Source organism: Chionomys nivalis, chromosome 1, assembly GCF_950005125.1.
Source record: "Chionomys nivalis chromosome 1, mChiNiv1.1, whole genome shotgun sequence".
NCBI lineage: Eukaryota > Metazoa > Chordata > Mammalia > Rodentia > Cricetidae > Chionomys > Chionomys nivalis.
In genome coordinates, this window is record NC_080086.1 from 117238343 (window position 1) to 117382521 (window position 144179).

The window sequence follows — 144179 nt, forward strand, 5'->3', positions numbered from 1 at the left end:
ACCCCTCCCATCACCAGCTTCCTTCAGCTGCCTTTAGTTTTTTATGTAGGATTGAGGCCTCCTGGGCTTTTCCTTGTCTACTTGGCATGTCTGTTGGTGGCATCTTGATTCAGCTCATGTTGGGGAAGTTGTGTTAGACTTTATGGGTATAGCTTCAGTGTTACTAGCAAACAATTTCACAGTGAATCCCCTCATTTTTTGGCTCTTACAATCTTTCTGCCCCCTCTTCTGCAATGTTCCCTGAGCCTCAGGTACAGGATGTTTTTGTGGATATATCTATCCCTGGGACTGAACTCCACAATTCTGCATTTTGATTGGTTGTGGTTTTCCATAGAGTTTTCCATCTATTGCCAAGAGAAGTTTCCCTGAGGAGGGGATTGGACTACATTTATCTGTGGGTATAAAGATTGTGGCAGTTTGAATAAGAATGGTCCCCTTAGGCTTATATATTTGAATGCTTAGGGAGTGGCACTATTTGAAAAGATTAGGAGGTGTGGCCTTGTTGGGGTGGGTGTGGCCTTGTTGGAGAAAGTGTCACCAGGGTGGGCTTTGATGTTTCAGAAGCCCAAACCAGGCTCAGAGGCTCTCTCTCTCTTTCTCTCTCTCTCTCTCTCTCTCTCTCTCTCTCTCTCTCTCTCTCTCTTACTGCTGCCTGCCAATCTGTATATAGAATTTTCAGCTACCTCTCCAGCACCACCATGTCCCACCATGTTGATAATGGACTAAACCACTGAACTGTAAGCCAGCCCCAATTAAATGCTCTCCTTTATAAGAGTCGCAGTGGCCATGGTTCACTTCACAGAAATAGAACACTAAGACAGAGACAATGCTTAGAAGGACATTAGGGATTATTCTGGCTTAGTAAAGCAGTGGTTATGGGTTCTCCTCCAGTCCCATGACTTCATCAGCACTGAGTATTTAGTTGGGGTTCTAGTACCAGGCATGGTTTCCCTCTGTTGAGCAGATCCAATTAGAGAGTTGTTGGTGACCATCAAGGTATGCCCGCCATGACTGCACCCTGAGGGTTATTGTGCTATGCTGGCCGTTGATCTAATTCCTAGGCATCATAGCTAGGTAGGACCATTGGTGGCTTCCTTCCTTTGGAAGCTTGCAGGGTACCCTGTAGTAGTGTGGAAGCTAGTTCTCAGGGAAGAGAATTCAGGCCAGTTCTGTATCACATGTGTTATGATTATATCATCTAAAAAAACATCACTCTTGGGACTAGAGAGATGACCAGGATCTAAGAATCTATACCGCTCTTTCAGAGTAGCTGAGTTCAGTTCCCAAGCACCCTTATCCAGCGGCTCACAGCTGCCTGTAACTTAGCGCTGGTGGTCTAGCACTCCACCTGGATCCCACAGGCACTGCACTCAGGTGCTCACACACGCGCACGCACACATAAGTAATAAAATAAATCTTTTCTGATTCAGCAGTTATAATGTGACCAGTAAGAGTTTGGTGATATTCGTTTTCCAGGCCAAGATGCCATGTTGAGGGACTCCATAACAGTGAAGCTGTATGCATCTATCTGTCAAAGAGGTTATTGAAATTGATTTCACACCTTAAAAAAAAAAAGTCCCAGGCCTTGCAGAAGAAATGAGTCCACAAAACAGTAAGAACCATTTGAAATACGTCTTTAATTTTATAAAAATCAATATGTAATCTACAAAATACTTTGTTACATGATTATCAAATTTCAATCTGTTCTGTATTTGTTATGACAGGTCAAAAAAGTCATACTACGAGTAAAACATAAGTCATTGTTAAGGAACACCATCTAAGAGAATTTGTAAGAAAGGGGAGAGATCAGACACATACCTCCTGAATGAAAGGTGCTTAGGTCTCGGATACACACACCAGTCCTAAAGGCAAGCCGAAGAGCTGCAGTTCCTTTGTAATTGATTAACTTTAGCTGTTCCAATGGACACGAGAAGTGTTCCTGCCCTCAGACCTGAATAACTGATCATATAACAACCAACCCCATGAACTTATTAACAGTTAATATGGCCCCGTGCTGGCTAGATGACCCGACCAGGGCAGTGAAGGCAGAAGAACAAGTTATAAACTGCTGGTGTCCTTGAAGTTGGCCACAGACTCCAAAATGGTCTAAAGAAATTATCTAAATTAAAATGTTACAAAGAAGTGTTTTTTTTTTCTAGAATTCCCTCTGGGCCTCCTTTAAAAGCAAGGGCTTTTGAAGATCACTGCTGGCCCCTTAAAGACAGTTTACTTCTTACACTGGCTAAGTTTTCACACAGAGCTCAGGAGTCACATATGACCTCCAGCCTCTCATCCCTGATGTTAATTTAACACTAAATAATGGATATCTGAGGTCCTTGATAGATGTGCAAATTAACAATCATGCAGCTGCGCCCTGCATTGCTCCAGAAACTCACTTGGGTGTGTGGCAGTCTTCCCTTACTGAAGCCTGAGATGGTCCTGAAGTCTGGGTGGCTTGTGACTTAAAGACCCCAGCAGTGTGACCCACACATACTAGTCAACCTCCAGGGGAGAAGGAGTAATGCCTGGGGCCCTTTGCTGGGTTTCTTTTGCAATATGAATATGCATTAAGTTCATCTGCATCCACTGTGAGTTCTTTCCGGGCAGGAGGCCAGAAAACACCTCAGAGAAAAAGATGTAATTAACCCAGCTAACTTCCCTGGGATTTCCCGGCAACACTTCGCATATTTGTTTCAAGCAGACAGAAGAGAAAGTATGCCTACTCCGGAAGATAAGGAAAGACAGCGGGGGTTTTTACAAAGTATGCACTCGCATACATACGTGTTCTACACATCACCAATGAGCCTCAAGCCAAACAAAGTTAAAGGAGAGCCATATAACCCATCGGCATGGACTTCTGTTTTCTGTGCCATCACAGTGAAGTAAGAGCAATGAAATCTGATAGGTACAAACCATCATGGATGCTTGCTGTTATCTATATGAAGAGACAAAATGAATGTAACACAAGATAGATGCATGAAATAAATTCTTTAGGCCAACAAAACAGCTGTGTTGTCACTTTCTGATGCAAAACAAGCCCAGTGAGTAGGGAAGGAAGTCTTCAGTCTCAGATAGGGCTCAACATGAATCGAACATGTATTAACACGACATGGAGGACTCTTCAGACACACACACACACACAAAAATCCTCAGAAAGTCGATTTCATAAATTTTAGGATTCTGACTTGTCATGGTAAGTACTAAAGGAAATTCCAGGCAGAGTTCTAGCTACTAATGCCATTGACATCTCACTAGACAACGGAACCATCAAGCCATTCCTCCGACTCGGAAGAGTTGAACTATCTCCTTGCAGTATTACAGCTAGAATTACATAGTGCCTCTCACTTTGCACATCTTCCAAAGAAAACACTCTCATGGCTTTTGTTGTGAGCCTAGTCTTTAACAGCTGGGCCATCTCTCCAGCCCAAGAAAACACTCTCAACGAAGCAGAGTTTGAATAAAGCAGAATTTGAATGGCGCCAGCATACAGAATCAAGCCAAAGGCTTAGCCTTCTAGCAAGAGGGTTGCATTAATAACGGGAAACACTGTGGCCAGACATGGTCCTAGCATTGCTACTTTCAGAAAACCATACTCATGAACTTTAAAGTTCACCTTTAATGAAGATAAATATTTTAATTTGTGTCCAATGATTCTGATCTCATTTTGAAAGGAATTCTCCCTGGACCAAAAAGCACTGTATTTTAGTGACTCGTTCCAAAATATGTATATCAATGGAAATAATTTCTTTGGATCACAAATCAGAATACAAAGGCATTTTGAAAATGACCCCACAGCAAGGGAAAGACACAGCCAAGGATGACTCCCCAGTGTTGACACAGGACAGGAGCATAGATAATTCACAATCACAGATACATCCAAATCTCCATTTCAGCCCATGCATTCCACACCCATATTCAGCACATTGCTTAATTGGGGCTCTGTCTCCTTTGGTTGCCTTCCTTGGTGATCCACATCTAATGGTTCAAGCTAGGGTTTCTATTGCTGTGAAGAATCACCATGACAAAAACAAGTTGGGGAGGAAAGGATTAGTTTGGCTTACACTTCCCTATCACTTCACCACTGAAGGAAGTCAGGACAGGAACTTACTCAGAGCAGGAACCTGGAGGCAGGAGCTGATGCAGAGGCCATGGGGGGAGCTGCTTATTAGCTTGCTGGTTTTCGAAGGGTGAGTACCTTATCATCTCGGCAGGAGCAGGGCAGGAAATTGAGGGTGCTCATGATGCTGGAGCCCTAGCTGAGAGCTACATCCTGATCCACAGGTAGAGAGAGAAAGACTGGGTCTAGCATGGCTTTTGAAACCTCAAAGCCCAGCCCCTCAATGAAACACTTTCTTCCAACAAGATCACACTTACTCCAATCAGGCCACACCTCCCAATCCTTCTAATCCTCCCAAACAGTTCTACTTCCTGGTGCTAAACAAATAAATGAGCCTATGGGGTCCATTCTCATTCAATCACTACGCTGAAAGCCAGGGAAATCACTTAACCCGGATTACAAAACAAAGTCACTGGGTGAAGAAAGCCCAAATACCCTCCAGTCAAACTGGCCAGCAGGTTTCCCATCAGAAAGAGCTCCACCAACTTTCAAGAAGACAGAACTGGCACAGACCATGGACACATTCCTGCTCACATTCCCAGAGCAAAAATCTATCAGAAGAGTAGCATTCACACGGCCTGCATTGGGGCGTACGTTTCTCCAGAATCCACTGGATCTGTGGCTTCAGGATGCTACTTAGAACTCAGTCCGACCATGTTGTAGCAGAGCTTCCTGGCCCAGCCTGGGTTTCGTATTTGAGCTGGGGGCATCATCGTTTACTGAGTCACACAGCCACTGGCTTTATCTGGGTCTTCTCCATCTATTTGGATCCACTTCTTTTCAATTTCAACCTGTTAGAAGAAATCAAAGCACTGACAGTGTTAGAGACGAGACAGACACCAGCTCTTTGATACGGTTTACACCTGATGAGACACCGGCTGACTACCCTGTGGACTGACACAGCCCCTCCACTGATCCACACCAGTTCAATAGCGAGGCATTCTTGTTTTGTGGGAACCAAGCTCCCAATCCTTGCTTCTAGAATCAAACCTAAAGCTCTCTGAAGTCATAGCTTTCATCACAATTTTCATTTTAAATCTGCCATGCTCTGGGAAGCTGACACGGAATGTCCCTACAGAGGGGCATTCAGTGGTCCTTAAGTGACTGCATTTCCCCATCACTGGAACAAGCTGACCCAAGAGTAGACAAGACATGGGCAAAGCCAGTTTTCTGAAGTACAGTTCTTGGCTGCTGGGGCAGGAGGTGGGGTAGCCTTTAGGGGAGGGGAAAGGACAATGTGCCAGCTGCCCCTCACTAACTTTATCTGTAGAGAAAGAAATCAGTGGGGCCACACACACAGATTTCTCAAGAGCTGTCAATGGTGACCACTAATTTCCATGACTGAGTTCTGAGCCTTGTTGAATATCACTGTGGAGAGAAATGAGAAGGGGAGAGACAGACAGACTGACTCATTCTTTTTTTTTTTTTCCGAGACAGGGTTTCTCCGTAGCTTTTTTGGTTCCTGTCCTGGAATTAGCTCTTGTAGACCAGGCTGGCCTCGAACTCACAAGAGATCCGCCTGCCTCTGCCTCCCGAGTGCTGGGATTAAAGGCGTGCGCCACCACCGCCCGGCAGACTGACTGATTCTTAAGGAGAAAACTGAGTATTTGCAGCCAGGCCAGGCCCCACCCCAGATCTAGAAACCCTAACCAAGACACTCAGGATACCTGGATGTTGTAGCAAGCCCGCAGACACGTGTGCTTCTGAGGCTGGACATCACTCTCCACTCCCAGACACCTCACCTCTGTCCTCGAGGCTGAGGCTTCAGGCATTGAGAACTGGACAGTAGCAAATGGATACCAATCCAAGGGAATCTCCTGGTCTGATCCAAGTTCTAACTTGTATGACAGACAATGGGGCTGGTCAGGACCTACAAGAAATCAAACCAGAGTGTCGGAATGGATGCGAAGGCAAAGCATAGTTTACAGCATGCGCTTCTCCCTACAATGACGGCTCCACCAGCAGACACAACTGGGCACCAAGTGGGAAGAACCCAGAGCCTTGCCTGGAGCACCAGTTCCTAAAGTACCATCCCTCTGTCCTCACACAGATCAACTCTATCACAAATGTTACGAAGGTTCTCTGACCCAAAGATAAGAACAATATTTCTATGACCGCAGTGTGATTCAGGCCCCTAGAAACCTCTGTCCTGTGCAGACTGAATAAACTCCAATAATTCCCAGTCACCGTTTCCAAACAGGGTTTATTTTTAGATAATGCAAAGACAGACTTCAAATGAGATTATACAGTTTCAAAAGCCTGACTTTCCAAAGTTAGGCTTGGAGTTTTGACACGGTACTTTTCTGTCGTAGTAGAATAGATTCTCTTACTCCTGAAATTCCCGCTCTTTGTCCCGGGAAGCCTTTACTAGAACAGATTACAGCAGAGAGACGGGCAGACCAGCCTTCAGTATTTCCATTTGTTCTCGTTGAAGCGAATTGTGACAGTGAGCTACCCGACGCTGTGCCCGGCGCTGTGCCAGACCCAGGGGTACTGAGTCTACTCAGAAAGTTGAGATGGGGGTTACATAGCGTTTGCAAGGGAAGGGAGTTTTAATGGATTAATATTTTGGAGCCAGGCACACACCTGCAATGCCAGCACTAGAGAGGACTGGGGTGTGATGTCATTCTAGACTGCATCTGAGTTTGAGGCCAGCCTAAAACCTCACCTCAAAACAAACAACCAAAACAGTAAAATGTGTGTTGCTATAGAAACCCCACAAATGTCCCAAGTCCTCGCACACTGTTCATAGCACCTAATCGATCCAGTTTAATCTATCTTTAAATAAAAGTAACTTTAAAAAAATAAAGCAGTAATTTCAAAAGCCAGATTAAATTCCTGTGCCACTGAGACATCTCAATAAAAAAATTTTTCATCAGAGGATAGCCCTAGGCACAAAAACACGAGTTTAAAAGATTTTGCTTGAATTGATTTTAAAAGATAAATCACCTTTCGTTCCTTGCAACCTGTTTCTGGTAGGGAGACAGATCGGGTTCTGAAGCTGTAAAAGGCCTAGAAAAGTCACCCATCAATCAGCCAGCCAACACTCGCCCACAGCACCAACACAGAGAATGGGATGATGGTGGCCTCCGAGAGGCCATAGGCTCCCAGCAGCGGCCAGGACGCCTACACTGAGCCATGGCTTTTCTGTTCAATTACTGTTTTAGAACGCGAATTCTCGGCCCGGCTCTGCTACTTAAGAGCTGTGTGACCCTAGGCAAGCTACCTAACTCTCGGCGTCTCAGTTTCCCCAACGAGGTCTTACAAGGCTGTTGTGAGGATAGGCAACCAGCGTAAGTACACAGCAGAGACAAGCTGAACTTAACCCTTGCCAGTCAGGAAACTGTGTATTCTACATATTTCGACTTAAAAAATGACACTGACGTTTACTTAATTTGATGTTCATATCGTACAGGAAAATTTCTTAGGGAAATTTCACACTGAAAATGGGAATACATCTGAGTTAAAGACTTTTTAAATGATAGAAACGACACTTCCTTTTTCCTAAAAAGCTTCTGATGAAATCGTTTTTCTCCCAAGTTTTCTGGTTTCTTTTTCCAGGCTTTTGGACACTCTATGGTGTTTACTAATAAATTCTCATTCAAACTTTGAGCTGAGGAGACCGGGATCAGTGCCTAAAAGACACTTGTCAATCTCAGAAATGATAGAAAAGTCTGTTGTCTCGGTACTGACCACGAGAGGGCACTGTCGGGCCTTAGTAATTAACTCAGTACAGGCAGAGCAGACCACAAAGTCTTCTCAGGCCTGGTTGATATCCAGTCTCTCCTGACCCAACGGATTCCACATCTGAAGTTGAGCTACTGAGAGCAGAAGACAATGGATGTAGGAGGACCAAATCGCGAGGCAAAGAACCAAGGTGCTGGTGGCAAAGAGCGAAGCAGAAATGCACCTGTGGGAACCGAAAGCTACAGCTGCTGGTGAGTCTCGCTCCGGCACCCCTTTCTAAATGCCCGTGGATGTGAGTCTCGCTCCGGCACCCCTTTCTAAATGCCCGTGGCTACCATTGTCTCCAGTGTCTTTCTCTCCCACTCTGTCCCTCTTGATGAACGAGCTCTTTTGCTTTTCATATGCTTGCACTCCAGCAGAACACTGGGGTATGAAGATGAATTGGGGGCAAACTTGGGGAATTCTGATTTGATGAATCCATCCAGATATTTGTTATTCAGCCAGACCTTTCCTGTGCACATCTGCCTAGTGTAGGTGATAAAGAGCGGCCACATCCCCATTTGAAGGTCTCCATGAACCTTCAGGGAACTTCAGCGCCCTTGGGCTTCTCCTCCATGCTATGAACAACAAAGGAAGAGCTTTGACTAGAGAGAGAGAGTGTGCTAAGAGATTTTGAACAGCTGACTATTTCAAATAACCTCATTATCAGGCTCCTATCATGTAGATTACAGCAGCATCCCTGGGAAGGCTCCAGGCCCCAGTATGTTTGAATGTTCCCAGGGTGAGGACCACTTCCCTACAGACCTGAATGATGTAGCCAGGAAAATCAGGTCCAGCCTATGGTGTACCTGCCTCCTGGACTGGTCCTTGCGTGTGACTTGCAGCTTGCTGACATAACCAAGGAGAGTTTGAGCCACAGATGGGATGCAGCAGGTACCAGAGGCAAACTTGGGAGATTGAGGAGCCTAACCGCTCTGGGCAGAAAGGGTCCTCAGCCTGTCATCCTCCCAGGTACCTCACACTGTCATTCACAGATGCCACATTCCACTCAGCCTTGATGTGACTCTCATCAGTCACAATATTTGCCCATGATGTGGCCAAGAGAGCTCAGTGCAAGGTGAGGCAGTGTGATGTAGTCTGGTCACAATGGCCTGTGATGGTGTGGGCTGCTCAGCTCCTGTGCGGTGGGCATGTCAGTGAGTGACAGAATCCAGAGATCATACAGCTAACTAGGCTACTGAAGCATTTAAACCTTCCGTGTGTCGTGTGGGGGAAGCCCGTATGAAGATCCTTTTGTTTTTTGTTTTGTTTTTTGGTTGTTTGTTTGTTTGTTTTAGTTTTTCAAGACAATGTTTCTCTGTAGCTTTGGTGCCTATCCTGGAACTAGCTCTTGCAGACCAGGCTGGCCTCGAACTCACAGAGATCCACCTGCCTCTGCCTCCCAAGTGCTGGGATTAAAGGTGTGAGCTACCACTGCCAGCTTCAATTTGAAAATCTTAATAACATATTCTCCAAGGTTGATTTTGAAATCTATTTGCCCTTTTTTAATCTGACATAGTACACAAAATCAGAATCTTGGCTCTCATTTTTACAAAAACAGGAAAGCAGAAAGGTGGCTGTATATTTGGGAACCTCCTGGACCCAGAGGCCGCCTCTGAGGGCTGAGTGACACCCTGATTTCTGCTTTTTTCCATTGGTGCTAAGACAGCCTCTGGGACCAGACGTAGTGTCTATGTGGAGTGGAAGCAGTAACTGTACATTTCTAATGAAAATTATCCCATCTATAGCACTGCATTTTCCAAGAATCCCTGATGGAAGCTGACTGGATCAGCAAGAATGGATCGTGAGAGGAGGACCCAGTCCTTCACGCTTTCCGTCCACAAATTTACATTGCTTTCCTCCAAGAACTTCATCCAGCTCTGTGCTGAATGCTTGGGAGACTCAGACACATGTGTGACCCCAGGTCACCAGAAATGGAACTGGAACTGCCCAGGAGGTGAGACCAACCCAGAAGGAGCAACCCAGAGGCACCCAGGAGAGGGCTCGGTCTAGCCTGTCCACAATGAACAGAATCAACTACAGAATCCCAGAGAATGAGATGCTGCTGCACCTGGGAGCCAGAGGAGACCACCCTACTTCTTCCTCTCTCCCTTTCTACCTTCCTTCGTCTCCTCCATTCCTGTAAACATTCCCTTTACCATCACAAAAAAATCTGTAAACTAGGATGCCAATTCTTTAGATATTAAAAAGGCGGGAGAGGTTAAGCTCACTGGGTAGAGTTAAACACAGAAAACAAACAACGCAGCCATTGAGCTCGCTGTCCCCTTCCACCTGGCTGTGCTGGTGCACCCTCAGCTCCTTGTCCGCCCGCCTAGTCCTCCCCTCCCACCTCCCACTCCCCACCCCTCCTCCGCCTGGCTGCGCTGGCGCACCCTCAGCCCTCAAGCTGCCTCTGCCCACTTTGGCCCAGGATGTAGGGAGCTACACTGAGCATTTTCCTACGGAAATCAACCCAGGCCTTGGATATTTACTTGAGTTTTTGTCCGGAAGCCGATCTATCTTCCACACCACAGCCCGGTAGGCGCTCTCATATTTTGCTGACCCCACAGTGACCTGAATGACAGGTTCAGATTCAGGTTCCTGTAAACTCCCCAGACATGCCCGACGGTTCATTTTGGCTTTCAGGGATTTCTGCCTCTGAAGGTTCCTGGTCCAGAGGGCCTTAATCCATTGGGCTGGGACAGGAAAGTGAATCATGATATTGTCACAGCACCTCAAGGAACTGGCATGGGGTGACCTCTGAGGCCTCGGGGTCATGTTGACAAAGGCCTGAAGTTCCACATAAGCCCCCTGTACAGCCACTGTGGACTTCAGGGAAAAGGGAAGCTCATCCCCTTCATATGACGTTTTGAACCGCATCAGTTCAAAACGGCAAGCATCCAGAGGAACAAATTTAATGATTCTGGACTGTTTGAATTCTTCAGCTTTCACACACGCATGGAAATGGTAGTTAAGAATCTCAATCCCCCTTTTTTCTGGTTCTTTCTCAAAATAGCATTCATCTCGTTTCTGGAGTTCAAGGTCATTCAAGGTTAAGAAGCATTCTGCCGTCCCGTTCACAAAGCAGAGGCAGGAGATCTGAGTCATTACAGCACTGTCAGTTAATTTCCCGTCTTCCTTGCTTACTTTACCCCAAAAGTTGTCCACAATATCCAGGTAAATCTCTTGTTCCTCGTAGTTCTTCTTTGGTTTCACAAGAGCTGGCAGCTTTATCAGCTCTTCCTCCACAGTAGTCAGGAACTCGAGGAAATCCCTGTGCTCCGTGGTCCCCAACTTCAGCATCTGTTCTACGTCAGGCTCGTGAACCACCTCCGTCTTGGAATGGTATTTCCTTTTCTCTGAGTAAGACACATGCTCCACCTTCACGGTGTGGATTTTTCCCGCCACGCTGAAGTTCTCAAGTTTGGGTTCAGAAAGTCTGCAATGTGGATCAAGCTGGAACTCTTTGAACGGCTTTTCCAGCCCCTCCTCATAGTACATTTGCAGAATCCCTCCTGGCAGAACCTTCAGGAAAATGGGTCCCCACTGCCTGGAAGACATCATGTTTTTCTTCTCAGGAATCCTCAGCATGAAGGACCATCCGGCTTTGGGCTGACTCCGGAAGAGCGTGTGCGGCACAAAAGAAGCAGTATCTCCAGCACATAGACTCCTCATAGACACATTTCCCAGAGGGCCCTGGGTCTCGGCCGACTGCAGGTGTTCTAGCTTCTCACAGATGTAGTTGAGTGAGCACTGGTTAAGGCTTTTTTGATCCATGGGAACTTCCTTGTCCCTTGAGGAAAACAGCTTTCTGCTTGCCAGGGAGTCAAAGGGGAACTGAGAAGTGCTACCTTCGTCTTTCCAAAATGGGCTGGAAAACGCACAGTCGTCTCGAAAAGACTCAAACTGTGGCGCCTCCCCTCGGGCCCGCTGAGGGCTGCTGTCATCTTCAAGACCAGCTCTGGGAGGCAGCTGGGTGCAGGAGGGCTCACTGGGCAGTTGTGCATGGGGTAAGCTGCTTGGCTTGCTGAGTGATAATGGAGGACCTGCTCCTGCTGCTGTTGTCGGGAGGCTGCTTGAAGAACATTCTGGAATAGGATAAAGCACATGAGACCCTGCTTTAGGGATGCCGGGGAAGCCTGGGAAGTCTTTGGTGGGTGTAGAAAGAGGAGAGTTGCTTGGAGGACCCGGGCTGAAGTAAAAGTCAACCATGGGAGAGGATAGCGGGGTGCTGCTGGTGGAGGAGGAAGCACTAGGAAGGTCCCTGAGGCCAGGCAGGTTCAGCTTCAGTCCATTTGGTCTGCAAACACCTTGGGTCTCCAGAGGGAAATCCTTCGCCTTCTGAGAAGATGGAAAAGCAGGGTCATCGTCGAAGGTGACCCAGCCACCTGGGTTTGTAGAACACATCTTCAGGGTGGGCTTGTGGTCTGGTCAAAGAGTCAGGGACATTATCTCTGCAAAGGAGAAAGACAAAGTCAGATAAAATAAGTGTTAAAAACCAAAATACACTGGACAGTGGTTGCGCACACCACCCAGCACTCAGGAAGCAGAGGCAGGTGGATCTCTGTGAGTCTGAGGCCAGCCTGGTCTACAGAACAAGTTCCAAGACAGGCTCCAAAGCTGCACAGAGCAACCTTGTCTTGAAAAACAAAGCAAAACAAAAAAGCAAGATACACCTGGCAGTGGTAGCACATACCTTTAATCCCAGCACTCGGGAGACAGAGACAGGCAGATCTCTGTGAGTTCAAAGCCAGCCTGGTCTACAAGAGCTAGTTCCAGGGCGCTAGGGCTGTTACACAGAGAAACCCTATCGAGAGAGAGAGAGAGAGAGAGAGAGAGAGAGAGAGAGAGAGAGAGAGAAGAAAAGAAAAAGAAAAAACTTTACAAGTAGCCATTCTTGGCAGATAAATGAACAAAATCAAGAAGCCTAACTCTATGGGTCCCCCCAGAGATTTGCTTTAGTTAAGAACATATCATCCAAAAATGAAAAATGAAGGAAGGGAGATGGAAATTAAAGTAGAGTGGGGAGGTCAGAGGCCAGAGTGTGGGTCTGAACTGTCCTACAGAAAAGACCAGACTATGTATCTGAACTGTCCCCAGAAGACACCAGTCTATGTGTCTGAATTGTCCCCCAGAAGAGACCAGACTATGTGTCTGAACTGTCCCCAGAAGAGACCAGACTATGTATCTGAATTGTCCCACATAAAAGACCAGACTATGTGTCTGAACTGTCCCCCAGAAGAGACCAGACTGTGTCTCTGAACTGTCCCCAGAAGAGACCAGACTGTGTGTCTGAACTGTCCCCAGAAGAGCCAGACTATGTGTCTGAACTGTCCCCCAGAGGAGATCAGACTATATGTCTGAACTGTCCCCAGAAGAGACCAGACTGTGTGTCTGAACTGTCCCCCAAGGCACATGCACTGGAGGCAAAAATGTCCTAAGTCCCTGACACAATGGAGACTTTGGGAAGGAGAGCCTAAGGGAAGGAAGTTGGGTCACTGGAGGGTGGACTCCTTAAGGGGAATATGGGAATCCACCTTCTCCCCTGACGCTGTGACATGGCTGGGTTACCTCCTTTCCGTCCTCCAATTATGATGCTCTCGAAGCCATGGGCCAGTTGGCCATAGACTTATACCTTTAAAACCATGAATCAAAACAGGTCCTCCCTTCTTTGTAAGTTCATTATCTCGGGTATAATGTTGCAGTGACAGAAAGCTAACTAACACAGGAGTCATACTGCTACCAGACAAAATAAACTTAAAGTTGAGAAGTTATACCACCAGGCGTGCTGGCCCACACCTAATAATCCCAGCACTTGGGAAGCTGAGGCAAGAGGAACCTAATTAATTCAAGGTCAGCCTGAGCTAAGCAGGTGAGTTCGGCCTGGCCTGAGCTATGGGGCAAGCCTCAGTCTCAGAGAACAAAATACAAACAGGGGCTGAAGAGATGGCTCAGCAACTAAGAGCACTGGCTGCTCTTCCAGAGGACCCAGGCTTGTTTCCCATACCCACAGGGTATGGGAATTCCCTTTTCTGACCTCCATGTATGTATGTGGTGCTCATACTTGCAAGTAGGCCAAATAATCATACACCTAAAATAAAAAATAAAATATTTTAAAAACAAATAGCTGGGGGTTGGAGAGATGGCTCAGAGGTTAGGAGCACTGCCTGTTCTTCCGAAGGTCCTGAGTTCAATTCCCAGCAACCACATGGTGGCTCAAAACCATCTGTAATGAGATCTGGTGCAGAATACAGTATATGTAATAAATAAATAAATTTAAAAAAATAGCTGGGAGGTGGTGGTGGACGCCTTTGATCCCAGCACCTCGTAGGCAGAGGTAGGCAGATCATTGAGTAGGAGGCCAGCCTGGTCTACAGAGTGAGTTCCAGGACAGCCAGGGCTACACAGAGAAACCCTGTCTTGGGAAAATAATAACAATAATAATAATAAACAAGTTACACACACAAAAGGCACACTGTATACCAACAAAAGGGCCAACGCACAAGGAAGATAAAATGACTGTCATGTGCTGGAACCCAGCATCATAACCAAGAGAAAGAAAAGCAGATCTAGGCAGACGTGAGGGAGGCTGAGACAGCTGAATATATCTTTATAATAGAGGTAGTACACAGATGGATGTTAATGTTTTCACACAGAAGGCTTCAACAACCCCACCTCACCCCACCAAATGAGCCTGCCAGGCACACATACAGCATTCCAGCACCTTCTTAAGCACACACAGAACACTTGCCAGAGTAGGTCATGATAGGCCACAAAACAAGCCTGAAATTTAGGAAGACTAAAATAATGTAAGTGTATTTGCCCACTATAAGGCTGGAAAGCCCTAGAAATCAACAGCCAAAGGAAGACTGGAAGATTCACCAATATATGGAAATTGACAAATAACCTAAATAACATTGCATAGTCACACGGTTTCAAAAAGAAAGTGGAGTGTGTGTGTGAACTAGAAAATACTGTGAGACAAATGAAAATCAAAACACAGATCTCTACAATTCACAGTGGAAGCCATGCCAACAGGGAAAACTACAGCAATTAATGCCTACATTAAAAAAATAAGGGTAAATTCTCAGAAATTACGCAGCTTTACACTTGAAGAAGCTGGTCAACAGACAGGCTAAGATAAGGCTAGCAGAGAGAAAGTAACAACCAGGGCAGATGTGAGGGAGATGGAAAAGCAGTCAGACTTTGATGGTCGGTCTTGTTGAAAACTGATAAATCTTTAGCTAATTTAGTAGAGAGAAAAGATTCCAAATTAGAAATGAAAGGCATTGCAATGAAAGTCATAAAAACAAAGAGGTTTAAGAGCCTATGAGCAGACCAACAAAAGGGATACCTGGGGGAGATGTCAAAATTCCTGGAAATACGCAGCCCGCCAACACTGTAAAACAGAACATCGGGACGGGAGAGTAGGTCTTGTGGTTATGCGCCAACACCCATGTGATAGCTCACAGCCATCAGTAACTCCAATCCCAGGGCATCTAATGACCTCTTCTGACCTCCACAGGTATGGACAGGCATATAAAACACCCAAACACATAAAAGAAGTAAATCTTTTACAGAGAGAGAAAGAGAGAGAAGAAATAGAGAAGTTGGATAAACCTTTAATTAGTAAGAGAGACTGGTTTCATCATGAAAAACTTCCAACAAGAAGCCCTGAACCAAATGGCTTCCCTGCCAAAGTCTACAAGACACTCAACGAAGAATTAATGTCCTTTGCAAAGTGCCCCAAAAGCTGAAGAGGAGGGAATGCTTCCAAACCTGTTTTATGAAGCCAGCTTCATCCTGATGATAAAGCCAGACAAGGACCCTTAAACACTGAATTCATTATTTAAAACAAACAAACAAAAAGACTATAGGCTTCTAAGAATGAAGAAAACACAGTCTAAGCATACAGGGAGGATTACGGGGTCTTCAAAACTAATTCTGACACCTGCCACGCACAGCTGGACCGTGAGGACTGGATCTGGGGTGAAAAGCCAGCAGCAGACACACACACTATGAGCCCACTTACACAAGACATCTAAGACAGATTCAGACAGCAGCAAGTGAAGCAGTGGGTACCAGGCCCCGGGAGAGATAAATGGAGAATTGCTGTTCAGAAAGCACAGAACTTCAGCTGTAAAAGATGAGTTTGGGGCTCAGCCAGTGCATATAGTTTTGTTGACAACTGATAAATTCTTATAGCTAATTTAATGAACAATGGAAAAAAGGAAGATTCAAAATTAGAAATAAAAGACATTGCATTGGAAGTCACAGGGAAAAAAATGAAAAGAATTATTAAGAGACCATGAGCAGACCAACCAGTGGGCTAGCCCTTCGACACTGATCACTTAAAATCATGTTACAAAGGATAGATTCCTGTGCCTACAGACATATACACACACCGGGAGAAATATAGACAGGAGGGTTGGGAATATTTGATTCAATTCTTTTGAATCAAATAAGTCTTCATTGGAATGAAGACTATTGTGTAGCCATTTCGTTAGTGGAGTGGAAAATGTGCGGGAAAGCTAAAAACCCAATGACTTTAAAAGGTGCTTGCAGCCCCACCCCCAATATATGAAGTTCACTATTCAAAAAGCTCTTGACTCCTGACTTATCAGACAGCCTGTGCTATGAAATCACCCAGCAGTAAGGGACAAAACTCCCGTGTCAGCCTGAAGTCGCCCCAGAAGTTAGGGTCAAAATTAGAACTCACTGAGATAAAATTCATACCATATACCACAGGGCCCCTTTCCAAAAAAAAAAAAAAAAAAAAAAAAAGTGTGCGCCTAAGTGCTATTTAGGATAATAAAAGAATTGTGTATCCATTGCCACCAACTTCAGAACATTCCTCTTGGCCCCAACATCAACCCTACTGCCCATCTTCCCTTTCTCCTGGGCCCTGGAAATCACTACCCTACCTTGTCTTTGTGAACTTGCCTTCTCTGTAGTCATTTCTTTTGAGCATCTCCTTTGATATGGCATAACTTATTGAAATTATTCTAGTGACACCAAAGGCAGTGAGCTGTAGGGTGTTGTGCTTTCCTGTCTCTTTAAGAGGCAAGCCACGCCCGCTCCCACTACTTCTGATCCTCCGCAGCCATCCCCCCCTCTCTTCTCTTCTTTTGGGGTGCATACGGATTTTCTCTCTCTTCTCTCTCTCTCTCCCTCTCTCCCTCAATAAATGCTTTATGGCTATTTTCTGTGTCTATGGGTCTGCTCATTAGGATGCGCAGCATTGGGAATTCCGCCACGTGCTCCCCCCCTCGTTGATGGGAACTCTGCCACCGCTGGGGTGCCGGGAGTCCGGCACCCAGCACCCCCCCACACTGGGGATCTGCCGGAGCTCGCTGCTGCTCTGTGAGCCCCCCACGGGGGGACCCCCCCACATTTTTAAGAATAACATAGGGAGCACATCCTTGAGGTTAGAGAGTGCACTGGGTGGTTTTGTGTGTCATCTGACACAAGCAGGAGGAATCAGAGAGGAAGGCGTCTCAGTTGAGGAAATGCCTCCGTGAGATCCAGCTGCATGGAGTTTTCTCATTTCATGATCAATGAGGGGGGGCCCAGGCCATGGTGGGTGGTGCCATCCCTGGGCTGGTGGTCCTGGGTTCTATAAGAAAGCAGGCTGAGCAAGCCATGGGAAGAAAGTCAGTAAGCAGCTCCCCCCCATGGCTTCTGCATCAGCTCCTGCCTCCAGATTCCTGCCTGTTTGGGTTCCTGTCCTGACTTCCTTCAGTGATGAACAGTAATGCTGAAGTGTAAGCCTAATAAACCCTTTCCTCCCCAGCTTGCATTGGTCATGGTGTTTCGTAGCAGCAATAGAAACCTTAAGACAGTGATGTCACACAGATCCTGGGCACTGCTCTGCCAGGGCTGGCCATGTGCCCATCTCTCCAGACTTCCAGGGTTACACTGGAGCTACCTTCGGGACTCTTTCCAACTCTAAAACAATTCTATGGCAATTGATATCCAATTGAACTTTTTTCAAAAGCAAAAATATTGTTCCCGACTCAGTTCCTGGGCCTCAGTGCTGAGATAACCCAGTTCTGGTAATACTGGGTGTATATTGGCAAGTTTTCTGCCATTGAGCTACTTCCATTATTTTTAACTATCCTTCTAAAACTGCCAGAAAGCAAAGCCCCAGGAGCCCCCCTGAACAGGAAAACTGAGAACCTGCTGGCACAATGCTCTTGGTAAGGCCTCTTTTCTCCCTGGGTCCCCTGCTTGTGTGTAATTACTCAAGCTTGGAAAAGAGCCCACACAAAGAAACAGAAGAGGGAGCCTGGGGCAGAACTGAAGACAGCCATTCTGTCTCTGAGCATCCCTGCTGAGGGCTCTAAACCCACACCGTGGGGACGCGGGAGCACCTCATTGTCAAACTGTGCCCTGCAGATGCCATCATCAAAGCACTGGCTCCTGGAAAACAGCAGCGCCTCCAGGGGGCTCAGGGGCCCAGACCTATGCTTCCCCCACCCTCAGAGGGAATCCAATCCTAACAGCCCTTCGGAGAGCCAGACGGAAGGGCCAGACGCCCTTCAAATATTTACTCCATCCGAGTTTAGAGTTTATTATGTTAGAAGAAAGAGAGAGACATCGGCGCAGTCCTGCTGGGACCCAAGCCTGCCATTTGCCCCCTGGCGCTTCCCTGGGTAGATTGGGAAACTCGGTGCAGTTTATTTTTCCGTGTTGTGCCCCTTGTGAGACAGAGAAACTGATTATCATACACACAAGGAAATCAGCCCCGTTGCTATGTAAATGGCTCCCCCCTCTGCCCCCATTTTTTTAAAACATACTTTATAAAATACCTACGATGTTGAACCTCAAATCCGTGCAAAGGGCCCTTGACCCCGGCTCCCCAGCCCACAGCCTGTCTCTGCTCTCAGGTATTCTAAAGGATGGCAGTGGGAAGTGGGTCTATTTCCCTCGGTACTCTGCCCTCTTCACCCCTCCGGGCCGCCTCCCAGCTCTGTTCCACCCCCTTACCTCGGCAGCCCCTCCCTCCGGTATGACCTCATCTTTCTGTCCCACAGCCCCATCCAGTCTTTTGGCCCAATGTCAACAACTGGGGCCAGTTCCACCCAATACTTCCCTTCCTTCAACCCCCATCCCTACCCTCAGAGCCTGGCTCAGAAGCCCCTGGGCCTCTGGCAGGGGTGGGAAGCACCAGGGATCTTGCCAGCTGGGAGCTGGGCAGGAGCTTAGCTTGCTCCTACTCCCAGCTGCTGCAGAGCCCTGGAAGGTTGCAGCCTCCCTTTAACCTTTGTTGGGCTGGGGCGGGTAGATTTTCCCTGAGTGGGAAGTCATATTGGACCAGGACGTGCTCCTGCTCCACACCCTACCCCCAAGAATCATCAATGACAAAGCCAGGCTATGGGCAACATCTCATTTAAACTTCACCAGTCACCGTGTTTGGGCGTCTTCCCAATGTCAAGAATCTAGCTAGTTCAGGGAAGGCTCAGGAACTCCTAGTTCCTTCCAGTCTCAGTTACCCTCCTCAGGGCAAAATAAATAAATAAATAAATAAATAAATAAATAAATAAATAAATAGAATTCCTCTGTCTGCTCCAGGCTCTTTCCCTGCCAGACAAGCCATGCCTCCCTGCGGCTTCAAACCTTCAGAAGTCTGTGTACAGTCCATCTGGATTATGGGCAAACTCCTAGAACACAGTTCCAGTCTCGCCCAGAAATAGGGCAAGACACCAAGATTCTGTCTAGGGCATGAATAGATAATTTATTACAGTGGAGATTTCTAGCAATCCACTTTTGATATTTAAGATTCCTAAGGGAGATGTCTGCTTCTCTGTAAAACTATTAGCCACTCTCTTCACATCGGCCTGTGTCAGCGCAGTTTTGGGCTGACTGAACTTGAGAACAGGCTAAAGCAGCTGCGTTTGGTTATTCACACCAGGGAAAACAAGGCTACAGCAAACCATGGCTGGGGGTAGGGGGGCTCACCGGGTAAAGCAGGTGCATTCAGAAGCCGACTTCGATATGCCAAAAGTTTATAGGGGATTATCCCCACCCCATTCTAAAGGGAGAGTGAGCAACAGAATAGGTTACAGCAAATGTTAAAAAAAAAAAAGACGCATTTCTCTTGCCAGTTAAGAAACCAAACACATGCCGGGCGGTGGTGGCGCACGCCTTTAATCCCAGCACTCGGGAGGCAGAGGCAGGCGGATCTCTGGGAGTTCAAGGCCAGCCTGGTCTACAAGAGCTAGTTCCGGGATGGGCACCAAAGCTACAGAGAAACCCTGTCTCGAAAAAAACCAAAAAAAAAAAAAAAAAAAAAAAAAAAAAAAAAAAAAAAGAAACCAAACACATGTATTATTACAGAGATAACCATAAATTGTTTTAAGTAAATAGAAAACCCGGGCTGAGGAGATGTCTCCCTGGGTAAAGTGCTTACCATGCAAGCGTAAGGGCCTGCGTTTGAATCCCCAGAACCCACATAAAGCCAAGCACAGGGGTGTGTTGCGGGAGGGGGGGGCAGCATTCCTATGGTCAGGTGACAAGCAGGAACCGACAACCAACCCCTGGAAGCTTGACACACAGGGTAGCACAGTGTACACAGAGGCAAACAAGAGGCCCCACCTCAGCCGAGTGGGAGACAGCCTTGTCCTCCAGCCCCACACTCGCAACACGGCACTGGAACTGCGCTCACAAACATTGACGTGTGCACATACGCACACACACCGTACATACAACCCGCACAGAAATCAAAGCAGCAATAGTTACCACCCTATAATAACAGTGCAGTATGACTTGTGGGTAAAAAGCGCTGCTGTGAGAAAATCACCTCACCAAAAATATCTTAGGACAAAACATTCAAGGCAGAGAGAAATAGTGTCTATTCTTTGAGTCAGAACAAAGCGTCTGCAGGCAGGGATCAGGCCTCATTGGTAAGGGCATTTTCTACTTTATCTTTAGACAACTGGCAACAACACAGAACTCAATGTAGTGATAAAATAACTTCACGTGAACTTTTCTCCTTTGTCTGAAGTAAATCTCCAAGTAACTTTCCCCAGTTCTCAGAGTCGCTAGACTTTAGAGTTAGGAAGAAGTGCGAGCATTCTATTTGATTAAGCAAACGCTTGCCGTGTAGGGCTTGTCTAAGGGCCGCAGATGCATGTCTCTTTACACCCACAGAGGAAGAGCCTGGCTGTAACCAGGTCTGTGACTCCAAAGTCACACACTTCCAGGATCCAGAACCTCATGACTCCTGGCACGGAGTCGGTCACCACCACACCCTTCACTGAGGAAACCCTTCCCAGCTGCAGCTGTCCTTCAGTGGAGCCAGGGACAGAAGGATGAGCCACGGGCGAGCCTGCTTCTCATCAGCATGTGCTCTTGGACCAACATACTCTAAGAAAGGCAAACTCTGGGACAGAGTCCCCCAAGACTGCTCAAGAACAGCATCCCAGCCCCCGTCAGGCTCCTTTCTGAGACTAGCTTTGAGAACTCAGGCTGCTGGGCTCCCAGTCTTGTCGTCTTGCTGTACTAACCGGCAGTCCAAATTCTGTCTTACTCCTCACAGGGTCCTCCATTCCCCTCCACACTGCCCCAGACTCCTCTACCCTGAAGTTCTTTGCCCTCTTCTATCTTACCTTCCTTTCCCTTGGCTTTTCAAAGGAACATACAAAGTTCTACGTCTCCTGCAGATTGTTGAAATCCGATTGTGGGGCCTTTGGCTGGTGAGGTAGCATTCCAGGCCATCTGCAGCTAAAACCTTTGTCCCCACATCATTGTGTGTCTGTGGAGGGGAGCAGACTCCTCTTACTGGTCCCTAATATCTGGTTCCTCTGTATGTGCCACATGTGGAGGAGGACTGAAGCTGAAGAGGTCCGTGCAAGCTTAGGAATGCATTGCGCACACCTCCGATGGGCTGGTCCCCATTCCGTGGTCAGGCGGGCTCCTGCTCCAACCTCCTGTTTTTGCTAAGGCTGAGCTTAGCTTTCTGTGCCTCTGCTCTGTAACAATGCTGCATAATCTAGAGAAAGAATGCCTTAAGGTCAATATCTGTGTGGCTGCTCTCCCAAATAAGGAATTCTCAGATTCCTGCATGCCAGACTCCCCAAAGCATCTTTGTAACCAGCTGGACGCTGGCTGCCTCTGGGAAGTCACTGGGTGTGTATACCTTCAAAGGGCTGGGATTCCCACTAGCTGCTGTGACAGGACTGGTATCAGGGAAGCAAAGTCCAGCTTGAGGGCATCACGAAGATGAAGATTTTCCCCCAAACATTTGCTGTGACTGTGCAATACTCATTCCCAGAGTTTTCCCTTGAAGGGGAAACCACGAGTTTGGGACAGAAAAGAAAGAAAGGTAAGGCGCATGAGCGTGCCTGGCCCTCATCTGGGTCATGCAGAGCACCCACAGGCGGCATGGATGCATTACCAGCACATATGTTGTACAGCCACACTATTCAATCACAAACATTTGTGGTGTTTTAGTCATGTGACAGGAAATACCAATTGCACAATGTTAAACCACAGCATAGTCTACAGTGTCTTCAAAAGTTATCAGCTTTGGTCTCAGCTCCATTTCCCATTCCACCACTCCCTCATGGAAATTAACCTTCAACTTTCCCAATGTAAGTTTGGGTCCTGGCTCTTTCCCTTAGCTGGCTCTATTGTTTATCCATTTCCTCAACTTTGATAGTAGTGACAGATGTCTGCTCTCCTAGGAGACTCTTACCAAGTCCAAAGCCTGCTTCTAAGAGAACCCTGTCAACTGGGCCCATCGAGGCCTGAGCAAATGTGAACACTTTATAATGTTTGGGGGCATCATCCTTAGGATAACAGAGGCCTCCTCAGAATGCCTGCCTGGGAGAACGCGGGGCTACCTAAAGACTGTATCCACTAGCTCCTGAGACAGGGCCCTAGGCTCCAAGGGACAGTAGGACTGACTCTAACGACAGGTATGTAACCACCCAGGGCTCCTGCGGGACCCCCACTACTGCTCTGTGGGTTCCTGCCTCCGCTGCACAACTCCACGCAGTCCAACAGAGCTGAACCTTTCCCTGCTTCTGATAGCAATCCATTCTTGCCCTGGGGGTGATGGCACACACATTTAATCCCAGCACTTGGGAGGCAGAGGCAGATGGACTCTGTGAGTTCAGGGCCAACCTGGTCTACAATGGGAGTTCCAGGACCGTCAGGGCTGCTACACAGAGAAAACCCTGTCTTTCGGGGGCAGGGTGTGGAATTCATTCTTGCCCTCATGTATGAGCAGACAGCAAACCAAACTGCGCCAGAGGGGTCTTCATATGAACAAACATTTGGAGTTGGGTAGGCATTATGGTTTAAAATTGTTGTTTGGCGGGAGAGCTGTCTGGCTGTGTTGGGTTGTGTTATCTTATTTTGCTGTGGTGCTAGGTGTAGAACTCATGACCCTACCCCTATGCTAAGCATGAACTCTACCATGGGGATATATACCCAGCCGTGGATTAGTGTAAAAGAAGAGAACAGAAAGGAGGAGGAGGAGGAGGAGGAGGAGGAGGAGGAGGAGGAGGAGGAGGAGGAGGAGGAGGAGGAGGAGAGCAGAAACCGGCTTGCTGTCTGTGATGGTGGAGCTCCACGATTAACTTACCTGCATTTACAACCACCATGGAAACACGCCTCTGACCCTGAGTGTTTCAAGGAATTTTTAACTGAAGAAGAAAGACCCACCATGAATGTGGGTGCCACCATCAATGGGCTGGGGTGTCACACCAAACAAAAAAAGTGAGCCAAGCACCAGCAACAGTCTCTCTTCTCCCTGACAACGGATGCACCGGGACCAGCCAGCTTATGTTCCTGCCGCTGTGGCCAGTCCACTGGAAACCAAACTAAGCCCTTCCTTCCCTGAGTATTTTTACCAGGTAGTTTGTTACAACAATGAAGGAGGGACTAATAGAGGTTTTCTACCATTAGACGACCACAAGAGTTGTCAATCGGCAGCCCTCGCCTAACCCATCCTGAACCCAGACTTCTAGCCTCCAGACCTGAAAAGAAGAAATCGAAAGATGCCATGTCCCAAAGTAAGAAGTCAATAGGAGTGAAATAAAAAGAAAGACAGACAGACAGGAAGAAAAAGACCCAGTGTCCAGTGTGCTGGCAAGGTCCTGATCTAACGGATCAACCGGTCTCTTCATGGCAATCTCTTCCAGTATTCATGTTCTAATGAATTAGAAAGCCCGCTCATGCTCCCAGGAGCCTCCACAGGGAGGGAGAAACACATAGCTTTCCTTCAGAATAGACATGGTGTCTATCACACTTGGAACTGGAGCATACACAGCCAACTCTAACCCTGACCACCTCAGCCTTCTGTCTCGTGCTGACTTCTCTATTACAGCCTTGAGGCTCGGCTCTGGCAGCCACTTTCCTTTCCCGGTAACCACAGCTGCCCACATCAGGGACGAGCCCACCTTTGCTTCCACATGGAGAGAACTTTGCCTTTGACTAGAGCAAGCACGCAGGGCAACATCTGGAGCTCCTATCACTGTCCCTCTGGATACCGCACTGAAGCCTGCTGCCCTCGGACAGAATCAGTAAAGGGTGAGAGAGATTCAGACTGTTCCATTAGGGTGGGGCTCTAGAAGGCTGCACAATATTCAGTAGGGGTTCTGCCTGTGGCCCTGGGACCACAACTGTCTCCTCCCTATGCTATACCCCACAGCTACCTGTTGCTCCTTACCCACACTGGTCAGGTCTGAAGTCTGTCCCAGCGGGAATGTCTACTGAGAGACCAGATATCAAAGACAGTAAGTATCTCAAGAAAAACAAAGAGTAGAGTCTGAACACAAAGTTAAGGGCCTTGCTGTGCTAAGGAAGGGTTCACCGCTTGCAGTAGAGAAAGCCACAGGGCACCCACAAGTGAGTCTGAGTAGCTTTACAGAGACGGAAAGAGTAAAGGAGAAAGAAACACCCAGGATGGCCAAGGTCAATACTGGGCTGAGACCAGGGTCAACAAAGATATGGGGGTTCAAGATTAAGTAGCTAGGTCTGGGGAGACTAATGTAGGAGGTATAAGATCAAGCTGCCCTTCTAGGGCAAAGGCAACATGTGGCCTCCTAACCCCACATGGGCGCTGGGTCCCTGGAAAGTCTCCATCTTCAGGAGCCTGTTTGTTCCCTGTGTTCACAGGTTCCGGGCAGTCCTAATAACGGCCTTCTTCATGATCTACCTCCTTCTGCTTTCAGGAGCTGTGTTAAAAGGACTCCAGGACTGCCCACTCTCCAGAAAATTCCACCCACCCTAGCCATCAGAAGACAGACAAGCATTCTTCCTTGGGGTGAGCGCCTCACACAAGGCCTGCTTTCAAGGCTGCCTTCTGGCATTTGGCTTCTGTGGGCTCTTCAGTGGAAAAGAGAAACACAGAGAGAACTAAGAAAGCGCACTATCCCCCAGAGACCCTGTGGTTACCAGATAACCAGGGCTCCTGAGTTTTGATTCTGAATTCTTCTGGGAAACCTTAAAAAGGCTGTTCAAAAATAATAAATAAATAAATAAACAAACAAACTAATTGCAAGGGATCTGGGTATGATCAGGCATCTTATATACAAATCTCCCTGCAGCCTGTCACCCTACCTGAAAATTAGCAAATGCTATTTGTGTATGCGCATGTATGTACATGTGTATACCCTTGTGTGCCACGAGAGTGTGTAGGACAATTTGTGGGACAACACAGAGGAAGGCTTGAGGGTTTGTCATTAGGTAGTAAGATCTGAGAGGAAAGTGCCTCCTCAGAGCAAAGGGAGCGCACAGCTTGTTGACCCAGCTTGAGGTCTGAGCCCACAGGCATGTCTCTAGGGCCACTGGGCTGGGTCATTTCTTCTTAGACAGGCTCCTCAACACCAGAGGGCTTCAGGGACCAAGCTCAGATCCTCTGGCTCTGCAGCAAGAGCTTAAACCACTGAGCCAACTCACAAGGCTCAGACTTAAAGTTTTAGTGAGGTTAATAAAAACCAATCCTTTTGCTATAAAAATTGATATAAATAGTATTAAAACACTTTGTCTTGGTTAACATGTAATTGTTTTAGTGTTTTGAGAAAAGACAAAGAGGTAAATGGCCCAGAAAGGATATTTAATTCTCTAAAATGGAATTCTTCCCCTGACACCTGGCAAGTTCTGCTCACCCGTGTATGACTGGCAGGGACAGTTATCCAGGACAGTGACCCTTGGAGGCTGGGCTCTGGGGCACGTAGGTGCTATGTCTTGGTACACCCTTGTACCACATGCACCTGGGCTTCTCACTGAGTGAAGTTTGCAACACCTCCCTAAGTTCTGGCTTCTGTGTTGCGCACCCCAGAGACCACAGGCCCTATAATGTCTGGCCGGTGACAGGCAATTTTGAGTGTTCAGTTTTAGAATCCTGGAGTGCACCTTCTGTGCCCGGAGGAGGTTACCTCAACTCCTTGAGCTTCCGTTTCCTCAGGTGAGAAATGAGATTGTGTTACTGTTGTGTTTGAACACTTGTCTCCCACCACACAAACACCTCTATTCTGAAATCTAATCTGCAATGTGATGGTACTGAGGGACGGGGCTGTGGATGGGTGACCATGTCCTGAGGGCTCCTCTTATGAGGGGTACTGGTACCCTTATAAAAAGCCCTGGGGCTGGAGAGATGGCTCAGTGGTTATTAAGAGCACTGGCTGCTCTTCCAGAGGACCCAGGTTCAGTTCCCAGCAGCACATGTCAGGTCACAACCGTCTGTAACCACAGTTCTAGGGGACACGTGTCAAAGTGCAGAACACAGACCTCAAGCTCAGTCACCTCCATCTTGGGTTTCCCAGCCCTCAGGGCTGTGAGCAGTAACTTTCTACTGTGTGAGCGAGCTCTCCTGAGGTGAGGCATTTCGTGGCAGCACACTGAGCAGCTGAGACAGCCAGCATCTGAGAAACGGCAAGGAGAGAAACAACAAGGGTGGCCTCTGCTACAGGGCCCTGCTCCTAAGGATCGTCTAGTCTGGTAGAAAAGCCAGAGAAAACAAGAAATGGGGGATAAAATGTGCGTTTTCTCTGCTAACATCCATGGAAGGCAGAGGGTGGACAGCAATCCAGGCCCCCCTGACGCAGATGGACGCTCCAAGGGGAGAGGGCAGAGGTGCAACAGTAAACCAAATGGTGATTGGCTCTGCCTGTGCTTCTTATTTATTTATTTATTTATTTATTTATTTATTTATTTTTGGTTTTACAAGACAGGGTTTCTCGGTAGCTTTGGAGCCTGTCCTGGAACTAACTCTTGTAGACCAGGTTGGCCTTGAATTCACAGAGATCCGCCTGCCTCTGCCTCCTGAGTGCTGGGATTAAAGGCGTGCGCCACCACTACCCAGCTTCTGCCCATCTTTCTATTAACTTGGGTCATGTGCCTATCATCACCAGTGTGAAGACGTTCTGCCATGTGGCCCTTGGTCACCTCGGGAATAAAATTCATTATCTACGCTGATCATCACTAAGGCGGGTCCTGGGTAATCATGGCTGCCTGCGTGTCCCACAGCAAATGATTCTGAGTTTTCTTCAGGGCCAGACCTGGCTGCTACTGACCAGAAACACCCACATCTATACATCAGCTCCACCTACCAAATGAGAGAACAATGTGCTTACTTTTGTCCTCGCCACCCCCATGGAATTCCACAAGTGTGTATGTGTGACTCTGCAGTGGCTTGAGCCATTGTGAAATTAGAGAATTTTTCTTTAAAGCACATAAGGACAAACCAGGCATCAAAGATTGGCCTCCACTGATGTCTTGGTCCCAAATCTAGATATTAATAATATTCATATTCCTAGGTTTGGGGAACACTTGCAAACCACATGTTAATTTTATCATATTTCAGACGGTACTGAAGCCTTTGAAATTCTTTCACATGGAAAGATAGGCCAGATGTGCGTAACCGGACACCAGTGATTGGGTCTGCCAAAACAGGGGCTGGCCCGGTAGCCTCCATTTAACCTCAAGGAGCTCACACTCTGAGTTTGCAGGCTCCGCCACTGAACTCTGGGTGACTTCTGCTCAGGACGCATGTCTGAAGCCCACCCCAGGTGCCTTTGTATAGCCCCGTCCAGCAAGACCCATAAGTTCCTAACGCATCCAGCCCTGCAGTACGAAGGCTCAGCTGGCTCTCAGTGCTGACTGCTGGCCGCTGGCCAACCCTATTCCCAGCTCTACACTCTACCCACACCCATCTCTCCACCACAAGTCCATTCTTCTCCTGTTCATTACACACAGAGACCCCCTTGTATAAGTTGCCCATGCTGTTGAGTCTGGGACTCACTCAGTCTACGGTGAGTAGGGGTATAGTATTCTAATAGCTCTGCTTCTCTCTGGCTCTCCATTTAAACAAGTCTCTAATCCCAAGGCTTTGCCAAGATGCCTTCAAACTTCCATAACCCACGAGGATTCACTCTCCAAAGAACGGGTCTACTGAGAAGTGGGTGCCTCCCTGTCTGAGCTCTCAAAGGCTCCAGCAAGCACGCTGCAGGCACGTAGCTTCTACACGGTGAAGGACCACAAAGAACACCTCCACTTGCGTTCTTCCAAGCCTCACCTTTCCCTCATCCATCAGGAAAGGTTGTTCCTGTCACCTGAGTTCAGGAGGCTCCTGGCTGCTCTAATGGTGCAGTGTGACAGATGAGACAAGTCAAAGCACAAAGATAATGTCACCTTTTCCCTTGCTGAAGCTCCAGGACAAAGGCATGGAGGCAGCCTCTGGGTGTCCTGGCAGATAAACCTTCAGGGTCGCATTCTCCATCACTATGTTTGCAGCCACAGGAGAATCTCTGAGCAGGGACTCCAGCTGAGCCCACTTCATCTACAGATCCAGAAAACAGTATAGAAACTCTAACTTGAAGTCTTTACTGTTGTGGTATATGCCTATGTGGTAAAATATACATAAATGTTATCATTTAACCATTTTTAAGTGAATATTTCAGTGTTATTAAGAACATTTGTGGAGGAGCGGGAGAGATGGCTCAGTGGTTAAGAGCACTGGCTACTCTTCTAGAGGACCTGGGTTCAATTCCCAGCACCCACATGGTGGCTTGCAACTCCAGTTCTAGGGGATCTGGCACCCTCACACAGACATACACGTAAGCAAAACACCAATGCAGATAAGAACACCTGTAGACTGGGGAGATGGATCTATGAGTAAAATGCTTGCTATGCAAGCTTGATGACCTGAGTTCAAGTCCTGGGAACTCAGACATAGTAGTACAAGTACCTTTAATGCCAACTTGCCCCTATGAGGAGGTGGGAGACCAGGGCAGGAGAATCTAAAGGCCAGCAAGCATGGTTTATGAAAAAGCAGAGGCCATATCTCAAACAATATGGAAGGCAAGGACCTACAAACACCCAAAGGTCTTACCTCCAAACACATGGTAACATATGTGCAGCTGCACAAACACACACACACATGCACACACACACACACACACACACTCAACTACTGTTACCATTCATTCCCAGTATGCTACAAGACAGTAAGTCCTTGCTACCTCTTCCAGCCCCTGTCACCACCCACTCAGGTTCTTTCTCTGTGGCTTTAACTACTCTCAGGGCCTGCTATGACTGGAACTTTACACTGTTTGTCATTTGAGTCTGGTTATTTCTCTTAGCACAATGTCTTCAAGTCTCGTTCATTTTGAAGCCAGTATCAAAAGTCCATCCCTTTTTAGGACTGTACAATCCTCTACTGTATGGATATACATATTTTCTCCTCCACCCAACCCCTAACGAAAATGTCTATTCTCTATAGAAATAGTTATTAGATCAGAGCAGTCAATGGCTAGGACAGCAAAGTCCCAAGCTGAGGACCTGGTGAGTCTGGCAGAGGCATGGGCCTCTCCCAGGAAAGCTCAGAGTAGCTGTGTTTGGTGAGTGGCCCAGAATCCAGGCTGGGGCTTCTGAAAGCACTTGTCATCAAAGCCTAGGTGTCTCCTCAAGTCTCCACTCAGGCCAGGAACTGATGGAGTTTTACGCCTGGGTTCCCTGTCCCAGTGTAGGCTAAAGACCTAAAGCCCAGGAAACATTTGGAAAAGTCCCTGACATCAGGCCAGTTCCACTGATCCTAGAGTGTCTCACGGGATCTCTATGAGTGAAGAACTGTACCCAGGAACGTACCCAGGAACCAGGGAGCAGATGTTTATCTCTGGGAAGGAAATATGGCTGCAGCATGGATGGCTGGGGAAACTCACCCCAGGCAGCACAGGATCTCACAGCACTGGCTCAGAACCAGTGGCAGCCACGTTGGAGAAGAGATTCGGCTAACTACTAGTGAAGGAGACATGCAGGGTCCATGTTGAGCCAACAGGATGATGAAAGTCCATATTTAACATCCTCGTGCAGCTTTTCCCAGCTCAGGGGCAGCAGAGCCTTACCATCTCAGCAGAGGGTTAAGGGCAGGGCTCAACCCTTGGAATGGTACAGAACTTGGAAGACGGTGAAGAGGACGACACAGGCTGAGTTACACAACTGAGCCCTGCTGTGCCTGGGACAACAGTCCTTCCCTCACTACAGAGGGATCAGTTCTACTGTGTCTCCCTCCTCCAAACGCCACATCAGCCACCAACTGCAACACCCAGAACCACAGGTCTGCCTCCAAGGCCTCCGTCACCTTTCACAGAAGACAGAAAGAGCTCCATCCTTTCCACAGCTTCCCTGAAGTGTGGCTACCTACCGGGAAGGCTTGGGATGAAACAAGTCACCCACCTCAGGTCCTGATTGTAAAATGGTGGGCTCTCAAGCCTCAGGGACTTTGGGGACTGTTATATAGCATGATGAACGTGGCCTTGAAAGTCTGGAGCATCGGGAGCTGCCGACGCTGCTGCTGTTCTTGGGCCTCGGTGCAGACTCAGACTCTGTGTCTCTAAGAGCCTGGGACTGGCTCCCGAGCGAATTTTTCTGGTACAATGACCACACAAAGAGAAAGGCTTTGCTGCAGTGTAAATCTAGTGATGTTAGCAAACAGAGCGTGCTGTCCAGGCCAGAGGCCAGCCGGGAAGTAGGGAAACTGTCCTGGCCCAGTTGCTCTGCCAGTAAACTAAGTGCTCCACTTAACCAGTCTCTGGGCATCTTTCTTCTCATGTGTATAATGGAGCTTGCAAGCTACCCACATTCCCACCAAAACTGGAAGGGCAAAGAACATGAGGAAAGAAAGAAAAAAAAAAAAAAAGACTGAACATGTAGAAATGTAGCACCATTAGCATGGCGAGGAGAGGAAAGTGAGGTGACATTGTGGGGAAGCGTGCTGCTTTGAGGAAGCAAAGAAAACTCCCGGGTGGTACCCAGAACGGACTCTCCAAGTCTGAGAGTCAGAGTCTAGGTTAGACAGCCCTCCAGCAGAGCAAAGCAGAAGGGCGGGGAAGAGGCCTTTGGGGAAGAAACCTTCTGTCACCTGAGCAGGAAGCCTCCACTCTCTTGAGCATATACAAAGTGTTGGAATGTCCCCAGAGAACCCCTGGCTAGGCCATGTCCTAACACACTAAATCTAACTCAGTTAGCTCTGCTTAGAGTCCCCAAAGGCCAGTCTCCAGGACAGTATGGTTCACCATATCACATTGTAAATAGGAAAAGCATGAGATCCAAGAGTTTAACTTAAAAGGATGGGAGAGGGGTATTCCTCCTAGAATTAAAATTTTTTTTAAGAGACTTAACTTAGTTCAAGTTCATAATTCAGTAATGTGTGTGTGTGTGTGTGCAGCACACATGTGGAAGTCAAAGAACAACTTGTGCGCACATGTGTGTGGAGTTGAGAGGTGAATTTTAGTGTCCTCAGGTGCTGTCCACCTTTGTGGCGGTTTGAATGAGAAACAACCCTCACTTGAACACTGGTCCCCACTGGTGGCTCCGTCTGGGGAGTTCGAAGAAGTAGATCATTAAAACGGCGGCCTTTGGGAGGCCATAGTCTTGCTTCACTCCAACTTTCCTTTCTGCTTGTGTTTGCAGGTGAGGATGTGACCTCTCAGCTTCCTGCTGCCATGCCTCCCTCCGGCTGCCACGCCCACTCCCTCCGGCGCCACTCCTTCCTCCCCACCACCAAGAACTCTCAACCCTCTAACACCATAAGCCTAAAATAAACTCTTTCTTCCTTGTGTTACCTTTGGGTGTGGTGTTTTACCACAACCATAGAAAAGTGACTAATACAACCACGTTTGTTGAGGTGGAATCTCTCACAGAGAACTGGAGCTCACCAATTAGTCTAGGATGGTTGCCCCTGAGCCCCAGCAAGCCTCCTGTCTCTGCCTCCTTGGCACTGGAATTAAAGGCATGGGCCACCCTGCCTGGCTAGAACTTTTTAATATGATATCCCTACTGAGGAACTAGGCAGAAGCTGCATAGACTCCTCCAGTGATAAAGACCTGATTATTTTGTGAGCTCATTTCATTCTGATTTAGACAGGATTCAAGTCTCCTCTCTTTCTTCAGGATCCACCCACACGGAGTTTAAACAGCTTTCCTCGTCCAGCTTTTAGCTAACCCAGAGAAGCTGATGATGACCGGCACTGGGTCTTCCCATACTTCCTAAGAGCAGAAGCGTGCATGTTCATTCAGCCTGTCCCGGGCAGCACATTGCCCAGCCCTTTACCCTCTTGTGGGCAGTCGCTAGCCTCACCCACACACCACCATGAGCCTTAACCTCACCCTGCCATGAGACATGGCTGTTGCTTCTGCTTCAGCCAGTCATCTCATCTCACAAGCCTACCCACGAGCTCTTGCTTCTTACACCAGTACAGTCAAAAGCTGAGGGACTGTCGTGAGTGTTAAGAAAAAATAAAAAAAGAGGCGGCTCTGCTGGCACAAGATATCCAATTAGGTCAAATCAAACCAAATCAAAATGCCCATTTATTAAGTAAGGCACTCTCGGGTAGCTGAGTGCATGGTGGAGAGATAGGAAAGCAGGGAACCCATGGAGACCTGAAAACCACATGTTTCTTCTCTGGGAGCCCACTTAAATATCCTGTGGGAGTGGTTCCAACCCTCCTCAGGGAGGAGTCAGGACCTGGCAAGCTGGGATTTGGAGTCCGGACCAAAGCAACTCCCAGGCCAGATGGGATGGGATGGATGCCAGGGGCTGGAGGGCTACGCTCCAGACTTAACAACGAGGCCAACACTGGACAGTCCATAGTTCATTCCACTTGAGCAGAAGACAGCAAGTTGTTTGTCTTTAAGAAATAACTCTAGAATATTCAATGGGTCTTGCATACTATGTTTTCTCAAATTACATCTGACAAACAGAGCAAGAGAGACCCAGAGAGGTAAAGTGTTGATCTCGGAACAATACAGATTAAAAAGATGTATGTGAACCCTCACTTTGTCTCCCACATTCTTCGTATTGCAGTTGAGTGTGAACAAGGCTATCTTCTGAGTACGATCAGGGCTAAGTTTTCCCTTCTTTGCCTGTTTATTATGCATTCTGTTCATTTTTAAATAAACAATAACCCACTTAGACACTGATATGTGTTTAGAATTATTTTAGGAGTTGAAGTAATCTTCCCCTAGGGATCTGTGTCTTGGGGAATGTGCTCATGCAGTGTGTTTATGCATGTGTGTGTTTATGTGTGTGTGTAATTCTGTCATACATAAACACATTCAACAATGATCACTCGGCACTCTTAAGGCAATGCTGGAAGTAAAAGCACTCGCAGTGTGCTCCACCAGAGAATTCTCCGCCTGGTAAGGGCAGCCCTCAAAAGCTATCTTAATATGTCAAAGATGAATGAAGGGTTCCTTGGCCTTAATCAAGTATGATGGGAACGAGGGTGATAAGTACCCATAATTGGGGCTGACAAGGTGGCCCAATAAAAGGTGCCTGCCACCAACCCTGATGGCCTAAGTTCCATCTCAGAAGTCTTCATATGAGGAGAGAACTGACACACAATCTGTCCTCCCACCTCTACATGTGTCCCTACACACACACGGCATAAATCCATCTATTAAAACATTTTAAATGTCCATAACTGAAGGGTGGGGGTTGTGAGGGACTTCAGGAAGAACGGGGCATCGAATGAAATAGCCCCCATGGGCTCGGGAATTTGAATGCTTAGTCACCAGGGAGTCTGGCTAGAGAGGCACAGTTGGAGAAGGAGTAATGCCCAAAAGGCTCACGGGGATGGGGGGACCACCACAATAACAACTTTGATTTCATCCTAAAAGCAATGAGAAGACAAAGAGACATTTAAAGAAAAATAAATAAAACAATATCAAGGCATGGTGGCCCACGTCTTTAATCTCAGTACTCAGGAGGCAGAGGCAAGTGGATCTCTGTGAATTGGAGGCTAGCCTGGTCTACATAAAGAGTTTCAGGACAGAAGAGGATGCATAGGAAGACCCCGGAGAGAGTAAGGGATGGGGAGAGAAAGAGAGGAACTGTCAAGTCAAAGCAGGAGAGATGGACGAAGCCTTCGAGAGAGAAGCTGGGACTGGACCTGATGGCTCTTGCCCTAAATGCTTTCATTCAAAGTTCAGAACAGAAGAAATTGTTTATCGTGTACATCTCTCACAGTTTGGGGACAATTCTCCAAAACTCTGCCAAGCTCCTCATTGCTCCCCAAAGGGACCCTATCCCAGAGAACACTGCCAATAGACTCACAGAACAGTAAGGGGTGCCACATACATCAAAAGATGGTGGAACAATTCTAAGCAAAGCAAAGTCAGGGTCCAAGAAGCATTGAAAAGTTCCAGTAACACAGCATAAGAAAAACAGACAAGGAGCGTTCTAGAAGAGATGGGATTAAGGGACTGGGTGAGCTGCTGGATGAAGAATGAAGAGCACTGGCAGTTTAGGAAGCCAACAAAGGAGCAAGCGCCTGCCTCACGTGAGCAGAAGCTACACATCTGTAAGAAAGAAAAGCACATCCCATAGCCTCTCCCTCGCCCCTGTGGGAGCGGTGATGGGGAGGGGGGGAGACTCCCCCTGTCAGACAGACAAGCTGGAGGGAGGCTGGCGCACAGGATGCGGACGTGGAAACATCTGGTAGGAGAGGGGATCATGTAGATGAGGAGGAGGCAAACCCTGCGGAGCAGGGGCTGTGGAAGGTAGCCCAACCCTCACATCTATACAGCTCACACTCAAAGATGATTGACACCGAGGATGACGTCAGCCGGCCAACGGGATTTCTCTCCTCACTGGAGGAAATGATAATCTCGGCAAGTCTGCACCTTCTCGGAGGACCCTGGCTCTACCACCTGATTCTCAGCAGAGCTCTGATCACTTTTCCTACAAAATATTTTTTTCCTTACAATTGGTAGTGACCCGATGGACAAAGGAACTGGGATGCTCACGACATGTACGAGACCCTGCTTCAAGCCACAGTGCCACAGGCCCGAAGGTGCAGGAGCGGGGTCTCTGGGTGTAAAGAGTCGAAATTTAAAGCACGGAAATTTAAAGAACGGAAAGGAAGAAAAAGGGAAAGGAAGACAAAAAGAAAACAAGGAATGTATGCTCATTTTCCTTTTGTAACCCTCCACATAGGCTTTGAATATGGGTTGTAGTGAGCTAGGATAAAGCGCTCCCAGGGACGAGTGGCCAGGATGCCAGCCCTGTCACCGAGTCCCTAGGCTGCAGCTGTGTTGAATTAGACGCACTGCTGTTCCCATGCAGTCCTTGGCTGAGCTCCGTAGTGGAAAAGCGATTTTTATGTACAAGCACAGATATTTAAATGGAAGTGTGTCCGTAATTTCAATTACATTTTGTTTTCATAGTGATCTTTTTTTCTACTTAAGAACTGACTTAGCTATCAGCTCCACTGTTTCTTTTTGTAAATTATATTTGTCTGTTTGTGCGCTGAGGATGGGACAGCGCGGCGGTGGTCAGGAGACAACTTGTATCAGTCGGTTCTCCAGTGCCTTTGCCCACTGACCTACCTCCCCCTTGCATCATCATAGTTGCTGCTAAGACTCTTGCAAAACTCAGCATTCTTGAGATACGGATGCCAGAGGACCCAGATAAGTGATGGTTATCAAATAGGCACATCTTCGGTCTTCAGTTCTCAAGGAACAGCTAGTTCAGTTCCTCCTCCCCTGGTCATGCCTTTATGAATACTCCACCCTCCCACTTTCCCAAGTCTCAGGCCCTTCATGGCCCACCAGGAAAGTCTAGGGCCGGAAGCAGCGAGACTGGTGCATTTAAAACATTAACATGAATAACGAAATTAAGGGTTTGGTTTCTTTAAGAGACAAACCACCAACAAATAAAGCATAGAGATGATTCTGATCAGAGGGACATGGTTCTTTGGTGGCCACAGCCACCCTGCTGAAAAGGTGAGAGGTGCCAAATGGCCAAATCAAAGACTTAAGGAAACTCATTCAAGAGCATTCAAAATTGATGACCGAGAAAATGGGAGCTCTTTGGAGGTGTGGCCAGGGCCTCTCAGGTTAGACTCCATGAAGCACAAATTTGTTGGAAAGAACCTAAGCAGAGGGTAGGCAGTGGGAGGTGACTGCATTTGTGGGTACTAACAGGCCCAGGGCTTACTGTGTCCTGGGATCTCACTTGGATTCAGATACACCCACTAGGTTTCCTTATTGCTGTTTTTATAGAGGAAGCTATTTAGCTGCAGAGACGTCAAAGACTCGCCGAAGGGTGCACAAGCTTGCACTATGGTCCAGTTCTGCCTAACTCCACTGTCTGTTTGCTGAAGTGGGATCAGAGAAAGCGGTGGGCTGTGTTCACTCTTGTTTCCTTAAGGTTAAGAAGAGGGAGTTGGCGAGATAGCCCGGCAGTTAAGAGTACTTATTGCTCTCCCAAAGGACTCAAGTTTGTTTCCTAGCCCCCTCCCCAACTATGTGTAACTCCAGCTCCAGGGGGTCTTCAACCCTCTTCTGACCTCCATGGGCAACTGAGCACACATGTCATACACTCATAAAGATATACATGCATATGCATAAATGACAAATAAATAAACATAGAAGTACTGGAAGTGCTAAGCGGAAATACTTCGGGAAACAATCCAGGCAAAAACTTTCTCAACGTAACCCAACAGCACAGGAAATAGCCCCAAACACAAACAAACTGTGCACAGCAAAACATGCTTTTATTAGCAGAGTGAAGAGACAGCCTGCAAAATCCGAGAACATCTTTGCTACCTGTGCTTCAGGCAAGAGCTTAATACACAGAATATAGAAAGAACTACAAAAGCTACACACCAAAATAATAATAAAAAACTATCAATAAATGGGCCAATGAAATAAACAGCAAAAAAAAGAAAGAAGGAAGAAAGGAAAGAAGGAAGGAAGGAAGGAAGGAAGGAAGGAAGGAAGGAAAGAAAGAAAGAAAGAAAGAAAGAAAGAAAGAAAGAAAGAAAGAAAGATGCAAATAGCATTCAAGGTCTAAGCAGGTAAAAGGCACTTCTCCCTTCCCTGTCTCCAGCCGGCTGAATCCCGAACCTGCCTCCCAACCATGCACACCCTCAACCCCACTGCCGCCCTTCGAGTCAGAGATCCAGGGGTGCAGGTGGCACCAGCAGTGGAAGGGCTGTTGAGGCTACCTGTGTGCGGAGGTAACAACACTGACCACAGACGCCTCGATGGCATTAAAGTCTTCCCCAATGAAGAGCTCCTCACCACTGTCAAAGGCCCTGAGGGGACCCCTGTGCAGGAGGCCTGTTCTGTATAAAGCTCCTACTGGGCAAAGACTTTCCTGCCTCCCTACACAAGGGCTACTTCCTGACAAAGATCTTCTACCAAATGTCTGTGCCAATGGTGAAATCTGTGCCGGCATGCTCACGAGGACTGGATGGCTGAGCTGGGCATCTGACACACACTGGTGACCATCAGGACCTGCTGATTCACCCTCACCCAGACTCTACACTCATCAAGGAAGCAGGCTGCCTGCTTTCCAGAGAACTATGAAGAGAACGCTGCCCGGTTCATCTGCTCACAGAGATCTGTGGGGGTGCAGGGGGCAGCAGCAGGAGGAGGGTTGAGACTACCTGGAAACTGGCCAGTGGGGCTACATCCTTCTCCTTTGACCCTCTGACCCCAGGGGTCCTGGGAGGAGCTGAGGGTCCCATGAAACAAAAGAGAGGTATAGCTGCAGCCAAGAAGGTGGACAAGAGGCAGGCACCGAGGTGACTGTAGGGGGCTCTTCTCCTTCTCCTTCAGTCTGTCCCCTCCCATTTTGTCTCTAAATTATTTATATTATGGCTGCGGTGGGGCAGGAGGGGAAGAATCTGGATTTGGTTTTCTAAATGAAATTGGAAAGGCAAAACAAACACACACACAAACAAAAAGGCCTGAAAACCTAAGTCTAATCCCCAGAACTCACAATGTGGAAGCCAAGAACAAAATGCATCAAGTTGTCATCTGACCTACACACACACACATACGCACGCACACATGCACACACGAACACATGCTGTAAGCACATGCAAACACACAAATGCTGTAGCACATGCACACACACATGCTGCAGCAATGCATGCACACACTCTAGCACATGAATACACACACGCTCTAGCACATGTATACACACACGCTGTAGCACATGAATACACACACGCTGTAGCACATGTATACACACACGCTGTAGCACATGTATACACACACTGTAGCACATGAATACACACACGCTGTAGCACATGAATACACACACACTGTAGCACATGTATACACACATGCTGTAGCTCATGTATACACACACGCTGTAGCACATACATACACACATGTAGCACATGCATACACACACGCTGTAGCACATGAATACACACATGCTGTAGCACATGCATACACACACGCTGTAGCACATACATACACACATGTAGCACATGAATACACACACGCTATAGCACATACATACACACATGTAGCACATGAATACACACACGCTATAGCACATACATACATACACACATGTAGCACATGAATACACACACGCTGTAGCACATGCATACACATACATCTGTAGCACCCACATGCACACACATACTGTAGCACATACGTACACACAGAGAGACAAAAAAATTTATAAATAAATGTGTTTTTTAATTTCATTAAGAAAGTATTCAACATCCAGAGCCATGGGAGAAGTGCAAATTGTAAGTACTTTGAGATCCCATCTTTCCCTGTAGTCTGATGATGTTAGCAAGCTCTTTGGTCTTTTTGGGGGGCACCACCCAGCTCCCAAATGAGTCACACACAAAGGTTTATTCTTCATTATGAATGCCTGGCCTTAGCTTGGCTTGTTTCTTGCCAGCTTTTCTTAACTTAAATTATCCCATCCACCTTTTGCCTCTGGGCTTTTCCCGTTCTCTTACTTGTGTGACTCTTACTATTGTCCCGTGACTGGACAGCTGGACCCTGATGTCCTCCTCCTTCCCTGGTCACTACCCTTCTCCCCCCCCCATTTCTCCTTCTATTTATTCTCTCTGCCTGCCAGTCCTGCCTATCCTTGCTCCTGCCTTGCTATTGGCCATTTAGATCTTTATTAGAGCATCAGGTGTTCTAGACAGGCAAAGAATCACAGCTTCACAGAGTTAAACAAATACAACATAAACAAATGTAACACACCTTAACATATTCCCCAAGACTTCCCCAGTCAGATTGGTTGTCATCAAGCAAACCACTCACCATTGCTGGTGAGGACGAGGGAAGAGCGTAAGCTATTATGTAGCCACCATGGAAGCCAGCGTGGAGACAGTGCAAGAAACTAAAAATACAGCTATCCCACTGCTGGGCATCCGGAGAAAAGTGCATTTGTCCGCTACAGAGATGTCTGTACTTGCATGTTTACTGTCTCGCTATTCACAACAGCCAGGAAACGGAGACAGCCTGGATGGTCATCAACAGGTGGATGAATGATGAAAATGTGGCCCAAATACACAACAGAATTTTACTCAGCAGTTTAAAAAAAAAGAAATCTTAAGAAAAATGAATAGAACTGGGAAATGTTAAACGAGGTAATCCAGGCTCAAAAAGATGAACGCTACACAACCCTCTCAAGCGTCAATACACATATTGCTAAATATTGTGCTTAGGTGAGGGAAATGCAGGTAGAGCCAGGAAGCTAGAAGAGGTCCATGAGATGGGGAAGCAGTCTTTAAGGTGAAGGAGAGAGAATAAAAGAGTACGGTGTGAAAATGGACAGGAGACACTGGAGGCAAAAGGGTACAGCAGGGGAGGTAGGCAAGAGGGATGAGGGGAGGGTGGGGCAATCATCCAAAATGACATGCGCAATGTCATAAGGAAGGCTATTGCTAGGAGCGAGATTTAAAAACAAAAGGCCTTTCTTAGATAGAGATGATGGCACCCGATTATCATCCCCACACTCAAGAGTCTGAGGCAGGAAGACTACCATGAGTTTAAAGCCAGTGTGGGATGCAACAAATATCATACCAATCAAGACTTTGGATGGATAGACAGACGGACAGATAGATAGATATTTGAAAAGGTTTAAAGTAAACCTCTAGGTTAATTTAAATAAAAGAATTGGCACAAATCAATATTAAGTATATAAAGAACATTAAACTACAGTCAGTATCTATGAAGCTACAAAAGGAAACTGTGTGTAACTTTCTGGTATTAAATCTAAGACACAGACAGGGCTGGAGAGGGCTCAGCAGTTAAGAGCACTTGTTGCTCTTGCAGAGGACCTGGGTTTGGCTCATTACAGTCTGTAACACCAGTGTCAGTGGATCTGATACCCTCTTCTGGTCTCCAAGGACATTGCCTGCGTGTGGTGAACACACACACACACACAAAACACATATACACATAAAATCTATCCAACTTATTAATAGGACTAATTTAAACTCCATAAGCACAGGAAAGCAAAGGAAATGTTTCTATTTTAGCTGTTTTGACAGGGTTTCACTGCATGGCCTTGGCTGTCCTGCAACTTGCTATGTAGATAAGCCTGGCCTCAAACTCATAGAAATCTGCCTGCCTCTTTTTTCTAAGTGTAGGGACATACACTGAGAACAGAAAGAAACCTCTTATTTGTTAAATATAAACAAGACCTCACAACAGTCTAAGTGTGATCGTTTGGGGAGGGATCCTTCACCCTTATAGTGACCTTTCTTTCTTTTTATTTGAGATTTATTGATTTACTTTTTTTTTATATTGTATGTAGTAGGGTGGGCTTGTGAGTGCAGATGCCCATGGGAGCCAGAGGAGGGCATCTGATCCGTTGGACCCTGAGTTACAAGTGGCGTGAGTTCTGGGAACCAAACCAGTCCTCTGCAAGAGCAGCACTCACTCTTAGCCAAGCTCTTGCTACACAGCCCTGGCTGTCCTAAACTCACTCTGTAGACCAGGCTGTCCTGGAACTCACAGAGATCCACCTGCCTCTGCCTCCTGAGTGCTGGGATTAAAGGCGCATGTCATCACACCTGGCTACAACATGTTTTGAATAAGAAGGTCACCATTACTGGAATCATTAGTCTTCCAGAAATCTCTCCTTGAGAAAAAGAGAGACACCCTCCGGGCATCTAAGTCAGCAGCGTTGTTTTTGTTTTGCTTTGTTTTATTTTGGGGTGGGGGTATCAAACAAACTGAACTTTCTGAAGAAAGTAGGTAGGTCCCATAAAGGAGAAGGATAAAGTGATCTCCAGGGCCTGGCTGCCTGAGAAAGTGGCCAATGCTATGTGACTGAGCTTCAGAATCAGGCCAAATATCCTCATGTGCATTAAACCAGCCAACCCTGGCAACGCATGAGATCACCCCTGGAGCCAGGCTTCCAGATGCCAGCTCACTACCCTGTTCACAGAGAACTGAGCGTCAGGACTCACTCACTCCTGTCCCTCACACTGCTGTAAAGAACGGCGACCTCAACGGACAGCTCTGGAGACATGGTCTGCCGAGTCTACTTCAAAACTTCCAGCCTTATACTGGAACTGCACCGGAATCCCATGGGATTCCTGGAACTCCAGTCTGGCTGGGAAACTTCCAGAGAATTCTGGATACATCTCATGAGGTAGAGATGTTTCCCAACTATGCTGTAAGTCTGGAGCAATTCTCAAAGACTTCCAAAAAGAAAAGACATGGGAAGACGAAGGATTTGGGAGGCAGATTTTTAAAGCAATCAAAATAATTGTCTCTATTAAAACAAGAACTATTTCCCTTTTTGATTTTTCCATAACAATATTGCTAATGTATGTGGACAGCAGTGCCTGGGGTATGTAGACTTTCACTACTGACCTAAGTCTGAGGTTTGCTATCCACAGTTAGTGCCTGTACAGCCATAGCAAATCCCCCTCTAATCTTGGTTTCTGAATCTCCTCAATGAAAATAATAACAGTTCTTTCCTCAGAGACTCCGAAAATGAAATATTCCATGTGCGTGTTTAACACTTGTTGAATGTTAGCTATCATTACTGTCAAAAACTGAGTAACCCTGGCAAACACACAGAAAAAGAAAAAGAAACTATAATCCCCCATCCATTTCAAAGCATATAATTCCAATTGTTACAGGTGTATTTTCAAAGAGCAAAAGGCTAGTGCTTTCTAATCCATAAACTTGCTATTTAAATTTACCCCATACTCTGAGGATCTCCTATGTGACGCAGTATTCAGTATGGTACAGTGTTTAAAGGCCACATAGCGTTCCTCGGGCGAGTCTACTTTTTGACAACTGTTGTAATCTGCTGGCCTGGTCTGTCACCCGGGTACCCGTCCCTTCAAGAGACAAGCCCCTCCCACTCCCAACCTCCCCCTTAGGCCAAGGGAAGTAGATCTCCCACCTCTTTTCCATTCTCTCTCTCTCTCTCTGCCCTTCTTCTAAAGAGGCAGCTTCTGCTTCCCTCCCTTCTCCCACCCTCCCCTTCCCCTCTTCTCCCCTTCCCTTCCACCTCCATAACCTACTAAATAAACTCTATACCCCAGCTGTGTCTGCATGACGTATCTGTCTGTCTTCCCCTTGGCCTCAGGCCACCCACTAGGGGACCCGTGAGGCCTTGGGTGGCCAACTGCTGCCCCTCGTGGGCCCACTGCCCCTCGTGGGACCGGCCTCAGGTCCCACCTCTTCATGAATGATAACGACAACCCCTGCTCTCTTCTCTCAATATATAGGTTTCTAGCCCATGTCACTTGGCCAGATGGTAGCTGACTTTCTCTTGGCTGTTTGGAGATATGGCCTCCACCTCACTATCCATCACACTTACCCTGAGGTCAGGGACCCTTCTGTGGTCTGCTGACATCTCCAGAATCTCACCGTAAAGCCCACACCGAGCCGTTTCATCAGACTTTGCTGCTGGATGCCTGGCCCACACCGAGCAGACTACCCTGTTTAACTAGATTCATTCCACACAGTGAGGAAGGGAACATTGCCATAGGGCAGTTATCTCCAAACAGTAGAAGGTTGACTTCCAGGGCTTTAGGACATGATTAGAAATTCCCAGGAAGAGGAAGAAACAAAAGATTCTTATCGGGGTGCATTGTTTTTCTAAGCAATGGGGCCACACAAGTTCACCACTTAGGACCTGCACTTAAATGAAGGCGGGTCTTTACTCTCTGAGACCACTGACAAAGCCTTACTAATTCACACAAATGTGAGCTGTCAAACTGGGCAGAAGTGAGTTAGAGCCTGTTTAAAATAAGTCCTCCCCATTTTCAGTGAATTCAGTTTTTAAATCCTTTTTATGTTTTATTTATTCTTTCACAATGTCATACATATGTAAAATGTACTTTGATCATCTCCCTCCCATTGTCCTCTTATCCCTTTCTCCCTCTCCATCTGTGTGTGTGTGTGTGTGTGTTCCACTTCACTCTATTAGGATTGCTTGTTCTAGCATGGGCCTTATGAGCTCCTCCCCATCCATGACGGACAGCTGGGGGGCCCCATTTTGTGGCTATCAGTTCATGGGGCATCATCCATACCATGTTGTAGAAAATGGATTTTCTTAGCGTGCCTTCCCATCCTTCACTTCTTCCACTCTATTTGCCCTCTCCGCCACGTTTCCTGAGCCTTGCAGAGGAGGATGCAGATGGCTCATCAACAGTCTCTTATTCTCAAGACTAAACGCCCTTACGAGTTTCCGCATTACCATGGTCTTTAAATCTTTATTTCTCCCCTGACCTGCCTTGCCTTAAAAGGTTGTTTGCAACATGTGTTATGGTCTCATCATTGTTTGTAGAGAAAGAGAATAGTTTTCCAGAAGCTTGTCTTCCTTAAGGGCTAGCTGAAGGACCTGAGTTCGGATCCCCATGCACCCACATAAAACATTCAACTTGACCAAAACGAGGCATGCCTGAGCAGAGACAGGGTGATGCTGGCGTTTGCCCGTCTGTTGGAGAAAACAGTGAGCTCCAGGTTCAGTGAGAGACTTTGTCTCAAGGGAATAACACCCTCCCTGCCATCCATAGATGCGTGCACACACGCATACACAACACACACGTAAATACACCTTCAAGAAACCAACAAAAATATGTGTTTCTCACATACGGTGAGTGCAGCATTTCCCTGCAGTTCCTCCCACACAACAAAGTTTTGATGAAGCCCTGGCTGCTTCCAACAGCTCTGATTCTGAGTCGGTGAGGCAGACAGTCAAAATCATTCAATCCCTAAAACACAAACAAACACCTCCCGAATCCTCTGCGCAGTTTCAGGAAAGACCCGAGAGGCTCTCTGGAAGCAGCCATAGAACCAAACCCATCATGGAAACATCGATTCAGCTACAATAGAACCCGACCTAAAAACCACACAAATGAACTAAACAGCTCTTCCTCCCAATCAGAACTCAGCTCAAGCCACAGCCTCAGGGCTAGAAACCAGCACTGTGTTTTATTTTGTTTGTGGTCCTTCTCATTTTAGCCTCTTCCATTCTTTCACTTGTTTGCACAACTGCAGACGCAACAGCCTTCCTGCCCAAGCACGTCAGGCAAATTAAAACCTCTAGCCTGGGGGAGGCTGTAATAGCTGGGTTAGAGCAGTCAAAAAAAGAAGAAGAAAAGCTTCACTAACAGTTAGTGGAGATTGAAGTCCTCACTTTGAGAAGACCAGCTTCTGCACGGTATGTTTTATTTACTGTTAGCTGATTTTTTGCTGCTTGTTTGTTTTTTTTTTCCTTTCTGTGGTGGCAGTGGAGGGTGGATAGCATGCACCACTGTGGGTGGGTTGAATATGGAGAACAATGTGAGGGAGTGGGTTTTCTCCTTGAACGGCCTAGGGTCCCCAGCAATCCAACTCAAGTTGTCAAGGCTTAGCAGCAATTACCTTTACTCCCTGAGTCATCTCACCGGTCCTGAACACAATTTTTGGGCTAGCATTCTATCTTGTATTATAAGTTTTGCCGTCAATTAGACTAACTATCATTGTTGGGGGGTATACAGTTGGGAAGAAAGGATACGATAGACAACTAGATACCCAGGATGGGTGCTACCGAACCATACATATAGTAGAGTCCTAAAGGGAATCTATTTTCGTTCGCACCTGCACACACAGGGTTCACATGCCTAATCCGGGCGCAGGGCATTGCTGCAACAGACCCTAGGGCACAGTGTTCTGACGCCTGTGTGTGGATCCCTTGGCCTGGCTGGCTCAGCCTGGCTGGTCATCTCAGAGGAAAAGAGGGATGGAAACGAATCCAGCGGTGAGGACAGGACCACCAAGCACAGGAGCCTGGAAGACTGTGGAATGGGGTTGGAAGTATGGTGGGGATCCTGAGTTCCAAGGGAGCTCTTACGGGACAGGGTCTGGTGCCCAGGTCTGGGTGAACCAAGCATGGGTTCCTACAGTCCCCGCCCCGTCCTGCCTGCCCGGGAACCTGGCTGTTCCGTGCAGCTGAACTTTTCTTTCTTTCCAGTTATGCCCAGGCCAGAGAGAAGTCTGCGGGGGCCCAGCCCTTTGCGGGCCCTGGACGTGTCCAGGAGGGAAAGCCCCAGAGAAGTCCTCTGTCCCCGCCCAAAACTCCAGCGAGCTGGGGCGACCCCACCCTGGAGAGGGGCTCTCGCCAAGCCTCCTCCGCCCGGTCCCTGGGGCTGATCACTCACGGGCAGCGCTGCTGGTGCTCCGACTCTGGCCGCGGCCATCCACACAGGGAAGAAGAGAGGGGAGGAAGGGGAGGGAGGAGGGCGGGGAGGGAGGAGGGCGGGGAGGGCCCTGGCGACTGCGCGGGGCGAGGCGGGTGGGGGGGGGTATCGCGCGGGGCATTCCTTTAGTCCCCGCCCCTCTTCCCTGCGGGATCTTCCCTTATTGCTCATTTCTCCACCCTGGATCCCCCAAAGTTTTTCTGCTGTGAGTTTGAACACTTGCTTCTCTCCCCAAGCCAGCTGTTCCGGGCAAGTCTTTCCCAAAGAAAGAGACGTAGCTTCACCCGCAGAAGTCGGAAAGGGGGTCACCAGATTATTCTGGAAGCCTCCTCTTTTCCTTTCAAAGTGGTACCAGTCGGGTCTACAGCGAAGGCGGGATAGTCATGCTAGGAAAAAAAAAAAAAAAAAAAAAAAGCCTCCTTCCTGGGTGAAATCCACACTCACAGAAGGCCAGGCGAGTGTGTGAAGGGCCACGCTGTGTGCCGAAGGCAGGAATCCTCAGCGCTTCCGAAATGCTTCCTGGAGAGTACGTGAGAGAGGAGAAAGGAAAGACCTCCTCCTCCCCAGGGTTTTCAGAACAGTACTTCTTCTCCTTGCCGGCCCACAGGTGACTCTCAGCACATCTTAGCCTCTTTCTCAAGTGAGACTGAACCAGTCAAAAAAAAAAAAAAAAAAAAAAAACACGGGAGTAGGACGCCCCTTTTCCTGGAAGGACGCCGCCGAATCCCAGAATGGAGTCTTGAGTTGGATTAGCTAAGGTGTGAGGGAAGAGGACATTCCGGACCGGAGGGTTTGGAATATTTAGGAGAGGTGGGAAATGATGCAACGGATTGTGAGTGTGAAAAAAAAAAATCACGAAGGTTTTCACGCAGAGCATTCCCATTCGTTTCGGCATTTCCCAGGATGGACACTCAGTGGGGCACCCGGTGAATCCCCGTACTCACAATGGCAGTTGAGAAATAATGGTTTAGTGGTCTGCACGATGAACTGCAAGGGAAGAGAACTCGTGCTTGAGTTAGGTGGGTAGGTATAGTTCAACCTGAGTGCTGGGCTGCCAGGTGGGGGAAGCTGGGAACCCTGGTGGAGTCTCCCCCTGAATTCACAGGGCAGTGGGATTCACCTTTAAAGCACCTTTCCCCGTGTCATCTTCCTGGCCTTGGAAAACCTGGTAAAATAGAAAAGATATTCAAGTAGTCTGTCCAGCCACCAGGATCCAGAGAGGAAAAGGAGCTCCAGAGAGGGCACAGGTGTGTCTGATGCCACGCAGTTGGACACACTTGGGATCATGTTATTCTCTGGTAAGATTTCTAAGTGTGTTTATGCTTAGAGCATAATACAATGGAAATAAACAGAAGGAACGCCCCTCACCTCCCCATTTTCCCTCAGTAATGGCCAAGATCTGAGGTTCAGCCAGTGAGCGCCCAGAACATAAGAAGTGAAAACCTGGTAAATTTGGTGGGGATGGATTTCCCAATGGAAGCAGACAGGAGCTGATCAGCCTTCTGGTAAGGAGGTGAGGGGAGCGAAGAGCAAAAAGGGCAGAGGAAAGGAGAGAAAGGAAGGAAGAAAAAATGTGGGGTCTGGCTAAGCATGGCGCAGCGATGCCTGCCTACCATGCAAAGCCTGGCGTTTGATTGCCAGCACAATGTTTTGTGTATATGTGTGTCCATCTGTGGGTATGTGCTTGGCTAGAAAGGAGCAGCAGATCCTCTGGAGATGGAGTTACAAGCAGTTCTGAGCTTCACAGCATGGGTACTGGGATCCAAACTCTGGTCCTCTATCAGGGCAACACCGTGCTCTTAACCATGGGGCCCTCTCTCTAGTCCAGAGCACCAAATAAGATAAATGATAAGTAGTTAGACAGACAGACAGATAGATAGATAATAGATAGAAAGATGGATAGATATTGATAGAGATAGTAGATGGTAGATGATAGATGGATAGAGATAGATAACAGATGATAGATAGATAGATAGATAGATAGATAGATAGATAGATAGATAGATAGCTATAGAGAGATAAATAGAGAGATAGATAGATGATAGGTAAATAAAGATAGAAGATAGATGATATATATTTAAAAATAAAGTAGGTGGCTGAGTTATGCTGTTGCTGTGCCTTGTTCTACCTCTAGCTTCCAAGGAGGCCAGCCCATCTCAGAAATGGCACAGCTAACTGAAGCGAAGAGGCATACAGAAATGAACACACGTGCAGAAGTCACTACCACTACAACGACTTTCAGAGTGCACCTTTTTATTTTCGCCATCTTTGAGATAAGCAGTATGGCTTTAGTTAGTGGGATGGATAGCTCAACTGGTGAAAGAAATAGCATGGAAACTCTGACACTTCTCTAGAGAGCAGATGGGCATGGACTTTTCTAAAGACTACTACAGTTCGCTGGTACCTGCTTTATCTTTTAACCAGGGACGCTCCTCCCCTTCTGTGATCCGCGCTGCTCTGGGGCTTGCCACTTTCCTCAACACAGATCTCTTTCTCCTAACTCCAGCACATATCTCCATGGGAGCCTCTCTGGCAGGGTCCTTTCTGTAATCAAATCTGGTGGCAAACAGCTTAGCCTATCCTCAGCTAAGCCACCACAGCCATGTCACCAGCTGGGACCTCGTTCAAGCTCCTTTTCCCTGCTGCACAAAACAGACCCTCAGAGAACATACTTCTCAACTTTTTAAATAACATTGATTTTTATTTTATGTGCATTAGCATTTTGCCTACATGTATGTCTGCGTGAGAGTGTCATATCTTGGAGTAACAGACAGTTGCGAGCCATCATGTGGGTACTGAGAATTGAACGTAGGTCCTCTGGAAGAGCAGCCAGTGCTCTTAACTGCTGAGTCATTTCTCCTGCCCCCACCCTTCTCAATTTTATTCAGAGCTTCCCCCCACTCCACCTCCCAAACTTTTCATGGACCCACTAAGAACTTCCTATGAGATTCCTGAATTCACACAGCAGTGGGATTCTGTTTTAAACATTTCTGGTATTGTCTTTGTGACCTTGGAAAGCCTAGTAAATGGAAAAGATATTGAAATAGTTTGTCCAGCCACTGGAATTCAAAGAATTCAGGATTCAGTATCACAAGAAGATCTTCAAAGTTTCTGCAGTAGGACCTGGGGAAAACTCAGCTACCTTAGAATTCTTCAAATCCAAGTAAGCTGAAGCTGTTAGGATCAATAGACCTTCAAGAGGAGGGCCAGGCTCAGTCTCAGATGGTTAACGAGAACACTATTCCTGCCAAACTTCACAGCCATAGTCTCTATTTGGATGACAAGAATCGTTTAGGACACAGTGGTAGCTGTGGGGGAATGTATTAAAGAAGAAAGAACTTGGTACCAGACATTTTACACTCACGAAACATTATGAGCTGACCCAAGCTACTGCTATGTTTTTTCCTGAGGAAATTCAGCTGCACTTTGGATGGGGATTTCCTGAGCTAAAAAGCCTACATCTTCAACAGAGAACGCCAACCGAAAGCAGTCGATTCTAACCAGGCAGCCATTGACAGTCTTTTAGCACAAAGATGACACTTCTGGTTTGGCTTGAGCTACCCTGACTGCTGGCTACAGCTGGTTGATGGCTCAGTGCCTGAGACTATCTATTGCCTGCTTTCTGTGTGCAAGATATCCTGCTATGCAGCAAACATCAGTCTAAGGAGTGATTCCTGCTTCAAGTTCCTGCAGGGGTAGAGGTCGATGTCATACGTTAAAATACAATGTGAAAATTGTCCGTTTAACCCAACTAAGGAGGTGACCTAGGTAGGAAAGACTGAAATGATGCAATGCCTACAGAACTCAGGAGACTGAGAAGGAAGTCATGAAGTCAAGGCCTAGCAAGAAGGAAGGAACAGTCAGAGAAATGGAGGGAGGGAGAGAGGCCAAGGGAGAATATTCTTCAGTATTTGAACAGGGTATGACTGACATTCTGTTGACTGGATTATGCTGTTTCTATTCTAGGGCCCCGGAGATTTCCCTTCTGGGCCATCCCACCGTACTCCCTGGTGTTTAGAAAAGCAGTGGAGTTCAGGAGTAATTGAAGACCCCAGTAAAACCAACACTACGGTTCCAACTGGGAAGTTGCCTTTTGAGGCCCCTCCACTTTAGCCTCCAGCATGCTTTCTCTGCTAAGTCTGTTCACAGAAAGTTGGTCAAAGATTTGGAAGAACAGAGCTGCCCTTGCCAGCTAGCCTCCTAATTTGGAGCTAATTACTGAACAGCTCAGAAATGTGAGGCAGAGGAATGCGCTTGCTTACTGCCTTCCCATTCATCACCATGGTATCTGAGGACATGGCTCTCGGCCGAGAACAGGAACTTCCTCTTCAAACACAGAACAGACAGCCCTTGTTGGTCTGGCTCTCGGATGTTTCTTAGTATCATCTGCCATTGTCTATGGTTCTCTTCTTGTTAAAGTTATGGAAAATGTTGAGGACTTTGAAGACCAGGGAGGGCTGAGCAGGTAAGAGCACTCATTGCTCTTGTAGAGGACCCTGGTTCAGTTCCCAGCACTGACATGGTTACAACCATCTACAACTCCACCTCCAGGAAACTGGCTCTCTTCTGATGTCCGTGACCATCACACATGCGCATGGCACACATACATGCATGCAGACTAACACGCATGCACATAGAATCAAATAAATATTAAAAATACTATTTTTAAAGACCGGGATCAACCTCAAGAGATAACGATGCATAAAACAGATCTATAAACTGTACCTTTTCTGTCTGGGCATTTTTACCATGAAGAAGGCTTTCAGTCGACTGAAGAAAGCTTTGGTGGCAACTCAATCTGTGCCTTTCAGCTAGTCGGTTCCACTTGTTTCAACTTGTTTGCAAACATTCTGAGTTTTTGGTTGTTTGCCGTTTTTTAACAGTGCTAAGTTCCCTCTGTCTTGCAGTGACCAGATACTTGGCAGAAAAAACTCAATGGACGAAAGTTTTATTTTCGTCAATGGAGATGTCAGTCCATCCCAGAAGGGGAGGTCTGGCAGTGGTAATACATGCCAGGGTTGTTCACTTCTTTGTGGTTCAGGAAGCAGAACAGACTAGACTGTGGGGGCCAACCCCCATGACCCACTTCCACCAGGTAGGCCTTCCTTACACCTGAAGACTCTACAGCCTTCAAAACAGTCCATGAGATGGGCGCTGAGCAAACAAAGCATGAGCCTGTGAGGGATGTTTCAGATACAAATGGCAACAATGGACCAGGGCCTTAGAAGCAGTCATGTTAATGGTCATGTCAATTTACCCAACAGTGTCTAACCATCACACCAAAAGCAACAGTTCTGCCTGGAGAATGGAAACTTCCTCTTTGGACACAGAACAAACTATCCCTCATCAGAGTGGCTCTCACATGCCTTCCCAGACATTATCTGCCAACGATGTTGTTATGTTCATGTTAAATCCCAGTTTATATGACAATCCAGTTTATCAGCTTTAGAAGCCAGCAGCATTGCATCTGACAACTTAATTGAGGGTGCCATTGACAAACGACATGACAAGACACATATTCCTCCGTCTCTCAAGCTGTGCCTGAGGGCTCGTCTCCATGCTCTGGCTGCTTTCCGTGTGTACGGTGCCTCCAGGCACTAGGAGCCATGCAAAGGACTTCCCTTTCCATCAGACAATCTTTTTTCCATTTGAAATTTCTCATCACATAATTTATCTTTTATTAAAACATATACGAGCATTAGATAAGAGCAAGAATAATTACTTTTCTAAAATTACTTCTTTTTTTCTGTGTGTGTCTGTGTGTGGGTATGTACGAATGAATATGATGTTCACAGAAACCAGAAGATGATGTCAGGGCCCCTGAAGCTGAAGTTACAGGTGGTGAGCCACTTCATGTGGGTGCTGGGGCTAGAATTTCAGTTTTATACAAGAGCAGGTGCCTTTAATCTTTGAGCCATCTCTCCAGCCCCATGAATAAGTTAAAATGTTAAAAACTAAATCTTTATTAAGAGATTATGTTCTTCATCTATTTCCTAGTTTCCCAAATTTGCAACAATATGCATGTAATATATAATCAAGAAAAGGTAGGAAATGTCATTTTAATAAGTTCTCCAGAAAACAAGTAGTCTTAGTTAGGGTTTCTATTGCTATGGAGAGACACCATGGCCATAGCAACTCTTATAAAGGAAAATATTTAATTGGGGCTGGCTTACAGTTCAGAGCTTCAGTCCACTGTCATCATGGCATCGTGCAGGCAGATGTGATACTGGAGTAGGAGCTGGGAGTCCTACATCTTGCAAGCAAGAGGAAGTCAACTGAGACACTGGGCAGTATCCTGAGCATAGGAAACCTCAAAGCCCACCCCCACAGTGACACACTTCCTCTAAGGCCATACCCACTCAACAAAGCCTCACTTCCTAATAGTGTCGCTCCCTATGAGATTATGGGGACCAATCACATTCAAACTAGCACACAAGTCTTTATGCTGTTGCGTTTGTGGCTTTCGGTACACATGCACCTCAGTCACTATCTGAGTCTCCACTGCCGAGACCGGAAATCTCCTCTCAGTTTTCACTGCCCGTGCCATGAGAGGCCTATGCGGTGAAGAGGGCATTTCTGAGAGGAGGCATAGGTGGTAAGTATAGGGCTGTCATGAGAAGGGCTTCCGGAACTGAGAAAGGGTGAGAGACCATGACTGCCCAGGATGCGGCACTCCTCCAGCCCAGGGAGTAACCAAGACAGCCTCTAGTGAGTCCGAGGGCTCAAGAGAGACCAATTTCCCTGACATGGTGTCTCACATGTTGCCTGGTGTAGCCTCAAAGGCTCCTCTACCTGAGCTCCCCAGCAGCTGGGACTCATGGCCGACTTGGGGTTTCTTGAAGATGTCTTGGCTGAATTCCCAACCGAATTTGGCTTCAGTGAAAGGAGAATTACACTTCAGGGGAAAAGTTTAGGAATGAACAAATGGCACCCACTAAATACAAGTTTTAAAGGTCATCAGAGAAAACAGAGATGTCATACATTATGTGGCTTGGCTACCATGTGCGTCTGAACAGTCACTGGGAAGTTTATATTGAATGTCAACACGATCAAAAGGTGAAGCAACCAATTTAAAGTGGAAGGGTTTTCTCTCTACAGAGTGGAAGGAGGACTGGGGACAGTTTTTTGTCTGTTTTCCACCAGGAACATGTATGTTAGAACAGCCTGACTCACACTGAGGCTCATAGCTCTGATTAAAGTAAAGTCAATTTGGGGGCTGGAGAGAGATGGCTCAGCAGTTAAAAACACATACTGTTCTTGCAGAGGACCGGAGTTCAGTTCCCAGACCTACGTCACGCAGTTCATGGAGCCTGTGACTCCGGTTCCAGGAGACCCAATGCCTCTGGCCTCCTGCACTTATGTGTACCCTATCACACACACAAAGACATACACATAATTAAGAATAATAAAAAAGTTAAAAAATGAAACACAGAGTTGAAGGAAAATAGCCTCTATGTATTACTTTGTGTTTCTTGATTTGAGACAATCCCAGAACAGGATGAGAGTTCATGATTATATCACTACTATGTCGTGACGCAGCTCTCCAGGCAATTGATGTAGCTGTTTGTGCCCCTCCCCTCCACACACAGTGTGCAGTACCTAAGCACACGTTCCCTGCACTAATCGATCGTGATCACTAATGAATAAGACAGGTTCAGAAACCAGTGCTAACCATACTCACCGGCACATGTGTAGAACTGAAACATTCAGATGAAATAACCCAGTGTCTTAGACTTGCCTTAACACTCCAAGAAAAAAAAGTGTGTGCAATAGGGTAAGCAAGCTTAGCAAAGTATTTCTGATAACTGACAGGGACACGAATCTGTTCTCTCCACATCTGTGCACATTTTGAAACTCTCATTATAAATGAGCGATGACAAGTTAGTGGCACAAATACACTAGATTTGCTTGATAGTTGGCAAGGTCTGTCTGTAGAGGAGAGAAGTGGGGGCTAGAGAGGTGGCTCAGTGGTTAAGATCACTCTTGCAGAGGACCCAGGCCCAGTTCCCAGCACCCACATGACAGCTTGCAACAGCGTGACTCGAGTTCCAAGTGATCCAATGTCTTCTTTTGGCCTCTCCAGGTACCAGGCACACATACAGTACATGTACATACATGTAGACAAAGCAATCATACACACAAAAAATAGGTAATTTTTTTATGTCAAAGGAGAAAAAGAATCAGGCCAAGGGTTGAAGAGACAATGGCAGTTAGGAGCATCTGCTGCTCTCGCAAAGGACCTGAGTCCGGGTCCCACGCATTGGTCACTCACAGCTACTGAGAGCTCCAGCCCCAGGAGGTGCTATACCTCCAGCCTCTGCAGGCACCTGCTCTCCTGTGTACACACACACCTACATAACTTTTAAAAATAAAACCTTTTAAAAATAAAAAATATATATCAAGGGCAAATATTATATCTGGCCTTTAAATGAATCTGAGAAGCTAACTAGCTGAACATTTTACAGGCTTTTGAATGAAGGTATGAAAGAGGAGGCAGGATAAAGTAATGGAGTTACTGAGAAATGTCATAGTTTACCCCCCAGAAACAGCACCTGGAGCGGAATGCCCATCCAAAAGCCCTCCTGAGGAGTGGGCTCGGGGGTGCACTCGTGTGGCTGTGGCTGGGTTGCCTCGGCCCTCTAAGCCTTAGTTTCTATCCGGGAGACAATGACAAGCCACCAAGCACAAAACATCTGCTTGCGGTCTTGGGAGTGGGGCGCAGGGACAGGCACCCAGGGGTTTGCACTGAAATGGCACATGTCTAGGAGAGACCAGAGTTCTCTGTTTAAAAGGTGGGTGCCCCCAAAACTCAAGGGCCTTCTAGAGGCTGGACTGTCTGACAGCTCAACTAGAAAGTTGATCTCTAGGTCAGTGGGACTGGACGCGTTTGAACCTCCTTTATCACATTGTCACAGACAGCCCGCAAGGTTCGTGTGGGTAGGAATTTATTGGCATGAATTTCCTTGAGCAATTATTCTAACACAGAGTGCCGCACAGCTGCAGACACGACAGCAAACCCATGGGCTGCGAAGGATGGGAGGCTCATCACCTCCAAGGAATGGAGGGGAGGGGGAGATGGGGAGGACGGGGAGGGAAGGGAGAGAATCTTTTAAAAAGAATCTGAGACATCTTTCAATTTTCAATTATAAGAAGAAATGACAATACAGGAAGTAATGACATCTGACAATTTAAGCATTTTATCCAGAAACATATATCTATTCCACAGATACAAGATCCATTGTCATATAATTGAGCTTGAAAATATACAAAATGTTTGTTGTTCTTACATACTGAAATTAGGTCCTAATTTCAAAAAGTGCACAGTAAAAACAGCATAAGGAGACCACAATATCCATGGCTGTGTCTATTGTTTTCCATTTGACTGTCAACATCAAATCCTGTATTTGCCTTGCTGTTTACAAATATACATCAAATGTCTCAGGGTCGCGGACAACACTGGCTAGTTTACTAGGTCCAACAGCTTCCCAGAGGCCGCCAGCACTGGTTGTGGGGTCTGGCCCCGAGACTCTTTGCAGCAGCTGCAGCCGGTCTGGAGGGAACAGTCACTGTCCAGCTCTTTGTCAACTATCGACTCCTGTTCTTCTTAGAATTTCCCTGTACAAGGAACAACGGCCACCATCAGAACACAAGCTTCATGAAAAGCGTTCACAGCTTATAAAACAGGCTGTCTGGGGGCCATGCTGTCCCGCAGAACACTCTGGCTTCCCGTGTGGACAGCAGCTGAGAGAACCTGCAGGTCAGCTTTTCTTCAGTGACCACAAAGCTGCTGTCACTTTGACTTTCCCTTTTCCCAACTTCCATGGATATGGATCCAACCCCTCTCAGGGCCAATGGTGGATAATAAAGAAAGCCAGTGACACCCAGTTAACCAAATTCCTTTCCTTATGCGATTTCATGAAGCAAACAGTTTTAGCGCCAATGTATTTTTCTGTTGTTTAAATAAACAGGTTTGACAGCAGTGGCTCTCAACTTCCCTAATGCTGTGACCCTTTAAGACAATTCCTCATGTTGTGGTGACCCCAACCACTTCACTGCTGCTTCATAACTGTAATTCTGCAACTGCTATGCTATAACTGGAAGTATACTGGCTGGTCGTCATCACAGAGATGGCCCAGACAAGTGCCAGGAACCCTCTCCACACAGTGAGAAGTCGATGGCTACCCTGAAACGATACTGGGGAGGGTTGTGTAGTGCAGACTCCAGTGAAGCAACCCAGCATGTTCCCTGGGGAAATCTCGCCAAGCAGACTCGGTCTGCTCCACCAGTGTAAGACTGCAGCTACACTCTCTACGGCCTCTTCAGCTCATGGACGGGTGATAAAGGCCTGGCTTACAGAAGAGCTCTGACCATCTGAGATGACACACAGAAGTGAGCGAGCACCCAGTGTCGTGAAGCTGACATTCACTAACAGAGAGTGGTATACCATATATGGAGATGCATGCCTACCTAAGCACATTACCCAGTATCTACAGACTGGCTCGGACAGAGGCCCCCGAGAAACAGAATCAACAGCAATCCTAGAGATAAAATGGTTAGCACCCCTAGGTTATATGGGCAGTTACGAGAAGAAAGGACTCCATTCCACTCCTGGGCATATACCCAAAGGTCATTTCCTACTGCAGAGACTTCTGCATATCCACGTGAATTTCTGCTCTACTCAGAATAGCAAGGGAACAGAACCAGCCTCGACGCCCACCAACTGATGAAGAGGGGGGAGACAGATGATATGCAATATTATTCAGCTGTAAAGAAAAATGAGATTTGCAGGAAAATGGAGACTCGGGAAGCATAACATTAACAGAGGTGACCTAAGCTGAAAAAGAAAAAGCGCATGCTCCCTCTCATATACGACACTAGCCTCTAATGTATGGATACATGGAAACAGGTCTAAGTGTGGATCTGCTACAACACTTAGGAAAGAAATCAAGAGAGGGCAATGTGAGGACAGAGTGCAGGCGGGGGACACACGAGCCAGGAAAGAGGATGTTAGGCTAATTTTGTTGTGGTTGCTGTTGTTTTTGCCAGTTTCAACTCTGTTTCTTCTTTCTGTGTGGTAGATAACTGAATTAAAATGTAGTAGATACTGAAAGAATAAAACCCTAAGTCAAGTCTACAGTCTCAAACTGTGCAGCTCACTGAGAGGCCAGCGTTTGGGACTGATAAGTGTCTCGGTGGCTTCCTTAAGCTGTGTGAGGCTTTTATTTGTGGATTAACGAGGATAAATGATTTTACTGAATGAAACAATTTGCTAAGCGTCCCACAAAGGCATTAGAATCTTCTGCAGACAGAGCATGCTCCCCTCCTGCAGACAGAGCATGCTCCCCTCCTAAGGCCGTCTACTGGTCCCCTCACTCACACACAAAAGCATAAATGTCAAAGGGCAGCAGGTCAAACCACAGCTTAGACTAAGCCAAAGAAACCATTTTTCTTTCTGGACAGAGAAATGAGGCGCAGGACGGTGACTCACAAGTACGTGCTCTCACCCTTGCTCTTGAAAGACATCACAGTGACGTGTCTTCTACCAGCTGCATCAGCCATTCCCACTCCCCGCCCTGCACACACCTTACTGGACATCTTCAGCGTGTCGATCTCTTCCCTCTGCTTGGACAGTGTCTCGTTCATGCTGCACAGGTGGTCACTCATCATGCTTAACTGATCCTCGTAGCTCCTCTTGGTGGTTGTCAGCTCATCCTAAAAGCAGGGGAAAGAGAAGGCCTGTCAAAGTTACTTCTTTATTACAAACATCTGGAGAGCAGCCTAGCTGATTAGTTCACAAAAAGGTAAAGCACAGGTTGAACTGAAAAGAAATGGGGAAATGTATAAGCCTTCAAAGATGTGTTCATAACTTACTTGGGAAAACTTACGGGCTGGAGAGCTATCTTAGCTCGTCAAGTGCTTGCTTTGCAAGCATGAGGCCCCAAGTGCCTGAGAAGCTGGGCCTGTGTGGCACACTAGGAATCGCAGCGCTGGGGAGGGACAGATCGCTGGACTCACTGATGAGCTAGCCAGGCTACTTAGCCAGTCTGAGTACAGGCATGCTTGCACAAATGTTCCCGCATGTCCAAAATATAAGCATTCCCTCCTTGGCTGGGTACAGGACTGTCAAAAGCCTGAGGTGAATTGATGCTTCCAAACCACCCCTGGTTTTCAAAGGCTCTGCATAGACCTGGCCTTCTGCTCCTTCCCAGGAGGACACCTTCTTGCCTGCACTTCATGCTCTCCCCGGCCTCTTCAATGTCTCCTAAGTAATCTGAGAAGTTGATCTGAAACATGGACCACTGTGTTCCTGGGTTTTCCTGTGTCTCTCTCATGTTGACACCAACAAGGGCTTCCTGGAAGGCGATATCAGAAACTGGAATTTGATCGTCTGCTTATGTATTTGTATATACATACTGAAGCAGGGTCTCACTGTGTATTCCTGGCTGCCCTGGAACCCAGACTGTAGACCAGGTTGGCCTCAGAGATCCACCTGCCTCTTCCTCCCAAGTGCTAGGATTAAAGGCGTGTGCCACCATGTCTAGCAAAAACAAGGGTATGAAACCCAGCAGTGAGGAAGGAGGAATGTTTTGCAGCCACCCTCTTAGGTTTATTTAGGTCAGTTTCTGAAACAAGAGAGAATAATGTGGGCAAAACAAGCCTGCAGCCAGTCATGATGAGTGTTTACAAGGAAGAAGAGAAAGAAGGATTATGGGTAAGTGAAAATAAACAAATGCAGACTACAGCAGAATTTGAAATTAAAATCAGAAACAAGATGACCACTCTTTGCCTAGTATAAGTAATGCATGCCTTTCAGGTGAGTTAGACATGAATGTGTGCTTAAGGCCAGCAATCACTTCCCAAGGGAAGGCACTGGCACAAAGGTCACCTTCAGGAACTCACCTGCAGCCTGCTGCTGCTCTGACTGGCTAGCTTCAGCTCCTCGGTCAGCGTCTCCTTGCACTTCTCCGCCAGGGCTAGTCTCTTTGAGAGCGCTCGGCACTGTACAATCAAAACATCAGACTTTATCCTGGGAAGGTTAGTGGGTTATAGTCACCAAAGCCAAAGGCCATCATCCATTCCAAAACTCTCTACTGAACACACGTGCCGGAGAACCAGGACGGAAGATGAAGCCACACCCTCTTGTTTTAATAAGGTAAAAAGGCCAGCAGTCCAAGTTCATCAGTGTTCTCAGCTCCAGTGATTACAAAGCACACGAGAACATTCTCTATTTACACAGGGTCCATTTATACTCCTGTGGATAGAGGACACTGGTTATCTTAAAAGTGATCAAAGGTTGCCGACCAGGGGCCCTATCTGGGATTTGGGTTTAAAGTTATTCTGTAGAGACCCTAATGCAGGAAGGAACCACGACATCTTTATAATCCCACTGTAAGACTTATGCTGACGATACGGGGAAGACAAATCTCTTAAGAGTTTTACTGAGCCCAGATGATTCAAAACAGAGCAGATGAAAAGGAAAAGGGGAAATTTTATTTCATTATTGTTCAGGGTGATTTGAAGACACACATTGAATGCTGCGTAGACATCAGGATCTCCAAATATCCTTTCCAATGAAGTCATACGGGGAGGCACTACTTCCTGTTTATAGCTGAGAACAAACTGGGACAATCTAAAAATTCTTATATCATAATTGTGCTGAAAACATGTACTAAAATAGGCAGAACTCATGAAAATGAGACAGACTAAAATTCCCCGTTACTCATTTGTCCTCAAGAAAACTTCAGGACAATCTGTACGATCAAATCAGCCACTTCCCTCTGTGCTCAGCACTGACCCTGACCAAGAGGGAGAAAGCAAGCAAGGCACGGTCCACAAGAAGATGACAATCACATTGGGAACACTAACCCAGAGAGCAGACAGGGAAGCAGATATGTGGTATCAGTTGCAGGCCCAGCTCAAGAGACAGCAGTTCCACCATGGGCCAGGCTGTTTGCTGTGCCCCCATCTATACTGTAACACAAGCAATCATAAGAGACCACCAATGAAAGGGGGCGCAGCAGCTCCCTGCACACTGGGCTGATTTATTTTAAAAGAAGAAACATGAGGTGCTTTTTTACCTCAAGCAACTGGCTGCCTGTCAACTTCATCTCTGCAATGTCGGAGACAATCACAGATGACACTAGGTCCAAGAAAGAGTCCTTTCCTTTGCGGTTTAACACCTTAAAGTGCTACAATTCTCTGACTGTCTCTTTAATTAATTCTTACTATAAAGTGCGAACTGAAGACTTAAAACCCTGCATGTACCCACCCAGCCTTCTTCCTTCCTTATTCTTTAACATTTGTACTGATTTCATTCACTTCCTGATGTGAGATCTCCTTCTTTATATGTGTTGCTTTTATTGGTTGTTGAATAAGGCTGTTCCAGCCAATGGCTTAGCAGAATAAAACCAGGCAGGAAATCAGAACAGAGATATATAGAGAGTAGGCAGAGCCAGAGAGACTCCATGTAGCTGCTGAAGGAAAAAGACGGCAGAATGCCAAAACCTTACCAGTATGCCAGAGCCTCTTGGCAATACACAAATTAATAGAAATGGGTTAATTTAAAATATAAGAATTAGCCAGAAATATGCCTAAACTTTTGGCCAAGCAGTGCTGTAATTAATATAGTTTGTGTGATTATTTGTGTCTGGACAGCTGGGAAACAAACGAGCAGTCTCGGTCTACAACTTCCCCTTCCCCTTTGCAAATTCCATGTATAGTGAACAGTGAGTTTTATTTATATAAACTATGGAGTAAAGGAAGAAGAAAAGGTGACAAAAGTAAGATTTTGTATCTTTTATAAATTAAAATAGGTGCCATTTTCCATTTTATCATTTAAATCTAGTCCTATAAACTTCTCCTTTGGAAATGTGAGCTTGCTGGGCTGGAGAAATGGCTCTGCAGGTCAACTGCTTGCTGTGCAGGCATGAGGACCTAAGATCCCCAGCAGTCATGCAAAAAAGCCAGGTATGGTGGCACAGGGCTGTAACTGCAGAGCTAGGGAGGCAGACACAAGAGGAGCCTGGGCTCTAGCCAGCCAGTCTATCCAACCAAGTGCTCTGGTTCAGCGCGAGGCCGTGTCTGAAAGAGACAGCTGGAGAATGATGGAGGAAGGTACCTGATGCTGACCTCTGGAGTCCACATGTGCATGCACAGGTGTGTGTACACACATATCCACAGCCCCCCCCTCCAACACACAGAGACATAAAGACACTGAAGAGAATTTAAAGATGGGCTGGAGATATGGCTCAGGGGATAAAAGTGCCATCAGCCTAATAACCTGAGTCTGATCCCTGAACACAGTGGAAAAGAGGACTGCAAACTGTCCTCTCATGTCCACATCTGCTGGCACTCCACACATACATAGCAAGTACATATAAAACCAAAGAAGGTCAGATGAGGTTTACTTTTCACTCTGCACGTGTGAAAATCCCTTCATCTACGCGTGTCCTCTACCACCAACACAAGTAATCCTCCAAAACTCACAACACAGGCCACAGAAAGGCTGCACAAACCCGTCATCTCTCTTGCAGGAACTGGGAACGATGCATGACGTCTTACACTTACTAAATTGAAGGTGCTGGAGTGGCAGATGAACTGGTCGCCATCAGCCATGACCAACCCAGACACAGGAGGACAGAAAGCACGTTGGTGGTGACTCTCTCCCAGCAGACGGAGAACAGAACCAGAATGGTGACCCAACTGGAAGGGGCAGGGAGAAGTGGCAATCTTACCAGCTCCACTCACCTCTGCGTAGAAGTGCACTGATTTGCTGTCCGCCAGCTGTAGCTGAGACGTGAGCTCCGCTATCCTTGCCATGTAGTGATTCTTGATTAGGTCCTCCCGGGACTCCACATCCGGGACCTAAGCAGAACACAAACCAGAGGTTCCAGTGAGAAGGGCATTTCTAGTAGAGAAAGCAAATCCACACTTTACACCTCTTCACTGGAACCTCACAGGAGACAGCTCTCCATCCCCTCAGAGGAATGCCAAGCACGGCAGAAGAGCCCAGGCTTCCTCATCAGCACTGCTGGCCTGTGTGGTGGAGCTCCCCAGAGAACAGCACTGCAGTGGAGTACCAGGAAGCCCATGGACCACGTCCTTCCAGACATTTGTTCACTCAGTCCTAGGCTACCCTCTGCTGATGACAGCACGAAAGCACTGATGAGAGAAGATGTCACTTTCCTTGTAAGAATTGCCAAAACACAGAGAGCTCCTACAGGGCTCGCCTACAAACATGTGCCACACACGCACTAACAAGCAACACAATGTGGAGTGCACATACCTCACTGTCTGGCACTCTGGTTAAAACCCCAACCTAGAACATAAAGAAAAAGCAGCGTTAGAAGAGAAGATACACATTTCAGACACAGAAGCTAACAGCCTATAGTGCGTTCTCTTCTTGGTCTGCACTGGCGCACAGGCCATTGGTAATGCAGGTCAGATGGCTGTGGATGATCAGCACGGCTTCTACCAGGAGGCACAAACTGATGACCAATGTCAAATGCTCTTTGAAATGCTAAGTCACCCAACAAATCATCCAGGAGGGACAGGAGGGACAGGAGGGACAGGAGGGTGACCAACTTTGACCCTACCACATCATTTCCAAAGCAGTCACACAGATGGTCCCATGGAGACCACAGTCATCAAATGAGCTGAATGGGACACAAATAAGCACTTTGTGTAAAAACTCACAAGGAAAAAAAGCATACATAATATTACCAAGACATTAATAAACATTCGAGACTTAAATACATATAACTTTAGATAAATTATACTACAACTCCATTTTTCTAAATTTTGCTTTTATAGATTAAGACTCAAAAAAAAGGACTGGGGGTGGCTCAGTAGTAGAGAGCTCGCCTCATACGCACAAGCCCTCGGTTCAGTCCTGACCACTACCATCACCCCTTAAAAAAAGAAAAAGATGTCAAAAACAGGTGTGATTGCAGAATGCAAGTTACTGCCCAAGGTGACAGGGTGGGTGGCAGGCATAAGGACTTAAGAAACCTACAGGAGACCTTTCCTCCATGGGTCTCTGCTAACAAGGAATGACCTCCAGGGGGCAGTCTGCATATATTCTCAGCCATCCTCAAGGGCATCGTTCTTTTATTCCCTAGCCTCTGCCCACGACCTTTGTGGAGACAGTTTCTCTCTATAGCCATGGCTGGCCATGAACTCATGGCAATCCTCCTGCCTGTAGCAGCCAGGTGCTAGGATCATAAGTGTGCCCTGTGTTCAGCTTTCAAGGGTATTACTCTGAGGACTGAGTGCTGTGACTTCACAGATGCCACACTTATCTACCTAGAAAAGAGTCTCCCTTAAGAATCTCTGGTTACAGAAGAGCTGCAATTTTCTCCTCCTCAATTTGCTTCCTTTTGAAGCAAAAGTCCCAATTTCTTTGTTTATCTTGAAGTTAAACACTACTTATAATAACCCACTGATCGCCGGGTGGTGGTGGTGCACGCCTTTAATCCAGCACTCGGGAGGCAGAGGCAGGCGGATCTCTGTGAGTTCGAGGCCAGCCTGGTCTTTAAGAGCTAGTTCTAAGCCGGGCGATGGTGGCACATGCCTTTAATCCCAGCACTCGGGAGGCAGAGGCAGGCGGATCTCTGTGAGTTCGAGGCCAGCCTGGTCTACAGAGCTAGTTCCAGGACAGGCTCCAAAGCCACAGAGAAACCCTGTCTTGTAAAACCAAAAAAAAAAAAAAAACAAAACAAAAAAGAGCTAGTTCTAGGACGGGCTCTAAAACTACAGGGAAACCCTGTCATGACAAACCAAATAATAATAATAATAACCCACTGATCATTTGGTTTGGCATAATCAAATATAACTATATTTGATAAGATAAAACACAAAGCTATGCCTAAGCCCCTTTATTTCTCCCACTCCTTACTCCCATACTTGAAAATGTGGTTCCACACAGAGTCCTTCAACGAGATAGTCGATAAATGGAAGGAATATTCTGACATGTGTTTTCTCAATATTTTCTCATGTTTTACTAACAAGAGTACAAACCAATGCAATCTTGTTAGAACATATTTGACAATGAAGATCAAAAACTTATAATATTCAAGAGAGGGGAGTGGAGAAAATGTATACTCAATAAAAAAAACTTACAATATTCATGTCTTTTGACTCTGTAGTTCTTTCTTTTCTTTCTTCTCTGTATAACAGCTCTGTATGTCCTGGAACTTGCTCTGTAATCAGGCTGACCTGGAACTCACAGAGATCTGCCTGTCTCTGCCTCCCTAAGTGCTAGGAGTAAAGGCAGGTGCCACCACAACATGACATGTAGTTTTTTCTTAAGACAGTACTTTTAATTATGTCTATACATGTATTCCGATGTGTGGGTATATGCACCGTGAGTTCAGTGCCCCCAAAGTTTAGATGAAGGTGTCAGATCCCTCAGAGACAGAGTTACAGGAGGTTGGGAACTGCCCGACCTGGGCACAGGGAACCAAATTCAGGTCCCCCACAAGAGCAGAACAAGTTCTACTTAGTAACTGCGACCCTAACCTAAGAGTGTACTCCAATCAAATCACCTGATATGTGGAAAAACATTGCACAAAAACGAGATGATAGGTAAGAGTGAAAAACATAACCTATGCTCAACCACAGGGAAATTAAGATGTGTTAGATGTGGATACTGTGGGGTCAGTGTCTACAGGGTCTATGTGGATGCTGTGGGGTCAGTGTCTACAGGGTCTATGTGGATGCTGTGGGGTCAGTGTCTACAGGGTCCGTGTGGATACTGTGGGGTCAGTGTCTACAAGGTCTATGTGGATACTGTGGGGTCAGTGTCTACAAGGTCTGTGTGGATACTGTGGGGTCAGTGTCTACAAGGTTCGTGTGGATACTGTGGAGTCAATGTCTATAGGGTCCGTGTGGATACTGTGGGGTCAGTGTCTACAAGGTTCGTGTGGATACTGTGGAGTCAGTGTCTATAGGATCGGTGTGGATGCTGTGGGATCAGTGTCTACAGGGTCTATGTGGATACTGTGGAGTCAGTGTCTACAGGATCGGTGTGGATGCTGTGGGATCAGTGTCTACAGGATCGGTGTGGATGCTGTGGGGTCAGTGTCTACAGGATCAGTGTGGATGCTGTAGGGTCAGTGTCTACAGGATCAGTGTGGATGCTGTGGGGTCAATGTCTACAGGATCAGTGTGGATGCTGTGGGGTCAATGTCTACAGGATCAGTGTGGATGCTGTGGGGTCAGTGTCTACAGGGTCCATGTGGATGCTGTGGGGTCAGTGTCTACAGGATCGGTGTGGATGCTGTGGGTTCAGTGTCTACGGTCTCTGATAACACAATATGCATTAACCTTATGCTGAAACCTAAAATTTGTATCAATGAGATATAATTTTTTTTTTCGGTTTTTCAAGGCAGGGTTTCTCTGTAGCTTTGGTGCCTGTCCCGGAACTAGCTCTTGTAGACCAGGCTGGCCTCGAACTCACAGAGATCCGCCTGCCTCTGCCTCCCGAGTGCTGGGATTAAAGGCGTGCACCACCACCGCCTGGCAATGAGATATAATTTTATAGAAGAAATTTAGTAGTAATATTTATCCAGGATAATGCCATCGATTTTCTTCTTTTTTACTCTCCTGTTATTTTTAGTTACCTCTAATGAACATAGTTAATTTTTATATATAACATAATCATAAAGTCTACTAATTTAAGCAATGTTTTTAATTAAAACAAAATGTGAACATTTGCATGGCTCTGTATTTTTTCCTTCTAGAGATTATTATCTTTTTTTTTTTTTAGAATAATGAACCCATGGTTACATGGTTGAATTTAGTGCTGAATATTTTTTTTTTTTTTTTTGGTTTTTCGAGACAGGGTTTCTCTGTGGTTTTGGAGCCTATCCTGGAACTAGCTCTTGTAGACCAGGCTGGTCTCGAACTCACAGAGATCCGCCTGCCTCTGCCTCCCGAGTGCTGGGATTAAAGGCGTGCGCCACCACCGCCCGGCTAGTGCTGAATATTTTAATGAAAATAATTGATTGACATTTGGCCTCTGAAATGGTACAGGGCTTCAAACAGTCAATTTATATTGGTATTGCTTATTTGGCCTTAAAGCGACCTCTTGGATTGAAGGCTTCATCCCTTTTGAATCAACTGACTGTGAACCAGGCAGGCTTGCTTCTCTCACTCAAGATAACAGCAAGTCAAGGTGGGTTCACCCACAGCCACAGCTGTGGACTTAGCGCTCTGTGTTCACTTAAGCGAGGGCAGAGGATACTTTTTAAAAAATGCTGGAAACAGAAACAGCAAAGTTGGAAAATGGTCTCTTGACCTCGCTGTCTGCACACGGGGGCAGGGCCAGGCCCTCTGGGCAGGGATCCACCATGTGCGGCAGGGAGAGAGACATGCATGGGCAGACTCTTCTCATCCCGGTCTCCTGCTTCGACACCTGAGCAGATTTAAGACCCACCCATGTCACCTCTACTGTGACATCCTCCTCCACCGACTGACCTTCCTGGGATTTCACAACACTCTATAGGGAAAGCTAGGGAAGCTCATATGAGATGGAAATCAGCTGAGGGTGGGAATATTCCACCATGTACAGCAGTGTGTGAACAGAGGCAGCACCGGCTGTTCTCTAACTTGGAACATAAAGACAACATCTGAAATAGCAGTTTAATTCCAATTAGATTTAAACTCAAGAGTCAAAGAGCAGGAAAGAGCAGCAGGAGAGAGGAGATGGCACCAAGGAGATGGAGTGGTGAGTCAGCAGACAACCGGGCAAAAGAACAGTCGCAAAGGCAGAAAGGGAAAATGCAACCAAGAGTGTCAGAGAGCGGGACTCAGTTTGGTTTACCCAGGGGAAATGAGCACAATTCGGCTAGAAGGACAGGCTCCAAGGGCCTTGAATGCATAACAGATGAACTGAATTCTACAGATACCAGGAGCCGCCCAGGAGCTAGAGAGCTCTACTAACCAGACCCTAGGGAAAGCACAGGTGGCACTTGAGAAGCAGGTGGGGAAAGAACCTTTCAGAGGTGATGGGCAGGAACAGAAGACAATGCTGTATGCACACACTAACTGAACACCCTTCTTAAAGCAAGAGCAACTTCCAAATACACCAGCCCCCAGTAAAGTTGCCGTAAGGGTTCAGTGTGCTTTAGGACTAAGGGATCTTCACGTCCCTGGGAATTCTCGTTTACATGCGGGAAAAGTGTTTATCATTATGGGGTTTAAGGAAAAAATAGGCCTAGGCTTTCAGCCACTGACACCGCCACCAAGTACACTAGTTTCCAACACCATCTCCTCAGAAAGCCAAGCAGACACAGATCAAGAGCGGCCTCTGTGAGTTGTTCTGCTTCCCCTCATCTTCAAGAGTCAAACGGACAATGCCTCCAGTTTCACACCCCTACAATCCCATCCAAGGACAGACTGAGATAACACACTCCTGTCCAGTCTGGAAATTATTATGGCAATCCCGGCCATAACTAGCGGCATAACTTCTGGACCAGTGTGGTGCCATGGATACTTCCCGGCCATCACCAACGCCAAGGCCAGCACAAGTGTAAGTGAAAGGAAGGAATGGATGTGGGGGGGAGGGTATCAGAGAGTGGAGAACAGTCAGATGGCAGGGAACAGTCAGGCAGTGGGGAACGGTCAGACAGTGGGGAACAGTCAGACAACGAAGAACAATCAGACAGTGGGGAACAGTCAGACAACGAAGAACAATCAGACAGTGGGGAACAGCCAGATAGCAGGGAATAGTCAGACAGTAGGGAATGGTCAGACAGTGGAATAGTCAGGCAGTGGAGAACAGTCAGACAGCAGGGAACAGTCACACAGTGGAGAACAGTCAGACAGCAAAGAACAGTCAGACTGTGGAGAACAGTCAGACAGTGGAGAACTGTCAGGTGGCAGTCAGATGCTGGGAGACAGTCAGGCAGTGGAGAACAGTCAGACAGTGGAGAACTGTCAGGTGGCAGTCATGCTGGGAGACAGTCAAGCAGTGGAGAACAGTCAGACTCATTGATAAGGCTGACTCTGGAAGTGGCTCACTTCAGTAACTTAAGGGTGACTAGGGCTGTCACACTGCCCAACAATTCTTGGACAGATTTTAAATTCTGGTGTTTGTTGGATGTTTCGTCCATCTATCTGCTATCTAGATTCAGTAAAAACATGCTACCTTTGCTTTACCATTCTATATATACATTTTTTCCTAAACAATCTAAAGGAAAGCTACAGACCAGCAAGATGACTCAGTGGGTAAAGGCATTTGGCACTAGTCCCACATGGTAGATGGTCAAAACCTCCTTCTCTATCCCAGCTCTGAACACTTACACACAATAAGTAAAACATAATAAAAATAAAAGTAACACTGACTTTATAATATCTTATCCTAAAAACTCTGAACAGATCTCTAATGCAGAGGTTCTACATTAGGAGTCACAACTCATTTGGGGACTGCATATCAGACATCCTGTGTATCAGATATTTTTACATCATGACTCAGAACAGTAGCAAAACTACAGTTATGAAGTAGCAATGAAGGAATATTGTGGTTGGGGTCACTCCAATGTAAGGAACTGTACTAAATGGTCGCAGCATTAGAAAGATTGAGAACCGCTGCTCTGGAATTTACAATGCCACAGCCACACCTAAAAAGACAAGTCCTGTGGGGTCTGGACACTGCTGAGACACGGAGAGACCTGTGCATGCCTTGGGAGTGAAAGCAGGCCTGTATACCTGTCACGCATGCGCCCCACTGGATGCAGGTAAGTTGAGACACACCGTACAGTGGTGGTATCAGTGAGCCAGCTGGCGATCCTGGTGATCCTGTGGCGGTGCCATAATTCTCCTCCGCTCCTCACCCGCTCAGACTGCTCTGATGCTGCCATCTCCCCTCTCAGATTTCTCATTTCCTTCCTTCCTTCCTTCCTTCCTTCCTTCCTTCCTTCCTTCCTTCCTTCCTTCCTTCCTTCCTTCCATCCTTTCTTTCTTTTTTCCTTTTTTAAAGACAGGGTTTCTCTGTGTAACAGCCCTAGTTGTCCTGGAACTCCTCTGTAAACCAGGCTAGCCTGGAACTCATAAAGATCCACCTGCCTCTGTCTCCCAAGTGCTGGGATTAAAGGTGTGAGCCACCACTACTGGGCAGATTTCTCTTTCTCTTGACTTTCCTTTTTTTTTTTCTTAATTATAAGAAGAGTATTGTAACTAGAAAACTTTGTAAAAAAAATAGTCGTGAATTCTGTAATGCCAAGAGACCTTTTTCTTTACCTTCTAGGAGAGCTGTTTCTTTACCTTTTAAATGCAACAGTTAAAAGAAGGCAGGGCATGTGAGGCTGAGACCTTCCACCGATGACCCCTGACGGAAAGAGTGCCTGAGTGGTTGTTCTTTGTTACTCACGTTGCGAGTTTGCACTTTCTGGAACACAGTATGAAATTCTTTTAAAGTGGCACTAATGGTCTTTCTAGAAGAGTTAGGTAATTGCAGGGTTGGAAATTTAGTTCACCTAGCAAGTGCAAGGCTAACCCTGGGTCCTCTGAGCAGAGAAGATGGGGGCAGGGTAAAAATTCCAAAACAAACCAAAAAAGCAAGGTAACTAGAAAGTTAGGTGTTGGTCTTGGTTGGAGACACACAGGACCTCATCTAGGAACTGTTTTCAAAGAAAAGCAGAATCATCCTAGATTTTACTTACTAGATTTTCACCAGGAACACGGCGGAGTTACTTTCTAAAGGAGACAAGCTTCCTTTATTGAAGGCACAGGGAAACTGGCATGTAATTTAGAAGGGCTTGTCTGCGTCTCCCAAATTCACCCAAATGGGATTAGGAGGAGGCACCCTTGGGAGAGGGCCTACTGCACATTTACAAAACCGAGACCAAGGCGGCCAGTGTCAACGTGATCACATGTCACTTGACTGGAAAGGCAGCTGACAGTGACCCAGGAAGTGCGCCCTGGAGAGACACCAGCTCTTGGACTTCCCAGCCTCCTGCTGTGTCTGCTATTTTGTTAGGGGGAGGACTGGAACAGTTGGGTCTGAGACAAACTGCAGGCAAGGGCGAGCAGGAGGACACTCACCAGGCTGGTGTTCTGCAAGGGCTCTGCCGGAACCTTGGCTGCACCTTCCTCCTGGCAGGGAGCAGTGGCTCCAGCGGCATTTTCCTGGGCCAGCCCGCGCAGCTGTGCACCACTCGTACTCCGCAGCCTGTCTGCCATCCGCTGGTTTTCCTTCTCCAGCTTGATTCTGGCTAGCTGTGCTTCTAACATCCAATGCTCTTTTTCCTGCTCCAGTTTAGAAATCTTTTCCAAACTCTGTTGAACCTTAAAAAGTAAAAGTATTTTCAATCTTAGAGAATGAGAGACACAGACCGTAGTGGGGCTGTAAAAACAATAAAGACTAATGCTGGACAACATTGAACACCAAACGAACAACCCTAAATTAAAAAACTGAGCCAACCATTTAAAAAATCTGTAGTCATCAAAGGACTTCATGGCAGACAGCTCAGGCAGGAAGTGTGGATCTGAGTTTGTTGCCTGGAACTCATGTTAACAAACAGCCTGGAAGTGGAACTGGACGCTACAATCCCAGCTCTGCAGGGGTGAAGACAGGTGGGGCCTCAAAGATCTCTGTAGTCTACACGGTGAGTTCCAGGCCAGTGAGAGAGCAGGAGTGCAAGGCTCCCGGCCTCCATGGGCCTGCGGACAGCGAAAAAGGAGTTCAAGAGTAAAGAAGGCTACGGAAAGCATCCAGCTCAGACGTGCTCCCTAGATACAGGAAGAATCCTTTGTGCAGTCATGTTTCTGTGAGACTCAAATCGGAAATAGAATTCCTGAAATTCAAGAAATAGACACCAAGGCAGAAAACAACAAAAGCAGAAGCAAAGAATCAGAGAAGCACTGGAATAAACTCTGACACAGAGCCACGGCTTGTCCCGGGTGCCAAGCAGTCTCTCACTTTACTAAACCTCAAAGAACAAAGCACAAAGCTGGGTGTTTGGGGGACGTGGGAGCTTTCTTCAGGAGTGACGGACACAAGTCAGGCCTGAAGAGCACTCGTGTGCTACACAGCAGGAAGTCAATCCATGGTGTCAGAATGCAGGACAAGGGACAACCATAGTCATAGAGGGGTCTGCGTAAGGTGTTCCTGCGGCACACCTGACACAGTGAAACATGCACACACACACTGACAGACATACACACGTACACACACAGATATGTACATGCATACATATACAGTCTTTAGAACTGGTTACATTAGCGTGTATACTTGTAAAAACTGTGGTATGCATTAGTGATTTGTATAGTTTTCTGTATGCTACACTTTTCATTAAACAGTAATTTCATGGTTGGAGAGCTGCCTCATCAGGAGCACTGGCTGTTCTTGCACAGGACCTGTATTTGGTTCTCAGCACCCACATCAGGTGCCCATGAAGGCAAGAAGAGGACATCAGATCCCCTTGGATCAGAGTTACAGACAGCTGTGAGCTGCAACATGGGAGCTGGAAATTGAACCAGGGTCCTCTGAGAAAACAACCAGTATGAACCACAGTAGTACTCTGGAAAAGTAGCCAGTGTTCTTAATGACTAAGCCATTTTTTCCAGTCCTGTAAGGAGTGTTACCCCAAATTAAAAATAAGTCACATGTTAAAGTTATTTAAATAAATCTGTCAAAATCTAAATTGATACCAGTTTATACTAATGTTTGAAAGAAACGGTACCTTTCATGAAACCTACTTCCCTCAACACAACTGACCAACAAATGGAAATAACCCGACGAGTCTCCACCCTCTCCTTCTACTCCTAAGTATTTCTGACATCAGTTTGTAGTGCTGCTACTCGGCACCGACTATGGCAATGAAGTCAAGATGACCTAGAGTTCAATGACTATGCTTATGGTCTTTATCTCTGTAGGAAACAGTCAGTCGTGTCTTAAGTGTCACACACAGACACTTCATTCTGATGCCTTAATGGGCTACTCTTTACTCTAGATACCTTACAAACCGTCCACTTCTGCTTTTTACCATGCTGTTCCTGGCGCCATACCTGCTGTGCGAGGCCTTCCCGACTCTCAGTGGAGCTGAGAAGAACCCGGCGGTTTGCCACTGCTTCCCAGTAAGGCACAGAGTCTGCAAGAGGCTGGGGACAAAAACACTTAAGTCATTAAAGGGCCCTACACACAACACAAGAATGCTGAGTAGGGTGTGATCACAGACCAAGACGCTTGCCAACACAGACCATTTATTATGTGTGAAAAGAAACACCTTTATTATGTGTGAAAACAAAAGCGCATTTATAAAAGGAGAACAAAGAGAGGACATTTGTCATGGCAACTGCACCCCTCTCCAACTCAAACTATGCACTTGTTCCAAAGCAAGGGTGGCGGCAGGACACAACACACAGAGGCAGACAATGCACATGGGAATCTGCTCAGTGAAGAAAGGAAGGTATAACAGGCCCTGAACATCATCTGATGGTCAAAAAAGAGCAGGTGCTTCTTCCACATATTAATCATGACCAATTTGAGATGATATAAACTCAGATAAAAAACATTTAAAAAATATTTGAAGAAAATATGTTTCTATAATCTTGAGAAAAGGGCTTTGGCTGATAATGACCACAACAAAAGAAAAAGATCTACTGGGGAAAAAAAGAAAAAAGGAATTAAAATAAAACAAAGACAAAAAACAGGAAAAAGACCTGTTGAATGATAAACAATATAAAGATCAAAACTTGTAGGGTGGTGACTGGCTCAGTGGGCAAAGGCACTTGCTATCAAGGCTGACAAGCTGAGTTCAATCCCAGGGACCTACATGGTGGAGGGAGAACACTCCTCAGATCATCCTCAAAGTTCTACATACATGCCATTGCATGTGCACGCTGCTGCCACTTGCACCCATTCAAAATATGTAAAATTTTAAATTTTCTATTCTAAAAAAATACCATACCAAAATGGTAGAAAATATTTTCTATATAAACACAATTTAAATTCTTAATATATGGTGGTATCCAGGAGAGGCAGTGATGGACAGGTCCTTGACACATCACATATATGTAAGAAACTGTCAAAGAATAAATTTAAAATATTCTTTAAAATTCTTACTAATAGGGAACTCTTTCGATTCTAGCCAGAAATATTTATTTTAATAGACAGCTTCAACAGACAGCAGATAAAATGAAAAGCTACCCTACCTGACTAGTCAACAAGACATGCACATTAAAACAACAGTAAGAAACCACTCTCTAAACCACACAAATACTGAGCTTTTGTATAAACAAGTGACAGTCCTAAGTGTAGTCTGGAGCACTGAATTTACAGTAGAAAAAAAAAAAGAGATAAATTTATAATTTCTTTTAAATACGGTAAGAATATGTGGTCACTGAAAAAAATCAGAAAATGCAGGAATACATTATTTTGCTCCCAATCTTACCACTCATGTGACTCTTCCCTTTGTTAGACTATGTCTAAATGAAAAAAATTGACTGTAGTACATGTGCACATAGACTGTGAAACCACTTGAATTTATTCTTTTAGAAGCTGTCACCGCCTAATGCATTGTATCTAGTACACACATACACACAACACACACACACACACACATATATAACATACATATGTATGCTATAAACCACTATTAATGATTGCAGGCATGTGCCACTATCCCTACCTGATGATCATTATTCTACTGTCTCTCTGGTATTTCACTCTATGAATGTGCAATGGTTTAGCCATTTCACTGCTGGTGAGTGTATAGGCTCTTGCCTGGTTTTCACTGCTGTATGCAATGCCACATGTAGTGAGTACAGTTTGTGTTTTAGAGTTCCAACTACAAAATACATATAAACATTATTAAAGCAGAACACTCCAGGTAAATTATCCCTATTAGCAGGCTCAATTCAGGGGTAATCATAAGTATCAGCTTGATATGTATGCCTGGGCCCTTTGCCATTTATAAATATCTCAATAAATCTATGCACATTGTACAGAATTCCTTGTCGTTATTTTCTTAAACCTAAGTTTCACTATACAATTTGCCTTTTGCATTCAGAATGTTTTAGGGATCTGTCTGTCACTTGTATGTGGTGCCCACTGTATTGCTGTTTGAATGAAGCATAGAGCTTTAGACTATGGCTGCTTCATGGTTCATTTAGGTTTCCTTTGACTGATGAGCACTGAGAGGCCAATTCTGGCTTTCACCATTAAAGTAATACTGTCGCAGCCCCTGCAAACATCTTTCAGGCACATGTGTGGACCACTAAGAAGTCGAATGCTAAAAGCCACCAAGTTTGCGTGTTTATAGTTCTTCCGCTCCATCTCTTCTGGGGGCAGCCCTAGCCATGTGCCAGGTATCCTGCCTGGCACCCCAGAGTTGTCTAACATGTCTTTATGACTGATTCGCCAGAAGGGAATTGCTGATTGCAAGTCTGTGAATGCTTCAGGAAAACAGAAAAAGACATACATGCAGTGGTGCGCCAGTCCACACAAGATGCAAAAAGTATGAGTGACTATCAGCAGCAACATACCAACCTTTCTCAAAGCCTTCATGTAGGCAGCAGCTTTCTTCTTGTACTGGAGCATGCACTCAGCTGAAAGGGGACTAATGAATCCACTGGCTGTCTTGGGCCCATAGCTCAAGGAAGCAATGAAATAGTCCACGTTGTTGCTGAAGAAAGATGCAATCTAAACACAGCATGACAAGAAAACATTCCATTTTCCAACAGTGATCTAACATATTACCTAACAGTTCTGCAGTGGTTCAAATGAGAATGGCCCACACGGGTTCATATGTGTGAATTTTGGTCCCAGTGAGTGGAACTATTTGGGAAGGACAAGGAGGTTTGGCCCTGCTGGAGAAGTGTGGACTTGTTGAAGGAGAAGTGTCACCAGGAGTGGCTTTAAGGTTTCTAAAGTCCGTGCCAGGCCCAGTCTCTACCTGCAACTTTCGGATCAGATGTAAGCTCTCAGCTATTGCTCCAGCACCACACCTAACCCCACCGTTACGATTGGACTCTGAAACTGTAAGCATACCCCTAGTGAAATGCTTCCTAAGTTGCCATGGTGCTTCATCACAGCAATCTGACCATAACTAAGAAAATCGCTCAGGGCATTTTCAACACCTGCCCAAAGCCTGCACCTATTTATTTGGGAATACCTTCAAAATTTGTGATACAAAGAAAACACCAGTAAACACAAAATGACTTCAGACATGCCCTCTCTGTTTACTTCCTGTTCCTCTGTAAGTGACCTACCGGCTTTCTTTTTAGGGACAGGCTCTCGCTATGTAGCTTTGGGTGGCCTAGAACTCACTATGTAGACCAGGCCAGACTTGACCTCACAGAGATCCACTTGCTTCTGTCTTCAAAGTGCTCGAATTAAAGGCATGCACCATGCCCACCTGTAGGTGTTTCTTCTAAACTATAACTTCTGTACTGATCTCAAGCCATCTTTGTGGGTTTTTTTTTTTTTACCGTTAGCTTTGAATATCTCCTATTCCAACAGAAAAGATATGACATGAGCATCTTAAATACATAATCTCTACCTAAACTTAGTTGTGTAAAATCTTAACTTGTTAATCATAAATAGAACAGAAAACAAGACTAAAAACGCAGATTCTTGTCATTCACAGATGTAGCATTGTGCAGTCTATGTAACAGCTACAAAGAACCATGACGGCAATTTTGCTGAGCCAGATTTTGAACTTAGCAGTGCTATATGAAGTGGTGATATAAAGAAAATGCCTGACTAAGTATCCTTGCTATAAGAAGAAGTCCTGGGTACACTAGCAGGTGTTTCATCTGGGTAAGTGTGTGATTGTTGAGTGTTCTACCTTGACAAGCATTGCTCAAAACTAAGCACCCAAACTCTACTTGTCTCAGGTTTTATTTTTTATTAACCTTTTACAGCATCAAGTAAACCTCAAGGTTATCTACGATATGGCCCATGTGATTGAACATTTAGTAACAGCTGGCAGTGTTGGGGGAGGTTGTAGAACCTTCAGGGTATGGGGTCTTGTTAGAGGAAGCAGCCCCTGGGGAGGGCCTCATGGTAACACCCCTGCTAGTCCCTGCAGGTCTCCTGCCTCCTGACTGCAAATGTCATGTCACCAGTTCCAGGTGCCTTCCACGTGCCTCGCCGCCACAGATCCACCATGGAAGATGTATCACCTCAAACCAAAAGGCAAATACAGTAACAGACATTCCAAAGTGGACAGGGGAAAGACCAAGAGGCCTCAGCCGTACACAAAGAACTCCAGGCAACTAAGGAATGCTCCAAGGGGGAGAAATGGTCCCCCCAGGGAAGAGCACACCCGCTGGTCATCCAATCCCAAACAGTCAGCCCTGAACACACGTATGAGTAGTGCTACACTGAGTGCTGTGGGAATCTTTCTGCAATAAGGACCCTGAGAGATGAGACATCACCGGTGGTCAGAAGCCAGGACAGTTCCTGACAGGCTTCAGTGCCAAGTCCAGTTTGCATTTCCATTTTATACTCTAAACCCCACAAAGTGGGCAGTTTTCACAGAAGAATACATGGCTGCCAGCAGGTTGTTAAGGACAATCACCCATTGTTTCAGCTATTTCTCCAGGTCACTCTGTTCTATGTAGCAAGTGAAGTCGAGCTTGGAGAAAGGGCAGTACAAGTAGTACTTTATGTCACTACTAAATAAACCAATAAGTCAGTATCTATTAATTGGCCTCTTCTACCGTATTCTACTTTATAAGCAGATTATACTTACAGATATATATGCATGTTTCAATAATTAATGGAAAAATGAGGCCATGAATGTAAAAGAGAGCAAAAAACAGTATATAAAAGGGTTTGGAGGGAGGAAATGGAAGAGAAAAGTGATATAATTATATTATAATCTCAAAAATAAGAGAAATATTGAAAAAATAAACCTCATCTCCATTTAATTGCTTCTTTCAAGCCATTTGGTCACAGATATGGAAACTATCGAATACAGGCAGTGTTCAATAAAATCAGTGCTTAGGGCTAGGGAGATGACTTGGGGTAAAGGGTTCACTGCCAGGCCTGACAACCTGAGTTCCACCTGCAGGGTCCAGACAGTAGAAGGGAAGCCTTACTCACGCTGACCTTCCCAGCTGTGCATAGCATGAATGCCACCCGTCAAATAAAAATAATCTTTTCTTTTATAAATTAGTGCTCAAAAATCTTGGGTTACAAATTGTGTGTGTGTTTATTTGTGTTTATTGAGAAAGCCATAGAGAAGTATTTAGGGAGAGGGAGGATACCAACGGGGGAAAGGAAGGTGGGTAAGAGGGGAGTGGGGGTACAAACAAGCAAAGCACATGACAGATGTGTAAGAAATACCATAAGAAACCTGCTGCTTTGTATATAAAGTAAAAAATTGAAAAATACTTTGGATGGTTTAGAAAAGCAGTGAGTGACCCACTGATTCACCACAATGTTGAACAGTCACTGCCACGGTATTTTAAACACTGTGTAAATGATTCAACTGACCTGGGGAAAATGTTTGGAAATGGAAGAAAAGTAGATGCTGTTTAAAGAAAAAAAAAGAAAGACAGACAAACAGACAAGACCTTAAGGTCTGGGGACATAGCACAGTGGCAGAGGTTCAGTCTTGGAGTCCTCTCTGCCACACACACATACAGACCTTATAGTCCACGATCCTTTCATAGATCAACATTCTCATGGCTTTTTCAAAGGAGCACATTAAAGAGCTGAACCTAAGTCGGGATTAGCCGGGCACAATTACCTTCCCGGCTCCGTTTGTTAGCGCCACCGCTGACGACAGGATGCAGTCGTTAGTCGTTACCAGTTTCTGTGTTGCTGTTGGAAGTTCATGCTCTATGGACGCCTTCTGACTATAGTGTTTGGAAATGTCTATGGAAGAGAAACAACAATGAGATGCAAACACTACTATTTACATACAGGTTGTATACAGTTAGCCAGTCTGCTCCATTCTCACAGCCAGACTTCCAGTTTATTAAGTGCATTTGAAAGCAGTGATACCATGTATCAAGACTGTGCTGCATCAGCAGGTCACAAAGTGAATAAGAAGTGGTGTGGAGAGGGAGAGAGCATGCCACAGCAAGTACGATGTATGTGGAGATCAGGTGATGGCCTGAAACAGTTGTCAGTTCTCTCCTGTTACTGTGTGGATCCTAGCAATCAAGCTCACAGGGTCATTTCTGGTGATGAACACTTTCACACACTGAGTCATCGTGCCAGCCCTCAATTACATTTTAATTCCACATTAAAAAACAAAACACATTTTGATAACTCCTGTGGTGGTTTGAAAGAAAATGGCCCCCAAAGGGAGTGGCATTACCAGGAGGTGTGGTCTTGTTGGAGGAAGTGTGTCACTGTATGGGTGGATTTTGAGAGTTCACATAAACTCAAGCCATACCCAGTGTCTCCATTCACTTCCTGCTGCCTGCAGATCAAGATGTAGGACTCTCAGCTCCAGCACCATGTCTGCCTGCATGCTGCCATGTCCCACCATGACGATAATGGACTGAACCTCTGAAACTTTAAGCTGGTCCTAATTAAATGTTCTTTATAGAGTTGCTAGGGTCATGGTGTCTCTTCACTGCAATAAAGCCCTAAGACAGCTCCAGTGCTTTCTTTTTACACTAACAACCTGCCAACCTGACTTTCCTCCCTAATTTTTCAAATTAGATCAAGCACTTATAATTCCTGAAAAAGCAGGAAGGTAGAGAGTTACAACAAAAGGTTCCAGGGGCTGTAGAGAAGGCTCAGAGGTTAAGAGTACTGGCTGCTCTTCCAGAGGTCCCGAGTTCAATTCCCAGCAACCACATGGTAGCTCACAACCATCTATAATGATCTAGTGCCCTCTTCTGGCATGCAGACAGAACACTTATTTATTTATTTATTTATAAATCTTTAAAAAACCAAACCAAACCAAAACAGGGTTCCACCAGGCATTGTGACACAGGACTGTAACTCCATACTCAGGAGGATGACACAGGGTCACAAATTTGAAGTCAACCTAGGCTGTGGGATACAACTCTGACCAAAATAAAATGAATAAAAACACCTAAATAAAAACAAACGATGCTTCTGCTAATGCCTGTTAATATGTACTCTGCAGTCTCGTGACACAACCCTCTTCCAAGCACGGGAAGGAGACGAAACTATAACCCCAGCCTTATAACCACTTCCCAGCATTGGAGGAAGAGACTGCTTATTCCTTCATGTTTCCCACTTTTCTTTTTTATGTTCATTCTCAAGAGTAGAAACAAGCTTGAAAATTTCATAATGGAACTTATTATTTGGTACATTAAACTAAAAAAAGTGAAACAAACAAAAAGAAAAGAAACAAGTGGCCACACCAAGGAGCCAAGGAGGCCCCAACTCTCCCACAATCTCTATCAGCTCTTGAAAAGAAAGAAAAATGACGTGCTTTGTCCTGGATCACTCAGCATCATCTTGACCCTCAGAAAATGCACAAACAAAGCATGCTAATGATTTTAAATCATTCTACGGTTCTTAGGACATAACTACTGAATTAGAATAGCAATATAAATAAAATAAGGATAGTATGACATTCCAAACTTGAGGAGGGCATTAATCATGCCCCTTACACATTATATAAAACACTTTTATATTTTAAAAATTTATTTCCTATAAAAATAGTCACTAGCTATCAACAGTGCAATGACCCCTCCAGACACCTGAGCTGATGCCCTTCAAACAGCTCCTGCATCTTTCCCCTTCCCCACAGTTCAAAAGGGAAGAGGAGGAGGGGATAGGGCATCCAGAAGCAACAAAGAGCTATGGACTGATTACTCAGAAGCACTCAAGAAGTGTAAGAAAAGTCTTAAAAGGCTTGGGAGGCAGAGGCAGGTAAATCTCTGTGTTTGAGGCCAGTATGGTTTACAGAGTGAGTTCCAGGGCTGCCAAGGCTACACAGAGAAACCCTGTCTCAAAAAAACTTAAAAACAACAACAACAAAAAAAAAAAAAAAAAAAAAAAACAGGTTTCTCCTAACCCTTTAGCCAACTATTTAGGCCAGAACCAAATAAAAACTGAGCAAGACCTTAAAATAGTTATTTATTTATATTCTAGAACTCAGATCCTCCTGCCTCTACTCTTAGTGCTGGAGTTAAAGGTGTGAGCCACTATTCCTGAGATTTTTAGTTCTTAAAGTTATGCTCAACAAGACCAGATTTAAAACAGGCCTTTTAAATACCGAAATAGGAGCTTGGAATGCCGCTTAGTGTTAGAACACTTAAATACCACGTACAAGGTTCTGGGTTCAATCCCCAGCACCGAGCACCGACAGCGAGAGGACGCTCAGGAAACACTGGGCAGGTGTGCACGACTGGAGCCCAGCATTTCAGAGGCAGAGGCAGGATGGCCACAGGCTGCCCTGAACTACACAGAGCGCCCACTGGCCAACGCTGCACTGAGACTGTCTCAAAGAGATGATGAGCAAACACTCACAGGATAGTGATGCTCTAGTGCACTCCTGGCCTCCGTTTCCTTAATCCTTCATGCTTGAGCCCTGACAAGTGGGGCAAATTTTGATGAGTGCCCCTAAACAGCACATTTGGTATGATCCAGCCACACCCCGTGTCAAATCCCATGAAGCACTGAGTATGGGGTCCTCTCTTTCACAGTGAAGCAGATGGCAGAGCAGAGGGTCAAGGCTGCGCACTTCCATGTAAGCCCAAGGCTGCTAAGCCTTTCTGGGGTCTGTAACCCTTGGCAGGCAGATCTGAAAAGGAAGGTTTCCACGGATGTAGGTTCTGGTTCAAGACTCACCTTTCATGACGTCATGAAACCCATGCAGAGCAGCCCCAACATTTGTTAAGACGGAAGTGTAGTTTGTCCGAAGGAGCCCATCCGGCTCTGTACCTAGAAAAGCCAGTTACAAGCCATATGAGCACTTCTCCAGAAAGCTGACTGCTCATCCTCTCCCTCTGTTCTGGGGGCCACAGAGAATGAAGTTTGCTTATAATATGTCTGAAATAATGGCTTTCCAAATCTTTGCAGATACAGTCATAAATGGTGGTAATGAATACAGGCACATTTAACTTATATGCATCTCCCAGGCACACATTTTTAATGGTTAAGAAGTCAAAAGAAGACCAGTTAAATGGATCAGCAGGTGAAGACACCGCTGTCAAGCCTGAAGGCCCGAGTTTGATCCCAGAATCCCTGAGAGTGCAGAAAACGATTCCCACGTGTTGTTTTCTGATCTCCACACAGTGCGGCAGAAACATGCTTACACCTCATCCCACATACACAAATGCATAACTACACACATCCTGTACACGTATGTGCATGCACACGCGCACGTGCGCACACACACTACACTATACTGAACTCACACACACAATAAAAGAGAAAATCAGAGCTGGGCAGTAGTGGCACATGCCTTTAATCCCAGCACTCAGGAGGCAGAGGCAGGCGGATCTCTGTGAATTTGAGACTATCCTGGTGTACAGAATGAGTTCCAGGACAGGCTCCAAAACTACACAGAGAAATCCTGTCTCGACAAACCAAAAAGAGAGAGGGAAAGAAAATCAGTAACAGCTCAGAAGGAACGACACAAGTCTGTGATAAGTGAGCCAAGTCATCCCCTCGTTAGCTCAGTGCAACAAAAACCCCACTCCCAACAGACAGCCCAGCACACAGCCATCCCTCTCCTGTCCCCCAGCCACTGGCTGCTGAGGCCTAAGTACTGGTCAAGTATGGCCAAGAAGTGGGGAGGGGTTCCTTCCCTCACCTACGCCCCCACCTCAGAGACCGAGACTCTGTCTTGAACAAGTGCTGCTGAGAACAGTGGTCCTGGTCTCCACAGCCTTGGCTTATCAACGTGAGTTCCACACTGAAAGAGGCAAGTCAAAAAGACCTGGTGCAGCTGCGACACAACTGTCCCCAACACATGGGCAGACCGTGGTTCTGAGACTGAACTCTAGGGAGAAGCAGCCTTGGTTCTGAGACTTTCTTTTCTCAAGGGAAATGATTTCACTTGCACTACACAGAGAAGTTTGAGCCGTGACTCGAAAGAAGAAAGAAGAAACTGGCGAAAGCATAGAAGAAAGTGGCCAATTCATAATTAAACTACAGGCTGTGAAAAGAAAGAGCCTTCCTGGGGTCAGAAGTTACAAACACTAACTTCAAAAATACTACCAGCTAGTTAAATGTTATCACTTTAAAGGAATCTGTATTTAATGCAATCAGTCTGAGGGTGATGCATGCCCTAAGGTTTTCAGAAAAGTCCAGAGCAATTATCCAGCAATGAGAGGAGCTTAAGTCAAGATCTGAGTAGAGAAGGAGAGCATGAAGGAGAACCCTTCACACCACTGTCATTGTCATTCATGTGACTGCACATGCCCCAGGCTGAAGCCTAAAAAACAGCATGAATATGTAAGCCTCGGCTCTGAGAACCACACTGCTTAAAGAAATACCACGTTCATTCGTGGATCAGAACACATAAGTTGTCGATGCTCTCTGTAAGTTTCCTGGGGCTACTGTAACAAAGTACCACAAATAAGAAATTTACATTGTAGAAACTAACAACTGATGCTATAGTTCATATAAAGGGATCCTGAAAAACCAAAATAATCTTGAAAAAGAAGAAAGGAGGATTCACGTTTCCTGATCTCAAAACTTACTACAAAGCAACAGTCATCAAGTGGGTGTGACTGGCACAGGCAGATTCGGGAGCAACACTGGAGTCCACAAGCAAACTCATACACGTGGACAACTGACTTTCAAGGAAAATGCGAGATCATTTAACAGAAAGAACTGTCAGCAGATGGAGCTAAGGTGCTGGCAGCCACATGAACCAGTCCTTCACCTTGCTCCACATACACAAATTAACTCAAAATGGATCACAGACCTGAAAGCAACAATAAAACTGTAAAACTCTTAGAAGAAAACACATCTTTATAACTTTGGAATTGATAAGGGGTTTTTACATATGAAATAAAAAGCATGACACCCCTCAAGAGAAAGAAAGTTACAGTTAAACTGATAATTGCGTTTTATCAAAGGTAAAAATTTCTGTGCTTCCAGAAGTTTTAGACAAAGTGAAAAGAAAGTAAAAGAAAAATCAGGAAATCACAGCTTCAACAAGGGACTTGACAGTGGAATGGAACGCACGGAGAACTATTATTTACAACTCAACAATAAGAAGACAAACAGCCCAACTGAAAATGAAGAAGCAATCCAAGCAGATTCTTCACTAAAGGAATAAACAAGTGGCCAATAAACAGATCAAGGGGCATCTGGCACAGCTGGACAGCAGGGAAGGGCAAATCAAACAGTCTATCTACTTCAAAGCCACTAGTATGGCTAAAATCAAAGTTCTGTGATATCAAACGTTATTGAGGACATGGAAAAGTTAACTCTCACACATAGCTGGCAGGAAAGCAAAACAGTGCCTTAGAAAACAGTCTTGGTAACTCCTCCACAGTTAAACATGGCTACCTTAGGATCAAGCAAGTCTACCAGGCACCGAGGGTGCCACTAGGCCCGAAGGAATGAAAAGGTAAGCCCACATAAGAACTTAGACATTAATACCTGCAGCATCATTATTCTTAATAGTCAAACAATCCAAATTTTTGATGGATATACACATATTTAATACATCTAAACAATGGAATAGTATTCCGCAATAAAAAGAATGGAGAATGGATACAAGCTGTATTTTGCATTAATCTTGTAAGCTCTATTACAAGAAAGTAAGCAAACAAACCAAACTACATACAATGGTCCCACCATTTATGAATCTGAAACCGGTAAATCTGGAGACAGAAAATAGAGAGGGAGCAGCTGAGAGCTAGAGACAGGAGGAATGGCAGAACATGAAGCAATAGCCAAAGAAGAAAGGGTTTCCTCGGCTGAGGGAAATGGTTTAGAAAGGACTGCACTGCACGTACATATCAGGGTACACTGAGGGCTACTGGACTGCACTGCAGGGACGCATCAGGGGTACACTGAAGGCTACAGGACTGCACTGCAGGGACACATCAGGGGTACACTGAAGGCTACTGGACTGCACTAAGGGATGCATCAGGGGTACACTGAAGGCTACAGGACTGCACTAAGGGATGCATCAGGGGTACACTGAAGGCTATTGGACTGCACTGCAGGGACACATCAGGGGTACACTGAAGGCTACTGGACTGCACTAAGGGATGCATCAGGGGTACACTGAAGGCTACAGGACTGCACTGCAGGGACACATCAGGGGTACACTGAAGGCTACTGGACTGCACTAAGGGACGCATCAGGGGTACACTGAAGGCTACTGGACTGCACTAAGGGACGCATCAGGGGTACACTGAAGGCTACTGGACTGCACTAAGGGATGCATCAGGGGTACACTGAAGGCTATTGGACTGCACTGCAGGGACACATCAGGGGTACACTGAAGGCTACTGGACTGCACTAAGGGACGCATCAGGGGTACACTGAAGGCTATTGGACTGCACTGCAGGAACACATCAGGGGTACACTGAAGGCTACTGGACTGCACTAAGGGACGCATCAGGGGTACACTGAAGGCTACAGGACTGCACTAAGGGACGCATCAGGGGTACACTGAAGGCTACAGGACTGCACTAAGGGACGCATCAGGGGTACACTGAAGGCTACTGGACTGCACTACAGGGACTCATCAGGGGTACACTGAAGGCTATTGGACTGGGATCTAAATGGGCAAGGTGTACAGCAGACAACTGAAAGAATAAAAAGACAAAAACAAAGCACTTTTATGGTGTCATTTATATGTCATAATAGACGTTTCCTCCCTCCCCCCTTCCCTCTCCTCCCTTGCTCCCTTTCTTTACAGCCCAGGCTGACCTTAAAATTAAGATACTTCTGCCTCAGCTTCCTGAGTCCTGAGAACACAGATATGTACCACTCTGCCTAGATAAAAACATGCATTTCTTCAAAACATTAAAAATGAGGTTCACTCAGTTTCTTCAGTATTTTTCTCTCACTGGGCAAAAGGGAAACAATGGGCACCTTTAAAAGGTCGCATATGCTCTGACTGCTAACAAAGGGCCGTGATGCCCCTGCAGTTTCCACAGTGAAGTGGTTATTATGTTCGTCTCACGAACAGTCATGATTCACCCTTCTACACTGAAAAAAGAGAAGGGGAATTACAACTTAATGCATGGTTAATGACAAATATTTTACCTTAACTTCATAACACAACATTCACCCTCATTTACTCCTTAATTTCATTAACTCTGCTCACTGAATTCAAGGTTCTGATTCCAGATCTTATGCCCTGCCCATTCTCCCAAGCTAAGCCATATCCCTTTTCCAGCTTCTTGTCCTCTTGCATCTTTCAAGGTGAGTCATAAGCAGCAGTCTTACTTACTGGGCAGGGCAAGGAGAGTGATGTACGTCTGCAGCTTCTCGAACACGGCCGTCATTCGCTTCATATCCTGGGACAGCTCCAGGTTCCTGGCTCTCAGTGCAGGTGTGCAAAGGGACGATTCACATTCTTCTTCTAAACTAGAAATGGCAGGGTTTCAAAAGTGAGCATCCTGGATGACTTTCTTTTCCTTTTTATTTTTTTAAATAAAAGATTTATTTTGTGTCTAAATGTTTTGTATATATAAAACTTTTTATTTGTCTAAATGTTTTATATATGTGCTTATATGCTTTATATATATAATTTTTTATTTGTCTAAATATTTTGCTTGCATATATTTCTGTGCACCATTTGTGTGTCTGGTTCCTGAGGAGGCCAGAAGAGGGCATTGAATCTCCTGGAGCTGGAGTTACAGATGGCTGTGAGCTGTCATATGGATGTTAAAATCCACCCAAGAGCTCTGGAAGAATAGAATGTGCCCTTAACCACTCTCTCCAGCATGAAAGTAATATATTTTTAAGTATTAAAAATATTTTCATGGTAGCCAGGCAGTGGTGGCACACGCCTTTAATCCTTGCATTCGGGAGGCAGAGGCAGGTGAATCTCTGTGAGTTCAAGGACAGCCTGGTCTACAAGAGTTGGTTCATGACAGGTTCCAAAGCTACAGAGAAACCCTGTCTCGAAAACCCCAAACTTTACCTACTAAGTCATATCTCTGGATCATATTAAAAATTTTTAAAATAGGCACGCTTGTCTCACTGAGACTTCTCACAAGACTCTTAAAGTCAAATAGTTCCAAGAAACAAAAGCAAAACTGTCCCATTTCCCTGTGGATTTGGATGAGGACTGGGAACAAAAGAACCTAACTCCAAGAAAAGCTGTGAAGAAGGGGCCAGCTCTGTGGCTTTCACAGCAGGGACATGACTGTCAGTGATGACACCCCAGGTGGAGCGGCTGGAGCACGGGCATGTGAACCTGAGAATCTTCGGCTCCACATGAGTGAGCTGGGCAGTTCAGTTCTGAACAGAGAACCTTTGCTAGGAAAACCCAAGCTATGTATAGGAGACATTCTAATTAACTGAATCCCTAAAGAGGATTAATTAAACAAAAGTTGGCATTGCTACTACATAGGCTCAAATTTAAAAACAAATACTAGATTGATATTATCACAAAATGGGACTGGAGAGCTGGCTCAGCAATTAAGAGCACAGGCTGCTCTTCCAGAGGACCCAGGTTCAATTGCCAGCACCCACATGGCAGCTCACGGCTGCCTATAATCCCAGTTCCAGGAGACTCAACACTTTCACACAGACATACATGCAGGTCAAACATTAATGTAGATAAAATAAAAATAAAAAGTTAAAAAATATATTATCACAAAATATATTTGACCATTTTCAACTTTAAATAGGTACCTTAACTAGAAAGTTTAAAAATGAAGACTCTTAATAGTGTTTATTTAATAAGTAGTAATCAAGTAAAAAGGTCCATACAAAACCAGAAAAATGTCAGGCATGGTGGTGTGCCTGCAATCCCACTATCGAAGGCTAAGGCAGGATGGTGAGCTTCAGGTGAGCCTGTGCTGGTCAAACTCTGTTCTCACCCCCAAAACAAAAAAGAACAAACCCAGAGAATTTAACACAGAGAAGACGATTTCATCTACACCCTCCAGTCCCTGTCTCCTCTCTACTCGACCTCTCTCATCCCTCTACAGAGCAGGTCAGCTGCTCACAGTGACAATCGGGAAAAAGTTGGGCCAGCAAGATAGCTCAGTAAGTAAGGGCATTTGCCACCAAGAGAAGGATTTAGCAAACACTCTAAACTAAAATCATAGAAAGGCACAAGTGCACCCTTTAATCCCAGCACTCAGGAGTTGAGGCAGGTGGGTCTCTATAAATTCAAGGTCAGCCTGATCTATGTAGCAAGCTCTAGGCTAGCCAAGACCAGTGAGAACTTATCTCAAAACAAACAGTAAGAAAACTTCCAAGCAATTCTATCAACTTTCCAGTACACTCTTACGCCTTTCTAGAAATGTAAGGTGGAATTAAAAATATTAATGCTGATTATTTAAGAGGTTTCGGATGACATAGCCTAGAAGATCCAGAGCAGATAAAGACTTTATTTTATAACTGAAGTTAAGTTTCCAATAATAAAAAGATATCATTCTAAGGATATCCAAGGATTATGACTCAAATGTAGAAGTTAAATATTCTAACTCTCATCTAGACATTAAAAACAAAGGATTTAAAAAAAAAAACCCAAAACCATATGTTTCTTAAAAAGAAAAGTCTCATTCCCAATTATTGAAAACACTGATTATGACCTTATGCAGACTAGAGGGTCGCTGAAAACCATAGCTGACCCAGGCTGCAGTCGGTCCAGACAGACGTGAGACGCCTGTTACTCTTTGATTAACTCCAGAACAGGTCAGGTCCCACCCCAACACCCCAAGATCCCTGGCCTCCAGGGAATACATACCTTTTTAACTGGTAAGGAAGGATTTTCCTAAGGAAGCGGATGTAGGAAGCTAAGTGATCTGAAAACGGCTTCAACTTCACAGTTGTCTCCTGGATAAAGATCATTCCACGTTAAAAGTGCTACCGGACAATGAGAGCCCACGCTTCCCCGTAGTTTTAAAAAAAGGCAAAAGAAAAACCACAAGAAGCAAAATTACCAGGACAGTCACAGTATCTTCAGTTATACTTTCGAATAAATGCAGCATTCCTTCCTCAAGGGGGCGGACGTAGGACGCATTTTCATGAAGGTGTTGAGAGAACTGCATAAAAGTAGGTTTGAATGAATTTGATGGAAAATAAGTGCCAGCACTCGGGAGAGGGACTCTGACTTCACACTGAAATTCTTCTGAACACATTTCTGGAAAACCCCAGATAAAATGTCACAGATAAAATTCTCCAGTCCCCTTAGCTATCCAAATCAAGGAAGCAGGTGACACAACCAGGAAGCTGAGAAAATGATAAAGCCAACCCAGTCATGAAGAGAGCAGTGGGCCAGGGTCCCTGGACACTGGCTGCTTTGCAGGGGTCCCAGTGAGGAAAAAGCAGAAGGGTTGGCGGACTTTGTACTATGCATCTTGGTTTTCAACAAGCCAACTAGGCAGCTTCGTGTTTTACTGTACATACAGTTCAGGGTTAGCAAATGCCAGGATGTCAGCAAGGTGAGTGAAAATGTTCACTATCATGACTGATGTCATAGCATGCAAACAGATGCTGTGGCTATAGCCCAGTGCTACACTGTGTGCTTGGCCTGTGTAGTGATGGGGGGCGGGGCAGTAATCCCATCAGTGGGGGTCGGGATCCCACTATATTTTAGACAATTTAGAAGCAAAGGAAATAAGATGCACTTATAAAATGTCTCAGTCATCAAGGTATTTCACAATGACTCAAGTCTGAACTTCTGCATACAGACATGTACTGTCCTGGCTTCTACAAAATGCAGGTGACCCCATGGACACAGCACAGTAATACTGTCCTGCATAGCTCAAGCACTCTGGGCTCCACTGTCCACGGCTGTAAAGTAGAAGTTCCCAGTTACTTTAAGAGTCTAGAAACAGTTTACACATCTTGGCCATCTTCTAGCAAAAGGTTTCCAAGTCTTCAATATTATAGACTTTGTAGAAAAACCAGAGGGACTTTCACAGGCCAAAGTACTGAAGATGAAATACTAAGAAATACACGAAGCCTACAAAATAATGAGGTGTTCTGGACAAATTAAAATTAGAAGAGTTATTTTGTTGGGCAGTGGTGGCTCATGCCTTTAATCCTAGCACTCAGGAGGCAGAAGCAGGCAGATCTCTATGAGTTCAAGGCCAGCCTGGTCTATAAAGTGAGCTCCAGGACAGTACAGACTGTTACACAGAGAAATACTGTCTTGGACAAAAAAAAAAAAAAAAAAAGTTATTTTTATGAGGCTCAATAGATTTATGCATCACTAAAACTGATGAAAATCAAGCACTACTGAGGCACGAGCATGGCAATGGCTAACTTCTGCCGAGCACTTAGTGCATGCCAGGCACTGGTACTTTTATGTTACTTGTATACATCTGTGACATGGGCAAGTCCCTCTCTAATTCAAAGCAGAGAGATTAAATAAATCTCCCAAGGGAGCACAGCTAAAACATATGCCAAGAAGTCCAACTTCAGAGCCCAAGTCTTCGCTACCTACTAGGCACTTTGGATATCTGTAGACATGACTATATCCAATGCCCAGAAATATTAGACTATGTAAATGAATGAATAGATTACTAAATAAATAAATAGGCAAGCAAGCTAGGAAGAGTCAGACTAAGTAGGAAAGCATGGCTGATGACATTATCAAGCTCTCAGAGGACACATCTGTAGCAAGATCCTTCAGCCTCCCTTGTATGTGAGCTGGCCTCCAAGTTGACCTCAATGAGGTCCACATATTCCTGCCTTTGAATGCTACCCACTCCTATTGTTTCAGGGTTAGTCTTTGTGACTAATAACACAACAGGCATGACAAATGGGACTAGCCAAGTGTCCCAAAAGACTATGGCTTCCACGTCTTTTGAGCTAAGCTCTCTAAGGGACGTTAGGTGTCATGTCATGAGAACATCACCCTAGAGAGAAGGGCACATGAGCAAGAGGCTCCTTGGCACCAGCCAGCATGTGAGTAAATAAATCTGAGCCACCTCAGAAGTACACCCCTCAGCCAGTGAGGCCTTCAGATGAATGCAGTCCCAGTGACACCATCTGTGAGTGTAATCCTATGAGATGGCAGGAACTGCAAACTCCCTAGGTAGCTGGTCCCTGAATTCCTGATCACAGGAACTGGGAGACAGCCAATATCTACTGTTTTAAACCACTAAGTCCTGGGTACCTTAATGTCCAGTCATATAAAACGAATATACTTATTAGCATTTTAGTTTTACAGTTAAATAAAATTTTTTGCAGGGTGATGGTATCGTACACCTTTAATCCCAGCCTTCAGAAAGCAGAGGCAGAGGCAGAGGCCAGCCTAGTCTACAGAGTTCCAGGACAGCCAGGGCTGTTAAAGAGAGAAATCTTGTCTCAAAATAACAAAACAAAAAAATAATAATAAAATAAAACTTTGAAGGTGTCCTTAAATCCTTTTTAAAACTACCTGGGTAGGGAGTCAAAAATCTTTTGGCCAAAAGGAAGCAGAAGGATTGAAGAAAGTTACATGCAAACCTCCTCTATCCTGAGGTAAGCCCCACAAACCCACACAACTGACTCCGCCCTTTCCCACTAGCCGTCTCAGCAGAAGGAACGAGCGGCAGACTGCACTGGTTGTTTGGACCAATGACAGAGTCAAAGCAACTATGGACAAGACAGAAACATACCAGCAAATTAGCCCTCCTAGCAAAACGGAAACGGAATTCTGCCAACCGCTATCAAAAGCTGCACAATGGGGAAGTAACCAATGGGGAAGAAGCCACTTTGCTCTCCTAACTTTCATCCCATTTTCCACTCCAGGGGCTTTACATTCCAGCCCAGAAGTTGGCTCAGCACTCCCTCCCATCCTTCCCCAAAGCTCAGGCCCACCCACCATGCTGTCCTGCCTGACATTCCCACTCATACAGCTCCTTCTGGGAGCTCAAACAATCACCATCCCTCTTCCTACATCCAAATCTCACTCAGTCTTCAAGGCTCCAAATCCCAGAGAATCTTCACCAATTCTTCACAGGGCACGGCCCTCCCTGCTGACTCCACACTTACTGGCCATATTGGTAGCTAGCTCAACTGCGTGTGTGCTCTCTGTCTCTGTCTGTCTCTCTCATCACTTCCTCCACTGCTCACTTTGCAGTCTTCTGATAATTCCCCTAGCTTTAATTACTTAACACCCTGCATTTGCCATACCATACTGTGTTTTGGTGAAGACTGTGACTTGTGACTTCTTCCATGGCTAATACAGGGAAGCAGTCTGAACAGAAGTCCCTATTTGTTCTCCGCATCTGTCCATGGCAAGAACGGCATCATAACTACTTACCTTCTGATTCAATGGTGATATAGCGTCAATGGCAGAATCAACAGGGAAAATCTGAATCCTCTGTTCCGTGTAGGTGTGAAAGTTCAGAAGAGCCGGCACGAGGTCCTGAACAAAAGCCAGGGCCTGCCCAGCTATATCACGCATCTTCAGCTTTAAAATGCAAAGCACACAAAGTCAACTACCGAGCAATTGTTGGGAAGCACTTGAACCCTAGTGAGAGTACTCCTCAGTCTACATTCAATTGTTCCCACTCGAGTCTCGGTGTCCTCCCATCCGAGCAACTTAGGAAGCCATCAGATTTGGCGGATCCACCTTCTACATTTGGCCTTGGCTAAAAAAATCACACTACCCTAACACAAAAGCCTGGTTCAAACAGCAAGGCATCCCATAATTCAGTTCTAATGTGACAAAATGAGAAAAATATCAAAAATCAGAAGTACTGCCAGGTATGGTGGTGCATGCCTTTAATCCCAGCACTTGGGAAGCAGAGGCAGGGGATCTCTGTGAGTTCGAGGCCAGCCTGGTCTACACAGTGAGTTCCAGGACAGCGAGAGCTACACAGTGAGACCCTGTCTTAATAAAATAATCAGAAGTAGTACTGGGTAAAGGTGCCTGCCACCAACACCAACAAGCCTGACGATCAGAGAACTATACACAGGACCCATGCAGTGGAAGGAGGAAACAGGCTCCCTCAGGCCTCCACATAGGAGCACTCCCCCATTAAATTATAAATGTAAAAAATACATAAAAATCTAAAAAATCAGTAGAGCATGAATTCAATCAAAGCAACTTATGGTTTAAAGAAACGGATGAGGGCAGAGGCACCGGCGTGCAGGCAGGCCCGGGTGGCGGAGGCACCGGCAGGCAGGCCTAGGAGGCGGAAGCACCGGCGCACAGACAGTTCCGGCCGGCGGGGCACCGGCAGGCAGGCCTAGGCGGCGGAAGCAACGGCGCACAGGCAGGCCCGGGCAGCGGAGGCACCAGCACACAGGCAAGTCCTGGCGGCAGAGGCACCGGCGTGCAGGCAGGCCCGGGTGGCGGAGGCACCGGCAGTCAGGCCCGGCAGGCAGGCCTAGGCAGCGGAAGCACCGGCGCACAGACAGGCCCGGGCGGCGGAGGCACCAGCACGCAGGCAAGTCCGGGAGCAGAGGCACCGGCGTGCAAGCAGGCCCGGGTGGCGGAGGCACTGGCAGGCAGGCCCGGCAGGCAGGCCTAGGCGGCGGAAGCACCGGCGCGCAGGCAGGCCCAGGTGGCGGAGGCACCGGCAGGCAGGCCTAGGCGGCGGAAGCACCGGCGCACAGACAGTTCCGGGCGGCGGAGGCACCGGCAGGCAGGCCCAGGCGGCGGAGGCACTGGATACAGGATAGTGCGGGCAAGAAACAGTGAAGCCTGCACTGAGAACAGATTGCCCCGCTACAATTAAATCAAACCCAATAGATAGCATCGGTAAGAGGAGACGGGCAGACGCCAAGGCAAGAATTCACCCAACAATCTGAAAAACAACATGAAAACACCAGAACCCAATGATCTTACAACACAAGGACTTGAACACCCTATCACAGGAGAAGAGGAAAAAACTGACTTTTTGAAAGCAATAGAGTCCCTTAAACAACATGTAAAAAACGCCCTCATAGAAATGGATGAGAAGTATAACAAAAAGTTTGAAGAAATGAGTAAATACGTAAATGATACCCTGGGAAGCCAAGAAAAAACGATCAAACAGGTAATGGAAACAGTCCAAGAATTGAAAACTGAAATGGAAGCAAGGAAGAAAACACAAACTGAGGACCAGCTGGATATGGCAAATATAGGTCAACGAGCAGAGACTACAGAAACAAGCATAATCAATAGAATACAAGAGATAGAAGAAAGAATCTCAGATTCTGAAGACAACATAGAGAAAATAAACGGACTGATCAAAGAAAACACCAAAACCAACAAATTCTCATCACAAAACATTCAGGAAATATGGGACACAATAAAAAGACCAAACCTAAGAATAATAGGGATAGAAGAAGGAGAAGAGGCACAGCTCAAAGGTCCAGAAAACATTTTTAACAAAATTATGGAAGAAAACTTCCCCAACATAAAGAAAGATATTCCTTTGAATATTCAAGAAGCATACAGAACACCAAACAGACTGGATCAAAAAAAACGTCCCCTCGCCATATAATAATCAAAACACAAAATATACAGATTAAAGAAAGAATATTAAGAGCTGCAAAGGAAAAAGGCCAAGTAACTTATAAAGGTAAACCGATCAGACTTACACCTGACTTCTCTATGGAAACCATGAAAGCCAGAAGGTCCTGGATAGAGGTACTACAGAAACTAAGAGACCATGGATGCAAACCCAAACTACTATACCCAGCCAAGCTATCGTTCACTATCAATGGAGAAAACAAGACATTCCAGGATAAGAACAAATTTAAACAATACGTTGCCACAAATCCAGCCCTACAGAAAGTAATAGAAGGAAAATCACAACCCAAGGAATCCAACATTGCCAACACTGCCTACAATAACCCAGGCATCTAGCGACCCTTCAACAGCACAACTCAAAGAAGGGAGACACACAAACTCTTCTACCAAAAGCAGTAAGAATAACCGGAGTTAACAACCACTGGTCATTAATATCACTTAATATTAATGGTCTCAATTCACCAATAAAAAGGCACAGGCTAAGAGATTGGATACGAAAACAGGATCCAACAGTCTGCTGTTTGCAAGAAACTCATCTCAACCACAAAGACAGGCATCTACTCAGAGTAAAGGGTTGGGAAAAGGTTTTTCAAGCAAATGGTCCTAAGAAAAAAGCAGGTGTGGCCATACTAATTTCTAACAAAACTGACTTCAAACTAAAATCAATCAGAAGAGATCGACAGGGACACTTTATACTCATAACAGGAACGATTCAGCAGGATGAAGTCTCAATCCTGAATATCTATGCCCCTAATATAAAAGCACCCACTTATGTAAAAGAAATATTGCTAAAACTCAAGGCAGACATCAAATCACACACACTAGTAGTAGGAGACTTCAACACACCTCTCTCACCAATGGACAGGTCAATCAGACAGAAAACTAATAGAGAATTAAGAGAATTGTTGGAGGTAATGAATCAAATGGACTTAACAGACATATATAGAACACTCCACCCAAATAGGAAAGAATACACCTTCTTCTCTGCAGCTCATGGAACCTTCTCGAAAATTGACCACATACTTGGAAACAAAGGAAACCTCCACAGATACAAAAAAATATCAGTGTCCACCTGTGTCTTATCAGATCACCACGGATTAAAGTTAGAAGCCACCAACAAAGCTACCCCCAGAAAGCTGACAAACTCATGGAAACTGAACAGTCAACTACTGAACCACACCTGGGTCAAGGAAGAAATTAAGAAATTAAAGTCTTCCTTGAATTTAATGAAAACAAAGAGACAACATACTCAAACCTATGGGACACGATGAAAGCAGTGCTAAGAGGAAAGTTCATAGCACTAAGTGCCCACTTAAAGAAAACGGAGAAAGCATACATTGGGGACTTAACAGCACACCTGAAAGCTCTAGAAAAAAAAAGAAGCAGACGCGCCCAGGAGGAGTAGAAGACTGGAAATAATCAAACTGAGGGCAGAAATCAACAAAATAGAAACACAGAAAACAGTCCAAAGAATCAATGAAACAAAAAGTTGGTTCTTGGAGAAAATCAACAAGATTGACAAACCCCTATCCAAACTAATTAAACGACAGAGAGAGAACACGCAAATAAATAAGATCAGAAATGAAAAGGGGGACATAACCACAGACACAGAGGAAATTCAGAGAATCATTAGATCTTACTACAAAAGCCTGTATGCCACAAAACTGGAAAATGCAAAAGAAATGGACACTTTTTTAGATAAGTACCATATACCAAACCTAAACCAAGACCAGGTGAACGATCTAAATAGACCTGTTAGTCGCGAAGAATTAGAAACAGTTATCAAAAATCTCCCTTCCAAAAAAGGCCCAGGGCCAGATGGTTTCAATGCAGAATTCTACCAGAACTTCCAAGAAGAGCTAATACCTATACTTCTTAATGTATTTCACAATATAGAAACAGAAGAGTCATTGCCAAATTCCTTTTATGAAGCTACAGTTACCCTGATACCAAAACCACACAAAGACCCAACCAAGAAAGAGAATTACAGGCCTATCTCACTCATGAACATCGACGCAAAAATTCTCAATAAAATACTGGCAAACCGAATCCAAGAACACATTAGAAAAGTTATCCATTATGATCAAGTAGGCTTCATTCCAGAGATGCAGGGCTGGTTCAACATACGCAAATCTATCAATGTAATCAACCATATAAATAAACTGAAAGAAAAAAACCATATGATCATTTCATTAGATGCTGAAAAAGCATTCGACAAAATTCAACACTCCTTTATGATAAAGGTCTTGGAGAGATTAGGGATACAAGGGGCATACCTAAATATAATAAAAGCTATTTACAGCAAGCCGACAGCTAACATTAAATTAAATGGAGAAAAACTCAAAGCCATCCCACTAAAATCAGGAACACGACAAGGATGTCCACTCTCTCCATACCTCTTCAATATAGTGCTTGAAGTTCTAGCAATAGCAATAAGACAACATAAGGGGATCAAGGGGATCCGTATTGGAAAGGAAGAAGTTAAGCTTTCATTATTTGCAGATGATATGATAGTATACATAACCGACCCCAAAAACTCTACCAAAGAACTCCTACAGCTGATAAACACCTTTGGTAATGTGGCAGGATACAAAATCAACTCCAAAAAATCAGTTGCCTTCCTATACACTAAGGATAAGGAAGCAGAGAGGGAAATCAGAGAAGCATCACCTTTCACGATAGCCACAAATAGCATAAAATACCTTGGGGTAACTCTGACCAAGGAAGTGAAAGATCTATTTGGCAAGAACTTTAAGTCTTTGAAGAAAGAAATTGAAGAGGACACCAGAAAATGGAAGGACCTCCCTTGCTCTTGGATTGGGAGGATCAACATAGTAAAAATGGCAATTCTACCAAAAGCAATCTATAGATTCAACGCAATCCCCATCAAAATCCCATCAAAATTCTTCACAGATCTGGAGAAGACAATAATCAACTTTATATGGAAAAACAAAAAACCCAGGATAGCCAAAACAATCTTATACAATAAAGGATTGTCTGGAGGCATTCCATCCCTGACTTCAAACTCTATTACAGAGCTACAGTACTGAAAACGGCTTGGTACTGGCATAAAAACAGAGAAGTCGACCAATGGAATAGAATAGAAGACCCTGACTTTAGCCCACAAACCTATGAACACCTGATTTTCGATAAAGGAGCTAAAAGTATACAATGGAAAAAAGAGAGCATCTTCAACAAATTGTGCTGGCAAAACTGGAAGTCAATCTGTAGAAGAATGAAAATAGATCCATATATATCACCATGCACAAAACTCAAGTCCAAATGGATTAAAGACCTCAATATCAGTCCAAACACACTGAATCTGATAGAAGAGAAAGTGGGAAGTACTCTACAACACATGGGCACAGGAGAACACTTCCTACGTACAACCCCAGCAGCACAAACACTAAGGACATCATTGAATAAATGGGACCTCCTGAGACTGAGAAGCTTCTGTAAAGCAAAGGACACTGTCACTAAGACAGAAAGGCAACCCACTGACTGGGAGAAGATCTTCACCAACCCCGCAACTGACAAAGGTCTGATATCCAAAATATACAAAGAACTCAAGAAATTAGACCGTAAAAGGTTAATCAATCCAATTATAAAATGGGGCACTGAGCTGAACAGAGACTTTTCAACAGAAGAAGTTCAAATGGCCAAAAGTCACTTAAGATCATGCTCAACTTCCTTAGCAATCAGGGAAATGCAAATCAAGACAACATTAAGATACCATCTTACACCGGTCAGAATGGCTAAAATCAAAAACACCAATGATAGCCTCTGCTGGAGAGGTTGTGGAGAAAGGGGCACTCTCATCCATTGCTGGTGGGAATGCAAACTTGTGCAACCACTTTGGAAAGCAGTGTGGCGGTTTCTCAGGAAAATCGGGTTCAACCTACCTCTTGACCCAGCAATACCACTATTGGGAATATACCCAAGAGATGCCCAAACATACAACAAAAGTATATGCTCAACTATGTTCATAGCAGCATTGTTTGTAATTGCCAGAACCTGGAAACAACCTAGATGTCCTTCAATGGAAGAATGGATGAAGAAAGTATGGAATATATACATATTAGAGTACTACTCAGCAGTAAAAAACAATGACTTCTTGAATTTTGCATACAAATGGACGGAAATTGAAAACACTATCCTGAGTGAGGTAAGCCAGACCCAAAAAGAGGAACATGGGATGTACTCACTCATATTTGGTTTCTAGCCATAAATAAATGACATTGAGACTATAATTCGTGACTCTAGAGAAGCTAAATAAGAAGGTGAACCCAAAGAAAAACATATAAGCATCCCCCTGAATATTAACCTTCATCAGGCGATGAAAGAAGACAGAGACAGAGACCAACATTGGAGCACTGGACTGAAGTCTCACGATCCAAAGGAGGAGCAGAAGGAGAGTGAGCACGAGCAAGGAACTCAGGACGGCGAGGGGTGCACCCACACACTGAGGCAATGGGGATGATCTGTCGGGAACTCACCAAGGCCAGCTGGCCGGGGACTGAAAAAGCATGGGACAAAACCGGTCTCGCTGAACATAATGGACAATGAGGACTACTGAGAACTGAAGAACAATGGCAATGGGTTCTTGATCCTATTGCATGTAATGGCTTTGTGGGAGCCCAGGTAGTTTGGATGCTCACCTTAATAGACCTGGATGGAGGTGGGTGGTCCTTGGACCTCCCACAGGGCAGAGAAACCTGCTTGCTCTTTGGGCTGAGGAGGAAGGAAGACTTGATTGGGGGAGGGGGAGGGAATGGGAGGTGGTGGCGGGGAAGAGGCAGAAATCTTTAATAATTAAATTAATTAATTAATAAAAAAAAAATAAAGAAACGGATGAGAGAGAGCAAAGCAGTGAGCAGCACATCAGACTTTGGTAGGACAGTGTATGGACGGCTGAAACTGAGAAGACACGCCCACTCCATCCTTTACCTGATGTCTCCTGTTGTGCAGTGGAACGTTGAGAGCATTGTACAGATGATACTCTACAACACAAAAGTGATGCCCATTAGAGCTCAGCTCAGTCTTCAAAGGAGAGCAACTGCAAAATCCTTCCTATGAGAACTCAATGTCCGACACACAATCACAGCAGAGGAGCTTGGAATATATAGGGAAGCTGTGGTTTTGCAGGTAAGTAATAACTGTTTCTTTGTTTAACTTCAGGATTAAAAGAAACAAACAAACTACTCCTGGATTTCCACTTCAAAGAAATCTTTTCAAACTCCTCTTTGGGGCCTCTCAAGATTCCTTACAAAGGCTCCTAATACTCTTGCTGTCATTCATCATTCTTCTACAATAACCCTCCCCTGGCTGCCACACTAATCCTCCAAAAATGCCAGTGTCCCTACCAGGACCATATTTCACTGTCTGCTGCTGCGGGTCCCAGTACCTCAATGCTTTCTTTCCTGGCTGGTCCCACAGTCTTCTTCAGTCCTCACACTCAGGCCGCCTGCCACCTGCCACCTGCCACAGATGTTGCCTAGTACCAGGCACCACAAAATTATTGGTCCTCCTTGCTGGGTGGTGGTGGTGCACACCTTTAATCCCAGCACTTGTAAAACAGAGGCAGGCAGATCTCTGTGAGTTCAAGGCCAGCCTGGTCTACAAGAGCTAAGCTAGTTGCAGGACAGGCCCCAAAGCTACAGAGAAACCCTGTCTCAAAAAACCCCCCAAAATGAAATTAATTAATTAATTAATTAAAATAAAAAATTACTAGTCCTTTCAAGGTCACAAAATCCAGTCAGCAGATTTGGCTGCCTTTCCCACAGGCATTCTCCCTGACTTCCCAGTGCTGTGCAGCAATGACAGCATCAGCGGGTAGAAACACTTGCTTCACCAAAATCCTCACTGTGCTTGCCTGACTTCTTCCCACAGTCCCTCAGTACCCATCACTGTGATAGAGAGCTCACCGAGGACCCTGCAGAGGCCTCCTCACACTGTGTGTCCCTTGTGTAGAAGCTGGGCACAGGGATTGTTTTCAAGGGGGAGTTCGGGTTGTTGATAGACATGGGCTGTGCACCACATGCACTCCCACAGCACCAGATCCCCTGGAACTAGGATTACAGACTGCTAGGAGCTACTTCGCGCGCACTGGAAACAGAGCCTCTGGAAAAGCAACCAGTGCTCTCAACAGCTGAGCCATCTCTCCAGCAGCGCCTATGCTGATTTTAGATGGGATCAAACTGCTGTTTTCTTCACCCCCTCCCCAGCTTTTCTAACAAGAAATTAAAGGAACTAAAAACTAAATTTCAAATGTAGCTGTAGAAAAAGGAAGTGTGGATTAACTTGATTGTATTAACTTGAATGTGGGCTTTGAATTCCAAATATATTTTCTTTTCTTTTTTTTTTTAATTTTTAAGAACTAATTTATTTTTCAAGCAGGTAGGAGCAAGTGCCTGAATGCCATAGCAGATGAAAGTCAAAAGACAACTTTGGGGCGTTGTGGGGACTGAACTCAGCTTGCCAGCTTGGCAGCCAGCCCCTTTACCCACCGAGCCATCTCATTGGCCTCCCAGATAAATATTTCTTTGCCTTCAAGAGTTTCATTCCATTCGCACCTAAGGTTAGACATCTACCGCACATGTGAGTGCTGTCTAAATTCTTTTTCTTACTCTTGGATGTGTGAGCTACCAGGCCATCCTTAGGAAGAAACAGAAGCTAGACTTTCCAAAGGCTTCCTGTCACTGGGAAATCCCCAAGGAGAAGTTAACAGGCTTCATCCATGGTGGACACCACCACCCCCACCCCCCCCTCCCCACCCCCCCCACCTTCCGCCACAAAATCAACTTCTCTTATGCAAATATCCCACCACCTCCCACGCAGGCTGGCTTTGCCTAGGGATGTGAGCGGTGCAGTTAAAAGAAAGTACCAGATGGCTCTGGAGATAATTCAGAATGTCCTTAGGAAATGAGCCACACTAATCAAGAGAGCAGAGACCTCCAAACGGTCAATTTGGTTTTTTGCTGAGATCAGAAATAATCTAACTTAACCAGCTACCATAGAGAGTCAAAGATGCAAATAACAGAAAACGTGTGTCTGTGCGATACCTACTTGTATCATTAAAAGGTACTTTTTCATTGATGATTGACAAGGATTCTTCTAATCTACCTGACAAATCTTCATGAAGATTCTTTAACTGTAATTGACTGAAAGATAAAAGAACCCACAAAACCACATTATTACCAATCAGCGAATCGTCAATTGCTTGTTATCCCAACAGCTGGCAGCAGGCTTTCAAAGAGCTGTGCTGACATCTGGAACATTCCTCTAAGAGTTGTTCAAACTTGACGTTAAGAGAGGAACCAGCCCCATTCCTCAAAGCCCCAGAGACTTCTGCGGAATCTACCCGAGTTTCAGTTTCTTACACAACCTGAGTTTACTTCCCCAAGATAATCATACATTTTCTATTTACTATCTATAAATGTTTATTCAATTATCATTGCACAGAGTTTTTTTAAAAGTACTTTACTAGATTATTTCTTACTTGTTCAAAAGCCGATAACTTCTGTTTTGGCTAAATTATTAGCACAGATACCATCTATGCTACACATATATTTCTACCAATGCAGTGAAACCTATGTATTATGGTAAATAGCAAAAAACAAAACATTAAGATTACGAATGGTTTTGGCACATTGCTATGTAATGTGCTAAGATTTAGAGATCTCTCAACTGGATCCCATAATCTCAATCTTTTTCAAAATGTACCATAAGAAAGTGGCACCGTTTACATTCATATTTCCTGCTGGAGACTACTAGGCAGTCCCTGTCCCAGGAGAGTCAGGAACACAAAGTCGCAGTTCAGAGCTGAGAGCAGGTCCTCCCAGACCTATCCTGAAGCCCAGCAGAGGCCACTCTGTCCAGGTGCTGTGGCCGTGTGACTGGAAAAGGTCCTCCCTGGCAGTGACCTACAGAGGCTTGGGTCTGACCCTGACCTCAGGGCCCCATTTCCACATACCATTCTTCTGTTCGAAGTCGGCATTCCTTGGCCTCCTTTTCTAGAGTCTGAGATTTTACCTGAATTTTGGGAGGAAAGAAAAGCTGACAGTTCTGCCTATGGCTGAGTCCCCATGCAGCACCTCAGAACTTACAGGAGCCTGACCTAGGTCTTAATTAGCCCCCCCCCACGCCCCAAAGCTTACTTCTAGCTTAGCCTTGTCGTTCTGTAGTTTCTCAATGGTCTCCATGTACTTCCGGGTCAGGCCATCGATCACAGCTTGGTGCTGAGCAGCTTCGGTTTCCAGAGAGGCCAGCCGACTCCTCAGCTCTGCTTCCACATGCTTGTGATGCTCATCTGCTTCGAAAAACTGAGAGGAGGGGAGCCCAGAGCATGCAGTGAGGACAGCAGCGACCACTCGCCCTGTGACTATTGCACCGCTGAGGGGCTGAGCTGAAGGCACAGGAACACTTAATTCCCACGGGGAGCATGGGTGGCACTTTCTTAGCCTTCTTTTACAGATGTGGAAATAGCTTAAAAGCATCATATGGTCTTTGACTCGTAGTTAAAACATGGCAGAAATGGCACGGGAACAGAGAAACCTGCTCCACAGTCTGCACCTCCCTTCTCTTAGGCCCCCAAATCTGTACTCTGGATAACTATTTATAGACAATTCAACTGAGGTGCTGCTCCTAAAACATACAAAGAATTCTTCCTTTATAACTGTGATGCTAATTCATTTATTAGATATAAAATGCAGAGGTAAAATTTTTTTCAAGATTGGGGCTGGAGAGATGGCTCAGAGGTTAAGAGCACTGCTCTTCCGGAGGTCCTGAGTTCAATTCCCAGCAACCACATGGTGGCTCACAACCATCTGTAATGAGATCTGGTGCCCTCTTCTAGCCTGCAGGCATACATGGAGGCTGAACATAATAAATAAATAAATCTTTAAAAATATTTTTTTTTTCAAGATTTCTCTTTTTCTAATTACTTGTAAGTATTTATGTGTGTGCATGTATAGAGGTCTGAAGACAAGAGTTGGTTTATGGTCCTAGGGATTGAACTTGGGTTCTCAGACCTGGCGACAAGTACCTTTATGCCCTGAGCCATCTTGTGGGCCCTAAGATCTTTCAAAGCTGGCACAATGAGCACCAGTAATGCTGGCACTTCATAGGTGAGGCAAGGGGACTAAGACTGCAAAAACATTCTCGACAGCACAGGGTGCTCAAGGCTAGCACTGAGCTACAAGAAAAGCTGCCTCAAAATACAGAAACAAAACAAAACCCTATACATCATAGATCATGGAACAAACCCTACTTATTGCTAAGCTCCCACCAAATGTCCCAGCTCATCAACTCTAGGTAGAGGGACTAGTGCCTAGCATACTTTTGATCTGAAGACGCTGAACAAATGCACATGTTCACATCAAGCCATGGGTGAAAGTTAAGAAATGAACAAATCATAATCACAGTACATTCTTAAGAGACATACAGAAAACACGAAAAATCCATGCAGACAACAAGGTAACTATTTGCATTAATTTTTCCACATCTCGGATTATAAGACCCATCTTTAAACGTATTTATGTATTTTACATGTTTGAGTCTTGTTTTAGTTTGTGTTTGTCTGCATGTTATAAACCTGAACCACATGCATACAGTGCCCTCGGGGGCCAGAAAAGGGATCCCCTGGAAGTGGAGTTACAGGCATTTTCAGGCCATAAAATGGGAGGTAGGAACTGAACCGAGGTCATCTAGAGGAGCAGTAAGCTCTCCTCACCACACAGCCATCTCTCTAGTGCCAACACATTTCTTTAAATGTTTATTTTTTGTGTGTGGGCACAAAACAGAACACACGAGGTAGTCAGAGGGACAACTTGTGGGAGTCGGTTCTCTCCTTCCACTGTGTGGTGCCCAGGGAGTGAACATAGGCCTTCAGGCTTTTGACCCACTGAGCCATCTTGTCAGTCCCAAGACCCATTCTTAGTCATTCAGTTTTCTGTCACCTGGATATGCAGCCGTTCATTCTCCTCGATTTTCTTTTGCAGATCTTCATCAAAGACACTCTTCTGCTCCTGACTCAACTGAGAGGACGACTCTCCACTTTTCTGAGGAAAGAACAAGTCATGTCCACACAACTCCGATCCATTAGAGGAACAAGCTGAGGCACACAGCACCTACAACCTCAGTGGCTGGTCTTCTGCGTGTTTACCCTTTTCAAACCACCCTGCAAAGGGCACACAGTTCACCACTTAACTTTGCCTATGGGACCCAAACTGGAACTGCAAAGACAACAAAGGCAAGAAAACTTAAAAGAGGGACAGAAAAAAATAAATGGGTTCATCATTTTTTGCATATGAATTCAGGAATTGCTAGAAGACAAGAATAGCAGGAAGTTTCATCTCAACCTGATCTTTCGGTTTGGGAGAGATTATGTTAGAATCTGAATTACTGTATTCCTTTAAGAAGTTTTATTAACTCATATAGCAGCATTCACAAATACATGTTCTTATTAGAGTTTACATAAATTTCTATTTAAATAGAAACCTAACCATGTTGTAACGCACACAAGAAAAAGCTGCAACGGAAAATTCCTTTCTTGTGAGTATGAACTTATCCACTAGGAAGAATAGCACTATTTAGGAGATCTAAGAATGAATGCTTGTCTCTGTGTGATACACAGAGCTGAGACTGTTCAAGGAGCAGTCCCACAATGGCACTGTGTGCAGACATCGGCCGCCCATCTTTGCCTTCTCAGTAGCTCACTCATCACTGCAGATGAACTCACCTGCTGACGCAATACAAATCAGCGGTGAGAGGAGCCTCTGGAAACACAGCTCTATAAAAACCAAAGCCACTAAACACCCACCACATCTGGAACACAAAAAGTACATAAGGCACACTGTGGAATGATTTACTGACGGTCCTTGTGTTCCAAACCTAAAAGCTTTAACTAAGACTAATTCACAACTCTTAGGCACCTCTGCTAAATAACTAACCTGCTATGTTACCCAGGCATGGTGGCTCACACCTGTAACCCCAGTTCTTAGGCAGCCGAGGCAAGAGAACTACTACACTACACACCTGAGGCCAGCCTGGGCTACAGAATAAGACACCACCCCACCTCCCCCAGCTCAGAAACACCTGATAGTCATGTCTGCAGTCTAGATGGCTATATCCACCCAGGGAGCATCTGGAATCCCCAAAGCAAGCACACTTCTAGCTCTATCATGTACATGTAGGCCCTCTTTGTCCCCTCTACACTTAACACTTCAGAGCGCCCTTCTAAACAGAATGATGCATTTGGGAAAGGTATCACCTATCACATGATAATACACTCCATGCAATCACTTCACTCCCCAAAGCCTTAAACTCTCATATCCACTCTAGAGATGGATAAACTGAGGCTAAAAGAGCAACAACTGTGCCCAAGTTGTAGAGCTATAAATGGCAGGCCGAGAACTGGAACCATGCTGAACTCCAGAGCCAGTGTTCTTCCCTCCACACATCCTCCTTCAGGCCCTATCCGCTGCTTCTTTCAACACAGCTTGTTAACACACTTGCAGAATATGGGTCCACACACACGTAAGACTTAACACTCTGCCACTAGCCCAGTGCTATTCTTAAGCAGGCAGCCGTTCATCTCTGAGGCCCCAGCCGCTCCCTGCTCGAGCAGCTACAGCTCACCCTCACCCCTTGACTGCATCTGCCAGACCTTCAGCTAGCAGGAATTAAGGGAACAACGACATCACCTCTGAGCAATATGAGATGCTCCTGACTTTCCTCATCTACTAAATCAATCATTCAGTTTGCTGCTAATAGAACCTTAAGAACTGACCTTCCTGTGGAAATGCCCCTGAGCTGGTCATGGTGGCACACACATGTCATTCCAGCACCCAGAGGCTAAGGTGAAAGAATTGAGGATTTGAGGCCAGCCTAAGCTACGTGAAGAGATCCTGCCTTGAAACCAAAAGAAAACAGGAAAATGCCCCTATGTGGATGTATCAATAGCAAACATCTCCCTCGGGACTCAGTTACCAGATGCACAGTGGAGCACTGAGGTCCCGGAATGGCTCTGCTATTGAAGCCAGTCTATCCCTCTCCACACAGGGGCCTCTGCTGGATTTACCTTATTCTTCTTGCCTCGAGGCTCACTTAGCGCTAGCTCATCTTGAAGGAGTTCCACCCTCTTGGCAAGCTGCAGATTTCGAAATGTCAAACTGTCCATTTCCTGTTGTAGTTTCCTCAACGACTGATCCTTCATTTTCAGCTGTTCCTACATCAAAGAGAAATAGTTCCTCACACTGTTTGGCTGTCTGTTTTTAAGTCTTTGTTCAACCAATATAAAATAAAATCTCCTTGCTTCGGGGAATGAATAATTTATGTTTATTATTTCAGATATGTTTTTTGCACAAAAAGTATCTTCCAGCCAAACTAGTATATTTACAAATAAAATTATATATATATATATATATATATATATATATATATATATATATATATATTGAAATAACAGACTATCAGCAACTTAAATAAAGCAAAATGCCTGGAACTCTGTTAAGTCTGTGACAGCGAGAAGACAGGCCAGGGGCTACACATTTATAATCCTGAGTGTATGTAAAGGGAACCATAGACTTATTAGCAACACCTTCAGTGATCAGAAGGCCGGAGTCTGATTACATTTCTTTCTCTGTGTTCTCTGAACTTAAATGACGTCTTTTCCCACCTCATCCTCTTTGTGCCAAGTTGAGAACCTAACCTGGCCTTCAAGGACACCTACACACATGTAGGACTACAGCTGGGCCCCAGTCTTCTCAACACACCTCCTTCCATCTAACTCTGCCACCTGGTAGGTTTTGAAGCCAATATTCAGACAGCACAAGACGACTTCACACTCTGGTCCATATCGGTTCACTTTCAAGCCCATAAAAATAGACTCAACAACTAAGACTTCAATAACATCATTACCTGCTGACTATTTTCTACTCTTTATAAAGGGGAAGAAACAGGAAGTTAGAGACATTGTTTCACCCTATTGTAAAATGCACAAGTTATAATTAACTACATTTTACTTACAATTTTGTGTTCATTGATAACCAACAAAAGCAACCAGAGTCTACTGTTTACTTTGATTATTTCCACTGAGAACAGTCATAAGAGTAACAACGGACAGATACTCTAACTGTACTGAAGCAGCAACCTAACTGCATGGCTGCTGTGTGTGCTGTAGGATGTTCCGCATGAGGAAGGCAGCTGGAGAGCCCAACCGTGTGTCCGAGAGTCGAAAACGTTCTTCTTCTTTACTGTTTGTTTTTCAGGATGCCTTTCATTTTTACTTGAAGGTCAAAGATCCACATTGGTTCAGTTCAGTGTAATTATCATAGACTCTTAAAGTCCAGGCGAATTCATTAAGGGGCAGATCCAATTAAATAATCCGAGGACACCCTGACATTCACTGTCCCGTAGTTACAATGTACTGTAACATTGTGCTGCAATTGCAGTGAGCTCAGGATGAACAGGACGCAAAGCAGTTTCTTTACACTGCTGCGATGAGTTCCCTCCAGTTACATGATTCTCTAACTGCGCTAACCAATCATCAGCTCCGGAAGCGGGGTGTGCCAACCACTACCTAAAGCCCAGCTTCTGCAACAGGATGATAACACTATCGATCCTTCAGAGATAGCAGGAAATAACAGGTGTAGGATGGCTTAGTACAGTGCCTGGCATGGAGTGAGCAAGAGCTCAGAGACAAAACTAAGTATTTCCAGCACCACTGCCTTGACTATCCACGCGTCCCTAGCACCACAGTTATCCACAAGACCAGCACGGGAGCTGTCAAACAAAGCAGGCTATTTGGGAGATACTTCCTCAGTACTAGGTTCTAAACATTACGAGAGTCAGTGATCAATTCTTCAAGGGTTTCAGGAAAGTAATCCATATTCCACAATTAATCTCTCCAGTCAAAAGTATTACAAGCCAGTATTTATTATACGCCAAATAGAACGGGGCAGTGATAAATCCTTTCTCAGCCCATTATGCTTCAGTTAGCAAACGTGCTGAGGTAAAATGCATTGTTCAAGCAGTGTACACGTCAACATGGGTTGTCACCGTGAAGTAGCAAACTAACGGCAAGAATAAACGGATCGCATGATTCATGCTTCAGATTCATTTCTTAGGCCCTATTTGTTGAGCACTGGAGATGCAAATACAAACATGGCCATCCCCTCAGAGTGCTGCCTAGAGAGGCAGATACAAAGCTGCATCCATCCAGATGGATTTGACTTCACAAAGGCCTTGGACTACAGAAGGAATGTATTAGATGAAGTATTTTTCTACATTTTTTAAGCTGAGGAGACATATAATATACATACCTAAGCAAGGAGAAAAGTCAGACACAGTAAACACCCTGACAATCACTACCCCTAGTAAATCAGTGTCAGAGTTGGGACTTTATCCCCCAAACTATCTGCTTTTCCAAACACGGAACAACCTTTGCTACTCTGGGTTCCCACTGCATACCTTTAGAACAGCAGAATTGGCCTGCTCGTCCACGACGCCTTTTTTCAGGACCTGATTCTGTGCTCGAAGCTGGTAACAGAAAGCAGTAATTACTTTTAATATAAAGAAACCACTTACAGCAAGGAAATCACAATTACTTCATAATGACAATTTCCCATTGAATAACTAATATCCTCACGTATTACATATACATTCGTGTGAGTGTGTGTGTACATGTGTGTGCACTTGTGTGACAACAAACACTATTTGCCCCCAAAGAAGGAAACAGATATAATAACTTGCCAAGTGGAACATGGAAGTTAAGTTCTCCAATAACATAAGCCTAGTCACTAGCACATCTCTGTCCCCTGGGCTGACGCTGTAGCTTGGTGGCAGAGCATTTGCCTGGTGTGAGTCTTGGGTATCATTAAAAAGATAAATAAGTAAAATAGAAATAAAAACCCAGGTCTCTTGCCTTTGAGTATATCATTCCTTATATGGATTTATATTATTTATAAGTCATGGTCCTGAATTTAAAATGATACAATAAAAGAAAATGTGGGGCCGGAGAGATGGCTCAGCAGTTAAGAGTATTGACCGCTCTTCTTGAGGACTTGAGTTCAATTTCCAGCACCACATTGTGGATTCCAGCCCCAGGGCACCCAATGTCCTCTTCTGGCCTCCAAGGCTAATGTACACAAGTCTGCATATCACAGACACATATATGCAGGCAAAAATTCATACACATAAAATAAAAATCACATTTCAAAATGGAGAGAGAAAATACCGTTTTCCTGAAACTCTGGAACACTGATGATGTGCAAAACACAAGTGAACAAATGACAGAATAAGAAGTGAACAGAGCGTAGGACATCCAGACTCGGGGGACCTGGTACCCAATATTAGACATACAGCTGTCGTCACCATAGGGATGTCTCCAGAATAGCAGACAGCTGTCATCTATGAGCTGAGTAAGTTCAGTTTTAGAAACCACAGTACCTCCAAACCCTGTCTACACACAACCTTAAATGCTTGCCTTGCCAACACAAGGACTTGAATTCAATTCCATGAACCCATTCCATGATTTTGCTTTTGTTTAAAAAAAAAAAAAAAAGGCGGGCATGGTGAATGGAAAGCTGAAGACAAGTACATCTCTGGGGCTTGCTGACTAATCAGCCTCTCTTCTCTCTGCTGGTATGTCTGGCCAATGAGAGACCCTGCCTCAACAGCACCTGAGCTCTTATACACACACACACATATACACACACACGCACGCGCACACACACACACACACCACATACATACACGCACACACAATAATATCCATTTGCATTGCACCCCAAGTGCCTTCCGTGTGTGACATCACCCAGTGCTCACAATCCTAAGGAGGCGGTTATGCCCTCGCCTCCACAGCACAGATAAGGACTCCAGTCACTGAATGGCAAGATGGACTGCTGAGATAGGAGCCCAGCAGTTTGGATTCCGCTGTTATAATGGCAGCTACTGCTTTACAGAGTTTTTGAGAGAAAGGTGGGCTACCAAGATGGGCCTTCTCCTTGGGTAATGAGGTAGAACTTGGGCTTATTTCCCATAGTTACATTTTTAAACGTATGTGTAACTGTATTTACAGTTACTTACTACATATGCATGTGCATATATACGTGTGCATGCGTGCATGTGCGTGTTGGGCTTGTCAGCAAGACCACCTGCCATCACTTGCTGGACCATCTTATTGGCTCTGTAATGGTTTGTTGTTTCTTGTTATTGTTTTATAAAGTTTTTATTTATTTTATATACTAACCATAGCTTCCCCTCCTTCCTCCCCTCCTGTTCCCTTCCCCCACCTCCTTTCTACCCTCTCCCCACCATCCACTCCTCAGAAAGGGGCAGGCCTCCCACAGGAGTCAACAAAGCATGGCATATCAAGTTGAGACAGGACCAAGCTCCTCCCCCTGTATCACTACTGAGTGAGGCATCCCATCATAGGGAATAGGTTCCCAAAAGCCAGCTCATGTGTCAGGGACAGATCTTAGTCCCAGTGTTAGAAGCCCACAAACAGAACAAGCTACACAGCTGTCACCCACATGTAGAGGGCCTATGTAGGTCCCATGCAGGCTCCCTTTCTGTCAGTCTAGAGTTCATGAGCTCCCTCAAGTTCAGGTCAGTGGTCTCTGTGGGTTTGCCCCTCATGATCTTGATCCCCACCCTTGCTCATATAATCCCTCCTCCTTCTTTTGGGCCAGACTCTCACTGGCTCTGTAATATTAAATATCAAAGAAAAGTAAAGCAGTTGGTAAATTACTACTTGTGCCTATCAGGGTGTGACCACCACTGACTGATCTAGAGGGAAAACCCTCTCCCATAGTAAGAGGATGTGTCCTCAGCCAAGGACACACCATGGCAAAGTATAAACCTGAATCCAGTGTGGCTGACAGGTTCAGGAGCTCAACAAAGATACTAAATGACTGAGTCCTCTGAGAAACTGAAATGGAATAATTTTATCTACTTCATCAGGTAGCTGGCTCACAGATCCAGAACCTGAGTGGCTGGGGATGGAGGATCACAAGCTCAAGGGCACCTCAAATCCTAGCACCATTCTTCACAGACCTCGAAAGAACAGTACTCAACTTCATACGGAAAGCAAAAACCCAGGATAGCCAAAACAATCCTGTACAATAAAAGAACTTCTGAAGGCATCACAATCCCTGACTTCAAACTCTACTACAGAGCTACAGTACTGAAAACAGCCTGATACTGACACAAAAACAGACAGAAGAACCAATGGAACTGAATAGAAGACCCAGACATTAATTCACACACTTTCAAACACCTGATCTTTGACAAAGAAGCAAAAAATATCAAATGGAAAAAAAGAAAGCATATTTAACAAATGGTGCTGGCATAACTGGATATCAACATGTACAAGAATGAAAATAGATCCATATCTATCACCATGCACAAAACTCAAGTCCAAATGCATCAAAGACCTCAACATAAAGCCAGCCACACTGAACCTCAAAGAAGAGAAAGTGGGAAGTACACTTGAACGCACTGGCACAGGAGATCACTTCCTAAATATAACCTCAGTAGCACAGACACTGAGAGAAACAATTAATAAATGGGACCTCCTGAAACTGAAAAGCTTCTGTAAAGCAAAGGACACGGTCAACAAGACAAAACGAATTAAAATTCTAACCTTGCCAAGCTCAAATCTGTCTGTTGAGAAAGGAGAACGGAAATGACTCTTTTTTGTGCCAAGAAAATGGGAATATTAGAATGCTGACCCTTATGAGAGATTTAACGGGAATATTAGAATGCTAACCCTCATGAGCGATTTAAAGCAAAGCAGGAAGTTTAAAATTAGGAAGAAAAGACACTCATCTTTGGCTTCTCCCTTTTGGGGGTGAAGAGGCACAATTCGCAGCTACAGCAGGAAGTGTCTCTAAACCCAGGCCCACCATTTACCAGGCAATATAAATGGGTTCTTCACTTACACAGCTGAGCTTCCATCATGATCTTGACCTGTATTATGGGAGAACTCATTGGCCCAGTCGCCTTCTTTCCTAGGACGCTGTAAGAACCAGATGGGAAACTACAGGAAAGGTCCTTCTCAAAAGGTGTCCCGCAGTGGGGAGCGGTGATCTCACAATTAGAATGAATTAAAGGGACTGTTCTTTAAGGTGTGTTTGCTGTCCATCTATGACACTGTGCTCAGAGGATATGAAAGAGAAAAGGAAATACAAGATATGGCTGTAGTTTGCAAAGAATTTACTATTTCCACACCAGAATTTCCAACACCCAGGAGGCTGAGACATGAAGACTGCCTTGAGTTTGAGGCCAACTTGTTGTAGAATAGTGAGTTCCAGGCCAGCCTAAGTGAGCTATAGTGTAAGACCATGTCTCAAAAACAAAATGCTAGAACTGGAAGAATGCTGTGCGATTCCAATAGCCAGCGTTCAGATCCCAACATGCACAGAACACACCTGGCACCTCACACACTATATCCCTGATTCTGAGGAAGGCAGCAACAGAAGGGCTGGGGATGGCTGGTCTCTAGTCAGCTGAGGACTTGCAAGTCTTGGGCTCAGCAGGAGACACTGTCTCCAAGGGGTAAGTGGAGAGTGCTGTAGGACACCTGATGCCCTCTTCTGGCCTCCACATCTGCACCCACTCACACAAGTGTACATATACACACAGAGGCTGGGCGGTGTGGCACACGCCTTTAATCCCAGCACTCTGGAGAAAGAGGCAGGTTGATCTCTGTGGGTTCGAGGCCAGCCTGGTCTACAGAGCAAGTTCCAGGACAGCCAAAGCTAGACAGAGAAACCCTGTCTTGAAAAAACAAACAAACAAATACACACAGAAAATATATATGTTGCTCTAAAAATATATATAATTTAAAAGGAAAGATAACATATTTTAAGATAATTAGCAATATTGTATTTTGTTGCCTTTTAAAAAAGTGTAAGCATGTAATTTTTAAGATGTTGGAGAGATGACTTGGCAGTCAGGAACTCTGGCTGCTCTTCCAAAGGACCCAAATTTGGCTTCCAGTGCCCATGTCAGGTGAGTCATAACCACCTGCAACTCCAGTTCCCAAGGGGCATGATGCTCTCTGGACTTCAAGGGGACCCAAACACACATAGCATACACCCACAAAATAGAAAGTCTAATTCTTCCTTGTTTTGGTTTTGGTTTGGCTTGGTTGTTTTTCGAGACAGGGTTGCCCTATGTAACAGTTCTGCTGTCCTGGAACTGCTCTGTAGATCAGGCTGGCCTCAAACTCACAGAGACCCACCTGTTTGTGCCATCACCGCCCAGCGGCTTGGCAAACTAAGGTCTGAGATCCAAATGCCTACTACCTAATTTGAGGTCTTCTTGGGATGCAGCCATACTCCTTTGTTTACGCAGCACACGCAGTGACAGACATGGACAACTGCAACGGAAGTCAGCGTCTCAGGACTAGATTACTACCATACAGCTCTTCACAGAAGTCTGGTAACCTCTGCTCTGAAAGTCCAAGGAGGAAACACTGTTTCAATATTGACTTCCATTAAGTAGCTTTCTACTTTCTAAGCAATAAACACCCTTGAGGATAATGAGCCACCCGCCTAGGAGGATGAAAACTTTCAAATCACACAGCCAAAAGATAGAAATAGAGTACTATATAGTCCAGGCTGGCATGGAACTTGCTATAACTAAAGATGGCCTTGAACTCCTGTTCCTCTGACCTCTACCTCCAAGCACTGAGATCACCACACCCACTTCAGTCTCTAGGTGTCATTTCAGATCCCCTCTCCCCCCACTCCCGTTCTAACTGTGGTTTACCGTATCTTTTCCGTATGGTATTTATAAACTCCTAGTGACTGCCTTAAGGTCAAATGGGCTTCACCCCTACTGAACTCATCACTTCCTGCTCCATCAGAATGGCAGAAAAATTTTATAATAAAATCTTATTATCATTCATTTCTCAGATATAGTGAAGACTATTTGGAACAAACTGAATAAATCCATTTGTTAAAGGGGAAACTTTCAAGTAACTGTATGGCATCCAATCTAACAGGTTATAACAACAACAAAAAGACATGGATTTTCCTATGGAAAATACTACTTGCTAAACTGGCAACTCAGAGTACGGCTTCTGTAAAACTAATGTCAAAATTCCCATTAGCAATATTTACCTATACAGTCAGGAAAGGCCAGTGGCGCTACACTCGGTGGCACTGGACGCTCTCCTGCACACCAGCACTACCGTGGTCAGGAGCTGCTCAATGAACCTGCAGCAGTTTGTAAGTCCTGATACCTCCTCCCAGTCTGATCCTTCAGAATCCGTCTCCCTCCTCCCCACCACTCATCACCTGTTTCTGTTTTAGATCGTTACATGATTGCCATCCAGACACCAACACTTGTAGGAGACAGGTATGGCAGCCGACAGCCGACTCACATTGATGTAATCGAGAAGCAAGTGCTCTGATGTCTCAGTCACACAGGAAAGTCCTGAAGACAGCACAGCCTGGTTCCCTGCAGCAGTGGCTCTTCCGTGCCATCCGTTAAGCAGTATCTCTCAGTGCCCCCCTAGTCCTTTAAAAACCTCTTCTTGCTGCCCACAAGCTCCTGACTGGTGTTCTGCCTCAAACCCTATCAGTCTGGCCCCACTTCTGCCATCATCTTTCCTAACCACCTCCTGTGGCCCACGGTGAACTTGCTCCTCGGTTCCTTTGGCACCTGCTAGTAACAAGACAGGCTTTGTTTGTGTTTTGTCTTAATTTTACTTTTTAAACTTGGAAAGTTTACAGTTTCTAATTTATGTATGTTTCTGTCTGCATCTCTAACACACCAATTTGAACATCTTCATGGGAGAAACCATAGTATACACTTCTGGATAATTCCTGCTCACAACAAAAGATCAATGCTGTGCATAAGGAACTTAATAAGTATCTAGCTAATGATTAAAATAAAACACTGCACACAGGGTGTTAACTGTAACGACAGTAAGAGGACGCCATCACTCGGACAGTCCCTTTCCTAACTCTACCAGCCAGCCTCAGTCCCCAATCAGGCCTATGACACAGATGTTTCTCTAGAGACCCAGAGGATGGTGATAAGCCAGCTATGACCCCCTTATGTCATTCTGTACATCTCTGTTTAGATCGCAGGCCCAAGGGGGGGGTGGGGTGACTTCAGAACCACAAGGACTAGAAGACTTGGCGGGGAAGAAGAAATAAATCACGCACGTGGCTTTTTTCACGTAAACCCAACCACTGTCTGTGTCACAACTGCTCTTACGTGGCTACTTTCATGCAGCAGACACGCTGACATTTATAAATGGTTTACAATCCTATAAAATGAACTTTAAATATACAGCTTTTCTTCATTACAAAACAATGTGCATAAAAGACAACCCTACACCTCAGCACGACCCCATGCAATCTGTGACTACTAAAGATAGTTTGTGACTACTAAAGCCAGTTTGTGACTACTAAAGTCATGTGCAGTCCCAGCTACTGTGTCTGGGGCTAGAAAGATCCCTAAAACTTGATCCAGTCCTAACATCTGAAACAGTCTACTCTGCTACCAATATGTGCTGGTCTTTCTCTGACTTACTAAGTCTCCTTACCCCAGGAAGGAAGAAAATGGGGGCAGGCACAGACTGTGGGTCATTGAGGAGCAGTGGTTATTTTGTCCCTGACAAAGGAAAAGCCTCCTCTCAGGCACGACTTCAGGTGGAACCCTTTCTTCTGACTCTGTCGTCATGAAAGAAAATGGCTAAGACAAAATTCCTGCCAGCAAGACTTGCAGGTTAGCTGTCCCTCAGCAGGGGAAGGGTATGCCAGACCTTGTCTTTCTAGAACATTTGGTCTTTGGACAGCTACTATAGCAGCTTAGGAGCACATTGCAGGCCTCACCCTGGAGCTACCTGGCCAGAATTTGTCGTTTGGGGAGGTGGAAGGGGTCTTCTACTGACTTACTCAAACTACGTTGAGTTACAAAGCCAGGGTTTCAATACCACTGTCCAACAGGGTAACTATGAGCCACGTGCTGCTTTTTTTTTTATAATTATTTAAGATGAAATGAAATCTAAATTTCAATTCCTTAGCCTTGTTAGCTTCGTTTTTTGATTGTTAAGCTTCTAGACATGGGACCAGCGAGATGGCTCAGTCAATAAGGGCACTTGCCACCAAAACTGACCAGCTAAACTCCATCTCAGGAACCCATATGGTAGGAAAGAACTAAAAGCTACAAGCTGTCCTCTAACCTCCACACATCTGCTGTGGCACATGCATGTGTACCTGTGAATACGCGTGTGCATACACATATACACCCACAAAAGAAAAATAAATAAACATAAATTAATTTCCACACAAGGCTGCCCTACTGAACAGCAAAGAACACTGCCCTTCTCATGCAAAGTTCTTCCCACAGCACTAAACACAGAGCTGTCCCAATTGGGCCACTGAGAGCTACACATCAAGATTAAAGAATTGGGGGCGCATGCCTTTAGTTCTAGCACTCGAGAGGCAGAGGCAAGTGAATCTCTGTCAGTTCAAAGCCAGCCTGGTCTACAAAGTGCGTTCCAGGACAGCCAAGACTGTTACACAGAGAAAGCATGTCCTAAAAGGAAAACAAAACAGATTTAACGAAAACTGTATTCAATTTTCATGCAATTTAGACGAAGGAGTTCTTGGAGCTGGTGATTCATCAGGTTCCAACAAGCCCCATCATCTAGAGAGCAAACTGGGCCCTTTCCCAAGTAGCTCTGTACTAGGAAACAGGTCTGAAAGGTTCCCAAAGGCCATCCATCTTCATAAACAGGCACATCAATTGCAAAAGAAACTGACAGGAAAATAAAGACTGTTTGGCTTCCCTACTGGTTCTTAAGACTGCAAAGAGAGCTTTAAAAAGACAATCTTTATCAGAACAAAAGCTATGCTACTGATAACATTCTTTGAAAGATGATACCCAAAGTTTATCACGTGCTCAGGTTTGGAGGATAAGTGTCCCCTAAATGTCACACATAAAAGCTGATGTCTAGGGTAGGCCCAGTTTTTTGTTGTTTGGTGGGGGATGCTATGGACATTAGGAAGCGGGTCTGGCAGGAGGTTCCCAGGTCACTAGGTCTCAGAGAAAGGCAGAGCCGTGTTCTTCCTCGCCCTGCCCTGGGCTGTGCAATGTAATCAAGTGTTCGCTCCTCTCACTACCCTGCCACTGCATGCACGCTAGAGAGTCAGGAGGTGCTCACGCTGAGCCTGCACTACTCCATCTGCTCCCTCTGCCCTCTGACCCTCCAAAGCAGAGCAAGGCTAAATAAGCCTTTATACAAGTCACTTGCTGCCTAGGGAACTCTGCTGTGGCAACACGAGGTTACTAATACACTTTATATTCAAACCACAAAGGCTTGCCGCAACACAGACTGCCAGGTCCCACTGCTGAGCCCCACGGCCAGATGTCTGTTCCACTGCCGTGTCCGTCCCACTGCCGGGTCCCACTGCTGGGTCCCACTTGCTGGTTTCAGATTCCACACTTTTAGTGCAGACCCAGGAGTCTGCATTTCTACCTCATCCTCAAACGGTGTTGCTGATGGGGAACTGGGAATCAGATTCTGCAGACTATTGGCCCAAGAGAGCGTTAATACTGGGAAAATCCTGAAACTTGCTCACACACATACCATGGTATCAGGCAAAAGTGCTCTTTCAGGAAAGCAGGCTGAAATCAAAGGAGCCAGACTAGCACGTTTCACCTCATTTTTCCTGAGATTTGCCAGAGAATAAGGAGAGCAACAAGTGGCAAAGGAAACGGTGAGTAGCTTTTGGTCTTTTATTTTTAATATACAATGTGGCAGCTGGGGCCTTCATTAGCTTTCCCTCACATCTCAAAGAAGTAGCTTGCATTTTTTACTTGCTCACTTCAAAAACCCTCTGAAACCCGCTGAGAAAGACCTTTCCTTCTCCAAAACTACTGAACTGAAGTCAGTCTCCAGTGACTTCAGCTGCCCAAACCGCTGCGGCCTTAACCTCCATTTACGCTAGTCCTTCTGGAAGCCTTTGTTTTAGCAACCTGCTCCCAGTACATCACTGCTCTAATCTAACTATATCCTCAGCCTCTTTTTACAGCTATTTAAAAAGCTTAAGGGGAGGGACACACAAGGTCCCAATTCCAGCTGAGAAGCTATTGGCAAATGATGGCTGTTGGGGAAGGAAGAGTCCATTTTCTTTGGGGCAATGGATCCTGGTAGGCTGCTTGGGCTCCAGTGAATGGTCCAGCACCGTGTACATGCAGGCTGCTCTAATTGGACTCAGTGAGAACTCAAAAGAAGACATGAAGATACAAGGGGGATTTGTTGGGGATCAGGAGGAGAGGAAGAAAGAGGTGGGGTAGATATGATATAGATACACTGCATACATATATGAAATCATCAAAGAATGAAAAATACTTTAAAAAAACCAATTTGCTGTAATACTCTGTATTTTTGTCATTGAGAACTTTACCTTACCCCCATATCTCTGAATATTCACAGTTTACTGCTGCATGAGTTTTGTTGCGATGCTATTCCAAAACTAATGTCATTCTTGGGGAAAAAAAATTCTCAAGGGAAAATATCTGCCCGTGCTACTGAGTAAGGAAAGGCCCTTTTCCTAGCACAGGCTGAGATCTGCTTGGAAGGCGATGAGGAGGAATGCAAATGTCCTGGTTCAGGAATCCTGCCTGCTTCTCTCCTTTAACATGGTAACAGGAAATCTTTTCCTTAGCATCCTAAATAGGGTAGAAGACCAATGCAAGTACATTTCAGTATTAGCGCATAATCAGTCCACCAGGGAAGGCAGTAAACAGATACCATAGCCCTTCCGTGGGACAAGGCCGTCAAGGTAGAGATCTAATCTAGAAATTGCTTTGCTTTGGAGTTGACAGGCAATGAAAAGTACATGAAGTCTTTGACCAGTGTCTGCCTCTGTGTGTGTGTGTGCACGCGCGTGCGCGTGTGTTGTATTTGAGACAGGGTCTTAGAGCATGGGCTAGCTTGGAATTCTCTTCATAGCCAAAGCTGGTCTACATAAAGAACTCACAGCAATCCCCCGCCTCAGGTTCGAGCCACCTCACCCAGTCTCTTTGGTTCTAATGTTCAGTAATGTCCATGAAAGCGCAAACAGAAAAATGAGAAATGATCTGGCCCCACAGGGGAGATGATCCCCAATTCTGCAGACCTCCTTAGCAGCCCCTCTTCCTGGGGAGTCACTCCTACAGGTGTTCCCCACACTCACACGCTGATTAACTCTTCAAGTTCATCTATACGGGAATATTTATTTTCTATTGTTTTGTTGTTTTTCAAGACAGGGTTTCTCTGTGTAACAGCCCTAGCTGTCCGGGAACTCCTTTGTAGACCAGGCTGGCTCTGCCTCCTGAGTGCTGGGATTAAAGGCGTGTGCCAGCACTGCCCAGCCTTTATGGGAATATTTAAAACAACTAGTTTTTGCCGCTAATTTTAGCAAGTTCATCTCCATTAAAAAAAAAATGTCAGCAATGATTCCCAACATCACCTCAAGCTGACACATAAAACATGCAACTTTAACATATTCCTATGTTATCCCTGCATACCGAAGTCTACATCTCTAAAACACCCCTTTGTTCCCTCTTGACCTTCCCACCTCAGGTAGTGGCGATTGATCCTTGACAATCCTTCACCTCAGCTCTCAACCACCTCTGTCTTCCCTCACCAAGTCCTGAAGTAAGACCCGAGGATGAATGGCGTCTGCACTCTTCATATCGTTCCTAAATCCAGTGCTACGAACAAGGCCAGCCCTCAAAAAAGAGTAAGCTAAAAGTATTTTTAAACTAAAACTCCTCTCCATTCCAGCCACTAATGTTACTTAATCCTACACTTTCTTCCCAGTGTGGTCCAACCAGAATTTCTGTTTCAACCTATCTACCACATAGTTACCAGCTTCCTTCCAAAACATAATACCACTCCCTTAAAAAAAAAAAAATCTGGAAGATGGCAAGATGGCTCAACCATTCATAGCACTTGTCACAATCCCAATGACCTAAATTCAATCCCTGGAACCTACATGGTAGAAAAGAAAATCAGCTCCCAAAAGCTGTCTCCTGACCACTACACACACGTCCCCTACATAAACACATGCACACACACGCACACACACACACTAATAAATATAGATGAATGGATGGATGGATGGATGGATAGGTTTCTTCGACCTTTTCCCGTTGCACACATCATATTTAACAAAATCCACACCCTTCAAGGGCAGTATACCTTTTTCAGCAGCACAGCCACTACTCCATGCATTTCTGGAACTACTCACAGGCCATTTGGAACTGCCTTTCAAACTTGTTTACCCTCCAGAGATGGAAATCATTCCCCTTACTTTATATGCATGAAACATTTTCAACCAAAAATACTAGTGGCAAATTTGGGCACTGCCGTCCTCTACCCACCCTCCTTCATCATATGGAATTGTTCCAAATTTCTGGCTCTTTCAAACAAGGAAATCCTCCTCAAAAGACACCTCACTGTCTCTGACAGGGAGTCACAGACTCCCAAGGGATTTCAAATGGCAATGCACGGAGGTTGCCCATGGTAGCATGAGTGGGATGAGCAGAGTCTCATCAAAGGCTCCCATCTGATGCTGAAGACTTAACAGTGCATGTTTAGGTTCAGGGTTCATTTTCCTTTAAATATTTCATTCTACCTTCTCGAATACATGTTTTATAAAATTATAAAGTGTTGAGGTTTCTTTTTTGTTTCTTTCAAATTATAAGATGGGCTAAATCTTTTCATTAATTCTGTGAATGCCAAGAAAACTGAAAATTGAACGTGACTACTGAATCATTTCTAAAGTCATGAGATTCTGCTTTAATAACTTCATTAGAATATTCTTAAGCCAGAAACTGCACCACCCATGTCCAAGAAAAAGGTTTCACCATTTGAAAGACTGACACTACAGAGAATGAAGTCCCGATTTTGCATAATTCTGTAAGGAGAGCCTGCTGAGTGAACTGCCCCATTCCAGTAAGGAAGATACAAGAAAAAAGGACAGGGCCCCACCACGCAAGCTGTCAAAATCAACGGAGACAACACCTGTATTCTATAGCACATGTCCCAGTGAGGCAGTTCACACGGATAATACTCACTATTACCCTCCCCAAATGGTGTGGAGGCAGATAAGTCTTTTTATCCTTAAACCATCCCCTCGGGAAGGCAGAATGGTGCTCTTCCCCATCACTGGGCAGGGCAAACTGAGGAAGCAGTGAGCAAGGGGGTGGTCTCATATGCCTCCTTTCCTCTCACGCCAGCACCAAAGGCTGAGCCCTGGATTTCTGTCATCCCACTTCCAAGCTGTCTTGTCCAGCAAGAAGAATCAAACTCCAGCTCCTTTCCGCAGAGATGCACACGGACCCAGACACCGCCCGGCCCTAGCTCCCTGGAGCGGCAGGTGGAGGCACCGTAATGGTGGAAGCAGGAGGAGAGGAGAGGAGGAGCCCTCAGCATCCCCCACCGTCCCAATCTCAGCCGACGCGAGCCGAGGCCGCAGGGCCAGGGACCCCTGACTCCCCACCCACGATGGGTACCTTCGAGTACTCCTGAGCCAGCTTCTGGTACTTCCCCTGCAACTCTGCGGAGGCCATGGCCTCCCCCGCCCCGTCCAGGCCGGGCCGCCCAGGCTGCTGAGCCCCGCCCCCCGCCCCCAACCCCGCACTCGCTCCTGGGCAGGGCTCCGCCAGCTTCTGCGGCTCCGCCGCCGCGCCTCCTCCTCCACTTCCGGGTTTCGGGGCGGGAGGAAGGCGGGGCGGACCCGGGGGCGGGGCGACCATGGGGGAGGGACGACGTCTTGACATCACTGCTCCGCCCTCCCGTGCTCTAGTTCACGCGTGTGCGACCCGGCCGACGTGCCTGGTCTGTGCCTGTGCTCGGCCTGTGGCCCGAGGCGCCATCTTGGGCCAGGCCTCAAGATGGCGACTCGGCTCGGGGCGAGCCAGACTCAAGAGGAAAGAATATGAGGCCTACGGAATGCACGGAGCAACACGGAGAGAGACAGGGAGTGTGAGGAACGGAGAACCGGAAGGAGAAGCCTTCTAAGAGCACCGAGAATTCTGGCCAACCTGTCCCGTGGTTCCCATAGCAACTGCCTGGCGTCAGCTGGTTGGTTGCATCTTTGAAGAGGAGCCTGGAAACCTGCATTCTGCTGTCTCTCATTCGTTATCTGGATTTACAAGACTTGCTCCGCACTGTAAACTGTCAAACCTACCACAGATTTATAACGCTTGCCCTTCTCCCCTCCCTGGATCAGAAAACCGTCATTGCCTTGGGTGTTTTGACATTGAGATTTGTGTCCATTCTCTACTCACATACCATGTGCCCACTCCTGACCCCTTTCCATGCATCTGAACCATTTTCAGCAGTCAAAAGGCCGTTTAGGAAATTTTCGAGAATTTCTGCCACGCATTGAGATGTGAAGAACATTAATGGTTTAAAAAGAAAATTAGATAGCTTGAGATACCTTATAATGGAAAACTGCCTCCCTTCCTTAATTTAAAATATTCTTTTCAATTATTCTGTTAGATATTAATTTAAGTGTAGCATTGAAGTATTTCTTGATAGAATAATATGAATTAATAAAAATATGTTTATTGACATAATAATATGGCAGTTGAAACTAATGAACTACATTTGTGTATATATATATATATAAACATCAACATGTTAAAACACCATATTAAATGTAGTAAATTGTGCTGGATGCTGCTGTGTAAGCCTTTAATCCCAGTACTTAGAAGGTAAAGGCTGGTAGAACTAGGAAGTTCCCAGGCCAGCCTGGGCTATACAGAGAAACTGTCTCAAGAAAATGTAAATTATAATACCATACAAGTATATTTTAAAAAAATATGAAGTAGAAGCCGGGCGGTGGTAGCACACGCCTTTAATCCCAGCACTCAGGAGGCAGAGGCAGGAAGATCTCTGTGAGTTCAAAACCAGCCTGGTCTAGATCCCAGGACGGGCTCCAAAGCTACAGAGAAATCCTGTATCAAAAAAACCAAACAAACTATACATATAAAGTAGAAACAGCAAGGCATGTTCGGCCATGCCTGCAGTCCCAGCACCTGGGAGACTGAGGCAGGAGGACTTCATGTTCAAGGGCAGTCAGGGCTACATAGTAAGTCTAGGCCAACCAGGGCTGAATAGCAAGATTTTATTCTAAAAATTGTGTGTGTGTGTGTATGTGTGTGTGTGAGTGTGTGAGACCTACATAAAGTAACATTTTGTAGTATTCTCTTTTTTTGCCCACACCCATTTGTATGTGTGTGTATGAGTGTGTATGTGCAAGTGTGTGTGTGAGTGTGTATGTGTGTGTGAGAGAGAGACTCACATGAAGTAACATTTTGTATTCTCTCTTTTTTGGCCCTCGCCCTTTGTATTATTCTTAAACTCATAAGCAGGTAGTAAAAGTGCAGAGACAAGAACTGGAAGGCTACATATTAAACTGGTTAGTGGCTGCACCTAGTGAGAAAAGAAAGAAATGAAACTGACAGGACAGATGAACATCAATTTTATTTCTTTAGCTTTTTAAAGGAACTATTATTATATTTATTATGGCAGAAATAGTCTAAGAATGCTAAATCAGCACTTTAGACTATAACTGAAGAGAAACCCGGGCTAGCCTGGTTACCCTTTTCCTGTGAGCAGTCAGGACTCACACAGCAGCGCTTAGCCTGGACCCTCTTTCTGTACGAAAACTTGAAGAGCTCCACATTTTTGGTTTGTTAATAAACAGCTACTACCATCCAAACTTTCAGAATAGTTTCTAAGAGTTGTGTTAGTTTTCTGTGGCGCCACCAAGTGGCAGAATTAAATATTGTGCTATATTTCTATACCCCCCTCAAGGAATGGAATTCTTTTTATTGTTTTAAAAATGACATTCCAGAAAAAACATTCCAAAGAAAGAATGTGCAACTTTAGCCAGAGAGCCCGTGTAAATTCATGTTACTGAATTTAGAAATTTATTCCCACTGGCTGGCTGTTTGGCCAGACACTGTTTTAAGGCTCTAGTTGGTAAATATGAATAATTTAAAATGAACACTCTCATTCTCAATTGATACTAAAGAGAAAGACAGGCCACAAAGGGGAAGAAGTTAATTGCAGCAGGTGTACCCAACAGCAGGCTCTTGTCCAAATATAGAAAGAACTCCAACGAATCAATTTTTTAATATAAAAAAAAGCCATACCTACTTGTTTTACTTCTTCAAAGGATGGCTGCGGCATGGGGAATAATTAATTGCCAAGTAGACTTTAAGGACCTCTGTTCTGAGGGGAAAGTCCAGAGCACTGTGAAGACTAAAGTGACGGAAGAATGCAACTCCAGCCTGGCAAAATGGCTCAGAGAGTGCTACCATAAAGCCCAGAGTCTGATTTGAATCCCAGGACACACGTGGTAAGAGAGAGCTGACCCCTGCAAGTTGTCCTTTGTCTTCTGCACATAAGCTATGACATGTACAAGCGTGCACGTGCACATACACACGTGCACGTACACCCATATATACACATGCACAAAAACACACATGCACACACACAATAAAAAGTTTAAAATATATAAAATGCAGCACCATTCTGTCAACGGTTATCAAACCTAAAAAAGAAAGCACTGCACGTTAATATCTCACATCTCTAAGATTCAGAGAGATGGAGCAAAATTTGTCCGTTGCTGGCTTACAGCTGGCTCATGTGCAGTGCTCACAGTCAGTACTCATTATTCGTAGACTGCATTGGGAAATTTGCATAATGTGTGCTGTAACTCAGATCCAGTCCTCACATGGGTATCTGCAAGCATGCACAGAGTAGCACAAGATCTGAGTTACCCAAAACCTGTGTTCCCAACTGAGGAGGACTGCATTATTTTGTTTAAAATTTTGCTCTTCCAGTGGCCCCAAGCATAGTGGTGAAGTCCTTCCTACCCCTAGTCTTAAGTGCAAGAAGACTTTTAACTTCATGAAGATGGAAGTGTGTAAGAAGCATGATTTAGGCTTAAGTCCAGAATGCTATTGTTAGACATAGTGATTCATTCCTTTAATCCCAGAATTTAGGAGGCTGAGGCAGGAGGATCTCTGTGAGTTTGAAGCAAGCCTGGTCTACAGAGTGAGTTATAGGACAGGTAGAAGTACATAGAGAGACACTGACCGAAAAAAATGGCTGTTGATAGCTAGTTTGATATTAATGAAGCAAAAATATGTATCAAATAATGTATCTTTAAACCAAAGTACATTTGAAATGTGGTTATGTGTAGAATGATTGGGAAAAATGTGACCAGACACTTTCCAAAACCTCAGTATTTTCCACAGCAGTAATGGTATTTGCTAAGGTAATGTTTACAACCATTTATAGAACATATGTAACACATGAACTAAGATTCAACTGAGACAAATAGATTGAGGATGTTGTAGAACTTTTCTTGACCGTATGGACGAGAAATTATACCATTGACTTACTGACAATATGAGAAGACAGTGGGCCTCAGGATTTACTGACAATATGAGAAACAATGTGAACCTCTGGCAGAATGTTACTTCATGGATAGTAGAATGCACCTGTGTTGTCTTAGCTGTGGGAAGGTCCCCATGTTTGCCCAGGTCTGAAGAGCAAGAACTTCATTCAGACTTCCTCCTTCACCCCCCAAAGCAGACATTCAGAAAAGAACAGGGAAAGATCAAGGAAGACAGCTCATGGGGCCTTTTATTATATAGCACGTTCTATATATAAACAAACCAATTTGGTTGTTTATGAGACTATATCTCACTGCATAGCCCAGGTTAGCCTTGAACTCAGAATATTCCTGCCTCAGCTTCTCAAAGTCCTATGTTCAAGCCCCAGTACTGCAACATAAAATAAATTATATACATATGTAATCCATTCATCTATCGGTGAGCATCTGGTTTGTTTCCACTTAGGGATGTTGTAAATGATTCTTCTGTGACACAGACACACAGCTGTCGGTTGGAGTCCTTGTTTCTGCTCTGTTGAGGGCAAGCCCAGAAATAGAGTTCCTGGGTGGTCTGGTAACTTTGTTTCAACTTTCATGGACCTGCACTCCTGTTTCCCATAGTGTTTTCCTGTGGATTGCACAAAGCTTTGACTCTGCACCCGCACAAGCATTTGTCATTATCTATGTTTTGTGTCTGTTTTGTCTAATCTGTCTCAGATATTGAAAAGCGGTGTCTCTGGCCTTAATTTGCATTTCTTCAATGGTTGAGCTTGCCTTTTCCTGTGCGTGTATGTATCTTTGGTGTATGCATTACCTTACCTTCCTATGAACCGCACTCCTTGCTTTCTGTCTGTGTGGGAGGACTCAGGTCTGCCTGTATTCAGTTCTCTGATGTGGGGATCCTATGTCCTTCCTCTGCAGCTCCATCATGAGAACCAATCCTGAGGTCTCATTGGAGGCCACTGCCTCACTGCAAAATAGGCCTATTGATCTCTTCATCAGTCCTGCCCTCCTCCTCCTTCTTCTGGCTTCAGAGTAAAAGTGAATTCCTATTCCAGTAAGAAAACCCCTAACTCCTGGGCTCTCCTGCACTGAGCCTCACTAGTTCTGGGTTCAGTTAGCTCCCCTTGCACGTCTGTGTCCTAATGAGCATCCTTTCTCCCACTGGCAGTGCCTTCCCTGATCTCCGCTACCTCCACACCACCTCCCCACCTTTCTCCCAGTTACTTTTTCCAGATGTGCTTTAACTCTGTAAAATTCTGGAGTTACCAGCATGTGCCTCTTACCTTGTGTATTCCCTAACATTCTGTGTTCAGGCTTGTGCTCCCAGAGAGACGGCAAAGATCCTTGGAAACCTTCTAAGCCTTTTGTACCTGGTGTTGCTTGGTGAGATGCAGATATGCTCGTGGTACCTGGAGGGGGATGCAGGGCTGTCCATCATCAGAAGGAATGCAGTTGCATCACATTTCTGCAAACACAGGGTTTCCTTCCCTCCCCCACTTCCCTCTACCCACTTACAGTTCATCACAAATGGCTCCTTTTTGCTGTTCTCTCTTCTGCTCATGGTCTTCCTCTGTGGTTCCTCACTTCCCCTTTGGCACCGATTTCTTTCTGGAAAATTTTGACTATTGGGGCAATGCTGATTGCATGAGCCCAGTGAAGATTTTTACCCAGAAAATTCTTCAGAGTAGCATAGCAATTTATTTACTCATTTGTTTTTGGTAATGTTGATTGTCTCTCAAAACATAACTTTAGCCGGGCAGTGGTGGCGCATGCCTTTAATCCCAGCACTCAAGAGCCAGAGGCATGTGGATCTCTGTTTGAGGCCAGCCTGGTCTACAAGAGCTAGTTCCAGGACAGGCTCCAAAGCTACAGAGAAACCCTGTCTCAGAAAAAAACAAAACAAAACAAAAAAAAACCCCATAACTTTATTGTGGGCCAGTCTATCAAATCTCTAACTCTTCACTTTCAGTTATGAAACCCATATTCTCTCTTATAGGAGAAGGAAAGGTAATCACACAGAATAGAGAGAATTCTGTGTGACAGGATGGTGGCTCAGTGGGTGAAAGCCACTGAATGGGTGTCTTCCCTCTGTCCTTCTCACCTATTCCTATGGGACCCAGGCTTTGTGTTTTCTCTTCTGGGCTGGAAGCCAGAAAGCCCCAGAAGTCTTCCTGCCCCTCTCTCCCTCAAAGCTAGGATTACAGGCATGTTGCAGGACACCCAGCTTGTTTTGCGGGTCTCATACTCATGCAGCAGCGCCCCCAGCCCCTAAGCCCTATAGCACTTGTGTCTTAGTCAGGGTCACTATTGCTGTGATGAGACACTATGACCAAAGCCACTTGGGGAAGGAGCGGTTTATTTGGCTTACACTTCCACATCACAGTTCATCATCAGAGGAAGTCAAGTCAGGAACTCAAACAGGGCAGGAACCTGGAGGCAGAAGCTGTTGGTGTGCTGTGTTGTGTGGGACAATCAAAGAAAGAAGTCACCTCAAGATGCGGTTCAGGCCTGTGGCAGCAAGGAGGAACGGGTTCGAAGCACTGAGCTCAAACAGCCACGCAAAGATTTATTTATTGATTGCTACACAAAAGACAAAAGTTGTTGGGGGGATAAAACAAGTTCCTCATACCAAAGTCCCTGATCTAATCTGCATGTTTTCTGAAGGAAAACATCACACCCTGCCATTTCAGTCCTTACTGTGCACTGTCTGCAATACCCAATAATTCAAGACACTGCAGGTAGGACAGGGCCATCTGGTGACCAAGGCTATGCAAAGGTTGTATAGCTCCTTCAGAAAACCAGCTCTCTAGAGAACAGAGAACAATCACCATTTTCACATGATTTCCTCAAGGTCAAAGTACTTCTAGAAAACAGGTGTGCATTCTGACTTTTGCCCTGGAAATGTGGAAACCACTATTCCATTCTAATGTTTATTATCCATACAATGATTCCACTAATTCTTCCTCTTCAAGGAACTGATGCAGACGCCATGGCAGGGTGCTGCTTACTGGCTTGTTCCTCATGGCTTGCTCAGTCTTTCTTACAGAATTCAGGACCACCAGCCCAGCAATGGCCCCATACACAAAGGACTGGTCCCTCCCCCATCAATCACTAATTAATGTTCTACAGGATCAGAAGACACGTTTTGAGACAGTTTTCTCCTTCTGCTATGTGGGTCCCAGGGACTGATCTTGGGTCGTCAGCCTTGGCAGCAAGTGCCCCTTCCCACAGAACCATCTGGCCAGCCACACAATGATCTTTTAGGGCATCACTCTATGCTCTTACAGAGGCATTTTCCCAAATGAGGCTCCCTCCTCTGTGATGACTCTAGCTGTGGCAGGTTGGGATAAACTAGCCGCACAGCTTCCTTCCAGGCAGACCAGCAGTTCTCATGGCATTCCCATTGCAATTTTCCTCCCGGCCTCTCAGGGCAACCTGTGCAGGTGAGACAAAAAGCTCCCACAGTTATCCACACTGTATCCCTGCTACCTGTAGTTAAGTCAGGTTTACATGGTGCCAATGCAAAAAAAACAAAACAAAACTGCTCTCTCCTTAAAGGGAATAAGAGACAGTTTATTCAAGAGTCAAATCTGAGTAACAAGGATTTAGGTTACCCCAAATTTTATGTTCCAATGTGAAGCATTTTCATGAAGTATTTATAATGATAGAACAAAGAAATCATAAATTAAGTCAATTTTAAAATACAGCCCTGATACAACTGAAGGGCAGTTACAATAAGATGGAGAGGAACGGTAAGAGGTAGAGACCAACTCTGGCTGCTCCCCGTTCTTTCAGGGTCTTACTTCAATTCTGGCTCCCAATTTTTTTTTATTATAAGATTAATTAGCTATCTGCCATGAATGAGGTAAGAGAATAACTCATAATGTTACACCTAGCTCCTCTATTCTTCTGGATCAACCACAGTTCCTGGATCAGAGGGTCATCTCAACAACATTTCCCAAGTATGGGGGGTATTAAGTACCAGCCTCAGTACCCTCTCAGGGCTCAGAATTGGATGTCTATGGCAGGCGAGGATCTGAGGGTAAAAAATTAACTCAAGTATATTACCACTGCATCTTCTTTATTTTTCACGCAAGGGGAAAAATGAAATGAAAGGGGCATGGAGGAGAGGAGGAATAAGAATAAGGGGACGAGTAAGAAGAAAGGAAGGGGAGTAAGGGGAAGAAGTAGAAGTAGCGAGGAGAAGAAGAGTAAAGAGAAGAGGAAGGGTTGATCTCAATGAGGTTTCCAATCTTATAGACGTAGCTGGAAAATTCCACAGGCAAAGATAATGATAATATGCATAACAAAATCACAGAAAGGGGCAGGTAAAACCTGACAAAGTTGTACTTTGGAACAGGTGACCCAACCCAGGAAAGAGCCAGCATTCAAGGAGAAGTATCTGGCATTCTAAACCACTAGATAAAGTTACTAAACAACCCTGAATCCTGGATCCACCCATTCTCCTCACCTAATCTCTTTAGTGATAATCAGCTTTGGGGACGCCCAGATTTGTCTGTTAGCAAAGGTGGGGCATGCTGCCTTCCTGCTCAGTGCCGGTCTTCTATAGAAATTTCTATGTGGTCCGTTAGCAGGTAATTTTGTGGGACTGACTCTATGTAAATTTGACTGTTAGAACAAACAGTGAATGACATCATTCCAAGGCCTCATGGTGTGGGGTGCTAGAAATATTTTCTAACACACAAAAATCCCAATCATGCAGAATCAAAATAAGCCGAATTAAAAGATATCCAGGTTTAATAGGACTCTTGTGCTCTCGGGTGGCCCTGAGGGGAATCGGGAAGCCGCCACCAACACGATCACCTGGGGAAAAGAAGGAAGATCACTTGTTGACTTTCCGGGGAGCAGTTTAAATAGACTGGGAGAGTGGTCCTGACCTCCTCGGGGAGGTGTCAAGGTGCAAGGGGCACAGGGGCAGGGCCTCCAAAGATGGAGGCCAGAGACTGGGATTTACAAGAGGGAATAGAGCAAGGTCAGTCCACTGCCTGTGAAGAGTTTACACTGCTGAGGTGTTCCGGGATGAATCCCATTTTGAAGGGAAGAATCATGGCTTCCCAAGATCTTTACAGATATGACAATGACTTTTCCAAAAGACAAGTGTTTCCGCAGCTCTACAAAACAGTTTGCTCTGTGTGGACATGTACGTACACACTTCCCATGGGTCTGCCAGCTGTGCATTCACTGTAGAAATCTTGTGGACTCCAACACCCAAGTCACCACCTGAATCCTGAAACTGGTATAAACTGTGGTTGCTGAAGCACCCTCATCCAGGTTTATGAGCACTGTTACATTTTCAAGAATTGCACAAGTCATTTGCTGAACACAGCCACTGTTAAAAATTAGAGTCCATAGACTTACAAAGAACTAGGATTTTCTACACAGAAGTTGTTGTTTACCAATTTACCCAGATAAACCTTAGAGGGAAGTACCTTGTTCTAGGGGAGGTGAAACGTTGCATCCTTCAGGAAAGCTTGGCTAAGCTCAGGAAGTAAACAACTCAAAGGCTTCAGGAACTCCTTGAAACTGACCAGATACAGTGGATTCCTCCCTCCTCAAGGATATGAAAGCAGAAGGAATGGATAGGAGACACCCTCAAACCAGCAGGACTGCTTGAAAAGACACTTGTCACTATGCAGCTGCCTGCAAGTTGTGCATTGAACTCCAGGGTTCCAAGTTTCACTTGGGTGGGCTTTGGTGATGCAACTGTCTCTGAACCATTTCTGCTCCTGTCAGTAGCATCAAACCCATTCTCACCCTGTAAGTGAACCATATATAAATATAACTCCTATAAGTAAAAACAAGGTTTGAAGATGGCTCAGTGTTTAAGAACACTTGCTGTTCTTGCAGAAGACTCAAATTCTCTTCCCAGCATTCACATGGTGGCCCAGACCCATCCATAATTCTAGTTCAAAAGGATCTAACACCCTGTCTTCTGTGGGCATCAGGCACTCATACAGTAAATAATATACATGAAAGCAAAACACTTAAACACATAAAAATAAATACATCATTTAAAAAATAAACATTTTCACTAGCAATTAAAGACAGCCAGGTACCTGTGTCTTCACTGTATGACAAGAAGTTGAGAAAGGAAGTTTCTTTATGAAGAACCAGGAAAGATGGTAGGGTTTTTTGTTTTGTTTTTGTGTTTGTTTGTTTTTAAGACTACTGCTTTGTAATTTTTAACAGAATAATTTACTGAGGAATAGGGTCATCTGAAACCAGTGAGTGATGTGCCTACTGGGAACTGGGAGCTGGGCAGGGGTGGGGCACGGTCCCAACAATCTATTCACAAGTCTGTGTCTGAACTGAGGTGCGCAAACAGCCCACTTGTGGTGGTCTGAATGAAAATGACCCCCTAGACCCATAGGGAGTGGCACTATTAGGAGGTGTGGCCTGCTGGAGGAAGTGTGTCACTGGGGGTGGGCTTTGAGGTTTCAAATGCTCACACCAAGCCCAGTGTCCCACTCTCTTCCTCCTGTCTGTGAATCTGAATGTAAAACTCTCCAGCTCTTTCTCCAGCACCATGTCTGTCTGTGCTTTGCCATGTTGATGATGGACTACACTTCTGAACTGAAAGCCAGCCCCAATGAAATGTTTCTCTTGATAAGAGCTGCTGTGGTCATGGTGTCTCCGCACAGCAACAGAAGCCCTGACTACGACAGCACAGAGTGCTTTCTGATACAGAGAAGACTACAGCTCTGAATCCCTCTTACCAAAGTGCTTCCCCTAGGCTTCAGAGCTGCAGTACCCAGGGAACTCGTGGATTAGAGGGACATCATAGATAATTTGATTTGTACAGCAGCAAACTACTGCAGAGATGCAGAGGTCTCGGATGAGAGAGGCATGGGTTTTTCTCACAGCCTTCCATCCACATCCACAGATACTGTGACCTGAGGGGAAATGTGACACCAGAATGAGGCCGTATGTCGACAAAAAGACGCAAAGCACTCAGAAGCCTTGTTGCAATAAAACATAATGTACACACACAGCGTCATGCACACACATTTGCTTGCACACACATGCACACATGGGGAGACAGATGCATGCATAATCAAAGCAGTTTGACTTATATCAGCCCAAACTGGAAACAATCTAGGTGCCCAGCAGTGGATGTATGCACAAGCAAACTGTGATATCTGTGGTCTGGAACACAATGCAGCAATAAAGGAGAATGAGCAACAACATATGAACACCATATGAAGCATGAAAAGAAATACACAACATTCTGTAATTGTCTGTTTAACATGGAATTTAGAACAGGCATGACGCCACGGGGCGGGAGGGGGGGGCAGAGCAGTGTTCGCTCAGAGGCCATGGTCCCCAGCCTGCTAAGGATTCAGGTTAATTGCCACACTTGTCAAAATTCATACAGTAGTATGCTTAATGCCTTAGCACTTCTTTATTAAAATTTATGACATTGATTTATGAGTCTGTGTATGGTATGAACATGTGTGTGTACCACGGGCTCCTATGGAAGTCAGAGGACAACTTGTATGAGTAGGCTCTCTCCTCCCACCATGTGGCATTCCCAGTGATGGGACTCAGGGAACAGGCTTGATAGCAAGTGCCTTCGCCTACCGAGTTCTCTTGCAAGTCTTTAGCTGGGCATTTCAGTGTGTGTAGGGATATGTTATTTGAAAGAGGGAAGGAGGGATGGAAGAAGAAAGAAAAGAGAATGAGAGAGAGGAGATAGAGGGCAAGCTAGAGATGAGAGAGAGAGAGAGAGAGAGAGAGAGAGAGAGAGAGAGAGAGAGAGCGCAAGGTGTGCAAAGAGCGAGAAAGCTAAGAGACATAGCAACACATCGTTGTGTGGACTTAAAGATCCACAAACAACTGAAAAACGCTCTGAAGAAAATCTCAAGGTGAACAGCCTGCACCGGCCTGTGGACCAAACTAAGGAATTGTAAATCCTAGATATGATAATGGCAGGTAACTCTGTAAGAAAATGCCCACCATTTCAAGAACTGCATACCATAGCCTTAAAGAAGTATGATGTGTGGATTACAATACTTGGGTGGGGGATAAAATAAGGAGGAAGGGGAGGAAGTAAATGGAGGGGCAATATTGGGGTACACTGAATCCAAGTTGTGAGATATGGGACTTAACAGTTCTTTTGGCTTTGCTTTGGTGTATATTCAGAAAATGTCACAGCAAAAAAAAAAAAAAATGAAGTCTTAGGAATACAGGAGAGAGCTCAATGCTAGTAACGTTAACCAGACCAGAGACCTCCTCTATGCTTCTGTTGTGCAAAAATTTTATTATTAAAACTCACACACTCACGGGGCAGTGGTGGAGAACGCCTTTAATCGCAGCACTCAGGAGGCAGAGGCAGGCAGCTGTCTGTGAGTTCAAGGCTAGCCTGGTCTACAGAGCGAGTTCCAGGACAGCCAAGTCTACACAGAGAAACCCTGTCTCAAAACAACAAAAACAAAGAAGTCACACACTCAGTGGATTTTATTTCTTGTTCGGCTGGTTGGTTTTGAGTTAGTGTTTCATGCAGCCCAGGCTGGCCTGGAATTTGCTGTAGAAGCCAAGACTAGCCTTGAATTTGCCTGACTCCTCCACCCAAGAACTGGGAAGTAGGTGTGAGCCACCCATCCAACCTCTAACCAACTTATATTTATTGAGAAAAAATCCACAAATTTCCCCGAACTACAAATTTCTCCAGATGCTTCTTACATCCCCATCTATTTTCAATTCTCAATTCCATTGGCTTCCTCAAACTGCTTTCTCGTTGGTATAACCTCATTTTGCCAGCAGGCGGCGCGCCGTCACCGAATTTGCTCTGCAGCCACTAAAGGTGGCTGTCGAGTAACTGGTTACCAGTCCCGGGGCATGCCCACGATCACTGGTAGCAATTGTTTAGGCACGTCTCTAGTGACTTCATCCCATTAACCGTGAGTCTTTTTCAGGAAACAATCAGCCTGTTTGAACAGAACAGGTTAGGCAAATTAGTAACTGGAAAATGACTAATTCCTTCTACAGGACATGTTGGGACATCTTGCACTCCCTAGAGGCTGAGTTAGGGTGTGAATCCTTTGTCCTCACGTGATAGCTGGGAAAGGAGACAAGTCACCCTCCTCTGCAGGCCACAGGCCACAACCCCTTTGTCCTGGGCCGCCAGGGTTGGCAGGGGCAGGACGGAATGGGGGAAGTGGAGGGGGGGGGCGGGGAGGATGGACAGACCCAAAGCAGTAAGGGCACTTGGAACCGCAGGCCTGGAGTTGCTTCTCCAGGGCCAACCCTGGATCTTTCCTTCCTGTGCTGAGTGCCTGAGCTGAGTACCTGCCTGGGTCCAGGCCACCTTCAAATTCACAGGCAAGGCTTTTAGAGGACCTGGGGCTGGAGGAGAAAATGCAAAATGAAGCTTCCTTCTCAATGAAGTCTGCCCCGGCTTTTTCCCACCCTGAGTAAGGGGCCCTGCTGAGGAGCTGAAATCCTGTCTCAATCTGGCCACTGTCCTCCCAGATCCTTACAGTTCAGTCGGTGTGGCTTCTCAGCCCCACCCCTACTCCCCTGCGCTCTCTATGAAGCAGCTACAGCCAATAACTCTCCTCCCTCAAACCAGAGCATCTGGTCAGGAGTGCTTGGTGGCCTCCAACAAGCCTTTCCAGGATTTACTACAGCTATGAACTCCTGAATTTCTGCCTCTTTCGCTAGACTCTGTGTGACTAAAGACTTGTTTGCTTTGTGATACAGTCTCAACTAGCCCAGCCAGCCTGGATCTTTGTATGCACCTAAGGGTGACCTTGAACTCTCACCTCTTCCTCCAGAGGGCTGGTTACTGAGCAACTGAGTCACACCCCTGACCCCATAAAGCCATTTGAAAATTGTAAATACCTCCCACAACCCTCATCTCAGCTGACACTCTTGAGTTTGCAAAACGACCCCAAGTAGCTCTGTGCTGAAGAGGGTATTTGAGGACTAGAATCCTCGCCCAAGTCTGTCACCCCACCACCTGGCCTCTGTGTACACAGCAGGTCTGGGGGTCAAGGGAGGGGAGGCCTTCTGGAAGGCCTGAATGACAGCTGCGGAGAATGGGAGTAGCATTGGGAAGGTAGCGGCAGGTGGAAGTCTGTGAGTTCCAGACCAGCTCTGTCGAAAGAAAAAAAGGGGGGAGGCAGAGGAAGGGAAAGGAAAGAAAAGAAGGAAGGAAGGGGAAGGAGGGAAGGAAGGAAGGAAGGAAGGAAGGAAGGAAGGAAGGAAGGAAGGAAGGAAGGAAGGAAGGAAGGAACGAAGGAAGAAGGGAGGGAGGGAGGGAGGGAGGGAGGGAGGGAGGGAGGGTGGGAGAGAGGGCTGAGGGCACAGTGCACTACCATCCTCTGCCCATATCTGATGGCTGGTCCCTCTGCAAAGCTGCTTCCCCCCCTCAGGCTACCCTACCCTAAGGGTGCTATTGTGAGGAGGAAAGGAATCGATGTGATAATTAAATTCTGGCTGTCACATGTGCTGGGCACTGAGGTGGGTGCTGCAGGATTCATATGCAGCCACAGTGGGGGACAAGAAGCGAGAAGCCAATTAGTATACAACAGAAGAGCATTAGTGCACAGATTCGTGTTCAGAGGCAACTGCATGGTAACAGAGGCGTAGATTCCAGGCCTTTTGTGATGGAGAGAAGTTATGAGCCAAATGTGGCAAGGTAAGGAGATGGGCACTGGTCTGATCATGAGTAGTGGAGGATACTGTGTTGGGCACTGGTCTGATCATGCTAACCGAGGGATACTGTGCTGGGCACTGGTCTGATCATGCTAACCGAGGGATACTGTGCTGGGCACTGGTCTGATCATGCTAACCTAGGGATACTGTGCTGGGCACTGGTCTGATCATGCTAACCGAGGGATACTATGCTGGGCACTGGAATGTGTCTGTGAAGAGGACAGATACTTGCCCTCCTGGGGTGACATTCTAGTGGTACATTGTAGTTGGCATTTTCTTTGGGCCACCAACCAGCACCCAGATAAAGACTTATTATTAATTATGGAGACTTATTATTAATTATGAACACCCGGCCTTAGTTTAGCCTTGTCCTGCTAGTTCTTTTAACCTAACTTAACCTGTTTCTATTAATCTACGTTTTGCCTTGGGGCTTTTTACCTTTCCTTCATTCTGTACATTCTACTTTCCTGCTTCCTTCATGTCTGTCTGTCTGGCCCCTATTGTCTCCTTTTTCTTTCTTCCCCAGCCTAAATTCCTCTTCCTGCTTACTCTCCCTGACCGGAAGTCTCACCTATACCTCCTCCCTCGCTATTGGCTGTTCAGCTTATTAAACCAATTAGGTGCTTTAGGCAGGCAAGGTAAAACAGCAATGCATCTCACATAGCTAAACAAATACACACAGTCAAATAAATATTCTGCAATATAAACAAATGCAACACAGGCTGGAGAGGTGGCTCATCAGTTAAGAACACTGACTGCTCTTCCAGAGGTCCTGTGCTTAATTCCCAGCAACCACATGGTGTCTCACAACCATCTATAATAAGACCTGGTGCCCTCTTCTGGCCTGCAGGCAAACATGCATACAGAATACACATAATAAATAAATAAATCTTAAAAAAAAACTCACAACATGTCTTTACATTGTTAAACAAATATTCTGCAATGGTACATGCTACATTAGGTCAGAATTCTGTGGAGAGCATAAGAGGGGAGGAGGTCTGGGGGACTGGTAAGGGGGAAGTGACACTAGAGCAGTATCCCAGGCATAGGGATCAGAGGACCTACAGCACGTTTGGGGAACAGCAGGGGGCAGTGTGGCTGGAGCAAGAAAGAGGGAAGCAGGAGGCATTGGGTGGAGAGCCTCGGGCCTTCTGGGCTGTCATAAAGACTTGTCTGCAGATTCTGAGAGAAGGTGGTAACTGTGGGAGCAGTCAGCTACTGGGAAACTTGGGTCTAAAGGAGAAAATAAGGTTCTGGCTTGCAGCTTTTGTTGATTCCAGGCACGGGTGTAATATCTCTGAGCATAGATCAGGAAGGGATGTGTGAGACCGGCTCCCATGGATGCTGTTCAGGAAGGCTCCGGGCAGAGTGGTGACAGGATCTGAGTTGGCCGAAAGGCTATTGTGCTGAGGGCAGAGGAGGAGGGAGAAGCCTGGTTCCTTTAGGGAGCTCTGACTATGACCCCAGTGGAGTTGCTCCGTCTCAGAGGTGAGCGATAGTGGAGGCAGCAAGCTGGCAGATTCCGACCATGCCGACTGAATCCACCTGGATTTCTTGGCAGGATGCACAAGGAGCACAAGAGGACAGCTATTCAGGGAGACTCAAGTTTTGGAGAGAGTGAGAAGAAAGGCATTCTGGGAAGAGGAAACCATGGGGAAACATGCCTGTAAGCATACCTATTGGGCGGTAAAGTACAAAGGCATGTGGCTATCAAGCCAGCACTAGACAAACCAGCAGACAGAGCTAGAGACAATGATCTAGGACAACCATGTCACAGAAAGCGGTCACTTGGGCCTTGGCCACAGAGAGTCACTAATGGAGTTTTCACAGAGAGGCAGGCACCTGTTTAGAACTGATCCAACTGGAGAAGCAGGAGCCAGGGAGACGAGTGAGGAGGGAGAGAAGAGAGGCGAGAGGGCGAAGGTCATGGGTCATGGTTCTGGGTCCAGGCTGACCTTGCCCCTACATCCTCCATATCGCGTTATTCAGTAAATCACACATCAGTTGACTGAGATCTTGTCCTTCAAACCCTCCTGCCATCCTCTCACAGCCCAAATGTCTTTTCAACAGCACAAACAAAGCCACTGTGGAGAAATCTGGTTTTGATGCCTGTGGCCCTGAGGCAAAGCCAGAGGAGCCCTCACCCCTCATCCAGGAGTGCACTTGAATCCCTTTGGAAAGATTCTCCAAGCTGTCAAGGTCAGAACTGTAGTCTTAATCAATGTGTTTGCACTTCCCCCAGAGAGGTGATGCTCACACTGGCAGGACTGCTTCACTTTGCCCCACAGATAAACGACAGAATGCAGATTTCCTCCTTGGGCTAGGCTCTCACTTCCGAGAGGAGGAGGAAATGGGGGAGGCGGCACAGCCAGTCCTGAACTTCATCCTCTTCCTGCTGGGGACGCAATGGCTGGAGTTTCCAGTCACATCCAAAACGTCTGAGTTAAAGTGTGTCAAGCCTTGATGATTGTGCCTCCTGCTGTCCTAGCTGTGCAGGACAAGCCCCAGATGTCCCTTTCAGGTACCACAATGGTGATCGTCATGCGCGTTTCCTAGGAAGGCTGTTGTGCTCTGCCTGTCAGTGTTGTCCTACTCACGAATGTCTTTTCTGGCTCCAGCACCAGGAGGAAGAAGGACATCTTTAGATCACCCTCTGCACAGCATTGGCAGCCGGACTTCGATTCTTCTGGGTGGATCATGAAGTTCATAGCGTGTCTACACCACAGTACACAGATATGATCCACTTGTCTACACCACAGTACACAGATATGATCCCCTTGTCTACACCACAGTACACAGATATGATCCGCCTGTCTACACCACAGTACACAGATATGATCCCCTTGTCTACACCACAGTACACAGATATGACCCGCCTGTCTACACCACAGTACACAGATATGATCTGCCTGTCTACACCACAGTACACAGATATGATCCACCTGTCTACACCACAGTACACAGATATGATCCGCCTGTCTACACCACAGTACACAGATATGATCTGCCTGTCTACACCACAGTACACAGATATGAACCGCTCGCATGGAGCTCTGTGTCTTCTTTGCATTTATACATTTTTGTTCTCACCATTGAGCTGGCAGCACGAGTCCAAGGCTGGATCCCCAGGGTCATTTCTGTATTCGGATGACCCAGACCAAAAACCCAACAAGAGTGTGTCCAGCTTTAACCAACCTCAGGCTCTCAAGTGAACATTCGTCCTCCTCTATCACAACTGGACTTGGAAATGGTCCAGAAGGGGGTGGGGGAGAGAGAGACTGCACATAACTGCGTGTCTTTGGAAGTACGCCTGTTTCTGGAAGTATAGACTTGTTTATAGTGACTTTTATTTATTAGGTGCCAGCTTGGCACAAGGAAGTTCCTATTCCTATTGTAAGCCCACAACGGCCCAGTGTAGACTGAAAACTTTTCTCCAACCTGCCTGCTCCCTTTAGATCGGCTTCTCTCCACCAACCAGGTCCCCCTCATCAGTTCCCAAAACTGTTTATGAAATAACCACTCTAAGGCTTATTATTAGTTACAATTGTTTGACTAATGTTTTAGGCTTCTTATTGGCTAGCTCTAGTTGATAAATTAACCAAATAGAAATGCTATTAATCTGAATACTGCCACGAGGCTGTGGCTTATGGGTGTGGCATGTTATTCCTTTGGTGCCTATATGGCGACTCTGACTCTGCCTTCTCCCCCCCTCATTGGATTTCCCACCTAGCTTTACTCAGCTAAGCCATTGGCCAAAACAGCTTTATTCATCAACCAATAAAAGCAACACATATACAGAAAGACATCCCACACCAGTGAATTATTTTTTTTGATGATTTTTTACACCTTATTTACTTACAAAATAAATTTTACCAATTCATTCCACTTAGCTTTTATGAGATTACAGTTTCTGTAATTTAGACTGAGCTATATACAATAAACAAGCTTTAAAAGAAAAACTCAAATGCCTATCTGCTGTTAAGCATTTGGGACGGATGACAATGTTACTGGATGACAGATCCAAGCCAAAGGGCTTGGCTAACAGAAAATGATCATTGGTGTAACTAGACTTTGGCAAACAAAACTTGAGCTGAAAGCAAGAGAATAACAATAGTAGCAACGTAAGTTACAAATGCGTCTTCTGAGTGCTCTGGCAATTTGTCCTGAATTTCCTTAAAGAACATCATTACAGACTGCTTCCATTGCTATGTCACCGAACAGGGAAGCAATGCCTTGCCACAGTCATGCAGCTCAGGCTTTTGTCTGTGTCCATTTACTTTACTGGAAAAGTCTTACAGCAAGTACAGCTGCCTGGGTTCTGCATGTTCCAGACCAAGGCCAGGGCTCTTAGCAGGTCAGGAGGAATCCTGTAGGCAGAGTTTTGTTGGGACTGCTGACTTCCCAGTAACCACACAAAGGCTTATTATTAATTATAAATGCTTGGCCGATAGCTTGGGCTTATTATTAACTAGCTCTTACAACTTAAATTAACCCATGAGAACATCTATGCTCTACCATGCGGCAATACCTTTTTTCAACATGGCATATCCATCTTGCTTCTCTCTTCAGACCCCCATGACTCTGCCCTTCTTCTTCCCCACGTTATCTTTTTCCTGAAAGTCTTGCCTAACCTTTTGCTACCTAGTTATTGACCAGTCAGCTCTTTATTAACCAATGAGAGTAATACATATTTACAGTGTCCAAAAAGATTGTTCCACAGCAAAATCTTGCACGAACAGCTCCATCTGAGCATGGATGGTGCACTTCTGTAATCCCTTGAGGGACTGAGGCAAGATGTTCGGGTATTCCAGACCAGCCAGAGCTAATCATGAAGATCGTGACTCATACAATAGAAAGGGGGCCGTGAGATGACTTAGGGGGCAAAAGTGCTGGCTGTCGAGCCTGACCACCTTGGTCCAATCTCCAGGACCCATGGTAGAAGGAGAGAATCAACCCCCATAAGTTATCCTCTGTTGGGAGCATAGCACAAAAAGTCTGTGTGCCCACTGATGTCCAGAGAAACCAGAACACAGGATTCTTTCCAATGGGTGTCAGGGACCATAGGCCCCAACATAGAAACTACCTTTCCCAGGGTAATACAGAGAAACCCTGTCTCAAAAACAACAACAACAACAAAATAAAAAAATAGAAGAACAAAGGAGTCTAAGCTAGAAATGAGATGCTGGGTGTTTACCTTGGTGGTAGAGTCCTTGCCTGGCAAGCAGAAGGCCTAGGTTTGTTCCCAACTCCAGAAAAAAAAGAAGAAAAGAGGAACTATGATTCCAGGGTATGCATGCACACCTGCATTGCACATGCGTTTGTGTGCAGACACATGCTGGGGAGTGGCCATTGCCGCCCCTCACTTCCTTTCTGCATTTGAACATAGTTCATAACAACGGATTTTTCCAAGAATGAAAGTTTCAAAAAGAAACTGGAACTGTGCCTCTGTCCGTTACGGGTTGGTCATCAGGCACATGCCACTCGTCCTCAGAATGGGACATCTCTCCTGGTGTTGGGTTTCTGTTGCCTGAGTGACAGCCGTCTCAGTCCATATGTTCTAACCTGAGCAGAAAGCAGTGGTTACTGAAGAACGGGAAGGTTTGCCAAGCCCTGCAAGCATGGATCCTGTTTGCTCATTTGGCCCTCCTCTTCTGGGTTCAGAAATAGTCAGCAGGCACAGACCCTGGCATGGGTGCCACCATGTGCCATCCAAGCAGCACTGGTCAACTGGACAGAAGAACGTGGCACAGCTTTAACACGCCTGGGGAGCATGTTCCCTCTCTTACTTTAGATGAAGAAGCGGACACCAAGAGGTTAACTCGTGTGTTTAAAGAGAGCAAGCAACTTCAGTCCCTTCAGTCCAGAGTCTGCCCCTGTGACTTCTGGTCACCGTCTGCCTAGCCATCACTCCCTTTCTGCATGCTGAGGTTCCTAACGGAAACAGGACCCGGAGCTTAGAGCTCTTTCTAGCCCCGAGCTGTGCTGGAGCCAGGCTGCACGGGAGACACTGCCTCTTTGTGCTGCCCTCCTTGGCACAAGATGAAATCAGGTGGTCCTCATTCTTCCTGCTCTCCTTTGCCAAATCCATCTGAACACATTTCCTGTGCACAGAGCCAGCTCACCAATTATCTGCTCCAATTAAGGAGAGCAAGGATGCCACTCATTCATCCGCTCCAGTGGGTTGACCAAGGCGGAAGGCAAGGTTGATCATTCTGGCATGTAGGTCTCCCAGTGGCTCTTCACGTGCTGTTTCCCCTGGTCCTCCTTTCCTGCCCCAGATGACCAAAAGGACTTTCCCCCACCCCTTCCCTTTCAGAGTCTCTGGTCGCCCTCTCTCTGCCTTCCCACACGGATAAAGTTCTGTCCTTCTCTGTCTGTGTCCATGGATCCACTGAGGTGCAGGAGATGTCAGAAGAAGACCGAGAGAACCAGCTCTCACACACCCTTGCCTATGAGGTGTCTTCTGTGTCAATGCCCCAAACTACGCTTGCCACAGATCAATGTAAAAATTAGGTCTGTCTTTGGTTCTGTGGTACAGCCCTCGATTGTCAGTCCTTTCTGTCTCCTAGTACCTCAAGGCAGGCAAGGGCTGTGAGCACCTTCTCTATAGCAGCCAGGACCATAGGAATCATCAAGACCAAAGCCCTGTCCCCTACCTAATTCACAAGACAGGTGTGACCCTGGGATAAAAAGCACGCAATACAGCCTACACACATGTTCCCGCCCAGAATTGGAAAATGCCTCGCTGGAAAGACCATAGGACAAATAAAAGGGGTGGCAATTCAGCATGTACACTACCCTAGAAGACATGGTGGAAGATTTGACCATTTACCCTGAACGGGCAACCCCAAAGAGAGATGAATATAAGTGTGCTATATAGGAACTAGTTAATGCCAACGGAGATGTCACTTTGTGGGTGACAAACAAATCCTAACTAAGTTTCAAAAAACAAAATCCAGATGCCTTTGTTTTATATAAAAGTCAAAAATCAAAGAAAATTACATATGTCTGTTACCATGTATAAATTATTGTACTTTTACATATATAAAATGTTTATATCTTAATAACTATAAATATACATATATAATTATACATATGTATGTATGTATATGTGTGTGCTCGATTCAAGGCACAGTTAACTATAAGCATTTTGCTATCACTATTATATTTAAATCTACATAAACATACAAGATAGGAATCCTATATTTACTGAATATAAGATAGTATTTTCAGTCTTTTGACAAAAAATATGTAATCTTCCCCCTCCCCAAAATTTCCAAAATGCCCTTAACATTGTCCTTCAGGGAACAATTGCTTAAATAAGGTAAGGGCTTGCTTTTCTCACAAGTAAAATAAACATAAACGTGGGGAGTCTTGGCTTATCTAAGCCTCTCACCACTTCTGTTCCGACCTTCCCAGAATCAACTTCCACCTTTGAGTTCTCAGCCACAGAATGGTTGTTACCTCCAGCAGCCACTGTGTTTGTAATATAGATTGAAGGAAGGGGGAGAAGGAAGAAGAAAAGGAGGAGGAGAAGGAGGAGGAGGGGAAAGGGGAGGGGAGGAGTAGGTGGGGAGGAGAAAGGAAAGAGAACAGCAGGAAAAGTGAATCCATCCCGTGGGTGAATAAGCCTGCGTTAGGAGGAACCTGGGAACCTTCCCTGGAGAAGTCTTTCATGTCATTTGTATTCCAGCTGAGGTATTACTATCTTTATTAGCATTGGGTTCTGTAGTTAGTAAAACTGAGGGATACTGGATTGGCATCTGGTCCCCTATGACACTGCTTTACCCAGTGATAATGCCTGAGAACAGCAAGGACCAAAAATGCTGATCAAACAACAGGTCTAAGGCAGGGGTTGGAGCGACGGCTCAGCAGTTAAGAGCACTGGCTGCTCTTCTAGAGGATCTGGGTTTGATTTCCAGCACCTACATGACAGATCACAGCTATGTTACTCCAGTTCCAGGAGTCCAATGGCCTCTTCCAGCTTCTAGTGGCACCAGGCACACACATGGTACACAATTAGATACATAGGTAAAATATTCACATGCATAAAACAAAATGATAAATTTTTTTTGAAAGAGGGAAGTGAGTAATTTTCTAGATGGCTTAGCCCCAGGGTATGTGAGCTTCCATTTTTTTGGCTGCTCACCACAATGATCTGTTGTGAGTAGAACCTGATTCTAAGCAAATCTGGGGATGGCAAAGCCAGCTGAAGGTAAGTGGCTCAACCCCTACCCCCAACTCTCCCAGCGCCATAGAAGAAACACGACTGTCTCAAGTGAGAAGAATCAAGATGGCAGTGGTCTAGTGTCTCGTGCTGACACTGGTCATTCAAAGGAGTGACCATAGATTCATATCAGCTCTGTGGAAAGCAAGGCTCAGCTTCACAAATGTGTTTTACCTGCTGTGTTTCTTAAGCATGTGCCAGTGTGTAAAGTGAACCAAACACCCTCCATTCCCAGGAGAGCCAAGAGTTGAAGCCATTGCACTGACCCGCATCCTGGGCACTGGGGGGACACCCTGTGACACCCAGTGCAGCATCTTGTGGAGCAGATTCTCAACACACAGTTGTATTCTATTCTGGGTTCTGCCCAGGGACACAGAAGTGCTTGTTCTCTTCAGAAGAGTTTCCTAAGCTAGAGAGTTAGCTCCTTAGCGGCTTCTATATTGCCCAGTGATCTGGATTCCATTTCATCCAGTCACCTTACCCAAGAAAGAGTTCCCAAAATATGAAATGCATGCTTATTTTTAATCTTGCTACAATCCTACTTGGACTGAAA

At 45.5% G+C, this 144179-nt stretch overlaps 2 protein-coding genes and 1 pseudogene across 3 annotated transcripts; 1 reads left to right on the forward strand and 2 right to left on the reverse strand.

The window, feature by feature from the left end:
- Positions 1-1620: 1620 nt before the first annotated feature.
- Ston1 (stonin 1) lies at positions 1621-45795 on the reverse strand. Of its 2 annotated transcripts, none has more exons than XM_057766415.1 (4): positions 45741-45795; positions 10336-12297; positions 5785-5987; positions 1621-4908 (listed from the first exon to the last, which is right to left on the reverse strand). In XM_057766415.1, exons 2-4 carry the CDS (start codon positions 12248-12250, stop codon positions 4834-4836), a joined length of 2193 nt encoding a protein of 730 aa, XP_057622398.1. In that variant the 5' UTR covers positions 12251-12297; positions 45741-45795; the 3' UTR covers positions 1621-4833. The 2 variants fall into 2 exon arrangements, with proteins under 2 accessions (XP_057622398.1, XP_057622388.1); XM_057766405.1 differs by lacking the exon at positions 45741-45795 and adding an exon at positions 42914-42985.
- On the forward strand, positions 34894-37890 carry LOC130883320 (ubiquitin-conjugating enzyme E2 S-like; annotated as a pseudogene).
- An 8729-nt stretch (positions 45796-54524) lies between the features above and the next one.
- Positions 54525-121116, reverse strand: Ppp1r21 (protein phosphatase 1 regulatory subunit 21). Its single transcript, XM_057781471.1, has 22 exons — positions 120815-121116; positions 107753-107821; positions 105363-105509; positions 103240-103341; positions 101440-101604; positions 101256-101314; positions 100349-100443; positions 98231-98283; positions 91082-91231; positions 87768-87869; positions 87572-87660; positions 85097-85233; positions 80518-80610; positions 77483-77610; positions 74272-74424; positions 71790-71882; positions 69825-70067; positions 62065-62097; positions 61527-61643; positions 58680-58778; positions 57363-57491; positions 54525-55394 (listed from the first exon to the last, which is right to left on the reverse strand). The coding sequence occupies exons 1-22, from the start codon at positions 121079-121081 to the stop codon at positions 55365-55367; spliced, it is 2553 nt and encodes an 850-aa protein (XP_057637454.1). The 5' UTR covers positions 121082-121116; the 3' UTR covers positions 54525-55364.
- Positions 121117-144179: the final 23063 nt, after the last annotated feature.

Bases quoted from the DNA above. Each gene is read 5' to 3' on its own strand.
- Ston1 (XM_057766415.1), bottom strand. From the start codon at position 12,250: ATGTGTTCTACAAACCCAGGTGGCTGGGTCACCTTCGACGATGACCCT. The intron at 5,988-10,335 runs GTAAATATCCAA...GATTTCTTGTAG, and splicing joins GCTTCCGGACAAAAACTCAA to GTCCTGACCAGCCCCATTGT. The intron at 4,909-5,784 runs GTATCCTGAGTG...TTCTTCTAACAG, and splicing joins GGGCTTGCTACAACATCCAG to GTTGAAATTGAAAAGAAGTG.
- Ppp1r21 (XM_057781471.1), bottom strand. From the start codon at position 121,081: ATGTCAAGACGTCGTCCCTCCCCCATGGTCGCCCCGCCCCCGGGTCCG. The intron at 103,342-105,362 runs GTAAATCCAGCA...TTCTTTCCTCAG, and splicing joins CTCGAGGCAAGAAGAATAAG to AAAAGTGGAGAGTCGTCCTC. The intron at 101,315-101,439 runs GTAAGCTTTGGG...CCCAAAATTCAG, and splicing joins ACGACAAGGCTAAGCTAGAA to GTAAAATCTCAGACTCTAGA.